This window comes from Dendrobates tinctorius, unplaced genomic scaffold (assembly GCF_039654945.1).
Source record: "Dendrobates tinctorius isolate UK_male_01 unplaced genomic scaffold, ASM3965494v1 ptg000028l, whole genome shotgun sequence".
NCBI lineage: Eukaryota > Metazoa > Chordata > Amphibia > Anura > Dendrobatidae > Dendrobates > Dendrobates tinctorius.
Window position 1 is genome coordinate 84,029,292 of NW_027361696.1, and position 144,179 is coordinate 84,173,470.

Consider the following 144,179-nt stretch of genomic DNA (forward strand, 5'->3'; position numbering starts at 1 on the left):
ATCTTTTATTCGGCAGTTTTGGCAAATAAGAAATATTATCCAAAGAAATCTTTCTATTGTTTGTCAAGATGATATTTTGGGTAAAATGATTTCAGGAGGCTGCAGATTTGTGGCTAGGAGGGGGCGATAATTGTGATACTAAACACTTCGGGTTCCATAGTGAAGAGGTTTCCTACCGGTTAGAGGGGGGAGTTGGCAGAAGCGCCTCATGTTCAGAGAAGACTTTTGGATATTTTAGCATTGACACCAAATACTCTGCTGGAATTTCGGAAATGATTTTTTTTTATTCTTGGATTTTCCTGAGTGTGATATCCTCAGGCCCCAATAAATATGTAATATATGTGATTTTTTTTCCCTCTGTATTGCATATTAAGCACAGGGATTCCTCTTCTGTTTTCGCTACTTATTCCATGCGTTACTGTTCAACTAGTATTTATTTAATTTTTGAAATATATTTTAGGTCCTAGAACTTCTCCCTTTGGCATGTTGCATACATGATGTAAACTCCTTATTACCGTTCAGGCGTGTTCTCAGTCACGTGCTTCTCCTGTCATGTGGTTTGCATTTGCGTCATGTGTTAGCTGATTGGTCCATTGCACTTTATATAAGACTATTGCAATGTATTTTTTATACCATGATTAAGGGTGAGTGACGCTCCAGAAATGCGTCAGTTTTAAATCCCTCATGTGTCATTTAATGGATACAAAATTAAAGAATTATTGACTTTTACCTACCTATGGATGCACCATCTCTTTCGTCTTCCAGCCAGAGACATGGCACCCTTTGGTCCAATCCTCTTTCTTGCATTGGAATTAGTGTGATCCAGCTCCTTCATCTTTAATCTTCACACTGCTCATTAAGTGTCATTTCCATTTGCATGACGTTGTCTAGGACGAGGGGTTTACCTCTGGAATGGGCCCATTAGCCTTTATGTAGTTAAATGATTATTTTGTTTATAAGTTTTGGGGTCACCAATGTTGCATGTGCTCCAGGTTTTCTTATGTTATAATTAAATAAAAGCCTGCTGTGGCCATTTTACTCAAGTCTCAAGTAGTCATGTGTTTCATTTAAATACATTAGGTATTAAAGAGGGGATCTTAAGCACCCGTTACACACTGCGATATCGCTAGCAATATCGCTGTAAAGTCACCGATTTTGTGACGTTGCAGCGATATTGCTAGCGATATCGCTGCATGTGATACTTACCTCCGACCGGCTCCCCCGCTGGTTATCGCTGCTGGATCATTTCTCGTCGTCCACTTCCTGCGGCGCTTCCTGCTGTGACGACGAGCGACGGGTGGAGCCGGGCGGGAGGACGCAGGATCGCCTGGTGTGACAGGTAAGTAGCGACCCCCGTCCCAAGCGATGTCGCTGGTGAGATCTGCCTGAGTGGCAGCTCACTAGCGACCACCTAGCGATGCACCAATGATCCTGGTTAAGGAACAATTAAATGACCAGATCCCTCTTAGCTTGTCAAGGCATTTCCATTTTTGAGCTAAGGAGGTAATAGGTGTGAGACAGGCATTTACTGTATGGATGTGGCATATAATCTATAACTAGTCGTAGTAGTGCTAACGGAGAGATAACAGGTAAGGGATTCTGAAAAATTTGTCAAAAAAGGAACTGAACAGAATCCCATAATGGAGTAATAAGAGGACATTCCTAAAAGTCCTAAAAGATATGTAGCAACTTGCCGACATATCCACAGAAACCCCATTCATTGAAGCTTTAGCTGTAATTCACTTTATAGATAACATTCTTCCATCTAGACTGGAAACATACGACATGAATGTTACCGGTATGGATAAGTTCTATTTTTCGCTTGGGCACATGAGGATTCCATGGCCAATATTCTGATCAACAATATACACTAAACAAAAATATAAACGCAACACTTTTGTTTTTGCTGCCTTTTTTAATGCACTGAACACAAAGTTCTAAGACTTTTCTATGTACACAAAAGAACTTTTTCTCTCAAATATTGTTCACAAATTTGCCTAAATCTGTGTTAGTGAGCACTTCCAATTTGTCGAGATAATCCATCCTTCTCACAGGTTGTGACATATCCAGATGCTGATAAGACACATGATTATTGCACAGGTGTACCTTAGGGTGGCCACAATTAAAGGCCACTCTAAAATGTGCAGTTTTATCACACTGCATAATGCTACAGATGTAGGAAGTTTTGAAGGAGTGTGCAATTGGCACACTGACTGCAGGAATGGCCACCAGAGCTGTTGCCCGTGAATTGAATGTTCATTTCTCTACCAGAAACCATCTCCAAATGCATTTCAGAGAATTTGTCAGTACATCCAACTGGCCTCAAAACTACAGACCACGTGTAACCACTCCAGCCCACGACCTCAACATGCAGTATCTTCACCTCAAAGATCGTCTGAGACCAGCCAACTGGACAGCTGCTGCAACAATCGGTTTGCATAACCAAAGAATTTCTGCACAAACTGTCCTAAACTGTCTTAGAGAAGCTCATATGCACTCTTGTTGTCCACAACGAACTTGAGAGGGCAAATACTCACTTTTGATAGCATCACACATGTTGGAGAGGTTTTCTTTTCATGGATAAATCCTGGTTTTCAGTGTACAGGGCCAATGAATCGAGTGGCCCATGGGGTTATGGTATGGGCAGACATATTTTGAATGCTCAGAGATACTGTGATGAGATCCTGAGGCCCAGTATTGTGCCAATCATCCATGACCATCACCTCAAGTTGCAGCATGATCGTGCACGGCCCCATGTGACTCGCCCCCAGAGGCCGTGGGGTACTCGATGCCGGTCCCGTTGATTTCTATGGGAGATGTGACAGTGGCAGCGACCCAGTCCGTGGCCTCAGGCGGTCAATGTAAAAGGGGGTAGAGTGATGGGGATAAAGTTGTTGAGATGATTCGTGACGCCACCTGTGGTTTCTGGTCAGTTTGACCAGCGCTACAGGGTTGCTTCTCTGGGACAGATTGTGTGGTGCAGCAATGATGGTGAAGCTCCCCACAGGTGGAGCTGTAGTCCCATGGCAGTGTAGATGAGGTTGGTAAGTGGGGAGATGGTGTAAAGACGTAGATGTAGCAGAGCCGGGTGCAAGGCGCAAGAATAAGTGGAGGACACAAGGGCATGTAGTTCCATAGCTTTACTCACAGTCTGTTGCGCATACAGGTGCCCGCTTCGGTGCAGTGTCCTCCAGGTCAGGGGTTCAGCCAACTCCCAGGTAAGGTAAAGTACACCTTTCCAGCACTCCTCCAACATGTGCCTTCTCTGAATGTCTCCACACTAGCGCCTAATCTGAAGTACTTGTAGTTGCGTATTAAACTCAAGTTCCTCCTTCTTGATGTTACTAAGAACTCTACTTGTACGGCAGACAGCTGTAGCCTGCTTCGGGGACTCCTTGCAATCAAGTCCCGGCTCACTCACGTTGCTGTTGTGCCCCCAAGTCTTAGGTGGGAATAAAGTGGTGACAACTTCTATTCCTCCGGTGTCTGCTGCAGGGACATCAGTATCCATACAACCTCGGGGACCGGGCCCCGGCCATGCGCTTCAAGCTTGAGGAAGGACTCTGCTCTGACCCTAGTCCTTAGTTCTCTTCTTCTCCTTACGTTCCGTACTAAACTATCTTCCTTCTGAAGAATCAGAATTCTATGGCTCTTTCCTGTGCCAGCAGCTCCAGGTCACAGGAGTCTGCTGCAGCACTTCCTTCACTCCATCCCTCTCAGGGAATCTCCTCTCACAGACTGCTACACTACTGGTGTGCGTGTGGGATGTAAGTGTTGGAGTGTGGTTAGGTGTCTCCACCTTACCTGGATAGTGGGGTACCACACCTCAGGAGTAGGTGCAGTACCTCTGTGGCGACTGTACCCTCAGGGGCTCCATATACCCCCCCGTTAAGCACAGCACGTCCGCGGGCTGCAAGTGAAACAAAGATGTTATGTAAGGAACATAAAATGCATTTTAAAAAAACAATTTTGTAACAGTTGAACAATTTTTAAACTAAACTTCCCAATATGGGAGGCACTGATTCTTAAACGTTGCAGAACAAGTTAACAGACTACCTATAATTTTAACATTTTACTGAATTTAAAGTGCTATTGGCAGTAACCGTTGCTAAGAAGTTCACTACCAGTTCAGGGCCTACTATCCCCGCTGCAACATGTTTTCCTTTATCATTCACGTTTCCACAGTCTGCTGTTTCTTCTAGACCTATAGGTGACAACCGCTGACTCTGGTTCATCACCTGAATTCAAAATTTTTATTCAAAGCTTCACATTTTCATTAAAGATTACTTCTAAACTACTTTCTGCAAAAGATCCATTTCTAATACTGCAGCTAAATATTGCTACCAACATTTTCAAAAGGCACATTACAAAATACTTCACATTAAAACAACAGTGATTCTTGCAAGTGCTGGACACCGCTCCAAACAGAGATTTCATGAAGTGTCCTTGGGGTTGGAGCAGAACTCCAGGTCTGAGGTAGTCCTTGTTTGAAGAGGGGTTTGTGTAAAACCAAGAGAGAGCACCTTAAGAGGCGCAAACTATTTACTAGCAAAGTTTGTGGATCACTCCAAGTTCATGATCGCGCAGTTCACTGAAAGTGGTGCCAAAACAACTAGGCAGATAAACTGGAAAAATAACAAGAAATCAGAAAACAATGAGGGCATAGTGGTGCCCATACCCTCCTGGGTAACAGTTCAGTTCTCCTGATTAGCATTGCTTTAAGCATCAGGTCTTTGTCACTTGCATGGTGGAACTTGGGTGCTGCCACTTGATGGCTGTGCAAGCACAGGACCATTTGTGTCAACAGGCACATTGCCTAGCACCTGGATCATGGATTCCACACCCGGTGTCTGTGTGGCAGCTGGTGTGCACTGTGTTGGTGGGGGTTCAGCTGGTGTCACTGCTGCTATGGACATGGAGGCTGCGGTGACTGTTGGGACAGGCAGTGACCCGATGGGGCCTGACAGGGCTTCCCAGGACTTAGGGGTGACGGCAGTACCTTTTTCCTCATGGCCGCTCAGATCCTCCACATTGAGCATTTTTGGGATGCTCTAGATTGGCATATATCACAGCGTGTTCAAGTTCCTGCCAATATGCAGCAGCTTCACACAACCATTGAAGAAGAGAGGACCAACTTTTCACAGGCCACAATAAACAATCTGATCAACTCTATCTGAAGGAGAGTTGCTGCACTGTGTGAGGCAAATGGTGGTCATACCAGATACTAACTGGTTTTCTGCCCCCCCAGGACCTCTTCAATACTGTAAAACTGCACTTTGTTTTTTTATTGTGGCCACCCTAAGGCATTCTTGAGCAATAATTATGCGTTTAATCAGCATCTTGATATGCCACACCTGTGAGGAGGATGGATTATCCCAGCGAAGAAGAGGTGCTCACTAACAGATTTAGACAAGTTTGTGAACCGTATTTGAAAGAAAAAGGCCGTTTGTGTTCATAGATCTTTGAGTTCAGCTAATGAAAATGGGAGCAAAAACAAGTGATGCAATTATATTTGTTCAGTGTAGATTGCTTCCTTGTTAGTTTTGTTCTGTAGCAATGTGAAAAAGCTTCTATCACTTGTCATATTGCTCCAGAGTCAGTTCGCCATATTTGTGCCATTCCAATTTGCACATGGATCAGAGATTGTACCTTTGACATTTTACATTATCCCTTTTGGAAACTGTTTCTGTTCTGTTTTCTATATTGTACAACTATTCTTTAAGTGTCCCTATTTATGGCATCTGAAATGTGCTTCCTTCTTGTATGACCTTGCACCTGTTGCTTTAAGACGGATTCTACTGTTACCTTCAATGAAGTCCTTTCTTCTCCAGTATTCGTTTACTAGCCTGGTCCATCTCAGACCTTATCATTAGTGCATAATCAGTGCACTGTACAATATGTGTCAGATAAACTACATAGCAGTATGGATTCAACATGGCCGTCTGTTATATCCTCACCCAGTGATTTCAGTTGTGTGATACTTACAGTCTTATATTTGTGTGCTCCAGAATATCATTTTCTTTGATGAGTCTCATTTTGTGCAGTTTACTTAGGCTACTTTCACACATCAGTTTTTTGCCGTCAGGCAGGATCCGGCTATTTTTAGAAAAAACGGATCCGGCATAAATTTTGGAGAACTGTAGAAACGGATCCGTTTTTCTGCTGGATCCATCTAGCAGGTTATATCTGTTTCCTGGGGGCTAGCCAATTGGATCTGAGCATGCGCAGACTTAAAAAAATGGATCCGGTGGCTGGATCCGTCTTTTTCTGGATCTGGCGCATTCCGGCGCCCATAGACTTTCATTGTAGCAAAAAGCCGGAAGCGTCGGATCCGGCGCTTCCGGCTTTTTTGCCGGAGACAAAAAACGTTACAGTAGCCGTTTTTTCCAGACGCCGGAATGAGACAAGTAGCCGGATCCGGCAAAAAACGGATAAAACGCAATGCCATCCGGCGCGATCCGGCGCTAATGCAAGTCAATGGGGAAAAACTGGATCCGGCATTGCATTTCGCCGGATCCGGTTTTACAAAAAAAAGCCGGATCCTGCCTGATGGCAAAAAACCGATGTGTGAAAGAGGCTAGCAGGAATAACTTGCTGTTTAGCCTGAATCTCTTGTGCAGCTTTTTCAGTGCATTCCACATGCCTTTACCATTGTTCCTATGTTTTATGGACCAGTTGGTCACATCCTCTTAAGAATAACGGCTTGTATATGTCTGTTTTTCTTGTCCCATTCTTGATTATTAATCTCTGGTATCTTTGTGAGAATATCCTCATACAAATCATTTATTGGCAGTTATATTTCCACTACCAACTTCCATAGCTGTTAAATCTCATAATTCAATTTAGCTCATGAAAGTTTAGCCTCTGAGCTGCTTCTCTCCATTGTACAGTATGTATATACTGAACTTCTTATGTATGGTGTCTGCTGTCATTCTGCTGATTATCAGTGTGAGATAATGCAGCAACTCGGATGTTCATGCAGATAAGGTGAGGCTGAAGCTGATGAACTCATATTGGTAGGTCGACCCAATCTGTGTGAAAGTTCAAGCTGCTGCTATAACTCACATTGATCCTCAGCAAAGCAGCTACAGACATGATGCCGAATTCTGCCTGGACTTATAAGGAGGTGAGCAGCATTCTGCCAACTCTTCAGTATGGAAACAGCAGAAAGGTTCCGCACTATCCTGAGCTGATAAATACAACAAACTGATGATGTAATGTCTTCCATCACGCACATAATCTTAAAGCTCCTCTCCAAAGGGTAGTAGGAGCACCAGGATAACTGCCGCAAGCACCAGGCATAACTACAGCAGACACATCCAGCATGTATACACTGTACAGCAAGGTTAAAACCTAGCACTGGACGTCTTGATTACCTGCACCTGGCTAGCTATGTCTATATCCAGGCCCTGTATTTGTTGTAAGTCAGCTGGGGGAAGATGCACAGTGTGTGTGTTGGAGTTGGTGAGTGACCAGCATACGTGAGTTGTCTAGGAGGTGAATATTTCTCTGTGACAGAGGAGCAAAAGAGAAGCTACTGTTGATTTACTAAATGCGCCTGCAACAACTAATGCCCGTGTTGTGGTGTGAGTACAACAATGTTAATGTATTGTGCCTACTCCGACTGTGTGGTTTATTTTACACTTTGGCAATATAGCTTGGAGAGTCTCCTATAACAATGCCTAAAACATAAACTTTATTATTTTATTATAAAAAGCTTTCCAACCACAGACATAACATATGAAAACGTGGCACACAATTACAGTAAACACATATAAAGTGCTAGTGCTCAACCAGTGCTCATAAAAGAATGGTTTGGTCTCACCCATGCATAGAGTTCATTAGGTAGCAGGATTTCATGTGACAGAAGCAATGAATATATGTATAGGGGGCAGGTCTCCCTTACTCCCTGTCATACCTCTGCATTGCTTCGGTACTTACAAGGATGGTACCCAAGTATAAACTGCTACTTATTCCCCACCATATACTGTATGTACAAATGGTTATTCTCCCTATGCGTTTCCTCCCCAATGGAAGGTATTCATCAGAGGAGCAAAAATAAAAAATTGCTTGGTGGGTGTACATGGACCCTGCCGTGGCAGGAGCCCACTCTCTCAAGTGTCATTAGTTGCGTCTCAACCCAATGGAGGTAAATGGTATAGGTGAGCCCTGTAAATCATATCCTTTAAATAATGGCATATGCAGCCTCAGCATCTGACATCACCTCCCCTTCTCCGGTCTCATACCAAGGCACTGGATGGTACTGTAGTTACCCAGACCCCAGAGATGGCGTCCCGTCGTGTCCCATGGTTATCAGGCGTGGTATCATGCGGTTCACCACATGGAGCGCACGGCACCCGTAAGCGACCACACCATCTTGGAAATGCCACTTCCGGGGCATTGTGCAGTTCAACATGTGGAACGCATGCCAGCCAGATGCGATCGCGCCATGGCGTACAGTCACATTCGGCTACAATTCTGCATCTCACTCACGTCTCCATGGAGTTATAAGTTGTTTACCTCTCTCAGTCAGTGGATCGCTGCTATAAAACAGATCCTGCTTCACTCAAGGGGTATTTTGACTTCGTGCCTGGTAACAATGGGACACGACGCCATCTCTGGAGTCTGGGTAACTACAGTACCATCCGTAGTGCTGTGCATAGCACAATAATGATTATTTTGTATCTGGCAGTGAAGAACAGTGCTCATTTCCGGCCACTTGGATCTCTCTTTACTGCGTGTAAAGTGTTTAGGCTGAGGGACTGCAGAAGTACGAAATTCCCCAAGTTGTTACTTGCACGGATAATGCTTCTTGTAAACAATTCTTTGTAATGAAGAATTGATATGTCCAAATCTTGTGGTAGACAATGAAGTGTTCTAGAGAGTCCTGTACTTTCCGCGGTTACGCAGGTCTAGATATTGATTTGACCAGCAGGATGAAGGGGGTGCAGGGGACAAAAAGTGCTTACAAATGTTTGCAATATATTATGGTTTAGAAAACAGCTTGTCTTTTTCACAACATTTGAACTTGGGAAAGTTTCTTCTTGGCTAAATCTGGTAAATGAATGCAGCTCTGACGTGAAGTAAACGTGGTGAATGCAGAGCACATGATATGCTGGGGAGGGAAAAGCATAACCGGAAACTTGTAATGGAATGAGTGTCATCACCAGTTTGCGCTACCAAGCAGATTAATGATTTGAATTCTGTATACAACTACTTCATGTACGGTAAATCGGGTCAGCCAGCTGTTCAGACATGCCCTGACATGTAAGATCTGGACTTAGGGTACCAAATTATCAATTCACTGAGAACACAATTTTGGTTGAGTTAGATCTGACACTTTTTTGACTAACTTTTGACTTCTGAATCCAACAGTGACCCCAGTTTTTTCATCACAACTTTTTAAGCTACCCTACCTTTGTTTCCAAAACCACACAAAATGTACAGACAATGGAAAATAATGCAAAAAATAACATGAATATAACGTTTATTTAAAGTTATACTGTTCACACAAAGGATATATAAAGTTAGGCAGCAATTAAGGTAAAAATGTACGCTTATACTTTTTCCTGGAGTGTTCAATCTATGGACCATCTGCCCTGACACTCTGAAAATAGTCAGTCATCATATGTGTAAGGGGTATACCGGGATGTGTGATGCTCCACCCCTTTGATATGTAAATGTATTATATTATGTGGCACTTGTATAAATATATATATATATATATATATATATATACCTCTTCTGCTGTGTAGTATAGTATTGTCACAGGGAAAGTGCAGTACCGAATTTAGCCACAAGATGGGGTACATTGTAGTTTTAGGAATAGCAGTGTACATAGTATGGTAGGAGCCCATATTGTAAATAGTTAATTTAGGAGGGGTCACTGCGGTTAAGATAGGGAGGACTTCCTGTTGAGAGTCAGACGTGTTGTGAGCTCATTTTCGGGTTTGCCTCTGGCTTCTGGTGAGGGTTATGGAGCTGGCTGTGCTGACAGAAGAGTAGTGAGTTCTCTATCTGAACTCCCTCTGTTGGTGAAGGGAGGTCTCGGCTACTGCTAGTTATTGTGGATAGGATCAGGGGTCTGCAATCCGCTAGTTACCAACCTCTCTGGTTTTCTGGGCTTAGCTTGCTTTTTGTTTTTTCCTCCTCGGTGACTCATTCATAACAGAATCACCAGCCATACCGCAGATTCTAAGGGTACTCAAAAGCAGGAGAGAATTGTAAAAAAAAAAAAAAAGTGTCAGAATTTTTTTTTTTTATATGTATATTTTCTCCTCTTTTTCTCTGGGGCCGTAGGAGGATTCTTTTTTTTTTTTCTTTCCTTTTTCTCCTCCTTTGATGGAGATTAAGCAATTGTCTGATCGTGTGGAGCAGCTCGCTGCTGAAGTGTGGGGAATTTCCACCTATCTCACTCATTCACATGCTGTTGAACCAAGGATCCCTGCTCCTGGTGTGTTTTCTGGGGATCGGTCTAAATTTTTGAATTTTAAGAATAATTGTAAATTATTTCTTGCCTTGAAGCCTAATTCATCGGGGAGCTCTGCGCAGCAGGTTAAAATTGTCATCTCCTTGCTGCGCGGCGATCCCCATGTTTGGGCGTTTTCTTTGACACCTGAAGATCCTGTTTTGACTAATGTGGATGCATTTTTTCAAGCCTTGGGGTTGTTATATGATGAACCTAATGCTATTGATCAAGCTGAGAGAGCCCTATTGGCATTGAACCAGGGTCAGGATCCTGCAGAGTTATACTGTTAGAAAGTCCGAAAGTGGGCAGTCCTTACTACATGGAATGATAGTGCATTGGCAGCTCTCTTTCGGAAGGGTTTGTCTGAGACTTTAAAAGATACTATGGTGGGATTTCCTGTTCCCTCTGGTCTTGACGATTCTATGTCATTAGCCATTCAAGTTGATCGGCGTTTACGTGAACGCAAGACTACACGGGAGGCGCTGCCACATTTTGAACAAATGTCTGAACCTATGCAATGTGATGGAGTTTTGTCTAGGCACAACGTCAGGAGTTTAGAAGGCGTAATAAGCTGTGTTTTTTCTGTGGAGATGCCTCTCATGTTATTTCTGTCTGCCCTAAACGAGAGAAATGTTTTGCACACACATTTGCTGTGGGTGGTGTACAACCTAAGTTTCTTTGGGCAATTACTCTGATCTGCTCCTTATCCACATTTTCCGCGAAGGCTTTTGTGGATTCAGGAGCGGCCTTGAATCTAATGGACTTGGATTTTGCCAAACGTTGTGGTTTTCCTATGACACCTCTGTGGACGCCTATTCCTTTGAGGGGTATTGATGCTACTCCTTTGGCGAAGAATAAACCTCAGTTTTGGACCCAGGTGATAATGCGGGTCGCCCCAGACCACCAAGAAAATTGCAGATTTTTGGTGTTGCATAATTTACATGATACCATTGTTCTGGGTTTTCCCTGGTTGCAAATCCATAATCCGGTTTTGGATTGGAAATCTGTGTCTGTGGTGAGTTGGGGTTGTCGGTGTGCTCTTGGCGACACTCCTGTTTTCTCCACCTCTCCCCAGTCGCATGATGTTCCTGACTATTTGGCTGATTTTTATGATGTATTTAGTGAGAGCAAGTCTGCGTCTTTGCCTCCTCATAGAAGTTATGACTGTGCAATTGAGTTGAGACCTGGGTGTAAATTTCCCAAGGGTCGACTTTTCAATTTATCTGTACCCGAACACGAGGCTATGCGATCTTATATTAAGGAGTCGTTGGAGAAGGGTCATATTAGACCATCCTCTTCACCCTTAGGTGCTGGGGTTTTTCTCGTGGCCAAGAAAGATGGTTCATTAAGGCCTTGAATTGACTATCGTTCCCTCAACAAAATTACGGTTAAATTTCAGTATCCGTTACATCTGATTTCGGATTTATTCTCCAGAGTTAAAGGTGCTTGCTGGTTTACTAAGCTTCACCTCAGGGGGGTGTATAATCTTATTCGCATCAAGCATGGGGATGAATGGAAGACGGCGTTTAATACTCCGGAGGGACATTTTGAGTACCTGGTGATGCCTTTTGGGCTCACTAATGCCCCTTCTGTCTTCCAATCCTTCATGAATGATATTTTCCGGGACCTTGTGGATAAGTTTTTGATCATCTATCTGGATGATATTTTAATCTTTTCCAGGGATTGGGATTCTCATGTGGAACATGTTCGGACTGTGTTCCGGATTTTGAGGGAGAATTCCTTGTATGTTAAGGGATCGAAGTGCCTTTTTGGTGTACAGAGGATTTCATTTTTGGGATTTATTTTGTCTCCGTCAACTATTGAAATGGACCCGGCCAAGGTACAGGCCATTTATGATTGGGTTCAACCCACTTCTTTGAAGGCTCTCCAGAAGTTTTTGGGTTTTGCTAATTTTTATCGTAAATTTATAGCTAATTTTTCTGGTATTGCTAAACCACTGACTGATTTAACTGAGAAGGGTGCTGATGTGCTGAATTGGTCTTCAGAGGCTGTTTCGGCCTTTCAGGAGCTGAAGCGGAGGTTCACTTCTGCTCCGGTTTTGCGGCAACCTGATGTCTCACTTCCTTTTCAGGTGGAGGTAGACGCTTCAGAGATTGGTGCAGGAGCTGTTTTATCCCAAAAAGATCCGGTGACATCTAAAATGAATCCCTGTGCCTTCTTTTCCCGAAAGTTCTCCCCATCTGAACGCAACTATGATGTGAGGAATCGGGAATTGTTAGCCATGAAATGGGCATTTGAGGAGTGGAGACATTGGTTGGAGGGAGCTAGACATCAAGTTGTGGTCCTCACTGACCACAAGAATTTGATTTACCTTGAGTCGGCCAAACGCTTGAATCCTAGACAGGCTAGGTGGGCCTTGTTTTTTACACGTTTTGATTTTGTGGTCTCCTTTCTTCCAGGCACTAAGAATGTTAAGGCAGACGCCCTTTCTAGGAGTTTCTTTGCTGATTCTCCTATTGTGACCAAGCCTACTACCATCCTAGGTGAGGGGGTAGTTCTTTCTGCCATCTCGCCCGATTTGAGACATGCTCTGGAAGAATTCCAGGAGGACAAACCTGAGCGTTGTCCTATGGGAAAATTGTATGTTCCTGACCAGTGGAGGAAGAGAGTGATGTCTGAAGTTCATTGCTCCGCATTGGCTGGTCATCCAGGTATTTTTGGTACCAGAGATTTGGTGAGTCGGTCTTTTTGGTGGCCCGCCTTATCTCGTGATGTCAGGAATTTTGTGCAGTCCTGTGGGACTTGTTCCCGGTCTAAACCCTGTTCTCGCTCTAGTGGGTTGTTGATGCCCATGCCGGTGCCTAAGAGGCCATGGACCCATATTTCAATGGATTTTATTTCTGATCTTCCTGTCTCTCAGAGAATGACTGTTATCTGGGTGATTTGTGATAGATTCTCTAAGATAGTCCATCTTGTACCACTCCCAAAGTTGCCATCTTCTGCTGAGTTGGTACCCCTGTTTTTACAACAGGTGGTTAGGTTGCATGGGATTCCTGAGAACATTGTATCGGACAGAGGAGTTCAGTTTGTTTCCAGATGCTAGAAAGCCTTTTGTTCCAAGCTGGGAATTCAGTTGTCCTTCTCCTCTGCGTTTCACCCTCAGACCAATGGGCAGACGGCGAGAACAAACCAGACTTTGGAGTCCTATTTGAGATGTTTTATATCTGCTGATCAGGATGATTGGGTTTCATTTTTGCCCTTGGCCGAATTCGCTTTAAATAATAGAGCTAGTTCTACCACCTTGATGTCGCCCTTTTTCTGTAACTTTGGGTTTCATCCTCGATTCTCTTCAGGGCAAGTGGAATCTTCAGCCTGCCCAGGTGTTGACACTGTGATAGAGAGAATGCAGCAGATTTGGGACCAAGTAGTGGATAAGTTGTCTCTCCCGGGAAAAGGCCCAGCGGTTTTCTAACCGGCATAGGACCATTGGTCCCGGGTTTAAAGTGGGTGATATGGTTTGGTTGTCATCAAAGAATATCTCTATGAAGGTGGCTTCTCCAAAGTTCAAGCCAAGATTTGATTTATTGGACCTTACAAGATTTTGGAGATTCTTAATCCGGTTTCTTTTCGAGTGGCTCTTCCTGTTACGTTTAAGATCCATAACGTGTTTCATAAGTCGCTGTTGAAGAGATATGTTGAGCCAGTAGTTCCTATGGCTGCACCTCCTGACCCTGTATTGGTTGAAGGTAATGTGGAAAAAGAGGTAGAGAAAATACTGGATTCTCGTCTGGCTAGACGGAGACTTCAGTATTTGGTCAAGTGGAAGGGTTATGGCCAGGAGGACAATTCTTGGGTCTCTGCCTCTGATATTCATGCCGATAGATTGGTTCGTGCTTTTCATCGGGCCCATCCTGATTGCCCGGTGGCGTGGATGAGGGTTCGGTGACCCCTCCTCAAGGGGGGGTACTGTTGTGAGCTCATTTTCGGGTTTGCCTCTGGCTTCTGGTGAGGGTTATGGAGCTGGCTGTGCTGACAGAGGAGTGGTGAGTTCTCTATCTGAACTCCCTCTGTTGGTGAAGGGAGGTAATGAAGCTGATCTAAATGGCAGAGACCGGCCACCTGAGGAAGAGGACTGCGATTGGACATCAGGAGTTTCTGATTGGATTTAAGGCAGCCGACTCCCTAGTTTCTTGCTGGTGACTTTTCCTGACTGTGGCTCCTGGTTTCCAGTTTGGTTCCTGCCTTCCTAAAGCTGTTTTCTCTGCTATTGTTCATATGAGTTTTTGTCTGGTTTACTTAGTTTTTGTGTTCAGCCAGCCCTGGCTGGGACTGGGCTGAACCCCCATTTTGTCTTTGATCAGTTGATCTCTTTTGCTCTGTCTTCAGAATATACCTGAGTGCTGATATAGTGATTTGAAGTTAGCGACTTCAGGGCCTTTTTCTATCAGACGTGTTGGACATTTTTTTTGGCAGGGTTTTTGCATGATTGCAGACAGCAGCTTTTCTTTCCTGTCCTTTCTAGTTAGCGAGGGCCCCATCGTTTGCTCAGCCTATCTTTCTATCTGTGTCTGTGTTTTCATCTTGTTTCGCCGACAATACGTGTTGGGGGCTGTCTATTGCTTTGGGGTCTGCTCTGGGGCAGTTTAGATTTTACCTTTCTTTCTTTAGGCTTATTTAGTTCTCCGGCCATGATGAGGCATCTAGGACCACCGCAGGCACACTCCACGGCTACTGCTAGTTGTTGTGGATAGGATCAGGGGTCTGCAATCCGCTAGTTACCAACCTCTCCGGTTTTCTGGGATTAGCTTGCTTTTTGTTTTTTCCTCCTCGGTGACTCATTCATAACACAGATGGGCCACAGTCCCCAAACCGTCTGCACGAGCTTCAGTGCACAGGATTATAGCACGGACTTAAGCGTCCAGATTCATAGCAATGTTATAATAAGTGAGGAGCCCAGCCATCTGCAGAAACAGGCCAGGAAAGCAGCAAGACAGAACTACAGTGGGCTACAGCAGTGTGGTGCAGAAGCTGAAGGAAAGGCCAGGAGAGCACAGGGACACAGGAGACTCCATGATATGCAACTTATCACATGGGCTGATGCCCTCAGATCCAGGGTGAAACAGCTGAGGGAATCCCCAACCGCAGTGACTATAAGCAAAGAGGATGCTGCATTACCGTTAAAGGCGGTAGGTCCTCGTAATGTACTGGAGGCCATAGGAAGTACCACAGGAGAAGCTATGACAGAACAGAAGGGCAGGTCACTCGCCATGTGGCAACTGACTTCAGGAACAGGTGATCTAATCTCTGGGGTGAAACAGACAGAGAAGTGTCTAACCATGGCGGAGCTAAACAGGAAGGACGCTGAGGAACCATATGAAAAGGTCCGACCTGGGAAGATGCTGTGTGACAGTGAGAGAAGTACAGGGAAAGAGGAAGAGATGCATAATGTTGAACAAATGATTAATGCTGTGAAATACTTGGATGTGCTGAGAAATGTTAACAGTAAAGTTGTTCAGTTTCAAGTTGAAATGGACTGTGCCTCAATCCATGCAAAATCGTTTGCAGACAGCCTTCAGTGGTGCAGAGCAGAAGAGATCCTGAGGATAATGGACCTGAAGTCACAGGTATGCTGACTAATGGACACTATTTTCAAGTGATGAGAGGCCAGGGCCTTGAAGCCCCGGTGTCCTCGGCCATGACTAAAGCTCTGGCTCTCCCTCACATATGTACATCCCATCTATCATGATACCATCCCTCCATGACCTTCAAATCTTGGTGGAATAATTCACCTTGCTCATCACTGACTGCACCAAAAGCTTATGGACAATTTCTGTGTAAGTGTTTGCTAGTGTATCTACAAGAAAGTCCTTGACAAGGTCTTTGAATGATAACTAAGCATCCTTTTGGAGTCTGATTGTCCCAATGAAATTTCATCTTATATGAGCTGCTGAATCTGTGGACCATCAATTACACCGGCCCTTATTTTACAAACTACAGGCTAGAAAATGTCAAAATGAGGTACTTGAAGTTTCCTTCAGTTGGCAATGCTTTAACAAATTGCTTTGTGAGACCTAGTTTCATGTGTAGAGGTGGGAATAAATTTGTTTTTGCTGTGAACAAGTGGCTCGTGTAGAATGTTTGGATCATCAGGTTTGAAGTCAGATCTTGGAGGCCTATTCCTTTCTACCCAAAGTTTCTCATGGACTCTGCTGTCCCACATGCACAGAAAACAAAGATACTTGGTGTATTTGTATTTCTGACCAAGAAGTAAGCATATCATTTTAAGGTCAACACAGATAGATGATCCAATTGTATTTGTGATGTTGCAACAGCTCAATTACTCTTTTTAGATCTTCATATTCTTCACAAGGAGAAACTGAATAGCCAGTTGGTACTGCACCAGAAAAATTACCATTGTAGAGGTGGACACACTATAAGCTCTGTTTTGAGCTCTTGATGAACAGTCGCCGTTCATTTGAATTATAGATTGGAATTTCCAGTTCTTCAATTAAACCATGTATGATACGGCAATACACAGAGCTACTGTCACTTCTAATGTATTGCAGAAACTTACTTTCCCTGGTTCAAAAGTAGGATACCTTTGCTCCTTTTTCAAGCAAGTTTTTCTCATGTAGTCTTGATGCTAGGCGTTCTGATGCCTTTTTTGATAGTCCCAACTCATGTGCCAAATTGTTCAACTCATGCTGGTCAAATCCCTTATGAACTGAGACATCTTCAGTTTCAAAATCTTCATCATTGCTGTCACTTTGTTCTTCACCATAATCTTGTTCTTGAAGAAGGTAGTTCAAGGAAAATACTGAGATTTCAACTGACTGAGCCTCTGGATGTACAGCTGATGGTAGACTAGGATACTTTATATTTATTTTTCTTGTTATATCCTGCAGTTTTCACTTTCAAAAGTAACGGTCACTGGAATAATCTCTTGGTTCTTGTCAAACCAGTGGTATGCCAAATTGTATCTTATCAAGTGTTCCCTTCGCCCACATCCGTAAACTCTCGACACACTATTAAGCACACTTTGTGAGGGGCCCAAAACTTATCTTGATCGCCAAGTTTTACTTTGAAATATGCAACATGGGTTTGCTTGACAAATGTGCTGACGTTCGTCCTTTGACTGGGAATGGTGAAACAGTCACAGATATAACAAACGGAATCAGTGTTTAGGCACTAACGACGAGACGTAGCAGAAACAGATATGATCTGAGAGAATGGAAATAAGTGCTTAAATAAAATAATCTCTTGTATACAGAATACATTTCACTATATTTAACATTCTCTCATGTTGAACTCAATTGCCTAGACAAATTATCTGCTGCCGGTCGCCAGTGTCATCCTCCACCCCTTCCCTACTTGAGGGAGGTTTGCTCTCAGTCAATAGGAGAAAACTAGTACTACCCTTGATCCAGCCTAGAGTAATCACTTTAAGATAAGCTGTTGAGAAAAAAACCTGATCTGATAGAAGATAACTTACTGCAGTTTTGAAATATCTCCGGGTCGATGTATAGTTAGAAATTCCAGCTTTTTATATTGTGGGTTTACCTTGCTGGGTAAACTCCAGTTGTCTTCCTGCAGTAAGTTGGTTTGCTTTCCCTACCAGTACTTTTTCCTTTTACCAGGTTTCTTAGGTTCTTGGGAGGTCTTTACTTGTTCCTTTTATTTTTGGTACTTCTTAACCTTCACCCCTCCACTTTATTTGAATGTGTCTTGGTTTCTCACCTTGGGTTCTCGTCTCTCTCCTCACACTTTCCTTTCCCCTAGTCGGTAGTGTGTTTCAACCTTCCCTCTGGTTCCTTAGGAAAAGCGAGAAGCCTCTTTTAGGGAGCCAGGTCCTGGCTCTGTTTCTTCAAGTGTTTCCTGCTCCACTTGTTTGTCTATATAATTTACTGTTCTGCCCTAAGCTGATCCCTGTGCCATCTAGCAATTCTTGCCTGCTGTGCCACCACCTAGGGTCCCTGTTACTCTCACTGATCCTAGGCTTAGAGAATCTACCTCATCAGGTGATCCCGTAACAGTTAAATGAAGTAGAATATATCATTAAATCTCTAACTTCCAAGTTAAAAAGTATTTTCAGTAGTTTCCTCAGTTCCTGAAAATAGCTTTAAAATGTGGTTAGCCAAGTTTCCTCGTCACAAGACTATTTTTATGTGGTTTAATTTGTTACAAGCTTCTAAAAAACAACTGTAACTTTAAAGTTTACATTACCCCTGAGTTAAGGAGTAACTAATGAACGGATATACGTAATGAGTACATATTTAGCACATAGTAGGAAAGGATTAACAAAGACACATTGGCATAAAGCTAATAGCGGCAGACCACGTGGCCACTCTGAAGCCTATGAGTCAAGGGCGAAAAGGCACAGCCCCTTCTCCCAGCCCGTCTGCCACAGCCTCTATGCCAAAGCTCCTATGCCAGGTATCACAATTTTTACTGTATCTGCATCCTTGATACAGCAAATAGGCCTTCTGCTATGGGGCCCAATGATTTCTATGAACATCCGTGAAAAGACAGTGTAGTAAATTTGTGGCCATAACCCCAGGATGAATGAGTATTTTTTTTAAAAACTGTATCACCCCACCTTTAAAACATTTGTAGCACTTCAAAGGGTTATCGTAGCTAACTTCTTGTCAAACATGTTAATAGAATTAGCGAGTATGGAGCTGAGCTGTATCGACCTATTCAGAGTCTACACAAAAACACCACTATGTCTCCAAAACAAATAAGAATTATGCCAACTTCACACTTGATTGTGGATGTTGAATTGGTCAATCTCACATCAATTACACATTTACAGTATGAACTACAATGGTTTACATCAATTTTGGTGACTGCAGAATAACACCTTTGTAAATTTTGGTGTGCTGAATGCAAATTTCACATCCATTTATTCTAGTCAGAATCTGTTCTCACGGTGTAGCTGCTCTGGTTTCAGCTTGCATTGATTGTTTACAAGAAAAGCATCATGGGCCCTACATAAGGTGTGCAGATTATGTGTTGAACAACTCAGTGTTCTGTTCTTCAGAACTTTTGTTAATTGTTCACGTTTAAACATAGCATTGGTTAAACAAAGATTTTTGCGTTTGTATAACATTCTGACCTGATACAACAATTCTGACTTCATATTTGGAATCAGCACCTTCAAATTGTGTAAGATCAGAAAAAAAAGTTTAAATGTAGATCAAGATCATTATTATTTGAAGGGAATCTGTTAGTAGCATAAACCTTGCTAAGATGTCTAGATGGGTATATACAGTGGGAAAAAAAGTATTTAGTCAGCCACCAATTGTGCAAGTTCTCCAACTTAAAAAGAAGAGAGAGAGGCCAGTAATTTACATCATAGGTAGACCACAACTATGAGAGTCAAAATGAGAAAACAAATTCAGAAAATCACCTTGTCTAATTTGGCAAGATTTTTTTGCAAATTATGGTGGAAAATAAGTATTTTGTCACCTCAAACCATGCAAGATTGTTTGAACTTGTTATCAGTATAAAAGACACCTGTCCACAACCTCAAACAGTCACACTCCAAACTCCACTATGGTGAAGACCAAAGAGCTGTTGAAGGACACCAGAAACAAAATAGTAGCCCTGCCCCAGGCTGGGAAGACTGAATCTGCAATAGGCAAGCAGCTTGGTGTGAGGAAAATAATGTGTGGGAGCAATAATAAGAAAATGGAAGACATACAAGACCACTGATAATCTCCCTCGATCTCGGGCTCCAGGCAAGATCTCACCCCGTAGGGTCAAAATGATCACAAGAGCGATGAGCAAAAATACCAGAACCACACGGGGGACCTAGTGAATGACCTGCATAGAGCTGGGACCACTGTAACAAAGGCTACCATTAGTAACACACTACGCTGCCAGGGACTCAGGTCCTGCAGTGCCAGACGTGTCCCCCTGCTTAAGCCAGTACATGTCTGGACCCATCTGAAGTTTGCTAGAGAGCATTTGGATTATCCAGAAGAGTACTGGGAGAATGTCATATGGTTTGATGAAACCAAAGTAGAACTGTTTGGTAGAAACAAAACTCGTCAAGTTTGGAGGAGACAGAATGCTGCGTTGTATCCAAAGAACACCATACCTACTGTGAAGCATGGGGGTGGCAACATCGTTCTTTGGTGCTATTTCTCTGCAAAGTGTGAGGGGTCTTTCAGTATGATAATGATCCCAAGCACACCACCAGGGCAGCGAAGGAATGGCTTCATAAGAAGCATATGAACATTCAAGAGTGGCCTAGCCAGTCTCCAGATCTCAACCTCATAAAAAAACCTTTGGAGGGAGTTGAAAGTCCGTGTTGCGCAGCGACAGGCCCAAAATATCACTGCTCTAAAGGACATCTGTATGGATGAATGGGCCAACATACCACCAACAGTGTGTGCCAACCTTGTGAAGACTTACAGAGAACATTTGACCTCTGTCATTGGCAACAAAGGATATTTAACAAAATATTGAGATGAACTTTTGTTAATGACCAAATACTTATTTTCCACCATAATTTGCAAAATAAATCTTGCCAAATCAGACAAGGTGAATTTCTGTATGTTTCCTCATTTTGACTCTCATAGTCATGCTCTACCTATGATGTCAATTACAGGCCTCTCTCATCTTTTTAAGTGGGAGAACTTGCACAGTTGGTGGCAGACTAAATACTTTTTTTCCCCACTGTAGGTCATAGGAAGCTAAATAAAATGATACCCTGATATCTGCAATCTGATGTCTTATTACAGAGAAATCCATGTTTTTCTTAATATGTAAATGAGCTGTTGAGATCTATGGGTGGGGCACAGAATCTGCCGCTAAAGCTTATTTTACAGTAAAGCAGTGTGATACCTAATGATTGACCATCTGCTCTCCTGCTCAGAGCTGTGTATGATTATAACTAACACAGTACATCAGAGCTGAACTGTCTCATTGCAAATACATGTGCAGCAGCAGTTGTCCTTTAACCCCTTCACCCGAAGCCTGTTTTCACCTTCCTGACCTGGCCAATTTTTACAATTCTGACCACTGTGACTTTATAAGGTCATAACTCTGGAACGCTTCAACGAATCCCGGTCATTGTGAAACTCTTTTCTCATGACATATTGTAGTTTATGAAAGTGGTAAAATTTCTTTGATATGAATTGCGTTTACTTGTGAAAAAAACGGAAATTTGGCAAAAAATTTGAAAATTTAGCAATTTTCAAACTTTTAATTTTTATGCCCATAAATCAGAAAGTCATATTGCACAAAATAGTTAATAAATAACTTTTCCCACATGTCTACTTTACAGTAGCACAATTTTGTAAACATTTGTTTTTGTTAGGAAGTAAGGGTTAAAGGTTGACTAGCGATTTCTCATTTTTACAACAAAGTTTGCAAAACCATTTTTTTAGGGACCACGTCACATTTGAAGTGACTTTGAAGGGCCTATATGACAGAAAATACCCAAAAATGACACCATACTTAAAACGGCCCCCCTCAAGGCACTCAAAACCTCATTCAAGAAGTTTATTAACCCTTCACGTTCTTCACAAGAATTTTTAGAATGTGGTAGGAAAAAATATACATTCACTTTTCTTTCAAAAAAATTTTCCTTAGATTAAATAATTTTTTTCACTTTCGCAAGGGTAACAGGAGAAAATGGACCATATATTTTGGTGTGCAATTTCTCCTGAGCAAGAAGATAGCCTAAAAGTGGGGGAAACAACTGTTTGGGCACATGACAGGGCATGGAAGGGAAGGAGCGCCATTTGACTCTTTGAATGTAAAATATGCTGGAATAATTAGCAGTTGCCATATAGCGTTTGGAGAGCCCCTGATGTGCCTAAACAGTGGAAACCCACAACAAGTTGACCCCATTTTGGAAACTGGACCCCTTAGAGAACTTATCTAGATGTGTATTGAGCACCTTGAACCCACAGGTGCTTCACAGAAGTTTATAACGTATTTTGCATTTTCATAAGGGTAACAAGAAATTGCTCCATACAATTTGTTGTGCAATTTCTCCTGAGTATGCTGATACCCAATATGTGGAGGAAAACAACTGTTTGGGCGCATGGCAGGGCGTGGAAGGGAAGGAGCATCATTTGACTTTTGAAATGCAAAATTTTATGTACTGTAATAATTAACGGATTCTATGTCGCATTTGAAGAGACCCTTATGTGCTTAAACAGTGGAAAACCCCCACAAATTACACAATTTTGGAATCTAGATGCCTTTGGGACCTTATATAGATGTGTACTGAACATCTTGAATCCCCAGGTGCTGCAGAGACGTTTGTAATGTTAAGCCATGAAAATAAAAGAAAAATCACATTTTTCCCACAAAAATCTTTTTTTAGCTACAAATTTTGTATCTTTACAAGAGCAAAAGGAGAAAATGGACAACAAAGTTTGTTGTGCAATTTCTCCTGAGTTCACCAATACCCTAAATGTGGTCAAAAACTACTTTTCAGGCACAGTGCAAATCTCAGAATGGAAGTAGTGCCATATTACAGTGCAGATTTTGCTGCACTTGTTTCAGAGTGCCATGTTATATTGTCAGAGAGCCCCTGAGGTGCCAGAACAGCAGAACCCCCCATTAGCAACCCCATTTTACCAATGAATTCATCAATGAATTCATCTAGGGGTGCAGTGATTATATTGACACCACAGGTGTGTCACAGACTTTTATACCATTGGGCAGTGAAGAAAAAATAATTTACATATTTACCACCAAGATTATGTGTTAGTCCCAAGTTTTACATTTTTACACTGGGAAATGGCTAAAAATGGCACCAGAATTTGTCCCACAATTTCTGCTGAATGTAGAAATACAAGAGGCTGTACAGTACTGCTTTCCCATACAGAGTGACTCGGGAGGGACGGAGCACTATTTGCCTCCTGAAGCGCAGATTTTCCTAGACTAGTCCATATACAGTAAAGAGACCCTAAGTGCTAGAAAAGCAGAATCCCCGCTCCAGTGACCACATTTTGGAAATTATAACTCTTTGGGAATTTTATCTTCAGATGTAGTGATAATTTTGACTTCATGGGTGTTTTCCAGAAACAGGCAGCAGTGGATGTTGCTGAGTGAAAATTGCAAACTGCCGTTGTAGTGACCAGTGCATTATGCTCAGCTCATGTTTCTGGAGACATGCACTGGTAAGTTAGGCAGGCTCTCATCTCCACAGAAATTCCAAAGATGTGGGCGCTAAATGTGGTTTAGGCACATTTGGGCTCAGAAGGGAGGAGGGGAATTTGGATTTGGGAGTGGAGAATTTGCTGAATTTCTTTTGGGGAGTGAGGAGCCATTTAGCTTTTCCAGAGGCTTTGTGCCACCAGTAACGTGGAAGCCCGCTATATTTATCAGATGACAGATCTGAGTGGGGACTTGCTTTTTTGTGGATTGAGTTGAAGCTTTTTTTGGGAACATTTTGCATTATGTTTGGGATCACATTTATCTGGCGCTCTATGCTGAACACTTACTTTGGGGTTTCCATCTAAATATCTGAGTGACGCGATTCAGATGAAACCCCCGAGGGATCCATTCAATATAATGAGGCAGCAGAGTTATTCAGGACTCCATCTGGCCTCTGTTCAGCGGTGTCTTTCTTTTCAGAAGTGCACAAAACTGTAGCCGACAGCACTTTTATGCAATCCTAAAAAGATGGACACCGCAGAATCACAAGTCAGTCCAGTGCCTCCATCTGCCTTATTATAGGAAATCTTCCGCCAGAGGTTCCATCTGAATCATATATTTCAGAGCTTTACACAGAAACCCCATTGTAAGCGCTCAGCGCAGAGCGCATGATAGATGTATGCCAACCCTTACTGCAATCTTTGGGAGGCAGAATGAAAACAATCAACAGCAGCTGAAGAATTGGTTTTATTTACGTTTTACACTATCACTCATGCAATATAAGTGATTAGGCGACTTTATTCTTCGGGTTGGTGCAATTACAGTGATACCAGATTTATATCGAGTTTTTATGTTTGGCTGCTGTCACACACTAAAAGATGCTTTTTATTGCGAAAACTATTTCTTGTATCACCATATTGTGAGAGCTATAATTTTTCCATATTTCTGTCAACAGAGTCTTGTGAGGTCTTGTTTTTTGTGGGACGAGCTCACATTTTTATTGGTACCATTTTTGCGCACATGACATTTTTGATCGCTTTCTATTCTGATTTTTGGGAGACAGAATGAATAAAAACAAGCAATTCAGGAACTGCTTTTTATTTTTGTTCTTTTATACCGTTCCACGTGTGGTAAAATTGGTAAGGCAGTTTTATTCTTCGAGTCAGTACGATTACAGCGATACCTCATTTGTATTTTTTTTATGTTTTGGCACTTTTACACAATAAAAACTATTTGATAGAAAAAATAATTATTTTTGCATCGCTTTATTAAGAGAGCTATAACTTTTTTATTTTTCTGCTGATGGAGCTGTATGGCAGCTTGTTTTTTTGTGGGACAAGATGACGTTTTCAGCGGTACCATTTTTGTTTACATCAGTTATTTTAATTGTGTTATATTTCACTTTTGTTCGGTGATAAGATGATGAAGCATTGTTTTTTGCCTTTTTTACAGTGTTCACTGAAGGGGTTAACTAGTGGGACCATTTTATAGGGCGGGTCATTACGGACGAGGCGATGCTAAATATGTGTACTTTTATTGTTTTCTTTTATTTACACAAATAAATGTGATTATTGGAAGTATATTTAGCTTTTTTTCATTATTTAGGGATTTTAAAAAATATTTTTACACTTTGTAATTTTTTTTTTTTACTTTTTTACATTGTCCCAGTATGGGACATTACTATTTTACATCATATCACTGATCTGACACTGTAGAGTATCAGATCAGGATCTGACAGGCAGGGAAGGAGGCATGCTAGTGCCTCCTCTCAGCAGTCGCTCACAAGTTTCTCCCTATCCCATAATGATAATTCTGCTTCACGTCACTTGTCTTATCTATTGCATTTTTTCTGTGCTGTGTTGTGCATATATATGTGATTCTTCAGATGTTGTATTAGTCAATGCCTGATGAAGAGACCTGAGTAGTCTCGAAAGCTTCCAATGTGTTACCATCTTTTCAGTTAGCCATTAAAAGGTATCAACCACTGAGGACTCTCAATTCTGAATATTTTTCTATTTACTGGCTAACACAGTACAAAGATATACATCTTTCCAGTACAAACAAAATGGGAATTCCAGCCATCATAACGCTCAGGAAAGAGATGGGTTCTGAGTCCCAGAGGTGAATGTGCTTTGGTCTGACATGTGCAAATCAACCCAAGGACAAAGGAAAAAAACCTTTGAAGATGATGGCAGAAGCTGGTAAGATTGTGTCAATATCCACAGTGAAATGAGTACTGTATCAACATGGGCTGAAAGGCCACTCTGCCAGGAAGACGCCATTACTCCAAAAGAAACCTAAAAAAGCCAGATTGAAGTTTTCAAATGCACACAGGAACAAAGACCTTAATGGGTGACATGTCCTGTGATCTGATGAAACTAAAATTTGAGTTTTGGGCATAATGACCATCATTACATTTGGAGAAAAAAGGGAGAGCGAAAGAACACCGTCCCAACTGTGAAACATGGGGTGGCAGCATCACGTTGTGGGGTTGTTTTGCTGCAGGAGAGACTGGTGCACTTCACAAAATAGATGGCATCATGAGAAAAGAAGATTATGTGGCAATACTGAAGCAACATCTCAAGACAACAGCCAGGAAGTTAAAGCTTGGGCAGAAATGGATCTTCCAAATGGACAATGACTCGAGGCATAGTGTCAAAATGGTAACAAAGTGCCTTAACCCTTTAGTGACAGAGCCAATTTGGTACTATGACCAAGCCAATTTTTACAATTCTGACCACTGTAACTTTATGACGTTTTAGCTCTCGAACGCTTCAACGTATCTCACTGATTCTGAGAATGCTTTTTCGCGACATATTGTCCTTCATGTTAGTGGTAAAATTTATTCTATATACTGTAACTTGCATTTATTTATGGGAAAAAAGGAAATTTGGTAAAAATTTTGAAAACTTTGCAATTTTCAAACTTTAAATTTTTGTGCCCTTAAATCAGAGAGTCATATCGCAAAAATAGTTAATAAATAACATTTCCCACATGTCTACTTTACATCAGCACAGTTTTGGAAACATAATTTTTTTTAGTTAGTTGACCAGCGATTTCTCATTTTTAAAACAAAATTTACAAAACCATTTTTTTAGGGACCACCTCACATTTGAAGTGAGTTTGGGGGGGGTCAATATAACAGAAAATATGTAAACGTCACCCATTCTAAAAACTGAGTAGAAAATATACAATATTGTATATATTGCATTCTAAAAACTGCACCCCTCAAGGTGTGCAAAACCACATTCAAGAAGTTTATTAACCCTTCAGGTGCTTCACAAGAACTAAAGCAATGTGGAAGGAAAAAATGAACCTTTTACTTTTTTCACAAAAAATTTACTTTGGAACCATTTTTTTATTTTCACAAGGGTATCAGGAGAAAATGGACCACAAAATTTGTTGTGCAATTTCTCTTGAGTATGCCAATACCCTGTATGTGGGGGGAAAGCCACTGTTTGGGCCCATGGCAGGGTTCAGAAGGGAGGGAGCAGCGCTTGACTTTTTCAACGCAAAATTGGCTGGAATCAATGGCGGGTGCCATGTCGCATATGGAGACCCCCTGATGTACGTAAACAATGGAACCCCCTCAATTCTAACTCCAACCCTAACCCCAACACACACCTAACCCTAATCTGAACCCTAACCATAACCCTAACCACAACCCCAACACACCCCTAACCCCAACCATAACCCTAACAACTAACCTAACCCTAACACACCCCTAACCCTAATACCAACCCTAACTGTAATCCTAACCATAACTACAATGCTAACCACAAATCTAACCCTAACACAACCCTAACCCTAGCCCAACCCTATCTTTAGCCCAAACCTAACCCTAGCTCCAACCCTCACCATAGCTCAACTCTAATTTTACCTCAACCCTAACTTTAGCCCAACTCTAACCCTAATGGAAAAATGGAAATAAATATATTTTTTTTTTTAGTTTACTATTTTTACCTAACTAGGGGGCTGATGAAGGGGGGGTTGATTTACTAGTTTTTTATTTTGATTACTGTGATAGGGTCTATCACAGTGATGAAAATTAACCAATAGGAAAAATTTCCTATTGTTGCCAAGTGCCGGCTGGCAGATCCCGGCGGGTCGCATTGCACATGCGCCAGCCATTTTCTTCCCGGAAGAAGACGTCACGGGCAGGGGGACTTCACAGGGGCATGCAGGGATACCGGAGGTACCGGGGGGAATCAGGGGACCCCATTTCTATCTCCCCTGATGTGCGATCACATCATTGGAGAGAGAAATTAAATGGGAAATCTGACTTTTCTTTTTTTTGGGGTCGCAACACTGGGGTCTGTAAAAACCGACCCGAATCATGTTCTCTGGGGTCTCAACAGCTGAGACCCTGGAGAAATTCTGATGCTGGGGGGCGTTATACACTTATTTCTCAGCTCCATTAAAAAGCGGCGCTGATGTAGAAGTACCCTTAATTGCCGCCGCTAAAAGGCATATCGGCGGTCATTAAGGCGTTAAGTATAACAAAGTCAATGTTTTGGAGTGACCATCACAAAGCCCTGGTCTCAGTCCTATTGAAAATTTATGGGCAAAGCTGAAAATGCTGGTGCGAGCATACCGACCTACAAACCTGAATCAGTTACAGCAGTTTTGTCAGGAGGAATGGGCCCAAATTCCAACCAACTATTGTGAGAAGCTTTTGGAAGGATATCCCAAATGTTTGACCCAAGGCTAGGTTCACATTGCATTAGGGGCATCCGTTTAATGGATCCATTAAACGGATGCGCTAACGCAGATGTCATTTTTGACATCTTTTGTGTACCTAGCTCTAACGTATGCACTAACGCATGGTAGCATTTTGCTACCATTGGTTAGCTACACAGGTCTATGTACAGCGAACGCGTCCGTTCACTGTGCGTTGGACCCGACGCACTCGAAAACGCTGTAGACCGCGTTCGCAGGTGCGTCACAAAGTAACGCATCATCGCTAACGCATGCCGAATTAGGCATGCGTTAGGATGCGTTACTAACATTGCGGTCAATGGGTGCGTTAACGCATCCGCTACATAGCGTTAGAGCCTCTGTGTAACGGATGCGTTCAACGCAGGGCACTAACGTAATGTGAACCCAGCCTAAGGGCAATGGTATCAAATACTAATGAAATATACAGTGCCTACAAGTAGTATTCAACCCCCTGCAGATTTAGCAGGTTTGATAAGATGCAAATAAGTTAGAGCCTTCAAACTTCACACAAGAGCAGGATTTATTAACAGATGCATAAATCTTACAAACCAAAAAGTTATGTTGCTCAGTTAAATTTTAAGAAATTTTAAACATACAAGTGTGGGTCAATTATTATACAACCCCTAGGTTTAATATTTTGTGGAATAACCCTTGTTTGCAATTACAGCTAATAATCGTCTTTTATAAGACCTGATCAGGCCGGCACAGGTCTCTGGAGTTATCTTGGCCCACTCCTCCATGCAGATCTTCTCCAAGTTATCTAGGTTCTTTGGGTGTCTCATGTGGACTTTAATCTTGAGCTCCTTCCACAAGTTTTCAATTGGGTTAAGGTCAGAAGACTGACTAGGCCACTCCAACACCTTGATTTTTTGCCTCTTGAACCAGGCCTTGGTTTTCTTGGCTGTGTGCTTTGGGTCGTTGTCTTGTTGGAAGATGAAATGACGACCCATCTTAAGATCCTTGATGGAGGAGCGAAGGTTCTTGGCCAAAATCTCCAGGTAGGCCATGCTATCCATCTTCCCATGGATGCGGACCAGATGGCCAGGCCCCTTGGCTGAGAAACAGCCCCACAGCATGATGCTGCCACCACCATGCTTGACTGTAGGGATGGTATTCTTGGGGTCGTATGCAGTGCCATCCAGTCTCCAAACGTCATGTGTGTGGTTGGCACCAAAGATCTCGATCTTGGTCTCATCAGACCAGAGAACCTTGAACCAGTCTGTCTCAGAGTCCTCCAAGTGATCATGAGCAAACTGTAGATGAGCCTTAACATGACGCTTTGAAAGTAAAGGTACCTTACGGGCTCGACTGGAACGGAGACCATTGCGGTGGAGTACGTTACTTATGGTATTGACTGAAACCAATGTCCCCGCTGCCATGAGATCTTCCCGGAGCTCCTTCCTTGTTGTCCTTGGGTTAGCCTTGACTCTTCAGGACAAGCCTGGCCTCGGCACGGGAGGAAACTTTCAAAGGCTGTCCAGGCCGTGGAAGGCTAACAGTAGTTCCATAAGCTTTCCACTTCCGGATGATGCTCCCAACAGTGGAGACAGGTAGGTGTTATGAATGAGTCACCGTAGGAGGCAAAAGCAGAAATACAAGCTAAGTCCAGAAAACCAGAGAAGTTGGCAACTATCAGATTGCAGACCCCTGAACCTATCAACACAACTAGCAGTAGCCGTGGGGGGTTCCTACGATGCCCTAGACCCCTCGATCACAGCCGGAGAAATACATAGGCCTAAAGAAAGAAAGGGGAAATCTAAACTGCCCCAGAGCAGACCCCAAAGCAATAGGCAGCCCCCAACATATAATGACGGTGAAGCAAGATGAAAATACTAACACAGACAGAAAGATAGACTGAGCAAAGACGGGGCCCCAAAACTACCTAGATAGGAAAGGACAGGAAGGCTGCTGTCTGCAATCTGCCAAAACCCTATCAAAGACATAAGCCAACCAGCTGATATGAAAAAGGCCCTGAAGCAGCTAGGCTTCAAAAACTGAATCAGCACTCAGGTATTTTCAGAAGACAGAGCTAAATGAATTCCGCACACCCCAGCAGGGAATGGCAGAAATCCAGAAAAACAAAGCAAAAACAAAGTCAAAGCACAAAAGCAAAAGGCCGAGCAGCAAACTTAGCTTTGGAGGAGCAGGAATTCAGACTGGTCTCCAAGGATCCCACAGAGAAATCACCCACAGGGCAGAAGGGCGTCGGCAGCATTATATCCAGTCCGTAACTCCACTCAGCCAGTCACAATCATCAGCCTCAGGTGTATGACAATCAGGCTCACTACCTTTCTTTACCAGAAGAGGGAGTTCCTCGGGCCTCAGTAATGAAGGGGAAAATGAACTCACAACAGGTAGTTCCAACTCCTTGGAAAGGGTTTTGTATCCCTTGCCAGCCTTGTGACCCTCCACGATCTTGTCTCTGATGGCCTTGGAATGCTCCTTTGTCTTTCCCATGTTGACCATGTATGAGTGCTGTTCACAAGTTTGGGGAGGGTCTTAAATAGTCAGAAAAGGCTGGAAAAAGAGATAATTAATCCAAACATGTGAAGCTCATTGTTCTTTGTGCCTGAAATACTTCTTAATACTTTAGGGGAACCAAACAGAATTCTGGTGGTTTGAGGGGTTGAATAATAAATGACCCTCTGAATAAACTTTTCACAATTTAAAAAAAAAATTAACCAAAGAAATAAAATTCTTTTTTGCTGCAGTGCATTTCACACTTCCAGGCTGATCTACAGTCCAAATGTCACAATGCCAAGTTAATTCCGAATGTGTAAACCTGCTAAACCTGCAGGGGGTTGAATACTACTTGTAGGTACTGTATGTAAACTTTTGACTTTGCAGTAAGTAATAACAATGCTTTAAAACATTCTCTCTCTCTCATTATTCTGGTATTTGGCAAACTGTTTCAACTGTATATCTATTTCATTCTATCATTTATCTCTATAGATCTAACAAAAAAGACACTCTTCTACAATGATTAATGTAAAAATCCTTTATTTGTACATCAGTTCAAAGGGATATACATATTAAAACTATTTAAAAAGACAAAAAAAAAAGGGAATGTGTAGCATGAAAAAAAAAAAACCCTTAGTGACAGCGCCAATGTGGTACTTAATGACCAAGCCAATTTTTACAATTCTGACCACTGTCACTTTATGAGGTTATAGCTCTAGAATGCTTCAACGTATCCCTTTCATTATGTATTGTACTTCATGATAGTGGTAAAATTTCTTCGATATAACTTGTGGGGTTTTTTATGAAGAAAACGGAAATTTGGCAAAAATTTGAAAATTTTATAATTTTTGTACCCTTAAGTCAGAGATGGGGGTCACCCAAGATAAATAAATAACATTTCCCACATGTCAACTTTACATTAGCACAATTTTGAAAACAATTTGTTGTGAAATTTCTACTGAGTATGCCAATTCCCCTTATGTGGGGGAAAGCCACTGTTTGAGTGCATGGCAGGGCTCAGATGGGAGGGAGCTCTGTTTTACTTTTTGAACGCAAAATTGGCTGGACTCAATGGTGGTGCCATGTCGCATTCAGAGACCCCCTGATGTACCTAAACAGTGAAACCCTCCAATTCTAACTCCAACCCTAATCCCAACACACTGCTAACCCTAATCCCAACCCTAACTATAACCCTAACCACAACTCTAACCCTAACATACCCCTAACTCTAATACCAACCCCAACCGTAATCCCAACCATAACCACAATCCTAACCCTACTCTAACTTTATCCCAACCCTAACTTTAGCCCAACACTAATACTAGCTCAATCCTAACCCTAACTTTAGCCCAACCCTAACTTTAGCCCAGCACTAATACTAACTCAATCCTAACCCTAACTTTAGCCCAACCCTAACCTTAGCTCAATCCTAACCCTAACTTTGGCTCAACCCTAACTTTAGCCCAACTCTAACCCTAATGGATATACTTTTTTATTTTATTATTTTTACCTAAGGGGGCAATAAAAGGGGGTTTGATTTACTATTTTTTTATTTTGATCACCGTGAAAGGGTCTATCACACTGATCAAAATTAACCAATAGGAAAAATTTCCTATTGTTGCTGGGTGCCGGCCAGCAGATCTCGGCAGGCTCACCACGCATGCGCCCACCATTTTCTTCCTGGAAGATGCTGGTGGCAGGGGGACTTCACGGGTTGATGCAGTGACACCGAAGGTGCCTGGGGGGAATCGGGGGACCCCATTTCTCTCTCCTCTGATGTGCGATCACATCAGAGGAGAGAGAAATTAAATGGGAAATCGGACCTTTTTTTGTTGTGGTCGCTGTTATTCCGTGAATAACGGCGATCGCAACACCGAGGTCGGTAAAAACTGACCCGAATCCTGTTCTCTGACCCTGGAGAAATTCCAACTCTTGGGGGGCTATACACTTATTTCTCAGCGCCGTTAAAAAGCGGCACTGAGGCATAAGTACCCATAACTGCTGCCATTAAAAGGTGTTTCGGCGGTCGTTAAGGGGATAAACACATTGTTGTCAATTGTAACTAAAATTTAGAACAAAATGCCATCCATATATACCTGAAGATCTCTGAATCAAACCACCACATTGGTTGTAAATATTAGATGGAAAGGTATTCATGCGTAGAATATAAATAACATTTATATAATGGATGGTAGTGTGATTCATAGAGTAAATAGATATACCATGTGTATGTATAAAAAACAAAATAAAATAAACAGGATGTGTGCAAACAATGCTCCAAGGTGTGACAGTATGGGAGTCTCACAAAGGTAGAACTGAGCCAGTGTAACAAATGACCCAACCAAGGTACAAATCAAATGACAATAACACAAAACCATAATATGCACAATACACCTGTAAACCATGCAGGAGAATAGTTACCATATGAATGTGCCCCAGGGGGCTTTTGACTCTTAAATTGACACTGAGGGCAAATAGGTTATTATTACTGCAGCTATCTCTATAGCATTTACTGCTGCCTAAAAACGCCTGCAAAAAATCTACAAAAAAGCAGAAAATATGCAAACATTTTTAGATCTGCATTTTTATAGCATTTTTTACTGACTTCATTGAAGTCAATGAGTGAAAAAAACACTGCAAAAACGCTGAAAGAATTAATATGCTGCAGATTTGAGTCACAAATAAGCAACATGTACATGAGACTTCAGGATTCTCATTCACTTTGATGGCATCAGGATTGTCTTCAGGTTCTGTGACAAATCCGCACTGCAGCTGCAAATATGTTTGTAATTAGCCAAAGTTCAGTTCTGCTGTGCTGTGTTAGCTCTGTTGTGCTGTGTCGGTTATAACCATCCACAGCTTTGCAATGAGATCAGTGGAGTAAAGTGCCAATTATTACATATCTCACACTGGTAACACCCCCTTTTATTTAAAATAAGCTCTGGATGCAGATTCTCCGTGAGATCTATGTCCGGCCCATAGATCTTTACAGCTCATTTACATATTAAGAACATCATGGATTTTTCTGCAATAAGAAATCGAATAGCAGATATCAAGGTATCATTATATTCAGCTTCTACTATACATATTTACAAATTATTACAAATGTGATAGGAAAGAAAGCAAAAAAGATGGAACTTAACCTTTACTGAGGTATTGCAGTGTATTGATGCAGTGATCAGGCATGCACAACTCCACTAATGGAGCGCCAATTAAAAAAAAAACACAAAGAAAACAAACAGAAGAAAAGTTTTTTTTTCTCTATATACAAAGATCCAAAACTACTCATCTGGTAGCTTCCAGTTAAAATTGCTGTTGTTTGTTGCTCTCCTTAATTTAGTCCATTCAAGGGTATAATGGGGATAAAAATAATTAGGTGTTTTGGTGCCATATGAATACCTAATAATGATATTAAGCCTTATATAAAATGCTAGCACTGTACAGTATAATGTTACCAAGTGAACAGAAGAAAATGATTACAACACCTGGTAGATTCCTATGAAAAATGTGATCTTAGCTCATTTTCCATAACCTCCCGTGTTTATTAAACATGTGTTATCAGGTTTCCTGTTTGTTTTTCAAGAGGTACACTCAATCTTTTTCCTTTGTATGTGTCAAGAAGGTTAATAATGAAGTTATCATGCTGTTTTTAACATTCCCATATTTTCCTTCCTTTCCTCCTTGTGGGTGTAGTGAAATGTAGATGTCATGTGATGTGATGTACTTTCTACACACAGTAAAAGAAAAGTCAAATAAATCATATAATAGAAGCGGATGACTTACATCCCATTACTGCTATGACACCATACTAGTAAAAGTCAGGTGTCGGCACAGGGGAATTCCAGTTGTGATAATACTTGTGAAACCACAGGACCACTTACGAGTGTGTGAATAGTAAATATCGGTATTGATCTGATGTAATGTAGCAGATCATAAAGAACTTCATGTCTCACATGTAAACAGAAGAATATCTTTTTTTTTCTCTTTTTGCTCTTTTTAGATAAGGGTTGAGTGCCAAAGACTAAAAGCTCCATATACGCAACGAGATATGTAGCGATAAACGACTGCTGACCAGCAACATGTTTGCCAGTCGGCACTTGTATAGTAGCCTGTTTACACAGGCAGACCGCGCTTCAGATGAGCACTGAACAATCAGTAATACATCACAACAGCACAAGCTGCCATTGTTCTCAGCAATGCAGGTTTAATTTATACACCATAGTCTGCTGCCGAGAATGATGATCTTTTGCGCCAACCAAAAAATCATTTCACCAGAAGAACAAGTGTTTTGCTCATTTGTTGGGTGATTGGCACTCTGTTTAGACTGCACAATTTTAGTGAAACAATGATTTGTAATAATTAGTGATGAGTGAGTATACTCGTTGCTCAGGTTTCCCCGAGCATGCTCGGGTGGTCTCCGAGTATTTTGGCGTGCTCGGAGATTTAGATTTCGTCGTCTCAGCTGCATGATTTGCGGCTTGTAGACAGGCTGAATACGTGTGAGAATTCCCTAACAGACAGGCATTCCACACATGTATTGAAGCTGTCTAGCAGTCGCAAATCATGCAGATGAGACGACGAAATCTAAATCTCCGAGCACGCCAAAATACTCGGGGAACACCCGAGCATGCTCGGGAAAACCTGAGCAACGAGTATACGCGCTCATCACTAGTAATGATCAGACCCCCAGCGATTAACAAGTTACCTCCTATCCTCAACATACTTAATAACTTATCCAGCTGGCAATAGAGCGTCAATAACAGATCACTCAGGGCTTGACTCTAAACATCCAAACCAGTCTGCTACTGTAACTGAAGGACTACAGCAAATTACACTGGCATAGCCACTACCTAAGGAATTGGTTTGGGAAATAATAAAGTAGGCTACTTTACTTAGCTGATGGGTGTTGGGATTTGGGCCCCCACTGATGTGATACTGATGGCTTAATCCATCAATATCATCAGCGTCTTTAACCCCTTAACCCCCAAGGGTGGTTTGCACATTCATGACCAGGCCAATTTTTACAATTCTGACCACTGTCCATTTATGAGGTAATAACTCTGGAACGCTTCCATGGATCCTGGTGATTCCGACAATGTTTTCTCGTGACATATTGTACTTCATGCTAGTGGTAAAATTTAATTGATATAACTTGCGTTTATATGTGAAAAAAATGGAAATTTGGTGAAAATTTTGAAAATTTCGCAATTTTCCAACTTTGAATTTTTATGCCCTTAAATCACAGAGATACGGCACACAAAAACTTAAGTAACATTTCCCACATGTATACTTTACATCAGCACAATTTTGGAACCCAAATTTTTTTTCTTAGGAAGTTATAAGGGTTAAAAGTTGACCAGCGATTTCTCATTTTTGCAACACCATTTTATTTTTACGGACCACATCACATTTGAAGCCACTTTGAGGGGTCTATATGATAGAAAATACCCAAAAGTGACACCATTCTAAAAACTGCACCACTTAAGGTGCTCAAAACCACATTCAAGAAGTTTATTAACCCTTCAGGTGCTTCACAGGAATTTTTTGAATATTTAAAAAAAATGAACATTTAACTTTTTTTCACAAAAAAAAACCTCAGGTTCAATTTTTTTTATTTTACCAAGGGTAACAGGAGAAGTTGGACTGCAAAAGTTATTGTGCAGTTTGTCCTGAGTACGCTGATACCTGATATGTGGGGGGAACCACTGTTTCGGCGCATGGCAGAGCTCAGAAGGGAAGGAGCGCCGTTTGACTTTTTCAATGCAAAATTGGCTGGAATTCAGATCGGACGCCATGTCACGTTTGGAGAGCCCCTGATGTACCTAAACAGTGGAAACCCCCCACAAGTGACCCCATTTTGGAAACTAGACCCCCCAAGGAACTTATCTAGATATGTGGTGAGAACTTTGAACCAATAAGGGCTTCACAGAAGTTTATAACGTACACCGGTACAATTAAAAAATCATATTTTTTCCACAAAAATGATCTTTTCACCCCCAATTTTTATTTTCCCAAGGGTAATAGGACCCTAAAAGTTATTGTGCAATTTGTCCTGAGTACGCTGTTACCCCATATATGGGTGTAAATGACTATTTGGGCGCATGGCAGAGCTCAGAAGGGAAGCAGCGCCATTTGACTTTTTTGGCTGGAATTGAGATCGGACACCATGTCGCGATTGGAAAACCCCTGATGTTTTAAAACAGTGGAAACCCCCCACAAATGACACCATTTTGGAAACTAGACCCCCCCAAGGAACTTATCTAGATGTGTGGTGAGAACTTTGAACCCCCAAGGGCTTCACAGAAGATTATAATGTACAGCCGTACAATCAAAAAATCATATTTTTTCCACAAAAATGATCTTTTCACCCTCAATTCTTATCTTTCCAAGGGTAACAGGACCCTAAAAGTTATTGTGCAATTTGTCCTGAGTACACTGATACCCGACAAGTGGGGGTAAACCACTATTTGGGCGCATGGCAGAGCTCGGAAGGGAAGCAGTACCATTTGACGTTTTTGGCTGGAATTGAGATCGGACACCATGTCGCGTTTGGAAAGCCCCTGATGTACCAAAACAGTGAAAACCCCCCACAAATTACACCATTTTGGAAACTAGACCCCCCAAGGAACTTATCTAGATGTGTGGTGAGCACTTTGAACCCCCCAGTGATTCACAGAAGTTTATAACGCCCGGGCATGAAAATAAAAAAAATCATATTTTTTCCTCAAACATGGTCTTTTAGTCCCCATTTCTTTTATTTTTCCAAGGGTACCAGGAGAAATTGGACCCCAAAAGTTGTTGTCCAATTTGTCCTGAGTACGCTGATACCCCAAATGTGGGAGTAAACTACTGTATGGGCACACGTCGGGGCTCGGAAGGGAAGTAGTGACGTTTTGGAATGCAGACTTTGATGGAATGCTCTGCGGGTGTCATGTTGCCTTTGGAAAGCCCCAAATGTGCCTAAACAGTGGAAACCCCCCATAAGTGACAACATTTTGGAAACTAGACCCCCTAAGGAACTTATCTAGATGTGTGGTGAGCACTTTGAACCCCCCAGTGCTTCACAGAAGTTTATAAGGCCCGGGCGTGAAAATAAAAAAATCGTATTTTTTCAACAAGCATGATCTTTTATTCCCCATTTTTTTTATTTTCCTAAGGGTACCAGGAGAAATTGGACCCCAAAAGCTGTTGTCCAATTTGTCCTGAGTACGCTGATACCCCAAATGTGGGAGAAAACTACTGTATGGGCACACGTCGGGGCTCGGAAGGGAAGTAGTGACGTTTTGGAATGCAGACTTTGATGGAATGCTCTGCGGGTGTCATGTTGCCTTTGGAAAGCCCTGAATGTACCTAAACAGTGGAAACCCCCCATAAGTGACACCATTTTGGAAACTAGACCCCCTAAGGAACTTATCTAGATGTGTTGTGAGCACTTTGAACCCCCCAGTGCTTCACAGAAGTTTATAAGGACCGGGCATAAAATAAAAAAATCGTATTTTTTCAACAAGCATGATCTTTTAGTCCCCATTTTTTTTATTTTCCTAAGGGTACCAGGAGAAATTGGACCCCAAAAGTTGTTGTCCCATTTGTCCTGAGTACGCTGATACCTCAAATGTTGGAGAAAACTACTGTATGGGCACACGTCGGTGCTCGGAAGGGAAGTAGTGACGTTTTGGAATGCAGACTTTGATGGAATGCTCTGCGGGTGTCATGTTGCCTTTGGAGATCCCCGAATGTACCTAAACAGTGGAAACCCCCCATAAGTGACACCATTTTGGAAACTAGACCCCCTAAGGAACTTATCTAGATGTGTGGTGAGCACTTTGAACCCCCCAGTGCTTCACAGAAGTTTATAACGACCGGGCGTGAAAATAAAAAAATCGTATTTTTTCAACAAGCATGATCTTTTAGTCCCCATTTTTTTTATTTTCCTAAGGGTACCAGGAGAAATTGGACCCCAAAAGTTGTTCAATTTGTCCTGAGTACGCCGATACCTCAAATGTGGGAGAAAACTACTGTATGGGCACACGTCGGGGCTCGGAAGGGAAGTAGTGACGTTTTGGAATGCAGACTTTGATGGAATGGTCTGCGGGTGTCATGTGCGTTTTGAAACTCCCCACAAGTGACCCCATTTTGGAAACTAGACCCCCATGGAACTTTTCTAGATGTGTGGTGAGCACTTTGAACCCCAAAGGGCTTCACAGAAGTTTATAACGCCCGAGCGTGAAAATAAAAAAAACATTTTTTTCCACAAAAATGATATTTTTGCCTGAAATTTTTTATTTTCCTAAGGGTAACAGGAGAAATTGGACCCCAAAAGTTGTTTTGCAATTTGTCCTGAGTAGGCTGATACCCCATATGTGGGGGTAAAACACTGTTTGGGCGCATGGCAGAGCTTGGAAGGGAAGGAGCACTATTTGACTTTTTCAACGCAGAATTGGCTGGAATTGAGATCAGACGCCATGTTGCATTTGGAGAGCCCCTGATGTGCCCAAACAGTGGACACCCCAATTCTAACTCCAACCCTAACCCCAACACACCCATAACCCTAATCTCAGCCCTAGCCCTAACCCTAACGGGAAAATGGAAATAAATACATTTTTTTCATTTTATTATTTTTCCCTAACTAAGGGGGTGATAACGGGGGGTTTGATTTACTATTTATAGCGGGTTTTTATGTTTGGCAGCTGTCACACGCTAAAAGACGCTTTTTATTGTAAAAATAGTTTTTGCATCACCACATATTGAGAGCTATAATTTTTCCATATTTTGACCCAATGAGTCATGTGCGGTCTTATTTTTTGCGGGACGAGTTGTCACTTTTATTGATATCATGTTCGGGCACGTGACATCTTTTGATCGCTTTTTATTCCGATTTTTGGGACGCAGAATGAACAAAAACCAGCGTTTCATGAATTTCTTTTGGGGGATGCGTGCGGTAAAATTGATAAAGCCCTTTTATTCTTCGGGTCAGTACGGTTACAGCGATACCTCATTTAGGTCGATTTTTTATGTTTTGGCGCTTTTATGCAATGAAAACAATTTTATATAAAAAATAATTATTTTTGCATCGCTTTATTCTGCGAGCTATAACTTTTTTATTTTTTCACTAATGATGCTGTATGGCAGCTTGTTTTTTGCGGGACAAGATGACGTTTTCAGCTGTACCATGCATATTTATATGCGTCTTTTTGATTGCGTGTTATTGAACTTTTTGTTCGGCGGTATGATAATAAATCATTATTTTTTGCTTCGTTTTTTATTTTTATTTTTTTTCGCTAAAGGGGTTAACTAATGGGACAGCTTTATAGGGCAGGTCGTTATGGACGCGGCGATACCAAATATGTGTACTTTTATTGTTTTTGGGTTTTTTTATTTCCAAAAAATGAATTTATTAGGGAATTTTTTTTTTTTAAATTTATTTAGTGATTTTTTTAAAATTATTTTTACATTTTTTTTTTTTTTTTTTTACTTTATTACATTGTCCCAGGTGGGACATCACCGTCCTGTGACAGATCGCTGATCTGTCACATCACAGATCACTGTGACAGATCAGCAATCTGTCACAGGCAGTGTGCAGGTTTCCTCCTTGCCTGCGCTTTGCAGGCACTGAGGAAGCCAGCTCCCTGCAGGCCCCCGTCGCCATCTTGGATCCGGGTACCTGCAGGGAAAGAGCCCCCCGCAGCAGCGCTGCACATTGCGCTGCTGTGGGGGGCTCAGGGAAGCCCGGAGGGAGCCCCCTCCCTGCCGATGCTTCCCTTTAACCCCCGGTACACCGCGATCGTGTTTGATCGCGGTGTGCAAGGGGTTAATGTGTCGGGGGAGGTCCGTGACTGCCCCTGACACATTGTGCCGGGTGTCAGCTGTGATAATCAGCTGACACCTGGCCGCGATCAGTGGCGCTCACCACGTGGGCGCTGCTGATCGCTGTGACGTACTATCCCGTCCCTGGGGATTAAGTCCCAGGTCACATGGACAGGATAGTACGTCACATGACAGAAAGGGGTTAAATTCAGGAAGCCAATGCACCTCACACTGGAAGGAAGAGGTGATAAAAGAATAAAAGCCATCTATGTCTTTAACATGGTCTCAAAAACATAATTAAAGCTTAAAAAATCTGTGGTTTTTGGAACCTCCACAGCAACAAGGGGACTTATAGCTCCAGGAACACCCTCCACTTCTGGCAAGAACAACTATAGTGTTGTGTGTATATATATGCATAACCCTCAAAGGCGAGATCCTTTTACCATATAACCACTAGCTGCATTGTACCCCCTATGTAGCGCAGTTCTCTTCGATTCTTCACAAGCCAGTTACAGTCTGTACATTTTTAAGAAATGGGACAGCAGCTGATTTTGGACAGACAATAGTTAAGTTTTCGGAAACAGGTTCAGCAATTAATTTAGAATACACAATATCATTCTGTGTACCATCCAAACATACTTTTTTAACTGACCAACTGGAAGCTCAAGTCTGATTTTATTGTTGGTTTTTTTTGCTATTGACATGATCGCAATTTTTTTTAATAGTCATACAAAAAAAATTAAAGCCCAAAAATTAGCCCACTAGTGCTTTTCTAAGAAGTCTCACACAAATGAAAGGATCAATAAGGAGATTTCCATTTAAGAATCATTAGTTGCTGGGAAATTTCAATCCACTGTCATATGAAAAATGAGTAATTCCTGTAAAGTTTTTTCATATAATAATAATAATAATGATTTTTTTTTATATAGCGCCAACATATTCCGCAGCACTTTAGAATTAAGCGGGGACATATACAGACAATAAATTAAATACAAGTTAAGACAATTTAAACAGTGACATTAGGAGTGAGGTCCCTGCTCGCAAGCTTAGGCCTCTTTCACACTTCCGTTTTTTACAATCAGTCACAATCCGCCAGGTTTTGGAAAAAACGGATCCGCAATTTTCTTTTGAGGATCCGTTTTTTTCCCCATTGAATGTCATTAGTGGCGGATCCTGACAGATTGCTGTCCGTTGCATCCGTTTTTGTGAGGATCCGCCGTGATGTTGCTGTCCGTTTCCATCCTCAAAGATTTTGAAACGGAGCTTGTAACGTTTTTTTTCCCAGCGGATCCTCCAGACACTGAATTAACCCGAAATTCTGTCTGGGTGCCGGACCAAAAAAAAAAATATTCTCTCTCTCTCTCTTTCTCTCTCTCTCTCTTTCTCTCTCTCTCTCTCTCTCCCCCAGCTAGCAATTCCTTTATTTCCTCATTTTCAGGATCCATCTAAAAACGGATCCTGTGACATCCGTTCACATCAGTTGAGAACGGATCCGCTTGTCTGCCTTTTTGGTGGATTATAAGGCCTCTTTCACACATCAGTTTTTTGCCTTCAGGCGCGATCCGGCTTTTTTTTGTAAAACCGGATCCGGCAAAATGCAATGCCGGATCCGGTTTTTCCCCATTGACTTGCATTAGCGCCGGATCGTGCCGGATGGCATTGCGTTTCATCCGTTTTTTGCCGGATCCGGCAACTTGTCTCATTCCGGCGTCTGGAAAAAACGGCTACTGTAACGTTTTTTGTCTCCGGCGAAAAAGCCAGAAGCGCCGGATCCGGCGCTTCCAGTTTTTTGCTACAATGAAAGTCTATGGGCGCCGGAATGCGCCGGATCCAGAAAAAGACGGATCCAGCCACCGGATCCGGTTTTTTTAAGTCTGCGCATGCTCAGATCCAATTGGCCAGCCCCCAGGAACAGAGACGGATCCAGCAAAAAAACGGATCCGTTTCTACAATTCTCCAAAATTTATGCCGGATCCGTTTTTTCTAAAAAAAGCCGGATCCTGCCTGACGGCAAAAAACTGATGTGTGAAAGTAGCCTAACTGATGCAAAAAAACTGAAGTGTGAAAGAGGCCTTACAATCTACAAGAAAATGGGGGGGGACACAGTAGGTGAAAAGTGCTTGTTAATTCAGGTCTGGCAATTATAATAGGGATATTCATATAAAGCTGCATGATCCGGTCATCAGCCCGTGTGTTTAAGTGCAATAGTCAAGTATCAAGTGCAGTTATCGTGTGCATGGAGGGTGTGGAGACAGATGAATAGTAGGGTGCAGATTCAGAATAATATTTGGAAGGAGGGAACAGAGCAAAGATAGTTTACTGAGTAGTTGATGTGGTAGGCTTGTTTGAAAAGATGGGTTTTCAAAGCGCGCTTGAATAGGTCGGGGCTAGGTATCAGTCTGATCGTCTGGGGAAGTGCATTCCAGAGAGCTGGAGCAGCACAAGAGAAGTCTTGGAGACGGAGATGCGAGGTTCGGATTACGGGGGATGTTAGTCTTAGGTCATTTGTAGAATGGAGGGCACGTGTAGGGCGATAGACAGAGATGAAAGAGGAGATATAAGGCGGTGCAGAACAGTGGAGAGCTTTGTGGGTGAGAGAGATGAGTTTATACTGGACCCTGTAGCGAATAGGTAGCCAATGTAATGACTGGCACAAGATGGAGGCATCGGTGAAGCGGCTGGACAGAAATATGACCCTGGCTGCCGCATTCAAGATGGATTGGAGAGGAGAAAGTTTGGTAAGAGGGAGACCGATCACAAGAGAGTTGCAGTAGTCCAGACGAGAATGAAGAAGAGCGACAGTAAGAGTCTTAGCAGTTTCAAAGGTGAGAAAAAGTCGGATTCTGGAGATGTTTTTAAGATGCAGGTGACAAGAGCGAGTGAGTGATCGGATATAGAGAGTAAAAGAAAGTTCAGTGTCGAATATGACCTCAAGACAACGGGCATGCTGCTTGGGATTTATGGTTGAACCCTCCAGGGTTATTTCGATGTTAGGTAGAGTGAGGTGAGTAGAGGGGAGAAACACAAGAAGTTCAGTTTTGGAGAGATTTAGTTTCAGATAGAGGGAGGACATGATGTTAGAGACAGCAGACAGACAATCCTTGGTATTTTGAATTAGGGTAGGGGTGATGTCAGGGGAAGAAGTGTATAATTGGGTGTCATCAGCATAGAGATGATACTGGAACCCAAATCTGCTGATTGTTTGTCCAATAGGGGCAGTGTATAGAAAGAGGAGGGGGCCTAGGACTGAGCCCTGTGGGACCCCGATAGTAAGGGGACGAGGAGATGAAGAGGAGCCGGCAAAAGATACAGTGAAGGAGCGGTCAAAGAGGTAGGAGGAGAACCAGGAGAGGGCTGTGTCCTTGAGGCCTATAGAGCGGAGCATAGTGAGGAGGAGCTGGTGATCCACAGTGTCAAATGCGGCAGAGAGATCCAGGAAAATCAGCAGGGAGCAATGACCTTTTGATTTAGCTGTTATTAGATCATTAGAGACTTTAGTGAGGGCAGTTTCAGTAGAGTGTAAAGAGCGGAAACCAGATTGTAAGGGGTCGAGAAGAGAGTTATCCGAGAGATAGCGGATTAGACGGGAGCGGACCAAGCGTTCCAGTTTAGAGATGAAGGAAAGGTTAGAGACAGGTCTGTAGTTAGCAGTGCAGTTCTGGTCCAGGGATGGCTTTTTAAGTAAAGGGGTTATGATGGCATGTTTAAATGAGGAGGGAAGTATACCTGAAGAAAGAGAGAGGTTAAATATTTTAGTCAGCTGAGTGGTGACCACTGGTGAGAGAGACTGCAGGAGCTGTAAAGGAATGGGGTCACTGTTGCAGGTTGTAGGCCGAGCAGAAGCGAGGAGCTTGGAAACTTCTTCTTTTGAAACAGGCTCAAAGTTATCTAGTGAGCTTGAGGTGTGGCAGGGAAGGGGATCCAGGCACGGAGGAGATTGGGCTGAGATATCCTGATGGATGTGGTTGATTTTTTGTAGGAAATAAGTGGCCAGATCCTCACCGCTGAGGTTGGTGATGGGGGCCTGTACTTTAGGTTTCAGGAGGGAGTTTAAGGTTTCAAAAAGTCGTCTTGGGTTGTTGGATAGTGAGGTGATGAGGGTGGTGAAGTAGGATTGTTTGGCCAGATGAAGGGCAGAGTTATAGGTTTTGAGCATGAACTTATAGTGGATGAAGTCTTCTGCTAAGAGAGATTTTCTCCATTGCCGCTCTGCACACCTTGAGCAGCGCTAAAGAAAGCGTGTTTGCATTGTGTGCCAGGGCTGCCGTTGTCTATGTCGGGTCTTTCTGCGTGTAGAAGGTGCGGCTTGATCTAGGGCATTCTTCAGTGTATTATTGAAGTGAGACAATGCTAAGTCTGGACAGGAGAGGGAGGAGATGGGGGCTAAAGATGTGTGGAGATTGTCCATAAGATGCTGGGTATTAATGGTACGTGTATTCCGATAAGTGTGGTAAGTGGGGGTGTCCCGGGTGAGGAGACAATTCTTGACTGAGAAGGAAAGAAGGTTGTGAAGAAGGTTGTGGTCCGAGAGCGGGAGAGGGGAGTTAGTAAAGTCGGGCAGTGAGCCGGGACGGGAGAAAACCAGGTCCAGAATATTCCCGTCTTCATGTGTAGGAGAATTAGTAAACTGTGAGAGGCCGAATGAAGAAGTTAGAGAAAGAAGATGAGAGGGAGATTGGGAGAGGTGATCATTGATGGGGATGTTAAAGTCTCCCATGATGAGGGTGGGGATGTCACAGGATAGAAAGAGAGTAAGCCAGGTGGCGAAGTGGTCTAGAAACTGGCGGGAGGAGCCTGGGGGGGCGATAGACAATCGCCACTCGTAAGGAGAAGGGCTTAAAGAGTCTGACGGCGTGGACTTCAAAGGAAGGAAATGTAAGTGAGGGAACCGGGGGGATGACCTGGAAAGCACATTGTGATGAAAGGAGCAAACCAACACCTCCACCCTGTCTGTTCTCAGGTCTGGCGGTATGTGAAAATTTCAGCCCACCAAATGAGAGCGGCAGCAGCGGTGGTGTCTGAATGCTGGATCCAGGTTTCTGTAATAGCCAGAAGGTTAAAGGAATTAGAGAGAAAAAAAATCGTGAATGTAAGTCAGTTTGTTACACAAAGACCGTGTATTCCAGAGAGCACATTGGAAAGCGATAGGAGAAGGCATGCACTCAATGTTAATAAGATTAGCAGGGTTTCTATATGCAACTGGAGGAGAGTAATGTATGCTGGTGGAGGGAGGCCCAGGGTTGGGGGAGATGTCGCCTGCAACTAGTAAAAGGAGAAAAAACAGAAAGAGCAGGTGGTGGGATGATTTGTATGAACGTTTTGAGTGCTGTATGGAGGTATTGGATGGTTTGGAGTGGGTAAGAAATGTCAGTAGAGCCTCAGAGTTATACATGGGAGAGGGGAGAAGGGAGGGGTGGATATGCAGAGAGTGCACAGAATGTGTAAAAGGGCAGGGGAGTTGTGAGAAAGCAGAAGTTAAGACAAATAAGCAGCAGGTTGATATGATCAATGCATAATATAGTACGACTGACCAAGATGCATGTTTGTATGAAAGAGTTATGCACCTTACCCGTCTCCTGCCCTGTCCAACTGCATTGTCTAACTGCAGAGCACTTTATCCTGTTTCACTTAATATCTGTTGCACGCGTGAGCCCGCACGCGTGCTATCCTAGTCAGAGCCAAATATATGTATATATATATATATATATATATATAGGTATGTGTGTCAGTGTCCAGCTGTAGCAATGAAACTCATGGGTCTTTCCCACCTGGTAATCAAGTACCTGCACGGACTGGATTAGGAGTAGATCCTTCAATAGGAGAACAAAAAGGAAATCCAGCAAGAACTCAGCAAACCAGGGTTGGAGTAAAATGATGCTTTTCTTTATTTCTTCAACAAGGTAAAAAAACGACCCACAAGGATCAGAAACCAGAGTGCATGGCAGAAATAAGCGCAAATGGGACATTCTGGTTTCTGATCCTTGTGGGTCGATTTCCTTTTTGTTCTTATATATATATATATATATATATATATAGTGGCTTGCGAAAATATTGAACTAACCCCTCTACCCTTGGCTTAAGTTGATGAAGTAAAGTGAGAAAAATATAGACATAAATTAAATTTATGTGATCAAACAACTAAAAATTGGCATCTACATATGTATTCACCCCTTTTGCTATGGAGCCATACAAAATTACTGATGCAAGCAAGTACTTTCATAAGTCACATGCTTAGTAACAGGACGTCCCCCTATATGCAATCTAAAGGTGGTTTTACACTAAGCGATATCGCTAGCAATATCGCTAAAACATCACTGATTTTGTGACGTTATAGCGATATCGCTAGCGATATCGCTATGTGTGATACTTACCTCCGACCGGCTCCCCCGCTGTCCATCGCTGATCGCGCGAGATCAGGAGGCTCCATTTCTCATCGTCTGCTTCCTGCTGGGCTTCCTGCTGTGTGAGACGAGCGACGCTGGACGCGGGCGGGAGGACGTCAGGATCGCTGTGTGTGAAAGGTGAGTATCATGCACTGCGTCGCTGCTGCATCGCTGTGAGATCTTTCTGTGTGAAAGCTCACTAGCGATCATTTAGCGATGCACCAGCGATCCTGACCGGGTCGGATTGCTGGTCGGATCGCTGGTGCATCGCTAAATGTAAAAGGGCCTTAAGTGTGTCATGGTCTGTCAGTATATACACTTTACCTTTTCTGAAAGGCCACAGAGGCTGCAACATCATTAAGCAAGAGGCACCACTAACCAAACACCATCATGAAGACCAAGGAGATCTCCAAACAAGTCAGGGACAAAGCTGTTGAGAACTACGAATCAGAGTTGAGTTATAAAAAAATCCCAATCTCTGTTGACCCCCCAGAGCAACATTAAATCCATTATCATAAAATGGAAAGAACATGGTATCACAACAAACCTGCCAAGAGAGGGTGGCCCATCAAAATTCTCAGCCCGGGCAAGGAAGGAATTAATCAAAGAAAAGAGATTTTCTTTAATTAGGTGAGCTGGATACTTTTTTTCAGCTATTAATCAAAGAAGCAACACAAAGACCAAAGCTAACCCTGAAGTAGCTGCACGATTCCCAAGCAAAGACTGGAGTATCTGTTCATATGACCACAATAAGTCGTACAATCTGTTGCCTTTAAGAGTGGGCAGAAAAAATAGTTTACTTACACACAAATTGTAAGGCTCATTTTGAGTTTGCCAAAAGACGTGTGAGACTCCCCAAATGTGTGGAGGAAGGTACAGTGACCAGATGAGATCAAAATAGAACTTTTTGGCCACCAAGGTAAATGCTATGTCTGGCGCCAAACCAACAAAGCTCATCACCCCAAGAACACCATCCTCGCAGGAAAAATGGTGGTGACAGAACCATGCTATAGGGATATTTTTCGGCTTCAGGGACAGGGAAAATGGTCTGAGTCGAAGGGAAGATGGATGGTGCAAAATACAGGGATATTCTTGAGCAAAACCTGTTTAAGTATGTCAGTGATTTGACACTGGGACGGAGGTTAACCTTCCAACAAGACAATGACCAAAGGATACCACTAAAGCAACACTCGAGTAGTTTAAAGGGAAACGTGTAAATATTTTGGAGTGGCCTAGTCAAAGCCCACACCTTAAGGTACTGTCACACTTAGCGATGTACCAGCGATCCCGACCAGCGATATGACGCGGTCAGGATCGCTGGTACATCGCTAAGTGGTCGCTAGTGAGCTGCCACATAGGCAGATCTCACTAGCGACATCGCTGGGGACGGGGATCGCTACTTACCTGTCACACCAAGCGATCCTGCGTCCTCCTGCCCGGCTCCACGCGTCGCTCGTCATCACAGCAGGAAGCGCCGCAGGAAGCTGACGATGAGAAACAGTCCAGGACGTTCTCGCGCGATCAGCGATAACCAGCGGGGGAGCGGGTCGTAGGTAAGTATCAGACACAGAGATATCGCTAGCAATATCGCTATAACGTCACTAGTTATAGCGATATTGCTAGCGATATCTCTTAGTGTGACATGCCCTTTAATCCAATTGAGAATCTGTGGTCAGATTGAAGATTGCTGTTCAACAGAGGAAACCATCTAGCTTAAAAAAGTTGGAGCAGTTTTTCTTTTAGGAATAGGAAAAAAATCACAGTAGCCAGATGTGGAAATCTCAGAGACTTATCCAAAGTGACTTGCAGCTGTAATTACCTCAAAAGGAGGCTCTACAAAGTACTGACTTTAGGGTGGTGAATTTGTTATGCTCATTGAATTATTCAGTTGTTTTGTTTTTTGCTCAAACAGTATATAAAGATAAAGGTGATCAACCCAAAAAACTAACAGTGGGTAAAATCAAACAAGAATGTTTGTTAGAGAGGTCTTCAAGGAATACAGTATATCTTTTTTAAACCTCAATTTGTTTTGTTTGTTTTTTTTTTTGGAGTAGTGTCACCACACTTAAATCTCTAGGGCTCTCTGAGACCTCCAAAGATGAAAAAAGATGCCTATGATGGGAATAAAAATCTGTGAAAAGCTGGCAACATTGTTTAAGGAATTTAAGTGGTTGAGGAAAGGGTTATTAAAGACCTCAGCGCAAAAGAATGCAGAGGTTAAATGTTTTTAATTCAAGTTATACATATATTTAGATCTGCATTGGACACTACCACCACCTCTCACATGCCCAGCTCTTCATATTACAGATAGGAGAAAACACTGTGTGCACAACTGTGTTGGTGCCGAGGTAGGTTCCCAAACCATATATAGTATAATGAAAACCTGGCACTCAACTTAAATGCTTAAATGGAGCAGTTTATTTGTAGTACCAAACAAAACGTTTCGGTCAGTGCAGACCTTCATCAGTTACGTGTTCAAAGATTGTCTGTACTCAAATTGGAGGGCGCTTTTTGTATGTCCCTGTAAAGCCAAATGTCAGTGTGCTGCTGGAGCGCAGTTAAAGTCTTAGTTGTCTGGCAGAGAAAGCGCGAGCCTGGTCCTCCTGGACGCTGCGTTTTGTTTGGTACTACAAATAAACTGCTCCATTTAAGAATTTAAGTTGAGTGCCAGGTTTTCAATATACTTCATATTACAGATGTCCATAAAAAAGACCATTTGTAGGTCAAATCATCGGACCTTATCCTTTCCTCCCTTTTGCTGGATGTACATAAATGTATACGGTAACTTGAAGCAAGAATTTATAACCACATGTATTTAAATTCTTAGCGACGCATGAAGAAACATTTTCCTAGTAGAATTTCTCATTAGATTAGAAAATAGATTCCATTTCTAAATCCAATATTGTACATGACTATTGAAGTAATAAAAAGTTATATACTTGCTTTCTGCTTAGGCAAAATCTAGGTGTTAATTGCAGCTGTAAAATAACTTCTCAGAGATACCTGAATATCTTGAAACATTTCTAAATGAAGATTATTTTACCTTTAGCTCTGTGAGTCACTTACGTAAAATTCCTACATGTTTTCCATGTGTGACATTTATTTTTATATCATTGTGTCAATCCTATATAAAGATAAGAAAATGATTGTGAATATGAATCAGTGGTTTCATTGTAGTAAGGCCAAACAGAAAACAGAGCAGCATTCCTGGAGTTTCCGCTGTATGACTGATATCTAATGTGCATTTAAAAAAGAAAGGTAATATCACTATTTTACGGCAATAAGTTTTTGTGAACCTCAAGATCCAAGTTAATCTTAACTCAACCTTCAAAACCATCTTTTTCTCTGTAGTCCACTAAGAATAAAATAGATTCCTCCTGTGCCAGGATATTTCCATTAAACTTCCCATTCCACATTTTCTGACGGTATCACTCTCCCAGTCTGTTACTGTATTGTTGGCAACGTGTCTATGCAATTAGCAGGCACAATCAGCCATGTCATTAAGGCAGCATGAGAATTAAAGATTTATTCCAAGGATTTGTGCTCAGTAGCGCACCGCTCATCAGCTTTCTGACATCCTACTTTCCTGGGGTGGTGTTCTCTTGATAATTGACAGTTTGAACCACCGGCATGACTGAGCCCGTGGTACGAATACTGTTCTTTCTGATGGAGAAATCAGGGGCAGCATCACCTTTGCAGCATGGGAGTAATGCATTGCTGAATCTTATGGTTGCAGCTGCTTCATTGCAGGGCTTTGGAAGCTGTATAGCAAAGCGTTTTGGACACTTTTAAGACTGAATAGGAGGCAGGTAACCTAGGAAATAAGAAGTAAAGTACAGAATTAAAATTCTTGTGAATGGAGTAGATTTTTATTAACAGGAACAGTAAAGTTGCTGTTTTTTTTACAAGCACTTTACAGTTTTAGCAATTTATGATGATGAGAAAACCCCTTGTGTTCGAATAAGGGACCTAAACTCACCTGCGGGAAAACACCTACCAGAAAATGCTTGAGAGCTGCAAAGTTTCAATATATAGTAAATGAAGCCAACATAATAAGAGATGGGCAATCCTGAACGGTAAAGTTCGGGGTCCGTGCATGAACTCCGAACATGGACTTCTCACGGAAGTCTGTGTTACTGTTCTGGTTCAGCAGCCCAAACAAAGCTTGATGAAAGGCTGCAGATTAGCCAATCAACAAGCTTTTTCAGTGCGTGCACTTCTGTCCCCATCACAGCAATATCACGTATTCGCATGGCAGTGATTGGCCAGCACACTGTGTAAAAAAAAAAAATGTTAAAAAAAATGGGATCTCCTCTATTTTTCATAACGAGCGCAGGTAAAGCATACAGCAGCTGGTTGCAGCCCTCAGCTGTCAACTTGATCTAGGCTGGTTATTAAAAATATAGTGGTCCCCATGCTGTTTTTTAAAATTATTTAAAAATTTATTATTTAAATAAATAATTTTACAAAACAGCATGGGGTCCCCCAGATTTTTGATAACCAGCCAAGCTAAAGCAGACAGTTGTGGGCCGGTTTTCTCAAGCTGGGAAGAGGCCATGAATATTTGTCCCCCCAGCCTAAAAATAGCAGCCTGCAGATGCTCCAGAAAAGGCGCATCCATTAAATGTGTCAATTCTGCCACTTTGTCCAGCTATTCCCGCTTGCCCTGGTGTGTTGGCAAGTGAGGTAATATTTTGGGATTGATGACAGATTGGTAATTTCAGCTGACATAAAGCCTAGGGGTTAGTAATGTAGAGGCAGCTATCAGACGTCTCCCATTACTAATCATAAAGTGAAAAATAATAAAGAATTTAAATATTGTTACCCACTCTCTTCACACCTATGTGACATCTAGGCAAAGGGATACATGTGCAAATATATATATATATATATATATATATCTGCACTAATGAGATTAAAGTTAAAATGAAAAAACGACTCTGCGCTATATAGTGTGAACATGTGCGGTATTTAGTCCTATAAGATACCGATCACACTAATCTCCATCAATTGTGCAAATGCCTGCTTGATAAATTGAATATTTAGTCACGAATAGCAAATTGCAATTAAAAAATGATATATTTAAGAGCACTAAAATTAATGAAGACACACAGAAAAAATTCCTTTAATTGAACAAAACACTTCTGAACAAATCCACTCTTTTTCCCATTTATTAACATAAAAATAAAAATTAAAAATCAAAGTAATGCTCTCCTGTCCGTCGATAATCCATAATGCTGATGTCCCATGACGAGCCCCAACTCTACTACATCTGGTTGCATTGCTGAGCAGTGACATCAGTAATGTTACCGCTCAGCCCAGCAACTAGATCACACTGAGCGTCTGCGCTTGAGGATAAGGGGGAAAGTGGAAATGTGAATAAATCGTTAAATTAAAATAATATGTGATTTAAAATAATTGTTCATACATCATAGATGTACTGTATATAGGATCACAGTGTGTGGTTATTTATTATGTATTCACCACCTTGACCCACTAAATCCCAAGTGATTAGACCTCAGATACAAATAAATGAGATGGGAACCCAGCCACTGACCCTAGAATTAACGGCTGGACTCCAATCTCATTATGGCAATCAGTTAGTTCTAAAAATAAAAAATTATTGATGTTATACACCTTATATGTTAACGTCATGCCACGTTGTTAACCCCCTTTAATCTTGGGTCTGTATAACTAAAACAACCCTAATGTCTGTAATGACCCTGTATAAACGCGCATACGCTTTAATTAAATATTTTAGGCTGATCGGATGGTAGATTAGGTTAGAAAATATTGTTATGACACCTAATGAGATGGACATTAGGGCTGTTTTAGTTATAGTAGGAGCTATAACTAAGAATGAAAAAGATTTTCTTGGTGTGAAAAATCCTAAAGTGGCAACCTTCTATATGCTCCCTAAAGTCCACAAGGACTTAGAAAACACACCTGGTAGACCCATTGTCTCTGGTATAGGAAAACTGATGGAGAAAGCCAGCAAATGGCTTGATCAGGAATTAAGAGGATATGTATACGATTTTCCCTCCTATACCAGAGACACTATGCAGATATTACAGGAATTGCAGGACACAACATTAGCTCCACAAGAATCACTTGTGACCTGTGATGTTGAAGGTTTATACACCAGCATAGACCAGGAAAAGAGATGTGGGGCTGTCAATTTTTTCCTTTCCAAAAATTTTGAATACAGTCAAGAAATTAGGGAATTTGTTTTGAGGCTTCTCAAATTCATTCTCAAGAGTAACTATTTCATTTTTAACGACCGCTTTTATTTATATCTAGGATGGTGAGAGGAGGAATGTTTGTTTTCCGAGGATATGCTATCCTATATTGATAAGATTGTAACATGGAAACGTTACATAGATGATGTCCTCATAATATGGAAGGGCACGGATGAAGATCTGAGAGAATTTATTAACACTCTCAATAACAATCAATTGAATCTGACACACACTCTCCCTACATAAAGATCATATTCCATTCCAAGATATAATAATCTCAAGGGGTGAAGAGAATTTGATTGAGACAGATTTATATAGCAAGGAGACTTGTCAGAGACACCGCACTGAACTTGCTCACTGAGCCAGTGCGCGTGCCCCGAGTAAGCAAAAGCGTGCTCAAGGCTACCTGTGGAGCGGGCAGCAACCGAATAGATGCGTACTTCAGAGCTGCAGGGCCTGAAGCACGTGACTGCTAGAGGCGTGGTTTAAACTCCACAGAGCTAGGAGCTGCAAGACAATTCCTAGCAGAGTAACTGTGAGACAAAGTTACCAAGGGGCATAGACAGGGAGAATAGTCAGGACGTAGCCAATGAGTCACACACAGAGATAGCTGCAAGGTACAAGAGGGGCGAGCAGAGAGTTGTCAGGTCACAGGCAATGAGTCATACACAGATAATAACGCAGTACAAAATCAACAGGCAAACTCACAACGGGAAACAGAATCGGGTCAGAACCATATAAACAAGCTATAGCAATAAACAGGCACACGGGGGTCAGCACACTAGACCAAAGGCAAAAGTATAACTGGCAGGGATTGAAGCTACCCAGAGGTTTATGAAGCTCTCCCAGAACCAGAAAGAGGCCACAATCATTAACCCCAAGTGTGCAGGTCAAAACCTGCACAGAGCTCCAGACATTAACCCCCGGTGTGCAGCTAAAAAACCTGCATTGGGATCATGACAGTACCCCCCTCTCAACGGGGGGCCTCTGGACCCCCAGGCTTCCCCGGGTACTTGGCATGGAACGCCCGAACCAGGCGATCCACATGTACCGAATGAGCAGGGACCCATGAGCGCTCTTCTGGTCCATATCCCTTCCAGTGGACCAGGTACTGCAAAGAGCGGCGCACCTGCCGAGAGTCCACAATATGTCCGACCTCATACTCCAATTGACCCTCCACCAGCACTGGAGGAACAACAGTCTCAGAGTTCTCTTTGACAGATCCTGCTGGTTTCAACAGAGACTTATGGAACACATTAGATATTTTTAAGGAGGCGGGGAGACGCAACCTATATGCCACAGGGTTGACTATCTCCATAATCTCGTACGGACCAATGAACTTTGGTCCCAACTTAACTGATGGTACCTTCAAGTTGATGTTACGCGTGGAGAGCCAAACCTTCTCTCCCACCTGAAACATGTCTCCCGAGGCTCTCTTTTTGTCCGCAAAATATTTGTATCTCCCCTGGGCCCGAGAGATATTACGCCGGACTTCAGCCCAGAGGTTTTTTAACCGTTGAACAGACCCCTCTGCTCCTGGACAACCGGAATCCACCCGAGAAAACTCCCCAAAATGCGTATTAAAGCCGTAGTTAATCAGGAATGGGGACATGTTGGTGGACTGACTCACCCGGTTGTTAAAAGCAAATTCAGCCAACGGTAACGCATCACACCAATCCTCCTGTCTGGCGGAGGTCAGACACCTGAGAATTTGTTCCAGGGATTGATTGGTGCGTTCCGTCTGACCATTGCTCTCCGGGTGATATGTCGACGAGAAGAGAGTGAGATGCCCAATTTCATACAGAACGCCCTCCAAAATTTGGCCACAAAGTGCACACCTCTGTCAGACACAACATTCAGGGGTACCCCATGCAATCGGACCACATGCTGCACAAACAACCTTGACAATGTTTCTGCTGAAGGTAATGCTGCCAAGGGAATGAAATGGGCCTGTTTAGAAAACCTGTCCACCACCAGCCAGATCACGGTATTGCCCCTGGAAGGTGGAAGACCGGTAATAAAATCCATGGAAAAATGAGTCCATGGCCTATCAGGAACCGGTAAAGGTATGAGTTCCCCAGCCGGTCGGTTATGCGAGCTTTTGGAACGGGCACACATGCCACAAGCAGAAACAATTTCCTTGACATCGGCCCTTAATGAAGGCCACCAAAAACCCCTGGTTACTGCCTCTCTAGTGGCCGTGATACCTGGATGAGCACTCAGCCTAGAATCATGAAACTCCTGCAGAAGTCTAGGCCGCAATGAATCTGGAACAAACAGTTTATCGCTTGGCCTGGTTGCCGGAGCTAGGGCCTGAGCCCTTAGGAGTTCTTGTTCCAACTCAGTTGAGACCCCCGCCACTACCACCCCTGGGGGAAGAATGGAGGACGGCGGCTCAGGGGGAGACACTGGATCAAAACTTCTGGACAAGGCATCCGCTTTAACATTTTTGGATCCTGGTCGAAAAGTAATTGAGAACTGAAATCGTGAAAAAAAAAGTGACCAACGGGCCTGTCTAGGAGTAAGCCTCTTAGCAGATTCAAGGTATGCCAAATTTTTGTGATCCGTGACAACCGTGATAGGGTGAGCCGCCCCTTCCAAAAAGTGCCTCCATTCCTCAAATGCCAGCTTGACCGCAAGAAGTTCTCTATTGCCTACATCATAGTTTTTCTCAGCTGAAGAGAACATCTTGGAGAAGAAGGCACAGGGTTTGAGATTGGTAAGGGTGGCCGGACCCTGGGACAGCACAGCCCCACCCCCACTTCAGAAGCATCCACCTCCACAATGAATGGTTTGGACGGGTCAGGTTGCACCAACACCGGGGCAGACATAAAACATTTCTTAATTGCTGAGAAGGATTCTTTAGTGAGTACAGACCAATTTTTTACATCAGCTCCCTTCTGGGTAAGATCCGTGAGTGGTTTAACCACTTGTGAGAAACCTTTAATGAATCTCCGGTAATAGTTCGCAAATCCTAAGAAGCGCTGGAGCCCCTTGAGATCTCGAGGCTGAACCCAGTCAGCGATCGCCAGCACCTTCTTAGGATCCATACGAAACCGCTCACAGGACACAATCAACCCCAAAAAAGACAACTCCTGTACAAAAAACGAACATTTTTCCAGTTTGGCGAACAATTGGTTCTCCCTGAGTCTCTGGAGAACAGTCTTTAGATGTTGCAAGTGAGATTGACTGTCCGGGGAATACACCAAAATATCATCCAAATAAATAATAACAAAATGGCCTATCAGATCAGAAAACACAACATTGATGAAATTTTGGAAAATAGCGGGTGCATTAGTTAACCCAAATGGCATTACCAGGTTCTCGAAGAGTCCCTCTGATGTGAGGAATGCCGTTTTCCACTCATCCCTTTCCCGAACCCTTATCAGATTGTAGGCCCCCCGCAGATCCAACTTGGAGAACCATTGGGCGCCAGCTAACTGGTTACATAAGTCTGGGATGAGGGGAAGCGGGTAAGAGTTCCTAACCGTTATCTTGTTCAGTTCCCGAAAGTCGAGGCACGGCCGCAAACCACCATCTTTTTTCTTCACAAAGAAGAACCCTGCTGCCACAGGTGACACAGAAGGCCTGATATGCCCTTTGCGGAGACTCTCAGCTATGTACTCCTTCATGGCTTGGCGCTCAGGCCCAGACAAATTGAACAATCGAGCCTTAGGTAACTTGGCTCCGGGTACTAAATCAATGGCACAATCATAGGGTCTATGTGGTGGCAGCACCTCAGCCTCACTTTCGGAAAAAACGTCTTCGAAATCTTTCAGGTACTCCGGAATACCTTCCAGATCGACAGACGACACAGACACTGATTTAACAGCGTTAACAAGATGTCCCCGGTTACCACATTTACTATTGCATCCCCATTGAGTGATTTCCCCTGTAACCCAATCAATGGTAGGATTATGGCGTTGAAGCCAAGGCATCCCCAGTACCAGTCCTGCAGGCAAGTTATCTACCACCAGACAACTTAGTTTCTCCACATGAGTGGAACCCACTTTTAGAGAAAAAAGTTCAGACCTGCAACAGATACCGTCTTGGGTAAGAGGAGATGAGTCAATTGCCACAAGTTTAACAGGATCGTGAAGCCTGACTGTCCCTATCTTATAAAGAGTCATAACCTTGGTATCAATCAGGTTCACAGCCGAACCGCAGTCAATAAAAGCAGTAGTCCGAACAGGACCATAACCATGTTCCAGTTCCACCTGCAGCACCATTTTTGCACATGAGGAAAATTGTACCTGAAGGTCTGGGTAGCCTCCTCGATTACTACCCAGACCTAGTCATTTCCCGCCATCTTGGAGGATGACGGACAGGAGGGGCAGTCCTTCTTCCAATGTCCAGATTTCCCACAATAAAAGCACAACTGCTTTTCCCGGCGGCGTCTTCTTTCCTTTCCCTCACAGGTGACAGCGTTCACCTCCATAGCCATAGGAAGAGTCTGGGTCTCATCTCCACTGAAGAATAAGGGCGTTTCCCGTTGCATAATGCCTCTAGCCCGCAGCCTGCGATCCATGCGAACCGCTTGGACCATGGCATCCTCCAGGGAGTCAGGCGGAGGATGAAGTGCCAAAGCATCCTTCAGACGTTCACACAGGCCTCTGTGGAACAGCCCCCGCAGGGCGGCGTCACTCCAGGAAATTTCCGCTGCCCAACGTCTGAATTCAGTACAGAACCATTCAGCCGAGTGCTCCCCCTGACAGACACTCATCACTTTGTCCTCAGCCAACCGCACTCTATCAGGCTCATCATAAATAAGCTCTAAGGCTTCAAAAAATGCATCCACAGACATTCTCTCAGGGGCAGAAGAGGAAAGCGAGAATGCCCAGGCTTGTGGGGACCCCCTAAGCAGGGACATCACCACCCCCACCCTCTGTTTCTCATCCCCAGAGGAGCGGGGTCTCAAAGAAAAAAAAAGCTTACAGCCCTCCTTAAATGCCCTGAAATCATCCTTGTTACCAGAAAATATATCTGGCAATTTAACCGGGGATTCAGGTGGGACTAAAATGACATCTCTATTCCCCACCTGCTGGAAGCCAGCGGAAAGTACCCCCTGAACTGAGTCCTCAACCCGCCGTTGGGACTGGGCCAGAGCTTGGTGTTCCAAACTAAGCTTCTGCAGTGACTGAGTCAAGCTTCTCACCTGCTCAGATAAAGCACACATTGGGTCCATGCTGCAGAAGTGAGGAGAGAAAAAAAAAATTGTAGGCCAGTTATAATGTCAGAGACACCGCACTGAACTTGCTCACTGAGCCAGTGCGCGTGCCCCGAGTAAGCGAAAGCGTGCTCAAGGCTACTTGTGGAGCGGGCAGCAACCGAATAGATGCGTACTTCAGAGCTGCAGGGTCTGAAGCACGTGACTGCTAGAGGCGTGGTTTAAACTCCACAGAGCTAGGAGCTGCAAGACAATTCCTAGCAGAGTAACTGTGAGACAAAGTTACCAAGGGGCATAGACAGGGAGAATAGTCAGGACGTAGCCAATGAGTCACACACAGAGATAGCTGCAAGGTATAAGAGGGGCGAGCAGAGAGTTGTCAGGTCACAGGCAATGAGTCATACACAGATAATAACGCAGTACAAAATCAACAGGCAAACTCACAACGGGAAACAGAATCGGGTCAGAACCATATAAACAAGCTATAGCAATAAACAGGCACACGGGGGTCAGCACACTAGACCAAAGGCAAAAGTATAAATGGCAGGGATTGAAGCTACCCAGAGGTTTATGAAGCTCTCCCAGAACCAGAAAGAGGCCACAATCATTAACCCCAAGTGTGCAGGTCAAAACCTGCACAGAACTCCAGACATTAACCCCCGGTGTGCAGCTCAAAAACCTGCATTGGGATCATGACAAGACTGCAACGAACAGTATCTTCGAATCTTAGATGCACAGTGCTCATTCGGTAACAACTATAAGAGATATTCCTAAAGGGGAATTCCTACGCTTGCTTCAGAATTGTTCTACATTTGAATTAAGAGTGAGACTTCTTGAGAGAAATTACTTGAGGAAGTCCATAAAGAAAGCATATAATTTTGCTTTCAGAACAGAGAGAAAATACCTTCTGATCCCAAGGTCTCGGAGTGAGGATCAAAATAATCAGATCCGATTTATTACCGAGTACCATGAGGATTGGCAAGTAATGTTGAACATCCTGAACCGTCATTGGGACATTCTATCATCAAACGGTGATCTTCGGAAATGTTTAACACCACGGGCATCCTCCGGGTACCGAAAACCCCCTCTCTTTCAAGTCTTTTGGTATCAAGTCACCTCAAACGTATGGATGGAAATAACGACTGTAACAAGAGATCCTGGGTTCTTTCCTTGTAAAATGTGCAAGGCCTGTGAAATCTTGGTCCACAAGAAATTTTGTGTGGATGCTTTTGGAAAAAAATGTAAAATTCAACAACATCTTAATTGTTCATCCACTGGTGTGGTCTATTGTTTGGAATGCACCTGTGGGCTTACGTATGTGAGGAAAACCATGAGAGATTTTAAAACGCGCATAAGGGAGCACATTAGGAGCAGCATTCATTATGATAAAGATGAACATACCAGCAGGGAACAGAATAAAATGTTTGTCCCAACTACCATTGCCAAACATTTGAAAAATGCACATGGATTGCATTGGACAGAACTGAAAGGATGGGCAATATATCAGTATAAATTGAATATTAGAGGTGGAGACCTGGATGAAGTGCTCCTCAAAAGAGAGAGCGAGTGGATTTTTAGGATGAATTCTGTGAACCCACATGGTCTCAATGAGAATTTTAACTTTGGTTGTTTCCTGTGAGTTAAAGATTTCCTACTTTTTCCCCCCTTCTTTCCTCCTCCCCCTTTTCTTCCCCCTTATTTATCATCTTATCCATCTTAATTTAATTGAGGGTTAAAATATTATTCTGTTCCCATACAATGATAAAGTTAGTGGGGTAAAAGAGAAAAATTCCTGGGGATGATTAATATGAGTAGCAAGACTTGGATATAATAAATAACAAAATATGACCATATATGGGATGAGCACCTGATCATTTTGGACTATATGTTTACAAGTTAATGGGGCCCCTTTTTTGGGGACCCCATTTTACGGAATAACTGAGTTTAATAGGTCAAATTTATTCTGTAATCTTTGGGACAATTTAATTAGTGAATAGTTATTCAATGGTGTGAATTATGTGTTAGATTCTATTCAAATTAAGGCAGTAAATTTTATTCACATCTATGCAGGTTTTTTGCACGCAATTTTCTATAGTTTAAATAAAAATGTATCTAATCAATAAATACTAAGTATATTGTTGGGCATATTATATTATTCAGGATACTGTAGTCATTTTCTTTAAATTTTGACACATTATATAATTGGAATTGTATCCTTTATTATTATTATTATTATTATTATTATTAATTGGAATTGTATCCTTTTGCTGTTTCTCCTTCCTATAAGTGTTGGTTTGAGGCAATGGTTTTATGGTTGTATGTCAATTAATGTTTAATAAAACATGTATTTTATGAAATGAGTGACACTCTTGGTTATTGGGTCACCTGACAGTGACATAACCTTTGTGATATATTTGTGCATTGAGAGTGTAGCCCGCTCCTTTGAAGGATAATGGGCTTGGGTATTGTGCTTACATATTAAGGATATAAAGTATAGAATTCCAATATAATAATCTGATATCTATGCTCATATAGACACTTAGTAACGCCACTCAAATTAAATTGTCCCAAAGATTACAGAATAAATTTGACCTATTAAACTCAGTTATTCCGTAAAATGGGGTCCCCAAAAAAGGGGCCCCATTAACTTGTAAACATATAGTCCAAAATGATCAGGTGCTCATCCCATATATGGTCATATTTTGTTATTTATTATATCCAAGTCTTGCTACTCATATTAATCATCCCCAGGAATTTTTCTCTTTTACCCCACTAACTTTATCATTGTATGGGTCACCTGACAGTGACATAACCTTTGTGATATATCCTTAATATGTAGACAATTAGTTACATGTAAAAATAACAACATCTAATTGGCCTTATGGAGTTTTTAATGATGAACAATTATTATTATATAATAGAGATATAAGATTGCTCAATCATCAATGGATTTACGGTAGTTGACTCAATTGTCCCTTTGACATGCATTAGATCTAAAAGATGAATGGTATTCCTATTGGCTAACTGACAGGATCTAACAATACAAAACCTAACTGTAATTAAGCAGTAAGTTTACCAAAGAGAACCATAAATAAAAATTAATATTTATTGTTATATATCATAAAAATTGATTAAAAAACATAGATCATTATGCACACAAAATACCCAGTAGGGGAAACTACAACACCTACCCAACAGAGTATGAATCATGAAATACACAAAAATAGTTCCAGACTGAATAAAATACTAAGTAACCTAGTGCAAAGACTGTACTGGCAATAACTAATGCTAATGTAAAGAGATAACCAGGGAGACCGAGTGAGCGGGGTTAATAAAGTGACTAAGTGCCTATGGCATTTGTAGGTTAATATATTATAAACCCTGCGAACAACATACACAAATTGCAGTTTCAGAAATACAGGAAGGACATAATACCTAAACTCTGGAACCACAATGAAGGTAAGGTGAGAGATGGTGACTGTGGGTGGTCTGGCAGTTGGGATGAGGGGGAACGTCCAGACCACCCAAAGTCACATCAACTCAGGGTATCAGCACTGACGCGCTTTTCGCCGGGGGAACCGGCTTTTTATAAGGCCTAATAACACTTACTTGACCGTGTCCTCTTAAGGTGTCATAACAATATTTTCTAACCTAATCTACCATCCAATCAGCCTAAAATATTTAATTAAAGCGGATGCGCATTTACACAGGATCATTACAGACATTAGGCCTGTTTTAATTATGCAGCCCCATGGTTTAAGGGGGTTAATAACGCGATATGACTTACAAGGTGTATAACACTAATAATTTTTTATTTTTATAACTAAGTGCCCTAATGATATTGAAGTCCAGCCCTTAATTCTAGGGTCAGTACCTGAGATTCCATCTCATTTATTTGTATCTGAGGTCTAATCATTTGGGATTTAATGGGTCAAGGTGATGAATATATCATAACTAACCATAGACTGTGATCCTATATACATCTATGATGTATGAACAATTAGTTTAAATCATATAATATAATTATTTTAATTTAAAGTGCACCTGTCACCTGTTTTTTTGGCCGCTTTAAGATGTGGCCGCTGCCTTTCAGGGCTTATCTAGATATAGTGGCAAAAACAGCTGACAGGTTTAAGGATTTATAATAAAGTTTAATTTTAGTCACAGTTCCACTTTCCCTTTCCCGCTTATCCTCCTAGTATAAATTGGTGGTGTCCACCCTGTGAATTTTTTTCCTGTAAGGCTGGTTTCACATTAGCATTTTATCGCGCAGCGCATCGTGCGCTATTGGGCGCATGCGCAATGCTCCACTATCTTTAACATGGAGGGTGCATGGTCTAGCGCTTGCACGAATTCATCAGCATTTTCATGCGCTGCGCTTTTTCCAGGTGTGCGCCCAGATGCACCAGATGCTACATGTTGCATTTTTTGTTCCGCCCAACCTCGTAAAAAAGCGCATGTGCATGCGTGCACACGGAATGCGCAAAAAAATCATATTACAGTCTATGGGGTCGCTTGCATGTGCATGAACGTGCACACGTTTGCGCTTTTGAGCGCATGCGATTTTGGAGTAAACCATGTCTAGACACTTGTTCAAACCACCCCCTACGCAAGCAACATTGTGTTGTGAGGAGTGTATATAAAAGGTGTCTGCACTGTCAGACCACTACTCTACAGACAGCCTGGAAGAGACTAGACAGCCTTCCAAATTACAGAGCCCTTTGGATCCAAGCTGCAGCAGCCAAAATGTGAGTATTCTTAAACCTAATGTCTGCCTGTCCTTTCAAATGTATTAAGTACTAATGCTTTGTATTTTTTTTAATTGCAGCATGTCTTCTGGATCGGAATACTCTCCATCCTGGCAAGAACTGGCCCAAGCAGAGCATGATGTGAGTATCTTCCTGCCTTTGGGTAAGTATAGCTGCTGCATCTATAATTTTTGTTCTTTTTCAGACACCATCATTGGACCCGGCAAGTGAGGCCGAACAGCGGGAGCAGCCAAGACAAGTCCCGGCGGTGAGACCGAATGTAAGTATAAAATGACTTTGAATGTCCCTTTTTTTGCTAAATTTATTTTTTCTCTTCCTTTTTTTCTGTCCTGTTTTTCATCTTCTATCTTGCTTCTTTTCTGTATCTTTTTCTAACGTTTTCATTCACAATAATTTCCAAGATTATAATCTTTTTTTTTCTAGGTTCCACAACGGGATGAAGAAGACATCTATCTCGACAACGAGCACCTGATCCGCCTGGTCGAGGAGCGTGTCCCGTTGTGGGACAGCCATGACCATCAGTACAAAGACACTGTGGTGACCCGGCGGCTATAGAATGAGGTGGCCGCAGCGATGATGGATGGCTGGGACAGCGCCTCTCCAAGTTCCAAAAAGGCGTTTAGTAAGTATTTCCCTGCTGTGATGCCGCAGTGACTATTGTCCCTGATGACACTGTTGTGTTTCCTGCTAGATATATTCTAACAGGAAACACAACAGTGTTATCAGGATCAACAGCGACTGCATTGTGTATTGTATTGCTGTATTGTGCCGCATTGACTATTGTTCCTGATGACACTGTTGTGTTTCATGCTAGATATATTCTAGCAGGAAACACAACAGTGTTATCAGGATCAATAGTGACTGCATTGGGTATTGTATTGCTGTATTGTGCCGCATTGACTATTGTTCCTGATGACACTGTTGTGTTTCCTGCTAGATACTAATGTTTTTCTTTTCTTTCCACAGCACCTGGAGCAGCACCCTGCAGCCTCTCCCTGGAGCAGTCCTTCATTGAATGACCTTGAACCCGTCCCAGCCATCCGACAGCCAGGAATGTTATGAATGAGTCACCATAGGAGGCAAAAACAGAAATACTAGCTAAGTCCAGAAAACCAGAGAAGTTGGCAGCTATCGGATTGCAGACCCCTGAACCTATCAACAACAACTAGCAGTAGCCGTGGGGGGTTCCTACGGTGCCCTAGACCCCTCGATCACAGCCAGAGAACTACATAGCCTAAAGACAGAAAGGGAAATCTAAACTGCCCCAGAGCAGACCCCAAAGCAATAGGCAGCCCCCAACATATAATGACGGTGAAGCAAGATGAAAAACACTCACACGGATAGAAAGAAAGTCTGAGCAAATGATGGGGCCCAAGCTAACTAAATAGGACAGGATAGGAAAGCTGCTGTCTGCAATCCGCCAAAAACCCTATCAAAACAAGGGCCAACAGGCTGATAGGGAAAAAGGCCCTGAAGACGCTAGGCTTCAAAAAGACTATATCAGCACTCAGGTATTTTCTGAAGACAGAGCAAAAAGGAATTCAACTCACCCCAGCAGGGAATGGCAGAAATTCAGAAAAACAAGGCAAAACAAAACAAAACACAAATGCAAAAAGCAGTGCAGAAAACTTAGCTTTTGAGGAGCAGGAATCAGACTGGTCTCCTAGAATCCCACAGAGAGATCACCAGCAAGGCAGAAGGGCGTCGGCTGCCTTATATCCAGTCAGCAATTCCCGTCACCCAGTCATCATCATCATACCCAGGTGCTTGGTAAACAGCCTCACTGCCTTCCTTCACCAGAAGAGGGAGTTCATCAGACCTCAATGGTGAAGGGGAAAATGAACTCACAACACAGGAAGCAGCTTGCAGGTCAGCAACACGGATAGCTGGTGACCAGGAAGTTGGTCAATCAGGTGTTCCCCTGTCCCAGGTCTCTGCCACTGGTTATGCGGGAACTTCCTGCCAGCGGCAGAGGGCCTTGAACAGGAATGTCTTACCCGAGTTCATGCACTTGAGCGAGGCCTTTCATGCCAGCCTCAAGCCGCTGTCAGACAGAGTGTAAAGCGGTTTTTCCCTCATGGAATGCGGTTTTAACCACATGGAACACCGCTTCCACTCTGTCGACAATCGCCTTGACCATCTGGAGGCTGACCTCAACAGACCAGCACACCATTTTTTCAGTAAAATTGAACGGGGCATGGTAGAACACCTTAGTCCTGAGAAACAGCTGAATGTGATGTTGCAGGCTATGCAGCAGAATCAGTACGGGCAGCAGTCAGTGGTGTCATTTCCAACTGTGCCACCACTCACTTGCTACACCTCACTACCAACTTCTGCTCCATACCACTGCACGGCCACCTGCATTCTAAGCCAAGCCGGACACCACTACACCACCCTAAGTCTGAGTGCTGCTGGACACTCCACCACCACCATGGCAAGTGTTGCTCCTGTCTGGAGTACCACCACCACGCCTGCTTTAAGCACCGCCACTGCCCCAATACTACAGCCTGGACCAGCACTGCCGCCACCACTCCTACCGCCTTGACCAGCACTGCCGCCACCACTCCTTATGACTGGACCAGCACTGGCACCACTACTCCTACTGCAAGGACCAGCACTGGCACCACCACCACCCAGCAGCATCAGCAGCTGCAGCACAATCAGCAGCAACAACATCAGCAACAGGGGGACCTACACTCTCTTTTTCATGAAACGCAGCAAAGGTCACCCAGCTCCAGGAGGTCAGAAAGTGGAAAGGTGGTTAGGCAGCTCGAAGAGGTCCAGGCAGGACACACAAACCGAAAAGAAACCCAAAAAAAGATAACTTTGAGCATCTCTCCCCCCTCATCTACCAGTGTGTCTCAAACTGCCGCTCGTTCCATCCTTGATCTCCCTTCCCCCACTACTTTCGTTGCCCCTTCCCCTAGAACCCCGTCCGCGCCTACCAGCCGTTCCTTTCCCCAAACGTCCTTCACAATAAAAAGGTTTTTCTGTTTTTTTTTAAATAAATGTGAAATTCTGCTTTCACCTAATACGGTTTGATTAATGTGTCTTTCGCCACCTACACACACTGCGCCGTACACACACTGCGCCATACACTTTGCGTTTTTGCCCATACATACCTCCATTAGGCCTCTTTCACACATCAGGTTTTCGCCGTCAGGCGCGATCCGGCGCTTTTGACAGAAACCGGATCCGGCGAAATGCAATGCCGGATCCGGTTTCCCCCCCATTGACTTGCATTTGCGCCGGATCGCGCCGGATGGCCATGCGTTTCATCCGGTTTTCGCCGGATCCGGCAATGTGTCGCGATCCGGCGTCTGGAAAAAACGGCTACTGTAACGTTTTTTGTCTCCAGCGAAAAAGCCGGACACGCCGGATCCGGCGCGTCCGGCTTTTTCACACAATGAAAGCCTATGAGCGCCGCAATGCGCCTGATCCGGCGAAAGCCGGATCCGGTGGCCGGATCCGGTTTTTTTGGTCTGAGCATGCTCAGTAGCTCTGCCCACAAGACATATATAAAAGCAAGACAGTGGGACCCACAGCCACACCCAACATGCCACCCAAGAAAGCAAACAAGCGCAGCAGGAGAAGGCAGGAGACCACTGCAGCACCATCAGCACCACCACCACCCCAAATGGAGCAGCAAATGGAACATGCGGAGGAGGGGAGTCCAGCAGCAGATGAGAGACGGTAATTATCAAATCCCCCATTCCTCCAAACTAGGGCCATGGAATATCAAGATATTCATTGGCCCTTTGTTTCTCTTTATTCAACAGCCGCCAAAGAGATGCAGCAGCAGCAGCAGAAATGGCATCACTGGCAGCAGCAACAGCAGCAGCAATACCCACAGCCATGGAGTCTGGCCATCAACAGGACAGCACATCTTCTTCTGGGAGCCCTCCCTCGCATCGTCAGCGTTTGACGGTAAGTTTTTATTTCCAAAATCCATCATCTCTGTAATATATGTCTATTCATTGCCTTTTATTTCAAAACAGGAATCACAAGATGAAGAGGAGCTCCCAGAAGAAGAAGGAAGGGGTGGACAGACACCTGGAGTGGGCTCACAATTGGTAAGTTTTTTGCATCAAACGCAGAAACACAACATCACACTACACACAACACATAGAAAACAATGTTCTGCAGACCACACACAGCAAACAAATGCCTACATCCAAAGACATAACATTTTTTGTTTTCTTCTCTAGTCTTCCCAATCTGGTGCTCGGCCAAGAGGTCCTCGCAGTGCCTCCCAGGGTCGTCGGCGACAGCAACGCGGCGGTCACCAGCGTGTAAGTATAAATATTTTTGCTTTGTTTTTTTGCACTTTTTATTTCATTTCTTTTGTGGAGGCTAATTATGTTATTTTTGTCTTTTTCTTTAACAGCCTTCACAGCGTGCTCCCGACTCTGACGGTGAGGATGGAGGACTCGATGTGGACCACCTCATCGATCTCGTCAGAGAAAGGGAGCCGCTCTGGAATATGGCTGACCGCCGCCACGTTGACCTTATCGTTACCCGACGACTCTGGGAGGAAATCTGTTCACTCCTTGTGGGCCGCTGGGAGGACCTCGATGTTCGGGCCCAGATTAAAGAGCGTAAGTATATACAGTACCGGTTGCTTGATGTAAACCAGTGTTTCCCAAACTCCAGTCCTCGTGGTCCCCACGGATCATGTGTTCAGGATTTCTATTTACTATGGAAATCCTGAAAACATGACCCCTGGGGACCATGAGGACTGGAGTTTGGGAAACACTGATGTTGTATACTAACCACTCCTTTCTCATTTCAGGGAACAGAATTGTGAATCGGTGGCGGTCTGTGAGGGATCGTTTCAAGAAGGAGTTCAATAAAGAGATGCGGGCCCCGAGTGGATCTGGAGGACGCAGGAGCAAGTACAAGTACGCACAAGCCCTGTCGTTCCTCCGGGAGACAATGCTCACCAGAAGGTAAATATTACACACCACATGTGACAAAAAAATGTTTAGATGTAACTTTTTTTTTTCAGCCAGGGCCATACCATGTCAGTATTTTAATTGTTTTTTTTTCTCTTTATTCCACAGCACGGTGAGCAGCACTCGGGAGCCTGCACGATTGGACCCTTCTGAGGCGATCCCTGAGGAGACCGGCACCGAGGGACACTTCGACCGCCCCGGTACATCTGCACCTTCCCAGCCTTCCCACACATTCGACCCATCTGTCCCATCCACCAGCACAGGAGCATCGTGGCCGCCTACATTACATGAAGCTGCTGGTGAGGAGATCGCTTTCCCTTTACCCCACCCTTCTGCCCCTGCCACCTCTAGTACACCTGCGGGTACTGGGCGACAGCGGCAGAGGGGTCAGGAAAAGAGTTATGCGCAAGAGTTGTTGCATCTGAATGCATCTTTCCAGAACTGTCTAAAAGTCTTGTCAGAGCAAATCTCCGCAGGCGTTCAGCAGATCAACTCCAGCATTCTGGAGGTGAAGACACTTCTGCAAACCATGCATTCAGAAGCAAGATCTTTGCCAAACCACACCTTTTTCAGGTCTGTTGTGGAGCGCATGGCAACACTATCTCCAACCCAGCAGATGCATGTAATGCATTCGTGCCACGGTGCTCTACAGCAGGTTACCTCCCAACCTCCACCTCCCACCACTGTAGTTCCTCCACCTGCACCCCCTCCAGCCACTTTCCATCCTCCCCCTCCTATTACATCTGCACCCCCTCCAGCCACTTTCCATCCTCCCCCTCCTATTACATCTGCACCCCCTCCAGCCACTTTCCATCCTCCCCCTCCTATTACATACCAGCAACCTCCCCAGTACCAGACATCTCCCCACTTCCAGCAACCTGCCCCGTACCAAACTCCTTCCCCGTACCAAACTCCTTCCCCGTACCAAACTCCTTCCCCATACAACTTTCCATCAACATCATCTGCTCCTACAGTCCCTGCCCAACCCTCCACTCCACCGCCCACCACTTCTTCTGCCTCCCACATGTCCACCCATTCTGTAGCTTTTTCCACACCTTCACCTCTAACTGTTCCTTCCCCACCACGATCCCAGTCCTCTCTCCACACACCCAGTGTCGAAGTGTCCCGCAGCCCCTCCAGCAGTATTTCCACCCCACACTACACAGATTTGTAATGTGTGTTTTTTAATAAAAATGCCCATTGGGTTTAAAACCTTTATTAAAAAAGTTTTTTGCACTTTAAAAACATTTTACAAAAAAAAAAAAAAAATTTAAATAAAAGTTAAATTATCGTTTCACAATGGTTGTCTGTCATTTCTTTCTGCGGCGAACTATGTTTAAAAAAAAAGGTTAAATACAGGGTATTTCAAAGGTAAAAAGGTATTCAAAACCAGGTTTATAACTGTGGGTAAATTTTAGCTTTTTGCCACAGTTGTGTTCCTGGTTGTGTTTGAAGCAAAGTATTTCACCTAAAAAGTTGTGTTTATTGTTGGTGATTTCCTAACAATGTACACAACTTTTGTTAAAAGGTGAAATACTTTGCATAAAACACAACCAGGTACACACCTGTGGCCTAAAGCTAAAAATAGTAAGACCATGACAAGATAGCCAACTTTGGTTGGCAAAGGTATATACTGTTGGTCCAGAAGGTACACAAGTTTGGTTAGGGCACAAATCTTTCACACTCTGTCATCCTGCCAGTGTACTCTGCCTTGAGGTGACATAAAGTATAGTGCAAAATTGTCCCTCATTACTGAAACCGTCACAGAACTTCTAGTGGTAATGTCATGGTAATCTTGCAAGGTGGTTTCTTCAGAGGTGTCCTCAATGGAAATGGGTTCCTTGCAGATAACAAAATTGTGGAGTACCACGCACGCTTTGATCACCTCGTCCACAGTTTCTGTCTTGAGGTTGATCGCAGTCAATAGGACCCGCCATTTGGGTGTCAGAATACCAAAGGTACATTCAACCATTCTTCTTGCTCTTGTGAGGCGGTAATTAAAAATGCGTTTTGGTCTTGTCAATCCTCTGCTAGAGTACGGTTTCAAAAGGTGTTCTGACAGCTGGAAGGCTTCATCCCCTACACAGACAAATGGCATAGGTGGACCAGATGTTTGCGGCAGCGGTCTAGGTGGTGGGAACTGGAAGGTGTTTCCATACAGTTTACGCCCCATGGCAGACAGTTTGAAAACTTGAGAGTCATTGGAGCGGCCATAGGCCCCAATATCAACCGCAATAAATTTGTATTCCGCGTCAGCGATGGCCATGAGGACAATTGAAAAATATTTCTTGTAATTGAAATATTCCGATCCCGATCCGGCTGGCTTTACAATGCGGATATGTTTCCCGTCCACAGCGCCCAAGCAGTTGGGAAACTGACATATCTGTAGAAACTTTTCTGAAATTTCAATCCACCTCTCTGTTGTGGGCTCTGGTAAAAACTCTTCAGCTAAGGAGTCCCACAGTGCACGGCATGTGTACTTCACAATTCCAGATATGGTGGAAATCCCTAGTCTGTACTGGAAATGCAGTGACGAAAGGGATTCTCCAGTTGCAAGAAATCTGTGGGGAATTAAAAAACAATAAATTAGTTTTAAATCACAGCATTACATACCAAAACTGACCTATAACACTTGGAGATACAAACTACCACCAACAAGATTGCAGTGAAAGTGTGCTCTGATGCGAGCATATCCAATAAATGTGGCTTACCTTAAAGTCACCATCAGACGCTCTGCGGGTGAAACAGAGAAGCGGCAATAGGTGTCCGCTTTTCTTATGAGGTGTGCAATGCGCTCCACCAAGTAATCAAAATTCTCCATTTTCATCCGCACATATCCAAAAAATGTATCCGGGTTTCGTCGAAGGTCCATGCAGAGTGCAGAATAGACCCCACGCGTCATTCTCTTGGCTGTGATGGGGTGGATCCACAAACGTCGTCTACGATGCCTGATGCGCTGCTGTCTCGCTCTCTCCTTCTCCAGAACAATCACCCTCAAATGATTCGCCTCCGCTATAAAATCCGCCAAATTCTTCAAAATATTTCCAATCACAACATCCATCTTCGCCAGTAACTTGCTCTTCTCTCCAACCTGCACTTTCTCCTCTACAACCTGTCAAAGAAGGGCTGTAGGAACATGCTATATATAGTTTTCCAGTAGCCAATCCCGTTCGGAAGGCCACAAGGGTCAATTTTAAAAACCGGATCCGGCGTAATCCGTCGAAAAACGGATAGAAAAACGGATGAACCGGATGAGACGGATCCGGTTTTGTCTGTCAAGAAAAAGACGGATCCGGCAGAAAACCGGATCCGTCACATCCGGTTTTACGAAACATTTGCCGGATCCGGCGTTCCGGCACGACGCCGGATCGCGCCTGACGCCGAAAACCTGATGTGTGAAAGTAGCCTTAGTGACACATGTTTCTTGTGTCATTCCTGGAGATATGTGTAGTCAAAAACACAAATATATGACTTGTATTTTCCCCACCAGTCTCTTCAGTATGCTAATATTGCACAGACTGAATAGTGAAGGATGGTGTTATGTGCAAGGCATATCCATTGTTACCTTGCCAGGTATCATAAAAAGTTAATTGAGGATGGTGTGTTTTTACCATCATCAAATCGCTTATTGTGAGACAAGGTCAGGGGATTCTAGATATACCGTGTAATTAACCACATCCTCTATTCAATATGTGAATAAACTGAGGAGATGATGGGGAAAATACACGTCATATGTACAATACCCTGTCCTTGTACCATAACTATTTATCACACCTGGTCAGGTGAATACACATTTGAGTTTTAACCTGCAGCGTCGCTTCAGTCTGCATATATTTCACGCAGACTGAAGCAATGCTGCAGTTTAACACATATGTGTATTCACCTGCCCATGTGTGATAACATTCTGAAGTCAGGATGCATTATTTTGAGCGTCCTCACTTCAGGATGAGACTAGGCCTGGGGATTGTAGAAGTTGCATAAACTTTAATATCTCTCCAGTCTGCGTTCAAACTCAAGTCACAGTGGTGATCCTACAAATAATATTTATAGTCACATGGTTAGGTGTCTTAAAGAGTGACGGATGCTAGTGCATCTTGTTGTGAATTTTCTTTCTGGCCTACCTCTGGTTACTAGTGAAGGTAGTGGAGCTGGTTGTAATGACAGAGGGGCCGCTAGTTCTCTTTCCGGGCTCCCTCTGGTGGTTACTGGAGGTAGTGGAGCTGATCTAATTAACAGAGGCCTGCCACCTGATAATGAGGAGGATGACTGGAGATCTGGAGTTTCTGACTGGATTTAAGACAGCTGACTCCCTCTATCCCTGCTGATGATTTTTTCCTGCCTCCTGAGGGCTTAGTTTCCAGCTTAGTCCCTGCATGCTCAGCTAAGTGTGCTGATATAATGGGCGAAGTCTAGTGACTTCAGTATTTTTCTATCAGACGTGTTGGGCATTTTTTGCAGGGTTTTTTGCGTGATTGCAGACAGAGTCTTTCCTTTCCTGTCCTGTCTAGTTAGTGTGGGCCCCATCATTTGCTCAGTCTATTTTCGTACCTGTGTTGTGTTTTCATCTTGTCTCACCGACAATATATGTTTGGGGGCTATCTATTCCTTTAGATTTCCCCTTTCTTGCTTTAGGCTTATTTAGTTCTCCGGCTGGGTCGAGGCGTCTAGGATCATCGTAGGTACGCTCCACGGCTACTGCTAGTTGTGTGGATAGGATCAGGGGTCTGCAATCCACTTAGTTACCAACTTCTCTGGTTTTCTGTGGCGTAGCTTGGTCTTGCTTTCCTCCTCGGTGACCCAATCATAACAGAATCACCAGCCTAAACCGTAGATTCTAGGGTACTCAAAAGCAGGAGAGAATTGTAAAAAAAAAATGTAAAAAAAAAAGGGGGTCAGAATTTTTTTTTTATATATATATTTTTTCCTCTTTTTCTCTGGGGCGGTAGGAGGATTTTTTCTTTAATGGAGATTAAGCAATTGTCCGATCGTGTTGAACAGCTCGCTGTTGAAGTGCAGGGAATTTCCGCCTATCTCGCTCAATCATCTGCTGTTGAACCAAAAATCCCTACTCCTGATGTGTTTTCCGGGGATTGGTCTAAATTTTTGAATTTTAAGAATAATTGTAAACTATTTCTTGCCTTGAAGCCTAACTCATCGGGGAGCTCTGTGCAGCAGGTTAAAATTGTCATCTCCTTGCTGTGCGGTGGTCCCCAGGATTGGGCTTTTTCTCTGACACCTGGAGACCCTATTCTGACTAATGTGGATGCATTTTTTCAAGCCTTGGGGTTGTTGTATAATGAACTTAATGCTATTGATCAAGCTGAGAAAACCCAATTGGCATTGAACCAGGGTCAGGATTCTGCAGTTATACTGTCAAAAATTCCGAAAGTGGGCGGTCCTTACTACATGGAATGACGGTGCCTTAGCAGTGCTCTTTTGGAAGGGTTTTGCAGAAACCACAAAAGATGTTATGGTGGGCTTTCCTGTTCCCTCTAGTCTTGATGATTCTATGTCGTTAACCATTCAAGTTGATTGGCATTTACGTCAACGTAAAACTACACGAGAGGTGTTGCCGCCTTTTGAACGAACATCTGAACCCATGCAATGTGGTGGGGTTTTGTCTAGGGAGCAACCTCAGGAGTTTAGGAGGCGTAATCAGCTGTGTTTTTTCTGTGGAGACGCCTTTCATACTATTTCCATCTGCCCTAAGTGAGAAAAACATTTTGCGCACACATTTGCTGTGGGCAGTGTACAACCTAAGTTCCTTTTGGCAGTTACTCTGATCTGCTCCTTGTCTACATTTTCTGCTAAGGCTTTTATAGATTCAGGAACAGCTTTGAATCTGATGGATTTAGACTTTGCTAAACGTTGTGGTTTTCCCATGATACCCCTGCGGACTCCTATCCCTTTGAGGGGTATTGATGCTACTCCTTTGGCGGAGAATAAACCCCAGTTTTGGACCCAGGTGATAATGCGGGTCGCCCTGGACCACCAAGAAAATTGTACATTTTTGGTGTTGCACAATTTGCATGATACTATTGTTTTGGGTTTTCCCTGGTTGCAAACTCATAATCCTGTTTTGGATTGGAAATCTGTGTCTGTGGTGAGTTGGGGTTGTCAGTGTGTTCTTAGTGACACTCCTGTTTTCTCCACCTCTCCCCAGTCTCATGATATTCCTGATTATTTGGCTGATTTTTCTGATGTATTTAGTGAGAGTAAGTCTGCGTCATTGTCTCCTCATAGGAGTTATGACTGTGCAATTGAGTTAATGCCCGGGTGTAAATTTACCAAGGGTCGGCTTTTCAACTTATCGGTACCTGAACATGATGCTATGCGATCTTATATCAAGGAGTCGTTGGAGAAGGGTCATATTAGACCATCCTCTTCACCTTTAGGTGCTGGGGGGTTTTTTGTGGCCAAGAAAGATGGTTCATTAAGGCCTTGTATTGACTATCGTTCCCTTAACAAAATCACTGTTAAATATCAGTACCCGTTACCCCTGATTTCTGATTTATTTTCCAGAGTTAAAAGTGCCTGCTGGTTTACCAAGCTTGATCTCAGGGGGGCGTATAATCTTATTCGCATGAAGCACGGGGATGAATGGAAGATGGCGTTTAATACTCCGGAGGGACATTTTGAGCACCTGGTGATGCCTTTTGGGCTCACCAATGCCCCTTCTGTCTTCCAATCTTTTATGAACAATATTTTATGGGACTTTGTGGATAAGTTTTTGATCATTTATCTGGATGATATTTTGATCTTTTCCAGCGATTGGGATTCTCATGTGGAACATGTCCGGACTGTGTTCCGGATTTTGAGGGAAAATTCCCAGTATGTTAAGGGATCGAAGTGCCTCTTTGGTGTACAGAGGATTTCATTTTTGGGATTTATTTTGTCCCCGTCAGCTATTGAAATGGACCCGGCCAAGGTACAGGCCAGTTATGATTGGGTTCAGCCCACTTCTTTGAAGGCTCTCCAGAAGTTTTTGGGTTTTGCTAATTTCTATCGTAAAATTATAAGTAATTTTTCTGGTATTGTCAAACCACTGACGGATCTGACCAAAAAGGGCGCTGATGTGGTGAATTGGTCTCCAGAGGCAATCTCAGCATTTCAGGAGCTTAAGTGGAGATTCACTTCTGCTCCGGTTCTACGGCAACTTGATGTCTCACTCCCATTTCAGGTGGTGGTAGATGCTTCTGAGATTGGTGCAGGAGCCATTTTGTCCAAAAAGATCCCGTGACTTCTAAAATGAATCTCTGTGCCTTCTTTTCTCGAAAATTCTCCCCATCTGAACATAACTATGACGTGGGGAATCAGGAATTGTTGGCCATGAAATGGGTATTTGAAGAGTGGAGACATTGGTTGGAGGGAGCCAGACATCAAGTTGTGGTCCTAACCGACCACAAAAATTTGATTTATCTTGAATCAGCCAAATGCTTGAATCCTAGACAAGCTAGGTGGGCCTTTTTTTTCACGGGTTTAAATTTTGTGGTCTCTTTTCTTCCGGGCAATAAGAATGTCAAGGCGGACGCCCTATCTAGGAGTTTCTTTGCGGCTTCACTTATTGTGACCGAGTCTACTACCATTCTAAATGAGGGGATAGTTTCCGCCATCTCACCCGATTTGAGACGTGCCCTGGAGGAATTTCAGGAGGACAAACCTGAACGTTGCCCTATGGGAAAATTGTATGTTCCTGATCAGTGGAGGAAGAGAGTAATGTATGAAATTCATTGCTCCACGTTGGCTGGTCATCCAGGTATTTTTGGTACCAGAGATTTGGTGAGTCGGTCTTTTTGGTGGCCTGCCTTATCTCGTGATGTCACGAATTTTGTGCAGTCCTGTGGGATTTGTTCTCGGTCTAAACCCTGTTCTCTTTCTAGTGGGTTGTTGATGCCCCTGCCGGTGCCCAAGAGGCCATGGACCCATATCTCAATGGATTTTATTTCTGATCTTCCTGTCTCTCAGAGAATGACTTATCTGGGTGATTTGTGATAGATTTTCTAAGATGATCCATCTTGCACCACTCCCAAAGTTGCCATCTTCTTCAGAGTTGGTGCCCTTGTTTTTACAACAGGTGGTTCGGTTGCATCGGATTCCTGAGAACATTGTGTCGGACAGAGGAGTCCAGTTTGTTTCCAGACTTTGGAGAGCTTTTTGTTCCAAACTGGGAATTCAGTTATCTTTCTCCTCTGCATTTCATCCTCAGACCAATGGGCAGACTGAGAGAACAAACCAGACTTTGGAGTCCTATTTGAGATGTTTTATATCTGCTGATCAGGATGACTGGGTCTCATTTTTGCCCTTGGCCGAATTCGCGCTAAACAATAGAGCTAGTTCTACCACTTTGATGTCGCCCTTTTTCTGTAACTTTGGGTTTCACCCTCGATTTTCTTCAGGGCAAGTGGAATCTTCGACCTGCCCAAGTGTGGACACTGTGGTAGAGAGAATGCAGCAGATTTGGGACCAAGTGGTGGATAAGTTGTCCCTCTATCAGGAAAAGGCCCAACGGTTTTCCAACCGACATAGGACCATTGGTCCCTGGTTTAAAGTGGGTGGTATGGTTTGTTTGTCATCAAAGAATATTCCCATGAAGGTTGCGTCTCCAAAGTTCAAGCCAAGATTCATTGGACCTTATAAGATTTTGGAGATTCTTAATCCTGCTTCTTTTCGATTGGCTCTTCCAGTTACGTTTAAGATCCATAACGTGTTTCATAAATCTCTGTTGAAGAGGTTTGTGGAGCCAGTAGTTCCTATGGTGGCACCTCCTAACCCTGTATTGGTTAAAGGCAATGTGGAATATGAGGTAGAGAAAATATTGGATTCTCTTTTGGCTAGACGGAGACTCCAGTACTTGGTCAAATGGAAGGGTTATGGCCAGGAGGATAATTCTTGGGTTTCTGCTTCTGACATTCATGCCGATAGATTGGTTCGTACTTTTCACCGGTCCCATCCTGATCGGCCTGGTGGCGTGGATGAGGATTCGGTGACCCCCTCCTCGAGGGGGAGGTACTGTTGTGAATTCACTTTCTGGCCTACCTCTGGTTACTAGTGAAGGTAGTGGAGCTGGTTGTATTGACAGAGGGGTCGCTAGTTCTCTTTCCAGGCTCCCTCTGGTGTTTACTGGAGGTAATGGAGCTGATCTAATTAACAGAGGCCTGCCACCTGATAATGAGGAGGATGACTGGAGATCTGGAGTTTCTGACTGGATTTAAGACAGCCGACTCCCTCTATCCCTGCTGGTGATTTTTTCCTGCCTCCTGAGGGCTTAGTTTCCAGCTCAGTCCCTGCATGCTCAGCTAAGTGTTCTTTGCTATTGTTCACATTTGATCTGGTTTTGTCTATTTCAGTTTTGTGTGTTCAGCCAGCTCCGGCTGGGGCTGTGCTGAATTTCCATCCTTATGTTACTGCTTGTGCCATTTTGTTTTTGTCCCTTATTAGATTGGCCTCTTTTTGCTCTGCTTTCAGAATATACAAGAGTGCTGATATAGTGGGCGAAGTCTAGTGACTTCAGTATTTTTCCATCAGATATGTTGGGCATTTTTGCAGGGTTTTTTGCGTGATTGCAGAGTCTTTCCTTTCCTTTCCTGTCTAGTTAGTGTGGGCCCCATCGTTTGCTCAGTCTATTTTCCTACCTGCGTTTGTGTTTTCATCTTGTCTCACCGACAACATATGTTTGGGGGCTATCTATTCCTTTGGGGTCTGCTCTGGGGCAGTTCAGACTTCCCCTTTCTTTCTTTAGGCTTATTTAGTTCTCCGGCTGGGTCGAGGCATCTAGGATCATTGTAGGTACGCTCCACGCCTACTGCTAGTTGTGTGGATAGGATCAGGGGTCTGCAATCTGCTTAGTTACCAACCTCTCTGGTTTTCTGTGGCTTAGCTTGGTCTTGCTTTCCTCCTCGGTGACCCAATCATAACAGCATCCCCAAATCACTATTTGTAACATCAGGCCAGGTGACACAAATATTAGTTGTATTATCTCCACCGTTGCTGCAAATTGAACACAAACTGTAGAGATGATAAAGGTCATACAACTTGTGTGTGTGTGTGTAGTCACCTGGTCAGGAGTGCTAGTAAATTCATGATGCACAAAACACAGCATCATGAATTCACTGGTACACCTGGCCAGTTGATTATTGTATTGGAGTGTAAAAGGACAGAGTGCACTCGGTACAGGTATCAAAACAGGTTTTTTATTAACATACACACAAGAAAACATTTTTAGACCATTTGATCTTGCCATTCCACCCGTCCTACATCTGATATGAAGTAGGCCATAAATTGGTCCCTCATTTGGCCAACTTCAACAGATGACACTCACACTCAGCTCAGTGTTATCTAGTGTTACCTTACTGACATTACTTCCGATCAAAGTCGGTGTTTCCCGCTCTGTCACACACATGACAGCATGGGCACAGCCGTTTTTTTTTGGCCACCCATTCACTTGAATGGAGTCCGGGTACGGGATCAAGTTCGGATACTTTTTAATAAGGTTTTTCTGAACCCGATAGACCCGAACATCCATGGGTTCGCCCATTCCTAAACATAATAAGTAATAATGGACACATTTTGCTCACAAACTCACAAAAATATGTCATACTATATCCCCTAATTTCAAAATCAGTGAGCTGCTTTGCTTGAGGAGTGTAACAGCCTTTCTCATCTACCCAGGAAATGTAAGCAATAGAATAGAAGATGCAAACTGACTTGACAAAGTAAAGATGGGCCCTGGGTATCATACCCAAGCTGCTGGGCTATTACCTAACCTGCAAGAAGAAAAACGCACAGATTTATATATTTATTCAATATGTTACTATTATTAATGAATCTTAGCAGAGTATTGTGACTTTCTCTAAGGCCGGCATCACACTACCGTAGAATATGGGTGAGTGCTATGCGAGAAAACATCGCTCAGCACTCAGCCCAGTGTTAATCTATGGGACAGCTCACAACACCGTTTATTTTCTCAGGCGTATTCAACATGCATGTAAAATTGCAGCATACTGTGATTGTCACCGAGACTCTCCAATGCAAGCCTATGGGTGCAAGAAAAAAAATCACACAGCACTCAGACCATGCAAGTGCTGTCCTTTGAAAAGCTAGCAATTCATGTGCCGAGTACAGTAAAATCACACTGACATGTTAGAATAGAATAAATAAAATGGATATCTACACATAGAATGCATAGATATAAAGATGTCAGTGACACATATACAGCTCTGGCAAAAATTAAGAGACCACTGCAAAATGTTCATTTTATCTGATTTTTCTCTTTATAGGTAAAATGTAAATTGCTCTTTTATTCTATAAACTACTCAAGGCACAAGTGGTATGTACTGTCCTGACCACAACTAGTTACTTATGTCACATATGTGGGCGAGCCTTCAGGGCCAAAATTGGCCTCACCAGTCACCTCTAAACCCACAGCTACTGATCCTTCTCTAAAACCCTGTAGTCATGGTTATGTTGGACTACGAAGGGCGGACAGCACACACAAGAAATACAGTGTCATGAGAATAGCAAGGGACACCTACTAAGTTCTGAAAAATAATTCAGATATAAAATACGCATAAGAGAATACAACGTTTCCATTTCCATTTTTCACTAACCACTTGAAGGGTCAACTTCTTCCCTATCTGTTAATTATAGTTTTGAAAATGTCATTTCTGAGATCTGTGCATTGTTCAGTCACATCAGATTCTTAACAAAACTAGTTGAGCACCTCGACAAATTTACTAATAACATTTAACAAATCTCAGGGCTTTGCATTATGATGTTTTCAAATTCAAAAATAGTTTTATAATTATTTGTAAAAATATAGACAAAACAGGCTAAAATCTTGAGAAACACATATTTCATCTATTCTTTATTTCTTGACACAAAGTTAAAAAGAAAAAAAAATAAACAATGTATCACAAAAATGTTAGATATTCATTATTAGACTTTATAGAATGTTTTGCTGTATTATTATGGTATAGATAAACATATTCTACCAGTAGAGGGCGGTAGTATTCTGATTTGTATTAGACTCAGGAGCTAAAGGCAACCTTACTGATAACTTCATATTTCGGGCAAGCCAGTGATTGTTGTAAGATCATAGAGAACCTTGATGTCAAAGACCCTATTTTAGATCTGGAAAGCTCTTGTCAATAGTTGCTGCCTTGATACACAGCTTCCTAAACTGACCGTGAAATAGCAGATATTCACCCAAGTACTGAACAAGAATATTATGGTTGCAGTAGGGTCCATGCGCCTTTATATATAAAAATACATTTAAAATACTAAAAAGCTGAGATAGCAAAAAGTTCCAAGGAATTTTGAGGCTCCTGATGGGGTGAAATGAAGAATAAAAACCAGTGTCTACTGGTTATAAAGATTGGCTTTATTTAAAAGTAGTTAAAATACAACGCGTTTCAGACACGTCAAGCTGTCATCAGGTTTATACAGAATCTCAAACTACCTAGATTTATATCCATATCCTAATTCCACTGGTAGAAGTTGGACACATTTAATCACATTTGTTATGAAAATAAATTTTAGAAACATATAAGAATTTAAGTAAAATATTTTTTTTTTTATTATGAAATAAGATTAATATAAATAATGAATTTTAAATACTTATTACACAGGCGTACCTTTTTACATTTTCAATTTTAAACCAAAATTCCAATTCACAGGGTTTATATTATTCACCAAAAAAAACCCATAAATTACACAACCTTATCAAAAGGAAGAGCTAAGGATACAGAAATTCCTGAATATTAATCCATAGAACAAAGCCAGTGTGCATGGAAATGCACGGGATGACATCACCACCTGGTGAGCCTCCCAGCAAGCAAATTCACCAACTCCAATAGACTATAACATGACAGAGAAACAGGAATACGCGGTGACAACAAGAGAAATACTTTTTTATATATAAATATAAATGTTTATTGTACATACAAAATATATAAAGGGTAATGCATAATAGGATAATAGTAGTGCACCAAGGAACATGCGGGCAAAATACAAGGGCCACCCCTCTGGCAACGCAATCCTATGTAAGCAAATACTCCGGTCGAGTGGCCAGGAGAAAAGTTTATATGAAAGGCTGGTCAAAAAATTCCCATCATGGATCGCAATAATAACGTAATATGTCTTAAACAGCCAAAATAAACAAATTAGCGATGCAGCTTACCGGGATCAGAGAAGCCAGAGAGGGAGCCCCAGGGTCAGATGTCCACCCCCGATGCGCGTTTCGCAGGCCCTGAAGCCTGCTTGAGAAAGGGTTTAGGAGTTTCAGCTCCTTAACTTGTGCTACCCTGTTTTTAAAGGAACCAAAAGTAATTGGACAATTGACTCTAAGGCTATTTCATGGACAGGTCTGGGCAATCCCTTCGTTATGTCATTCTAAATTAAGCAGATAAAAGGCCTGGAGATGATTTGAGGTGTGGTGCTTGCATTTGGAAGGTTTTGCTGTGAAGGAAACACGCGGTCAAAGGACCTCTCCATGCAGGTGAAACAAGCCATCCTTAAGCTGCAAAAACAGAAAAAACCCATCCGAGAAATTGCTACAACATTAGGAGTGGCAAAATCTACAGTTTGGTACATCCTGAGAAAGAAAGAAAGCACTGGTGAACTCATCATTGCAAAAAGACCTGGGCGCCCACGGAAGACAACAGTGGTGGATGATCGCAGAATCGTCTCCATGGTGAAGAGAAACCCCTTCACAACAGCGAACCAAGTGAACAACACTCTCCAGGAGGTAGGCGTATCAATATCCAAATCTACCATAAAGAGAAGACTGCATGAAAGTAAATACAGAGGGTTCACTGCACGGTGCAAGCCACTCATAAGCATCAAGAATCAAAAGGCTAGAATGGACTTTGCTAAAAAACATCTAAAAAAGCCAGCACAGTTCTGGAAGAACATTCTTTGGACAGATTAAACCAAGCTCAACCTCTACCAGAATGATGGAAAGAGAAAAGTATGGCGAAGGCGTGGTACAGCTCATGATCCAAAGCATACCACATCATTTGTAAAACATGGCGGAGGCAGTGTGATGGCTTGGGCATGCATGGCTGCCAGTGGCACTGGGTCACTAGTGTTTATTGATGATGTGACACAGGACAGAAGCAGCCGAATGAATTCTGAGGTATTCAGAGCCATACTGTGTGCTCAGATCCATCCAAATGCAGCCAAACTGATTGGTCGTTGTTTCATACTACAGATGGACAATGACCCAAAACATAAAGCCAAAGCAACCCAGGAGTTTATTAAAGCAAAGAAGTGGAATATTCGTGAATGGCCAAGTCACTCACCTGATCTCAACCCAATTGAGCATGGATTTCACTAGTTAAAGACTAAACTTCAGACAGAAAGGCCCATAAACAAACAGCAACTGAAAACCACCACAGTAAAGGCCTTGCAGAGCATCAAAAAGGAGGAAACACAGCGTCTGGTGATGTCCATGAGTTCAAGACTTCAGGCAGTCATTGCCAACAAAGGGTTTTCAACCAAGTACTAGAAATGAACATTTTATTTACAATTATTTAATCTGTCCAATTACTTTTGGTCCCTTTAAAAACAGGGTGGCACATGGAGCTGAAACTCCTAAACCCTTCATCCAATTTTAACGTGGATACCCTCAAATGAAAGCTGAAAGTCTGAACTTCAACTGCATCTGAATTGTTTTGTTTAAAATTCATTGTGGTAATGTCTAGAACCAAAATTGGAAAAATGTTGTCTCTGTCCAAATATATACGGACCTAACTGTATATAGAACAGGATAGATAGATATGTATTTATTAGAGTTAGATGTAAATATCCTTATCCTGTTTGGGTACAGAATGGTATCTGTATTGTGTGTGGCCATTAGTGTCAGAATGTCAAGTTAAATGCCAACACATTCATAGAAATGACTTTTGCACTTGCCCATGGATATAGTGACATAATCCATCACCTCTACTGTTGTTGACAGTACATATAAGGAGATATGTGTAGGTATGTAGAATGTGATAGGGATGAAAAGGGCTATTACCTGGTCCTGGTGGGATCCTGCCTGGAGTGCAGCGCAAACCTCGAAGTGCGTTTAGGTGCATACCTTCGTCAAGGGGTTTTATCAACTATTTTGTTTAATCTATGCTTGGTGGTTCTGTGCCAGTTGTTTTACCTCTTTTCTAATTGTTTTTGGCTGTGAATAAATATGATAATGTATTTGTGTGAGTTTCCTCCAAGTTCCCTTTGTCACTATCGAACAGAGTTCGGTCCAAAGGACGGCACAACACTCACACAACAGGATGGAAAAAGAGAGAGGAAGGCCCTAACAATAGGGAATGAGGGATGGGGCACCTCCTAAACAACAATCTGTGCCTATCCCTAAGCTCCCCTAACGCCCTATGCAGGTCCTTCCCCCCGCCGCCGTTAGGTGCCGTGTCCCTAGCTGTCACCTCACTATACCCTGGCTAGTTCACTGGCCGGCAATGAAGCTACCATCACCACTGCAGATGGTATCAACATAGGGGGTAGTGACAAGCATGAGACAAACAAGGAAAGGTGCAATGAAAAACTTAGCTCAAGGTTCTGCTGCAAGCTCCACACAGCAGAGGATACAGAACCAGGACCTCATGCAGCTGATACACTGATGGCACCAGAGTGCTCCCAACTCCTTAGCCTGGTTTCCAGAGAAAAACTCAATTACGAACAGTCAACTGATACATCATGTGGCTATTTAAAGGATAGCGGGAGTGGTCACCACCCACATCAGCAGACCAGCAAACACAGAAGCTGCCAGTAAGGAACTGACATTAACCCTTGCTAGCCAAAAAGTAAAAACCACATTTAAATTAAAGCAGAACCAGAGCGGTCACTACTCCAGCTCTGGTTTCATCCCACATTCCAAAGACATCCTCATAGGCTATCTAGATTGTGAGTCATAATGGGACAGTGATGACAATATCTGTAAAGCACTGCAAAATTAATGGCACTATTTCAGTAAAAAAAAGACAAATCTTTGTTCCAGCTCCTTGCTTAAAAATCTTCAAAATTTTATTCCAATAATTAAAACATAACAATAGACATGCTCCAAGACCGCACCATATATGCACAGAGGGACAGCAGGCGAAGCGTTTCGTCCGCAATAGCGATCTTTATCAAATTGTCATGTTTTAATTATTGTAGTAAAACTTTGAAGATTTTTACGCAAGGAGATGGAAGAAAGATTTGTCTTTTTCTGTTGTATATCGTCTCATCAGGACAGAGTTCCCGTGCACCTGGAATGTGGTGAGCTGGCTTCATTTTCTTTTTGTACCACTATTTATGTAAGCATAACAAACAATGGTAACAATAAACCATAACTTTTAAAGTGGATCTGTCAACAGATTTCAATGCAAACTGCACGCATAATTTAATCGATCTCAGGCTGGTGTACTTAGCTTGAAAACCTATGTTAGAGTGACTGCATAATCCTGACATCAACACTAGACAGAGCTAGCCTCATGCAAAAGTAATTTTAATATTAGGTGAGAAAACTTTAAAAAAGGATTATTAATCCATTCAGACATGGTAACCACAACACCAGCCTCATCAGGTCTGAGATTTATTATATACTGTGAAGTTTGGTGACAGATCCACTTTATTTATTATTGTACAATTCTGGGAGAAAAAAATCTTAAGTTCCAAATTATGACTATTTTTGTGTATATTCTAATCAGATTGTAAACTGTTAGGGAGACAGGTTAGTAGGAATTGGTTGAATTAGTGTGGATTACAGATATTTGCTGAACTGCTGTACTGACAAATATTTATATACAGTTCTTTAAGTCAGTAATTAGCTCAGAGCCCTTCTTCCATTTTGTGTAACCTTTGTCCCATTTAGCACTTTTTCCCAGTACCCCTCCACACTACACCTGTATTGTATCAAAAATCCTTCTTGTCACTTTTAATGTTTCAGTTACTTATGTTACTCTTTCAGATTTGTTAATTTATATTAATAATAATTATTATTAACGATTATTCCTGGCCATTACAAATTTACTTATCAGTGTGTATAAGAAATTGAGGGAGAGAAAGAAGAATAAAAGAAAGATAATCTGATTAATAGTAAGAATAGTTATTATTATTATTATTATTCAGGACCCTACTTCTCTCTCTCCTTTTTTTCTCCCTCCCTCTATTTCTTTTATACAATCGAATTCCTAATGGTGATGAATTCCAATTTCTAAAAAAAAATAGACTCTAATAGAATTTACCCCAGAACTGCTGATGTACTAAATTATCAATTAGTCAAAACACAAAGCGAGACAGTAACAGTATGTTTCCACGGTCAGTATTGGCAGCGCTTTGGACACAGCTCCGTCCAAAGCGCTGCCATCTTTTGTACACGCTGTGATACCGCATGTCTTCATTGAACCATATGGAATCACCGCATCCTATACATAGGACGGTGATATTTATCTTGCAGAGACTGAGCGTCTCCGCAAGATAAATAGACATGCTGCGGTCTAGAAAGACGCGCCGCATGACCCGTTACGAAGGGAAGCCGGAGGCATCCATGCACGCATAGTGGAGATGGGATTTCATAAAATCCCCTCCACTATGTTGTAACATCTGGACACTGCGGATTGGACGCTGCGGCTGTACGCAGCGTCCAATCCACTGCGTTTACTGACCGTGGAAGCATACCCTAACAAATTTGACTCCCATGGTCAGACTAGCCAACTTTGCTTCGCAGCTTCAAGGTGCTCCCTGGTTTTCACCCTTGTAGCCTGTAACGGGGTCTTCCAAGCTGGGGTACCTCTTTCAGTACCACCCCGTGTTTTCGGAGGTCCGCTCTGCGTTGGCTGGAGTCTGAATGAATGACGCTGGCTGGAATTCCTCTGAGTGCATGGGCGCATATAAAAGATCACTGCTTCTCCATGTATTTCCAGTCTGACAACACTTTACTCACAGGACACAGAATATATCACACAGATACAGAGGGCCGGCCAATAGACAAGCGTCAGGCCAGACATGCATTACAAAAGCCGCAGGTGGCCGGAGCCTGCGGAGGTTTACTGTGGGAATTACAAAGGTGGGGGGAGGGCAGACACTGCTGATACATTAGGGACATGCATCTCACATGGAACCTATTATATATACATATAACTGCACAACATATTCTGGGTGCTGAGTGGTTATGTAACACGGCTCCCCTTTTCAGCGACGCGATCGGCATACACAGTCTGATCCTCAACGGATCGGTTTGGGGATGACCGAAGTTTATGGGGTTGGTACAAGTTCCGTTTGTCGACTTAGTCCATCGGCGTTACCGTTTTGTTTGCCGGGTCTGTAGTGGATGGTGAAGTCCAGATGTTGTAGGGCTAAACTCCACCGCACCAATCTGGCGTTGTCTCCTGAGACCCGATTAAGCCAGACTAGGGGATTATGGTCCGTTAGGAGGGAAAACTGTCGTCCATACAAATATGGTTGCAACTTCTTGAGTGCCCAGTCACTCCTTCTCGATGGCCGCATAGCTTACTTCACGGGGCAGTAGTTTACGACTCAGGTAAGCTACCGGGTGTTCTTGGCCATCCGGCCCGACTTGGCTCAGTACTGCCCCCAATCCAAACATAGAAGCGTCTGTATGAACAAGGAAACGTGTAGTTGGATCGGGTGCGGCCAATACAGGGGTATTGGTGAGGGCGTCCTTTAGTTGGCGGAAGGCTTCCTCACACTCTGAGGTCCAGGTTACCTGGCGGGGTCAGTTCTTATGGGTCAAATCAGTGAGGGGCTTGGCTACGCTGCTGTAATTGGGAATTAATTTCCTGTAATACCTCACTGTCCCTAGAAACGCCATGACCTGGGTTTTAGTGTGTGGCATGGGCCATTTGGCTATGGCCTCAATCTTGGCTGGTTTTGGAAGCTGTTTCCCACTTCCCACCCAATGCCCTAAATACTGAACCTCTGCTTTACCCATGTGACACTTGTTTGGGTTCAGGGTGATTCCGGCCTGGTGGATCCTGTCCAATACTGTTTCTAGGTGATTTAGATGCTCTTCCCATGTCGCACTGTGGATGGCGATGTCGTCCAGGTAGGCACAAGCATAGTCCTGGAGACCATCCAGAAGCCGATCAGCCAGCCTTTGGAAAGTCGCCGAGGCATTCTTCATCCCGAATGGCATAACTTGAAACTGGAATAAGCCGAACGGGGTGACAAATGCCGACTTGGGAATAACGTCAGGACTATGGGGAATCTACCAGTAGCCTTTGCATAGATCAATGGTGGTCAAATACTTTGCCCCCGCCAGCCGGTCTAACAACTCATCCACACGCGGCATGGGGTATGCATCCGTCACTGTTTTCTCTTTGAGCTTACGATAGTCTACACAAAACCGTGTAGTCCCATCCTTCTTGGGCACTAACACTACGGGGGATGCCCAGGGACTGACTCTTCAATGACCCCTAAACGCAACATCTCTTGTATCTCTTGTCGCATCCCCTCTCGTACAGACTCAGGGACGCGGAATGGGTTTTGTCACAGGGGGGTCTGATCCTGGGTCTCAACCTTGTGTTGTGCCAGGCGAGTGTACCCCGGTCTCTCTGAAAACATCCTCTGTCGCAGCCTCAACAACGCCTCTGCCTGCTGTCTCTCCCGGGGGCCTAGGTCTTCACCCAAGTGTACCTGGTCCCATGTTTTAGACTGAGTCCTTTCCCCTAAGACATCCGGCAAGGGAAGTCCGGCTAAATCCTCTGCTTCAGGTGCACAGATGGCCACTACCTCTTCAGGGCGCTCCCAGTAGGGCTTCAGCATATTCACGTGGAACATGCGGATAACCCTGGGGTCGTCACAATCGGCGACATTATAGGTTGTGTCGGCTATTTTCCCCACTACCTGGTAGGGCCCCTGCCATGCAGCTTGAAACTTATTCTGCTTAGTGGGCTCTAACACCAGGACCTTCTGTCCTATTTCCAAGGTGCGCTCTCTGGCCCTCCAATCGTACCATATGCGCTGGCGCCGCTGGGTCGCCTGCATGTTCTCACGTACAGCCTGAGTCAGCTCCTGTAGGCGGTCCTGGAATTCCAGCACATAGGGTACAATAGGTACCCCTTCTATGAGGCCCTCCCCTTCCCAGTGTTCCAGCACTAAGTCTAGGGGTCCCCTTACCCGTCTCCCGTATACCAGCTCGAACGGGGAGAACCCCGTGGATTTTTGGGGCACCTCCCGATAGGAAAACAGGAGGTGTGGCATCGCGCCCCAGGGGGACTGTGGTAGGCCGGGTTTCTAGCTGATCCCCCTACAATCTTTGGTGGTTTGGGGCCCTCCAGGTCCATGGGCGGGCCCCTAGTGACCACCTTTGATCCGGAGAACTGCGGCCTCCTGGCATCATGATGTTCATCGGCCAGACGAGCGGCTTCCTCAAGAGTCGTTGGCCGCCTGTCCCGAAACCATTCCTGTGTCTCGGGGTTTAGTCCATTAAAGAATCGTTCTAACAGGAAGAGCTGGAGGACGTCCTTCTTAGTGGTTGCTTGGCTCCCTTGTACCCACTGTAGCAGTGACCGCCGTAATTTACAGGCCCATTCAGCGTGGGTATCGGTTACGAGTTTTATAAGTCCGCGGAACTTTTGGCGGTAGGCCTCTGGTGTCAGCGCATACCGGGCCAAGATCACTTCTTTGATCCGCTCATAGTCCATACAGTGCTCATCAGGTACCGTGCGATAGGCGTCCGCTGCCTGGCCTGTCAGCTTGCTGGCTAGAATCTGAACCCGTTCCTCCGGCTTTACTTGATGAAGGGCACACTGCCGCTCAAAGTCCTGCAGAAAGCCATCAATGTCTTCCTCTGCCTCTCCCAACTGTCAGAAGGCATTGTACTGGATCTTTTTGTGGCTTACTGTTGAAGGTACCTGGTCGAAGGCCAGAGCTCCACCTGCTCGCTGACTCTCCTCTCTCAGCTCTGCCATCTCCATCTTGGCCAGCTCCACTATGGTCCGCTCTGCCATTTCCATCTTGGCTAGCTCTATCCTGGTCCGCTCGGCCATCTTTTCCTTCAGATCAGTACACACATCAGCCATCACCTCTCGTATGATGTCTACTGCAGGGTTTGGGCCATAGAACGCCAGTCTGTTCTTTACCTCCCTCTGGAATTCGGTCTCCTCCACGTTCACATTGAGGGGCGCTGCACTGTCGTGTTCCATGATGGCTGCTATCAAATCCGCTTTTGTTTTGTTGCTGGCGATCAACCCTCGGGCTTCCACCAGATCTTTTAATGTAGTCCTCTTTAACTTCTGGTAGTTATTTTCCATTCATTCCTTTCCTCCTGTAGAAGGGGTATCAAATACCGCTGTCTGCCACCAGTGTAACGGGGTCTTCCAAGCTAGGGTACCTCTTTCAGTACCACCCCGTGTTTTTGGAGGTCCGCTCTGCGTTGGCTGGAGTCTGAATGAATGACGCTGGCTGGAATTCCTCTGAGTGCATGGGCGCATATAAAAGATCACTGCTTCTCCATGTATTTCCAGTCAATTCATGGTGCACAATCAATGAACAGCATGAATCAGCGCCTTGCTGCACAATTGCAGCCAAATACATGTTCCTCTGATACGCTAAAGAATTTCAGAGAAAATACAGTTTGAAGACTCAGCTGGGATCCATTGGAAGAGGCGAGAGTAGTCCATCTCTGCCCCAGTTGGCTTCACCCAGCACTGCTTCAGCTGATTGACAGGTCTCTCCCAAATATGTATTTAGCAAGAGATCTGTCAATCCCCTGGAACTACAGTGGTAAAAGTGCTACTGATTCATGAACGGGTGCATGCCTCTTCATGAATCTAGAGCATCTGACGAGTGCTGCACACCTCTATGTGCTATACCAGAAATCTCACTCCAGGTTACTTACGGCACACCAGAACTTGTCGTGAAGTAGATGGAGCTCTTGTGTCACGCCCCGGCGGCATTCCGTTCTACCCAAGCTCCGCTCCTGGGAGAAACTGGAGAAGAAAGACACCAAAAGTCACAAAATTTACCAACAACTCTGAGTTAGCAACTTTTGAAAGCTTTTGCACCAGATTTCTGGTGTGAAAGCTTTATATAAATCGGGCCCACAGACTTGAATGTCACAGTTTTCTCACTCTCTGAATAGTTGGAACTCCTAAAAGTTGGAGCCAAACTAATCTAACAGATTATTCTTTATTATTATAGAGGCATATATTTCATTACACTTTACATGTGAGGAGGGGTATACATAATAAAAAACAAAGTACAATAATCATGAACAATACAAGTCAGCGACTGGTCAAGGAGGAGAGAGGACCCTGCCCGCTAGGGCTCACAATCTACATTATCACACATCTTGTGCTCAGATAATTTGTTAGGGGGGAGTACCTTTTTACACTATACAATATAAAGTGAGTAATATATAATCACGAAATAGGCTTGTTGCAGGTCCAGAATATTGTTTCCTGTAGGAGTTTAGAACTAAATCTGCAATCACCACACACAAAATTATATTCCTTGCTGTTAAAGACTGTAATCTGTTGTCCAAGAGGTGATGGAAAAGTAACAGAGTAATACATACAGTAGAATAAAAGATACTATATAAACAAGTGACATTTCCTTTTCTATAAATTCCTAAAAATAACAGTGCACTGAGGAGGGTTAAGTAGCAGGGCGAGGGTTAATGAATGGAGCACCGATCCCTCCGCCTTCTCCCCAGTTTATATCACCATTCAATGTTGCATCATTTTGTAACCCCAGCCCTGGTGATCTCTGGTCGGAAACATGAAAAAAATGTTTACTGTAATGTGCTTCCCCCGGCTAGCAAAAAAGTAAATAGCACTTTCTGCTTTAAGTGAACTTCTCATGCTCAGTGACTCAGATCTGGGGTGGGGTGGGGGGGACAGAAAAGAAAAAAAAATCACAGTCAAATTGCTGATGACAAGGGTTAAAGACCAGAGTATAAATAGGTCTCCTCGTCTTCGTTTTTGTCATTAGAAACGTGAGTTCAAACTAAGAACTAGGTATTCCCAGGGCACAGACAGTTTCTATTTCTCCATAGGTGCAGTCAGAAACAATTTATTATTTATTTATTTTATATTTTTTACCTAATTCTATTTTATTGGACAAAACAAAATCCATTTTTGTGTAGTATTTATAGTTTAAAATAATTTTTTTTTGCATTTATATTGTATTTTGAATCATTACTTGTTCTTATGGACTATTACATGACCATAATGAAAGAACGTCAATTTGCCTTAAAGAGAGGGTTTTTTGTGAAGGGGTTTTATCTCATTGCATTGGCTCTTAGTAACACGAAAAGGGCACAAGCTAGTCCTATCAGAGACAACAGTCCTATTTTTGGCTTTGCAGACCAAGTACGATTAAGACATCTCTATACAGATAATGAGCACACACATCTACATCTCCAGATTACCCCTGAAGGAAAAGTCAGTGGCACCAAGGAGAAGAACATATATAGTGAGTATATACATTTTATTATTTATTTGTTATTTTTGTCTCTATTGAAAGCTGAAAAATTCTGATGTGCCCAAAATTTTGCTACCAAATGTGGACCTGGGGGGATGTTTTGAAAATCTAGCCTTAAAGAGTCACTAAAAATATAGAGAAATACAGAGAAATCACTGTGAGCGCTAGTTTTCTCCATTATGAAACTCTCGTAATCTCAGTTTTCTGGTCCCTTGTGAATGTGAAATGGGCGCATTGGGTTAACTGTGATCACAATGTCTTTGGCGAGTGTTATGCAGCATTTTTTGTTCTCATGATGACTCTGCAGTCATGCTTCGACCTGCATCCGTGAATTGACTCTAAACTTTATCATTGCCAAAAACATCTGTAGTACATTAACAAAACAAAAAAAGCCCATGAAACATCCAAGCAGGAAAATGATCTAACGTATCCTAAAACAAAAACTAGTACATAACAAAAGTGCAATAGTGCAATTATTATCTTTTAAAATGCCTTTGATTTCGTGTTGCTGTACATGTGAAGTATGTAGTTGTCGTTCATTCATATAATATAGAGAGATCTGATTGTGTCCCTAAAGGAAGTAAAGAAAAATTCAAAGGTCCCGTGCATCTGCTGGTGGCTCTTGTATACTATAACAATAATTGTATTTATGGCCCTAATTGCTATATCACCAGCATTACATCAGTCACATGACGTAACGCACTCCTGCCCGTCCGTAAATGAGCAAGGCTATGAATTACTATGGATAAAGGGTAGATAGGCGTGAGACTTGTGGCAATGTTTATGAAGAATAGCAGTTTTATGATTACTACCTTCAATGGAAGTTTGCCATAATGCCTTAGGATGATTTTCAGGGTTTATGTAAGTGTGCACATGGTCTGGATCTTCAGATGAAGGCTATGTGAATACCATTTCTAAAAGAGAATTCTCCATACAACTCATTTATTATGGGGACAGATGAAACTGACTTCCTGATGGAAGTTGTCGCTGACTACATATTTCCGCTTCAGTGGCCATGATGGGAAACATAATAAATATAGCTGATTAAATTAATGGGTTCCCCACAATAAGAACAGCTTAGTTACTCATAGATTACTTACATGGCTCTACATATAAAGGCTGAATGCATAGTTTTCTAAGTATGAGTCCCTCGGCTAAGAGGAGAGAAGATTGACTGATAACGCAAGATGTCTTTCACTTGCATAACCCGTGGTTGAAGGTGCAGAGTTTAGAAACTCAGGACCATGGCCAGTAACTGGGATGTTAGTGATAGACAAAATAGGACATTTCCATTACGGAATTGTAATTTTGCTGTCACTGATCCTCCCTGAAAGGGTTTTTTTTTCAAGAATTAAGTTTTTTATTCCATGCGCTTTCTTTGTTTAAAAATGATAATTGTAGCTTTATTCACCCCCATTGCTTCCCTGCCGCTGCCCATCGTCTGTGTTGACAGGATGTAGCTGTGATATCATGGCCAGGGTCAGATTTAGACAAAGTGGGGCCCTGTGCAAAAGTTTAAAGTGGGGCCCCAAATGCTCACATATTGCACCATCACCCAGAAACATTTCGGTTGTATTTACATGCACTGAGTTCAGGCCGGTAAACGAGCGTTATCGACAATATTGAAGTTGTTCAATGCTTGTTTCCCGGCCCCTTTAGGGTATGTGCACACGGTCAGTAATTGGCAGCGCTTTGGATGCAGCACATGTCCACTGTGTCCAAAGAGCTGCTGGCTATTGAACGCAGGTGATTCCGCATGTATTCATTGAACTGTGCGGATTCCCCGCATCCAATACATTGTATGGGTGAAGTTTATCTTGCGGAGACTCGCAAATCTGCAAGATAAATAGACATGCTGTGGTCTAGAGAGACATGCTGCATGTCCTTCTCCGTGGGTCAGCAGCGGGTGTCTGTGCACACACAGTGGACATGGGATTTCTTGAAATCCCATCCACTATGCTGTAATATCTGGACGCTGCACAAGTATGCAGTGTCCAACCAGCATCATTTACTGTGCACCTACCCTTACTCCAGTTGAGGAAGAATGATTGGTGCAGGTAGTCCTTGAAACAGTATAATGCAGGTCCCATATAGTTGATAGAGTATAATGCAGCCACCCTCCCAATATAATGCAGGCACCCTCAGAGTATACTGCAGCCCCCCTCATAGAGTATAATGTAGTCCCCTCATACAGCATAATGCATCCCCTCCCACAGTATAATGCAGCCTCCTCAGAATATAATGCAGACCCCTCAAAGTATAATGTAGCTCCTTCAGAGTATAATGCAGCCCCCCACACACAGTATACTGCAGCCCTCCACACATACAGTATAATGCAGCCCCTTCAGAGTATAATGTAGCCCCCTAAGAGTATAATGCAGCGCTCTCAGAGTATAATGAAGTCCCACACACACACAATATAATGTAGCCCCCAGAGTATAATGCAGCCCCACACACAGTATAATGCAGTGCCACACACACACAGAATAATGCAGCACCTCCCACACACAGTATAATCCAGCCACCCCACACACAGTATAATGCGGCACCCACACACACAGTATAATGCATCACCCCCACACACAGTATAATTCAGCCCCCCCACAAACACACACAGTATAGTGCAGCACTGTCCACACACAGTATAATGCAGCTCCCCCACATACACAGTATACTGTGTACCCCCCACACAGTATAGTGCAGCAGATACACACACTCACACTATAATGCATACATACACACTACTTACCTCTACTCCTCGTTCCCCTGCTGCTCTGGCCTCTGCAGAGCATCTCATCAGTTACACTGCAGGCACACGCTGCTGAGTCAGAGGCAGAGGGAGAGTGATGGGTGAGGGAGCCTCACGTGATGCTTTCTCCTCCATCACTGCTTTTAACTGTATCAGCAGATACAGTTAAAAGCAGATAAGTTGAATGCGTGATGTGGGGGGAGAGACGGCACGGCGCCGTGCCAATATTACTCAGGGTCCCTTTAGCGGCTGGCTGGGGGCCCATGGAGAAGCCGGGGCCCTAGGCGGCTGCCTGGTCTGCCTGCCCCTAAAGCTACAGTGAATATCAACTCTGCAGTCAATCACTGGCCTCAGCAGTAATAACGAGGTAGACATCATGAGACCGCTAAGTCTAGTGACTGGCGGCTATATAGGTCATGTGTACTGTAGTTATGATGCAACTGCTACAAGTTCAATTTTAAACACTAGATTTTCCCTTTTTCCGTTTCAACATCAGACTTTGCTTTTAAATACAATCCAGAATTGTAATGTTCCCATCCAGCATAATTTTAATCCATTGATCTTGCAGAAATAACACTAGATTTTGTTCTTTAGGTCTGCTGGAAATCAAAGCTGTAAAACCAAGTATTTTGGTGATTAGAGCACTGAAAACGAAACGGTATCTTTGCATGGACTCTAGGCACCACTTGTATGGATCGGTAAGTGTTTTAGGGAAAGTTTAGCTTTTTGCCCGTGATATCCTAATGGTGATATGAGACTCCATTTGTTATGCGCTGTAAGACAACTTAATGCTGACCACTGCTATTTACCTGATCCAAAAAACACAGAGCAGAAAGACCTCTAAAGATTTATTTCGGACTCTTTTGAGGTTACAATCTGTAGCAAGATAGTGAAGGAGAACAAAACAGAATATATTTTTGACCTTTGTGATTAGGACTCGGGAGTTTTGTTGCTACTCACTATAATAGTCTCTAGAAATAGGAAAACAAGCCTTTAAAACTATATGGTTATTGAACCTTTTTATACATTCAGATAAGATAGAAATGTTATCTGCATTGAGCTTTGAAACCCGCAGCCCTCAAAATGTTTGTGGGAGGTTGCTTTTTTATATTTTTTATATTACAATTAGATCCCATTGGAAACATATATAAAAAGCCATATTAGATATATAATCATCTGTAACTTATCTGTTAGTGCCTCCCAAGTCACCTGCCAGTCTCCGTTCAACCTCTTCCAGGATGTGCAGCCAGTGGCCGCAGCACTGCAGCTAGGTTTACTCTCTGAGACCATCATAAAGATTCCCCATTTCAATGGACCAATGAAATGGCCAAAGCAGAGGCCTAGAAAGTAATAATGCCCTCTGTGTACCCCTCTGACAGTCACAGTTACCCGAGTTCCCCTATAACAATAAGTGCCCACTTTACATTTAATAATGTCCAGAGTCCCCCCCTGTACAGCTCCCCTATACACAGTATGATGCTCTCTTAAACACAGTGTAATGCTGACAGGGGGATGATGGGAGAAGGAGCGCTCGCTCCTTCTCTCATCAGTGCGGTTAGCTGTATTGGCTAGATGCCAATACAGCTGACCCTGCAATGATGGGTGGGGGGCGGCCCACTGCTGGCATCGCCCCCCCCCCGCCTGCTCAGGGGCCCTGTAGCGGCCGAGCGGCAGAGCAGGGAGATCGATTCTCCTTGCTCTGCCACAGAATGTAACTGTATTGGTGCGCTGTGCACGCCGATACAATTACAGTAGCGTAGCTCCAGGGCCACCTCCCCCTCTGCCCCCGGTAGCTATGCTACTGGGCCAAAGCATCTGTTGTATATCCTGTAGTTGCAAATCATAATATTAACAGAGCGGAAACTTTCCAAAAAAATCACCTCTTTTGAGAAGTCCACCCATGTCTAGACAAGATTAACAGTGATTTTCAGATATTCTTCTCTGATAGAGACCCACCTCTAGAAAATAAGTATTCCCGAAAGTTATTGCTGGTTATCTCAAGCAGTATTTAGTGTTTATCACTTTTCCATTGCTATTTGTAAATGAAAATAAACATTAAACTGAACGTAACTTTTTTTGTCTAATGGCTATCTTAACAGATGGTTTATAAAGAAGATGATTGCAACTTCCGCGAAGTGCCACTAACAGACGGGTACAACCTGTACTACTCAGAGAAACATCCTGCTGCCCTCACTCTAACTCCAACCAGAGGAGGGCACCAATTTGGCAAACAAATGGTCCGTTTCATGCCACTGGAGAACTCTATTCCCTTGGAATCATTATACGCAGCAGATCATACTTACGATGATCATCCTGGAAGCTACTTAGACTCAGAAGATCCTTTCGACATGATAGACAAGTCCAACATCTTCAGTCCCAGCCTGGATTCTTAGTTAGTGAAGATACTATTGCTTGCATCATAAATAAGGTTTCTCCATTTATCCTAAGTTACTGAAGAGCAAAAATTAAGAACGATTAAACAATGGAAGGCAATAAAAAATGGCGACCTAAAGTCTATGCACGAGACACTTGGAAAGACACTTTTTTGGAAATTCTTTCCTTTGTAGGATGGCCATATTGCTTGCTTGGACTTTTTGCATTCTGTTAAAATTTAGTTGAAGGCTTTTCAAACCTGACGTCTCCATGCCCACTTATAATATTTGTGGAGACCCCCATTCAAATGAGCTTGGAAATAGAACAAGTGGACGTCCAAATTTTTTCTATTGTCATGTGAAATTTTAGTTTTATTCTAATTATGTAACTATAAGATATGCACTTCTTACAAGACTGTCACTTTTCGCAGAATATTCTGCATTCATTGTGTGTTTTAGTCCTTTAATCAAAACCTGTTCTTTCTTTCATGAACTGCCCCAAACCTTCATATTGACCTACCCTAAGGTCTGGTTTATACAATGCCATTTTAATGGAGTTTTGATGCATTTTTTGTGACGCTAAAACCGGTATTGGGTCCAAATAAGTGGGGACCTGCTTCATCTACTTCAGCTACACCAAGGCACGAAATACTACAACAAACTGCTTCATTAGATCCTGAACTTGATGACGTGCTCTTTGTAGCCAAGCCATCAGAAAAGTAAAACAAAGCCTTAAAATCAATAAACGTGAAGGTGATAACCTTGAGGAAGATACAAATATTCACCTGTAGCAGATTTATTGCAAAAATGTCTTATTCATCTTAATGGGTCATGCAGAAATCCATTAGCACATTGTACAAACCACAATGGATTTTTTGGTCATAGAAAATCTTGAGAATAATCTGTCATGTATAAACATATCCTAGGAGAGTCATGCAGCGATGAGAGTAATTTTTGGAACATTGAGTAATGTACAGTGTGTCACTACTGTAATGTCATGTGTAACGTATGTACATTTTTGTGACTATTAGTTTACGTTCTATTTTATTTATTTATCCTATTTATTTATTGCTATTATGCAATAATAATTATTTTATTTATTGTTTCATCATGCACAGAGATTATTTATTTAAATAAAAATGGGTATCTATTTTTGAAACTGACTCTTTCTATGTGTTCTTTTATACTACTTATTACCGTAAATTACTGAGTTCTTACGGAGGTGGAGGGAAATCATGAAGTTACTGTTTCTACTTTACAAATCACGCAAGTCTAGCACTGTATTCCAGCTGTTTCCAGATCTCTTTGAGTGTGACTAAATCGGTCAGTCTCATAGAATTTTGAGTGGCTGCATTCTTGATTGATCCTCTCTTCATACAAGGGACATGGGAACCATGTTCTGGTGATCCAAGATTCGTGATCGCCCTCTGGAAGGGGTAGTTTATCCCCTTACCCCTTAGGCCCCTGTGTGGCTGCAAATGTTGCACCAATGGTGTGTCTGCCCCTGTCATAAAACTAGCTAGAACCAGGGCCATAACTAAAGTAGGTACAAGGGTTGCAATCGCACCAGAGCCCTGAAGTATAGGGGACCCAAAAGACCCCTTTGGTCCATATGAATAGACTATTAATATTAAAGATATTGGAGATTTTGAATTGGGAGCCTCCGAGCTGCAGGTTATGCCACTGGCTAGAACCACCCTTTATTGTAAAATAACATGGTGTCCTGCATAGAAAGAGTATAGTTCTGGTAACATAGTATAATGAAGACCAAAAATACACAAAACACATAGGAAAGAGTATAAAACAGCCTTCACTGTACATGAATATGAGTGCACTGAGGAGCAAACAAGTGCAATAGGATCTTATCTAATAGCAAAAAAAATGTACGGTAAATGGAGAGATATGCTAACCTGATGCAGTTGTGTAGCACACAACAATTTCGAGGATTTCAGGTGGTCAGATCCACAGTTCGCCAGACCAGAATTGCTGTGATAAAGGAAAAGGAGTGGATTTTCCAACGCTGCTGGTGGACTGATGAATGGAACCAGGATACACAAGAGATGTAATATTGCCGTTTTCGGCGCATCTCGAAGTTGACACACTTTTTCTTCAGGAGATAACCATATGAAAAAAAAACAAAAGGTATGAACTGGGATATAAACTGGTGTGCATGCAGGGTGTAAGAGCAAGTTCACACTGGCCACTGAACAGAAAAAACAAAGACAGAAACATAATGATTAGCCAATTTGGTACTTAATGACCAAACCAATTTCTGCAATTCTGACCACTGTCACTTTATGAAGTTATAACTCTGGAACGCTTCAACATATCCCACTGATTCTGAGAAAGTTTTTTTGTGACATATTGTACTTCATATTAGTGATAAAATTTATTCGATATGACTTGCGCTTATTTATTAAGAAAATGGAAATTTGGTAAAAATTTAGAAAATTTTGCAATTTTCAAACTCTTAATTTTTGTACCCTTAAATCACAGAATGTTTTCACACAAAACAGTTAATAAATAACATTTCTCACATGTCAACTTTACATCAGCACAACTTTGGAAACATAATTTTTTTTGTTAGGATGTTATGAGGGTTAAAATTTGACCAGCAATTTCTCATTTTTCAAACAAAATTTAGGGACCACCGCACATTTGAAGTGAGTTTGGGGGGTCAATATAACAGAAAATACCCAAAAGTGATACCATTCTAAAAACTGCCCCCCTCAAGGTGCGCAAAAATCACATTCAAGAAGTTTATTAACCCTTCAGGTGCTTCACGAGAACTAAAGGAATGTGGAAGGAAATAATTAACTTTTTACTTTTTCACAAAAAATTTACTTTGGAAACATTTTTTTTATTTTCACAAGGGTAACTGGAGAAAACGGACCTCAAAATTTGTTGCGCAATTTCTCCTGAGTACGCCGATACCCTGTATGTGGGGGAAAGCCACTGTTTGGGCGCATGGTAGGGCTCAGAAGGGAGAGAGCACGTGTGACTTTTTGAACACAAAATTGGCTGGAATCAGTGGTGGGCACCATGTCATGTTTGGAGACCCCCTCATGTAGCTAAACAGTGGAACCCCCCCAATACTAACTCCAACCCTAACTCCAACACCCCCATAACCCTAATCCCAACCCTAACCATAAATCTAACCATAACTCTAACCCCAACACACCCCTAACCCTAATCCCAACCCTAACGATAACCATAACCTTAACCACAACCCTAACCCTAACACACCCCAAACCCTAATCACAACCCTAACCGTAATCCCAACCATAACCCTAACCACAACTCTCAACCCAACAGAACCCTAATCCCAACCCTAAACCAATCCTAACCCTAGCACCAACCCTAACCCTATCCCAATCCTAACTCTAGCCCAAACCCTAACCCTAGCCCAACCTTAATGGAAAAATGAAAATAAATACAGCAGCTGAGACCCCAGAGAATTTTCCAAAGCTGGGGGGAGCCATAATCTTATTTCTCAGCGCCGTTAAAAAGCAGCGCTGAGGAATAAGTACCCTTAACTGCTGCTGTTAAAAGGCATATTGGCAGGCATTAAGCGGTTAAACACCCTGCAGTAAATAAATAGCATAGTGCATGAAAACAGTGTGCAGTATATAGTTAACATGTTTTTTGATAAAAAAAAATGTGAAAGCCATGCCAACACTCCACAGTGACCATAATTGGGACAGTCCTAACTCTAATATTAACCCCTTTTTGACATCTGCTGTACTAGTACTGCAGAGGTCACTTCCCTCCCTTTGATGTGGGCTCCGGCGCTGAGCTCACATCTTTCCCAGGACATGTCAGCTGTTTTGAACAGCTGATATGTGCCCGCAATAGCCGTGGGTGGATTCGTGATCCACCTGTGGGTATTAACTAGTTAAATGCCGCTGTTAAACTCTGACAGAAGCATTTTACGTGCGCTTCCGGCCATTGGGCCGGAAATCCGCGCACCGGTGACCCCCCCGTAACGTGATCGCAGGTCACCGGTTCATTGGCATGACAACCAGAGGTCTCCTGGAGACCTCTATGGTTATCAGTGCCAGATTGCTATGAGCGACGTCCAGTGGTCGGCGTTCATAGCGAGTGAGTAATTCTACTACATAGAGGCGACTATTGAAGTATGCCAAAAGTAAAAATCGTTTTTAAAAATATAAAATAGAAAAATATAGATCACCCCCTTCGCCCCATTCAAAATAAAACAATAAAAAAAATCAGACATACACATATTTGGTATCGGCGCATTCACAATCGTTCGATCTATCAATAAAAAAAGGATTAACCTGATCGCTAAACGGCGTAGTGAGAAAAAAGTGAAAACGCCGGAATTAAGTTTTTTTGGTCGCTGTGACATTGAATTAAAATGTAATAACGGGCGATCAAAAGATCATAGCTGCACCAAAATGGTATCTTTAAAAACGTCAGCCAGGCGTGCAAAAAATAAGCACTCACCCAACTCGAGATCATCAAAAATGGAGATGTTACGGGTCTCGGAAAATGGCGCAATTTTTTTTTTTTTATACAAACTTTGGATTTTTTTCACCACTTCAATAAAAAAGAACCTAGACATGTTTGGTGTCTATGAATTCATAATGACCTGGAGAATCATAATGGCAGGTCAGTTTTAGCATTTGGTGAACATAGTAAAAGAAATATCCGAAAAACCGTTGTGCAATTTCACCACACTTGGAATTTTTTTCCTATTTTTGAGTACACGGTATGGTAAAACCAATGATGTCATTCAAAAGAACAACTTGTCCCGCAGAAAACAAGCCCTCACATGGCCATATTGATGGAAAAATAAAAAAAGTTATGGCTCTGGGAAGAATGGGAGTGAAAATAGAAACGCAAAAACAAAAAAGGGCAGGGTCTTGAAGGGGTTAAAAACCTTACCGTTTGTCAAGTGTCCACCACTAGCTGGGCTCAGTCCTTCTCAGGCCTTATTCACATGCATATGTGGCGCACCTGAGGTTTCAGTCGCCACAGAAGTACTGCACCTTCTCCTAAGGTGTGGTGCCCCACCATCCAGGTAAGGTGGGAACTCCTGACCACGCTCCACACCTGCATTCCACACACAGGATAGTTCAGTGGGGCCACCTAACAGCTTCAGGCTGGGGGTTAGCAGAGCACCCCTCGTGGAACCCTGCTTCGTAACACGAGATGTGCTGGGAGGCGGGTGGAGTGAGATGATACAAAAGAGTGGGAAGAGTGAGAGTTAGTTGGTTAGTTGGAGAGAGAGAGAGAAGAGTGAAGATGGGTGTCTGAAGGACGTGCTGCAGCAGGTCCCAGTGATCTGGGCTGCTGGCACAAGAAAGACCAGAGAAAGAGACTGATAAGATTGATAACCTAACCTTCCATAAGAGAGATAGAACAGATCGGAACGAGGGAGAATAGAAGGACGATTTGAAGCTGGTTGAAGAAAGATATAGAACCCTTCCAGTCCAGAGCGCAAAGGCCGGGGCCCGGTCCCCGAGGTTGATTGGATCTTTATGTCCGGCAACAGACACTGGAGGAGTAGTGAGCCACTAACGCCTTGCTCCCATCATAGACTTGGGACACAACAGCAACTGAATAGAGAGCCGGGACGCAGTGAGGAGTCCCCGAAGCAGGCTACAGCTGTCTGTCATACAAGTAGAGACTAGGAACACCTAGAGAGAGGCATTCCAGGGTAGCTAAGTACTAGAGTGCTTCGCACCTAAAGGCGCATTGGAGGAGTCATTCAGTGAAGGTACATATTGGCGGAGTGTGGAAGGGAGAGCCCTATCTGGCCTGGAAGTTGGCTGGAGCCCTGACCTGGAGAACACAGTACGGAGGCAGGCGTGTGTGTGAACTGCAAACAGTGAGTAAAGCCTTGGAACCGCACACCCTGGTGTCCTCCAGTAATTCCAGCACTGCTACGCCTGGGTAACAACATCTATACCATTCTGCGCCTCTCCTCATCCATTGCCCCTACACTGCCCTGGGACTACAGCTCCACCTGTGGGGAGCTACACCATCTTTGCTGCACCACACCATCAGTCCCAGCGGATCTGCATGCAACGTTGGCTCAACATCTTACTTGCCAAACACCACGGGTGGCGTCACAAATAGTGTTGAGCATTCCGATACCGCAAGTATCGGGTATCGGCCGATACTTGCTGTATCGGAATTCCGATACCGACTTCCGATATTTTTTCAATATCGGAATTCGGCATCAGAATCGGAAGTTCAGTTGATTGACGGCCTGACGTCATCATGATGCGCGGTGTGTGCGCATCATGATGCGCCGTCATTTCGGGCCTTCCGGGGGTCTCTGCCGGCCTGCCGGGGGGCTGTGCCGGCCTGCCGGGGGGCTGTGTGGACTGCCCGGGGTCTCTGCCGGCCTGCCGGGGGGCTGTGCCGGCCTGCCGGGGGGCTGTGCACCCTGTGGGGGTCTGTACCGGCCTGCCGGGGGGCTGTGCCGGCCTGCCGGGGGGCTGTGCTGATGTCCGGGGGTCTGTGCAAGCATCGTCCGATGGGACTACAAGTCCCATCGGGCGATGCCTGCTACCATGACAGTGATTGACACATTAGCCAATGATGGGACAGTAGTAGTCCCATCATCCGGCTAATGTGTTAAATGTTAAAAAAAAAAAAAAAAAAAAAAATACTACATACATACTACATGCTACATACATACTACATATATACTACATACATACTACATACATACTACATACATACTACATGCATGCTACATACATACTACATATATACTACATACATACTACATACATACTGCATGCTACATACATACTACATACATACTACATACATACTACATGCATGCTACATATATACTACATGCTACATACATACCACATACATACTACATGCATGCTACATATATACTACATGCATGCTACATACATACTACATATATACTACATGCATGCTACATACATACTACATGCTACATGCATGCTACATACATACTACATACATGCTACATATATACTACATACATACTACATATATACTACATGCATGCTACATATATACTACATACATACTACATATATACTACATGCATGCTACATATATACTACATACATACTACATATATACTACATACATGCTACATATATACTACATACATACTACATATATACTACATACATGCTACATACATACTACATACATACTACATATATACTACATGCATGCTACATATATACTACATGCTACATACATACCACATACATACTACATACATGCTACATATATACTACATGCATGCTACATACATACTACATATATACTACATGCATGCTACATACATACTACATGCTACATGCATGCTACATACATACTACATACATACTACATGCTACATACATACCACATATATACTACATACATACAATACATTCATACAATACATACATAGACATACAGTACATATAACATAGAGTAACATACTTACCAATACTTGTCACATTGTTCCCCGAAGCCATTGTCTTTCCGGAATAAATATTAACATAACAAACCACAAAAATACTCACCCACGATCCGAAGCAGTCCACGAGTGTGTCCCACGACGATCTTGGGTAGAGAACTGCAGCATCAGATGATGCTGCCGTTCTCTACGGGCTGCAGGAATCCAATGACGGAAGGTAGGTATCCTTCCGCACTGTATTCCTCCGCCACTTAAAAAAAAAAAAGTCCCTAGTCTCACTTTATGCCATTGCTGTGTGGGAAATTCCCACACAGCAATGGCATAAAGTGAGACTAGGGACTTTTTTTTTTTTTAAGTGGCGGAGGAATACAGTGCGGAAGGATACCTACCTTCCGTCATTGGATTCCTGCAGCCCGTAGAGAACGGCAGCATCAGCTGATGCTGCAGTTCTCTACCCAAGATCGTCGTGGGACACACTCGTGGACTGCTTCGGATCGTGGGTGAGTATTTTTGTGGTTTGTTATGTTAATATTTATTCCGTAGACGACAATGGCTTCGGGGAACAATGTGACAAGTATTGGTAAGTATGTTACTCTATGTTATATGTACTGTATGTCTATGTATGTATTGTATGAATGTATTGTATGTATGTAGTATATATGTGGTATGTATGTAGCATGTAGTATGTATGTAGCATGCATGTAGCATGTAGTATGTATGTAGCATGCATGTAGTATATATGTAGTATGTATGTAGCATGCATGTAGTATATATGTAGTATGTATCATGTAGTATGTATGTAGCATGCATGTAGTATATATGTAGCATGCATGTAGTATATATGTAGTATGTATGTTGCATGTAGTATGAATGTAGCATGTATGTAGTATGTAGTATGAATGTAGCATGTATGTAGTATGTAGTATGAATGTAGCATGTAATTTTTTTTTTTTTTTTTTTTTACATTTAACACATTAGCCGGATGATGGGACTACTACTGTCCCATCATTGGCTAATGTGTCAATCACTGTCATGGTAGCAGGCATCGCCAGATGGGACTTGTAGTCCCATCGGACGATGCCTGCACAGACCCCCGGAGCCTGCACAGACCACCGGCAGGCCGGCACAGCCCCCCGGCAGGCCGGCACAGCCCCCCGGCAGGCCGGCACAGCCCCCCGGAGCCTGCACAGACCACCGGCAGGCCGGCACAGACCACCGGAGCCTGCACAGACCCCCTGGCAGGCCGGCACAGCCCCCCGGCAGGCCGGCACAGCCCCCCGGCAGGCCGGCACAGCCCCCCGGAGCCTGCACAGACCACCGGCAGGCCGGCACAGACCACCGGAGCCTGCACAGACCCCCTGGCAGGCCGGCACAGCCCCCCGAAAGGCCCGTACAGACCCCAGAGAGGCTGTACAAGGGCAGGAAAGGGTTTTTCTTATTCCGATACCGGAAGTCCCATAGACTTGAATGGGACTTCCGGTATCGGAATCGGCGATACCGATACTTTTTTTTAAAGATCGGCCGATACCATCCGATACGATACTTTGAAGTATCGGATGGTATCGCTCAACTCTAGTCACAAACTATTCTAATAAACTTTAACACCATTAACATCACCGCCATTGATATTGGGCGCCCAGGGCCATGGACCGGGTCACCGCTGCTGTGACACATTCCCACCTTGACACCGGCCTGGTACCGAGTACCCCGCTGCCCTGGGTGTGAGAGGGGGCGACCCACATACCACTTGACTAACGGTGAGGTTTTAATATTAGAGTTAGAACCATCCCAATTTCGGCCAACGTGGAGTGAGTGGGATGGCTTCGCATTTTTTTTTTTACCGTATATTATTTTCGTGCACTATGCTATTTACTTATTTACTGCAGGGCAATTAATCATTATGTTTCTGTCTTTGTTTTTTTCTATAATCACATGAAACGTGTAGATAATAAAACCACAATTTTACAGCTCTTGTGTATCCTGGATTCTTTCATCAGTCCAGCAGCAGTGTGGAAAAACCTTTTCCTTCATCACTATACAAGGACTTTGTGCTGCTTATGCAATCACATAACTGTCGTGCGACAATTACATCCATACAAAAGTAATAAGTTGTGCAGTGTGCAAATTGTATTTGTGTACCAAATATAAAGTATAATCATCAATACAATGGCAAAATGTATCACTAGCAGTAGGTACATATGGAATGTACTGTATTAAGACACAGTGGTATCAGCTTCACAGAAATATGCTATTACATACAGTACAGTATGTGCCATATAGGAGATCTATAGCTCTCCGCTCTGCTGCAGAAGATTTCTTTAGCACACATTATCTGACCTTGAGAAATTGTACTTTTTATGGGTTTTTTTTGTTAAACTCTTTTGCTATAGTGCATAGAAAGAAATAAATTGGTATAAAATCAAGCAGACCAGAGTAGAGAGAAATTTCATCATCAAAACTTACATTGTAAGGTATATGGAGACAACATTAAAGACAAAGGAGTGGCAGAATTCAACTGAAAAGTCAGTCTCTGACCAACAAATGGTAAACTGTATCCTTTGCACTGGTAGACCTGGCCCCTACAAATTTTACATGGTCAGTCATTTTAATGGCTGCAGGGGAAATTTATGATCAGCTCGAGATCTCCTTGCTAATTGCTAGCTCTGCTTCATTAGCAAAGGAAGTTGTGAAAAATCCATAATCGAGGTACCCTAACATTAGTGTTGATTTTCGATAATTTTGAAGAGACCTAAACGGAGGCAAATAATTAATAACCTTATAAAAAGGTCTTTAAAATCTGTTATTAAGGTCACGTGAACACAATGTGGACAAGTGGGCACATAAAGTCTTTGCAGCTTTCTATTTTAGAGCCTTAGGCCCTCTTGTGGCACCATATGGTGCTTTGTGCAGCAAGAGACTCTTGGAGAAGAATAATGTTATAATACTGGATCCAATGGAGTATGCCACAGTTTTGTATGTAATCGATTCATATGAAATCATACAGACAGAAATGAAAGTTACAGCATAACCCCAAAAACTTAGGCTATATGCACATAACTGTATCATAGTAGATTCCTGTTATAGGTAGACGTAATATGGTGTACATGAAAGGTTGGGCCAGGGTGGTAGTCGTGACTGAGGACTTCTGCTCCCACACCCTGGCCTTCCCTCACATAAACATAGTGTCCCTTAGTCAGAATACATGTGTCCTCAGGTCCAGCGCCATCAGGTTCTCTCCTGTGCCACTGAAGGCTGTCTGCAGACGATTTTGCAAGAATTGAGACACAGTCCATTTCAACTTGGAACTAAACATCTTTACTGTTTCCATTTCTCAGCACATCCAAGTATTTCACAGCATTAATCACAGGTTGCACATCACATGTTCCTTCATCTTTTCCTGCACTACTCGCCATGTCCTCCAATACATTACGGGGTAATAGCGCCTTATGCGGTACCGCAGAGTCCGCCTTGTCCAGACTCAATGTATTTGGGGTTGCCCTCGTCCATTTCACCCCGGATAGAAGTCCATCAGCCCACGCAATGACCTGCCACATATTGGACAATCTGCGCCATGTACTCTTCCCGGACCGCTTTCTTTCTTCTCTTCCAAACTGCTGCAACACTGATACTTAATACTGTTCTTCTGTCCTAAGGACCCCCAAATGGCTGGGCTTCACTGCTTTCTTAACATTACGGGTCTGCTGCAGCGTCCTGGGCCTATAACCCATGTGGACTGTTCGGGCGCCCAGGCCCTTCTGACCCTACCTCAACATCTCCCCTTCCTTACCACACAGCAGCCCCTCCTACAGTTTAACTATTCACATGTTGGTTTCCTATTCCTACTATCCTAAATACAATCACATGAACTTTGTGCCCCCATCTAGTGGCCAAACTTATAACTGCACTTACCCTATGCATAGCAGCAGGAACAGCTTATCAAATATACATTTAGGAGGAAACGGTAATACACATAATAGTTTAGCAGTACCATTATATAGAAATGGTAATACACATAATAGTGTAGCAGTACCATTATATAGAAACAACTATATATACATGTACTTATAATATAATAATAATAATACATTTTATTTCTATAGCCCCGACATACTCCGCAGCAATTTACATTTCAGAGGGGATTTGTACAGACGATAGACATTACAGCATAACAATAATCACATAGATCATAATAGATACCAAGAGGAATGAGGGCCCTGCTCGCAAGTTTACAATCTATGAGGAAAAAGGTAGACATGAAAGGTGGGTGGTAACAACTGCCCTCATTGTATGGACCAGCCATAGTGTTAAGTGTGTAACAGTACAGACACAGAGGGCTAATAGATGCTTAAAGCATGTGGGAACATGATGCGGGGAACCTGGTTATGGTAAAATTTTTGACTGTGCCACACAGGGATAGATTAGGTTAATGTGTTCAGGCACTAGGCCAGTCTGAATAAATGCATTTTCAGGGCACATTTAAAATTGTAGGGATTGTGGACTAATCGTACTGACCTGGGAAGTGCATTCCAAAGAATTGGCGCAGCACGTGTATAGTCTTGGAGACGGGAGTGGGAGGTTCTGATTATTGAGGATGCTAACCTCAGGTCATCAGCAGAATGGAGGGCGCGGGTAGGGTGGTATACTGAAACAAAGGAGGAGATGTAGGGTGGTGCTGAGCCATGGAGTGAGGGTAATAAGTTTTTACTGGATTCTGGAGTGGATGGGTAGCCAGTGTAATGACTGGCACAAGGTAGAGGCATCGGTGTAACGATTGGCGAGGAATATGATCCTGGCTGCAGCATTCAAGACAGATTGGAGGGGGGAGAGTTTGGTAAGAGGGAGATGGATTAGAAGAGAGATACAATAGTCCAGACAAGAATGAATAAGAGAAACAGTAAGAGTTTTTGTGGAGTCAAAAGTAAGAAATATACAGCACCGGGACGAACGAGAAAGGGAAGGTATAACCGTAATATATTATACCCCCTACATACACATAGCATGCTTTGGACCCATATGTTTCTTTTGTGTCTCACCAATTTTAAACAGCTGCAAACAAGGGTTTTTCTCGCCAACACCATAAAGATATTTTTCGTTGACGCATTGCTTCTACTGTGTGTATGGATATTGTTGTCGAAAAACATAAATCATGAGAAGAGATTAGGGAACCTTTCAAGGTTCGGCTTGGTTTGGCAAATGTCCCAATGTTCGCTGAACATACCCGAACCCCATTAACTTCAATGGGAGGTAAAACAAAACGCATAGACAACATGTTCCAGGGTGGCAAAAAAGCTTCCAAGACAGCTAAAATTAGGGGCAGACACTAGGAGAAGTGGCATCAATTGACCCATCAATTGAGCTATTAAAAATTTTTGAAAATAATGACGTGGGTTCCCCTGTATTTTTGATAATCAGCCAGGCAAAACTGACAGCTGCGGGTTACAACCTTCAGTTACCAGCAATAGCAAGGCTAGTCATCAAGAATAGAGGGGTCCCCACGCTGTTTTTCAATTATTTAAATGAATAATTTAAAAAAACGGCGTGGGGGCAGGTATTCTCAGGCAGATAAGCGGCCATGGATATTTGCCCAACCAGCCTAAAAATAGCAGCCTGCAGCCACACCTGAAAAGGCGCATCTATTAGATTCAATTAAAGGACTTTGATCTGGCTGTGTGTTTATTTACAACATAATTATAGAATTAGTAATGGATAGCTGTCTTGTAGAAGCCTCTCCATTACTAAATCATGGGCTTGATGTCACCAGACAATACAAAGGTGACATCAACCCCACAAATATGAACCAGAATGGCTACCACCACAGGACAAGTGGGAAAAGTCGGGCAAAGCACCAGAATTGGTGCATCTAATAGATGCGCCTTTTCTGAGGCAGCTGCAGGCTGCTTTTCTTAGGCTGGGGGAAATATTCAAGGCCCCTTGCCAGCCTGAGAATACCACACCCAGCTGTCTGCTTTAAATAAAATATGGTCTGGGACAACATCAGAAGAAGAGAGGAGGCACTGGACCAAGGCCAGCAACGTCGATCAGACCGGACTGCTTTGTAGGTGAGTCTAATAAAAGGTCTTTTTTTGTTTTTGCAGGGCGGCTTGGAGACTTATATACAGCATTCCAGAGTGCTATAACACAGGGCTGAAAGGTGGTGGCTTTCGGTTATATGAAAAGGTTCTCTATAAGTATTTGAAAGGCATGCCCATGCCATCATACTGCCTCCACCATGTGTTACAGAGGATGTGGTGTGCTTTGGATCATGAACTGCTCCAAGCCTTCCCCAGACTTTCTTCTCATCATTCTGGTACAGATTGATCTTGCTTTCATCTGTTCACCGAATGCATTTCTAGAACTGGGCTGCTATTTGGCAAAGTCTAATGTGGCCTTTTGTATTTTTAAGGCTGATTAATGGTTTGCAGTAATGCCTAAACCCTTACTTCAACTAGGATGTCAATACCATTAAATTAAAGCTGAGAGTTGGCACTTTAAGCCCATATTTATTATATTACGATATTCTGAATATGTTTTGTTTTTTTGTAAACAGCTAAAATGTCAAAAATCGTGTCTCACTGTCTAAATATTTGTGCCACTGTTCATATATAACTGTATGACCAAATATACAGCCACCAAATAGGCAAATTGATACTGTTTTTTCCTAGTAACACTACCAAGTAGGTGATAACCATAAAACAGGCTCACTCATGGCACAACACAATAAAGGGATTGAAGTAAAAGTAGTATATAGTAAAAATGTCATCTCTACTAGATGATGTTTTGAGGTTAAAAAGTGAATATGCTACAGTGTATTTTACAAAACATCATGACATTGCTATTTCCCCTTATTAACATGCTAATTACATTCCTTTTGAAACTCTCATTATGTCCTGTTATACAATCATCCATTAATAATTCTGTATTTTCACGAATCTTTCTGAAACAGGTCCTGACATGCCTTTCTATTATTATAAAAGATCCAGCATCGCTTTTAAACAACTGAATTGCATAATCTGCATAGTCTGGATGTGACGTTTTATCACACAGCAGAACTTTAACCTTAGTCATTGTAGGCACAGAGTGTCCAGGCATGTGAGGTTACATAAGGGTGATACAGAACAGTGGCATAACGTGATTTGCCAGTGCCCAGTTCAAGCCAAGTATTTTGTGCTCTAACACAGATTACATAGCTGTCAGCCTAACAATTGTTCAACATACAACTATCCCTCTCCAAGGAGCTTAACGAACCTGTGTGCGAGTGCCATAATAAATGACACAGGCCAATCAGAGATCGTCAGCTGACGTCGACAGGCAGCGCATGGTAGTGACGCCATACGTAGTCCATAGCAGGCCGCTGGCTTCTATACCGGCTGCAAATAAGGTTGTCACACGTCATGTGAGCGGCGAAAGGTGAGTAGAATTTTTTTTAATTATTATATGCTAGAGAACAGCAGTAGATCGAGGACATATATACCAGGAAGGAAACCGGGATATGGGGCATATATACCAGAAAGTAGCCCAGGATAGTGACATTGCTACATAATGGGGGGACATGAATGCTCAGCCGAGTGCTCCTGTATCAGGGAGCCGCTGCCAAGCTTTTCTGATGGTGGTTTATCTTCCTTTCTTCTCTTAACCCAGCCTTATACTAAGCTTTGTCATGTCACTGAGCAGAGCAATTCACAAGCGTTACTGCCTCTTCAAACAGCTGATCAATGGGGGATAGTCAATTTAATATTGTTTCGGAGCCCGAAACACAAGCCATCAATTTTTAAAGGCTGAATAACCCATTTGCAATGCTGTTGGCTGGGAATATTCATCCTATCATTTTTAAAATGGGATTATTTTTGAATAGGACTTTTGGTTTTTCAAACCATTCTGTAGGATGGAGGAAAATGGTAGAAAAAGATGCAAAATGGTAGCAAAGCTTTTTGCTACTGCCATTCAGCTTCCAGATATTCGTATAAACAGGCTTGTAGGTGACATAGTTAATGGACTCAAACATACTAGACCAGAGTTCCTCAACTCCAGTCCTCAAGGCCTACCAACAGATCATGTTTTCAGGATTTCATTTGTATTGCACAGGTGAAGCAATTATCACCTGTGCAATACTATGGAAATCCTGAAAACATGATCTGTTGGTGGGCCTTGAGGACTGGAGTTGGGGAACTCTGTACTAGACTATAGTCGTCCAAATCCACCGATATCTGCAGGATCGTCCTGCAGTCTCCTGAATCTCCCTCGACAGATGAGAAAAGGATCTTCTATGTCCGATTTCGGACTGCCAATCTGTCACGTCTGCCATGTCTGTTTGTCTCAAGAACTCCTGGAGCGATGTGCATGCGCATGTTTTGTCTGCTGTCCTGCATGTTCGCTAGAGCTGTGTGCAGATTCACCTCATGTCTGAGCTGCAGGATCCCTGCGTTTCTGCTCTTCCTTCTGTGATCTTCTCTTCATGTCTGGAGTCCTTGATCATGTGATGTTTCTTAAGATCCTGCACTGTCTGGTTCTGCAATCATCTCGTCATGTCTAGAATCCCGGATCATGTGTTCTTCCTAGGATCCTGCACTGGTTGGTTCGGTGATCATCTTGTCATGTCTGAAACCCTGATCATGTGACGTTTCCTAAGATCCTGCACTGTCTGGTTCTGCTATCATCTCGTCATGTCTAGAATCCCGGAAGTGCTCCACTGGTCCTGACCTGGAGGAGGAGGTGCTATGCCCTATATCAGGCCGCCTCTTCCTATGCTCAGGGCCTGATTATTGTGTTGCTTCCCTGCAAGGCTCTGGGTCTGTGGGGTTGCTCCCTCTATTCTGTGCCCTTGCACTTTGCTCTGTAGTGCGTCTCTGCACACGCTCCGTGCTCGTATTCCGCCTCTTGTCTTGTGCCATGTCTTGTGTTGTCTCTCGTGCCATGTTTGTCTTTGCCTTGCTTTGCCTTGTAGTCCTTCTGCTGTTCTTTGTCTTAGTCTGTTTTGCTATGTCTCGCCTTAGCTATGCCTTGACTTGTAGTCCTTCCTGTGTTCTCTGCCTCGCCTGTTTTGCCATGTCTTGCTTTTGCTATGCTTTGACTTGTAGTCCTCCCTGTGTTCTCTGCCTTGCTATTCCTTGCTTTGTGTTCCTCCCTATGGTCTCAGTCTTTGCTTGCTCTGCCTCGCTCTCTCCTATGGTGCTCTGTAGTGCTCCCTGGCACACGCACCATTTCTCCTCTCCTTAGTGCTCGTTTCTTTGTCTAGTCCCAAGGTCTTCCCTTGGCCCGGCTCTGGGCTTCTGCCTACGCTCCGCTGCTAGACTCTGTCCTCGCTCTGACCTGGCTCTGTTTCTGCTTGTGTTCCTTGCCTTGTTCCCTGCCTTGTCCTTGCATTGAACCCCGGCGTGGGTTCCCCTTGGCCGTCTCCTGTGCCGTGGTAAGTGCCACGTGTTTGTGTACAGCCGTGTGTACTGGCCAGTGTGGCGTGCCCCCTGCGTGGCTCCTAGCACGCAGCCCTTCCTTGTGCCCTGGCGTGGCTCCTAGCACGCACCCTGCCTTGAACCCTGGCGTGGCTCCTAGCACGCACCCTGCCTTGAACCCTGGCGTGGCTCCTAGCACGCACCCTGCCCTGAACCTGGCGTGGCTCCTAGCACGAAGGTTCCTTTGCCCCCTCCTGTGCCTTAGTCGTGCCTTGTGCTGGCGTTACAGCCGTGTGCATTGGCCAGTGAGGTGTGCGTCCCTGCGTAGCTCCTAGCACGCAGCCCTGCTCTGAACCCTGGCGTGTCTCTACACGCACCCTGTCTTGTGCCTTGGCGTGTCTCTACACGCACTCTGTCTTGTGCCTTGGCGTGTCTCTACACGCACTCTGTCTTGTGCCTTGGCGTGTCTCTACACGCACTCTGTCTTGTGCCTTGGCGTGTCTCTACACGCACTCTGTCTTGTGCCTTGGCGTGTCTCTACACGCACTCTGTCTTGTGCCTTGGCGTGTCTCTACACGCACTCTGTCTTGTGCCTTGGCGTGTCTCTACACGCACTCTGTCTTGTGCCTTGGCGTGTCTCTACACGCACTCTGTCTTGTGCCTTGGCGTGTCTCTACACGCACTCTGTCTTGTGCCTTGGCGTGTCTCTACACGCACTCTGTCTTGTGCCTTGGCGTGTCTCTACACGCACTCTGTCTTGTGCCTTGGCGTGTCTCTACACGCACTCTGTCTTGTGCCTTGGCGTGTCTCTACACGCACTCTGTCTTGTGCCTTGGCGTGTCTCTACACGCACTCTGTCTTGTGCCTTGGCGTGTCTCTACACGCACTCTGTCTTGTGCCTTGGCGTGTCTCTACACGCACTCTGTCTTGTGCCTTGGCGTGTCTCTACACGCACTCTGTCTTGTGCCTTGGCGTGTCTCTACACGCACTCTGTCTTGTGCCTTGGCGTGTCTCTACACGCACTCTGTCTTGTGCCTTGGCGTGTCTCTACACGCACTCTGTCTTGTGCCTTGGCGTGTCTCTACACGCACTCTGTCTTGTGCCTTGGCGTGTCTCTACACGCACTCTGTCTTGTGCCTTGGCGTGTCTCTACACGCACTCTGTCTTGTGCCTTGGCGTGTCTCTACACGCACTCTGTCTTGTGCCTTGGCGTGTCTCTACACGCACTCTGTCTTGTGCCTTGGCGTGTCTCTACACGCACTCTGTCTTGTGCCTTGGCGTGTCTCTACACGCACTCTGTCTTGTGCCTTGGCGTGTCTCTACACGCACTCTGTCTTGTGCCTTGGCGTGTCTCTACACGCACTCTGTCTTGTGCCTTGTACCTTGGCGTGTCTCTACACGCACTGTCTTATTCTATGCTTTGGCGTGGCTACACACGCACCCTGTCTCGTTTGCGAACCTTGGCGTGTCCCCTACACACGCACCTCGCTTTGAACCCTGGCGTGTCCCCTACACACGCACCTAGTCTTGGACCCTGGCGTGTCCCCTACACACGCACCTAGCCTTGGACCCTGGCGTGTCCCCTACACACGCACCTAGCCTTGGACCTTGGCGTGTTCCCTAAACACGCACCCTGCTTGGATATCTGTCGTGCCTCCTTGCCTGAACCCTGGTTTGCCTGCCGGATGCCCGGAACCTGCCGACCGTTGCCAGAGGTCCGGAACCAGATGACTACGGCCTGATGTCCGGAGCTGACGTCCGCAGCCTGGACCCTGTCGGTTTGCCAGCAGTCCGGAGTCCGATGCCATCATGCCATTACCTGTGCCTAGGCGTGCCATCTGGCACGTACCATGTTATGGACCTTGGCGTGCCCACGCGCGCACCTTGCACGTTTTGCTTGTTTTCTCTGTATGTGATCTTGTGTTATTCTAATGAAGATACCTTGCACCTACGTCTAGTCTCGTCTTGCTTCCTGCTCGTCCTTGTCGTCAGACACTCGTCTAGTGTCCCCTGAGTCGGCCGTCTGGTCCCAGCAGTCGTGGTGGCTCACCCCCTTGGTCTTGCCCCTGACACTCCCTGTATAGGGGGTGGATTCTCACAAGGTCAGCTCGCCCTCGGTGGGTGGGTGCCACGACCCAGAGGGTCCACTCAAAAAATGGGCTCAGCAGGAGCTGAGTCCGTCACAGAATCCTTTTGTTCTCAATGAGCTAAGGTGCCACCAGAGAAGACTGAAAGTATCTCTCTTAGAGAGAATACAGGAACATCCAGCTGAGTGAGTGGTCCTGAGTGTGGAGTAGTCAGGAGACATAGCTGTTGGCTGAATGGTTGTCCAAACCATCATTTGGCTTACAGATATTTTATGTACGGGGGATTAACACTAGTATGTTTGTTTGCACAAAAATTCTTCAACACCCAGATCATTCAGTACAATGCTAAGTAAAGCCACAAATTCCAATGGCAAATCAGTCACTTGCCTCCTTACTTCGATCACTCCCCCTTGCCATCAGCATTTTTTTCTCCAGCCATCATGCTGAATAGGCAGCCCGGGGTCCACCGTGCAGGGGTGGTAACCTGCTGCTCAGTAATGGTGGATGCTATATGGCGGTATACTATAAGAACACACGCGGGTTATTGTCACCCGGTGTGAACACGGGCGGACTCTGTTGCTTCACAGAGCCGCACTACCGCTGAACATAAACGCCGGAGCCTGTTTGTGCTCACAGAGCTCGGCTAAAAGAGCGCACAGTGTACGGCCACAGAACCCTACCCCAAGGACACGGGGTTAGAGTCCTTCTAGGCCCAGTGAACGCGCGGCGTCGCTGACGCGAGCGCCACTATAGGCGCTGGCTATGGAGCACGTGCACTGAGGCGTGCCGAGTCCCTGGTGAGGCCTGATGCCTGACTCAACCTCAGACTTACCTACGCCTAAGCCTGGGCTCTAGCAGGCTAGGCTGCACAACACATGAGTACCAAGGGTAGGGGTTTCTTAATGAGTCATTCACCAGAGACATTCATACATGCATACATCACTCACTCCACATAGTCTGTAAATACAGTCTATCCTAGAGCATGAGTGAGCGGCCATGCGAACCTTTTATAGCCACGGGTGTCTGGGACCTTCCTCGCTTCTCGGATGGGCCAATACGAGCACGAGCAGGACCTGAGCACGTGACCCTCGATCTCCAATGGGAGATCACTCCACGGGCATGCTCAGAGGCCCAACATGAGGACTTAGTCCCTGGAGAATCTTGCTGCTGAGCAGCATGCATTGTCATAGCTGTGCCAGAGGTGGCAGCAGCAAGCAAACCCACGGAGTTGGCCTGGGCAGAGCGCCAGGACCGACGAATCTGCTGAGCAGGCTCCACTGCGGCTGAAGAATGGGAGACCGCTGGGTGCAAGGCTCTGGATTCCTGCTGTGCAGTGGCAGGAACCCGACACCTAACAATAATAATGCCCTGGCAGCAGGCGCGCTGTCTGGGCATTGTTTGACACCAATATTTCCTGCACCTCCCATATTCACAAATACAATCTCTTGCCCGCTCTTGCCACTTACACCGTAAGAACAACTCTAGAATCTGCCCTATCTTTCTGACCTTTGCTTTAGTTTATCATTCGCTGTCTCCTCTTCCTCTCACTGTAGGGGTCCCTCAAGGCTCAGTCCTTGGCCCCCTTCTCTTCTCTCTCTCTACACAGCCCCAATTGGACAGACCATCATCTTTATACCGATGACACACAACTATACACATCTTTCGCTGACCTTACCCCCGCTGTACTACAGAACGCCAATGACTGTCTGTCCCCTGTCTCCAACATCAGGTCCACTCTCTATCTGAAACTCAATCTTTCCAAAATGGAACTTCTTCTGCTCCCGCTGTCTACTAACCTCCCTAAAGCTGACTTCTCCCTCTTCGTGGGAGGCGCGCTGTCTGGGCATTATGTTTGACATCAATCTTTCCTGCACCTCCCATATACAATCTCTTGCCCACTCTTGCCACTTACACCTTAAGAACTTCTCTAGAATCTGCCCTTTTCTCATTTTCTCACCATGGAAACAACAAAAACCCTCACTGTTGCCCCGATCCACTCCCATCTGGACTACTGTAATTCTCTATTAATTGGCCTTCCCTTCACACAACTTTCCCCTTTTCAGTCCATCCTTAATGTAGCAGCCAGGGTCGTCCATTTGGCTAATCGGTACTTGGACGTGTCCGCTTTTCGCCAGTCGTTGCACTGGCTGCCCATTCATTATAGGATTGAAATTCAAACTGCTTGTTCTCACTCACAAAGCTCTCCACAGTACGGCACCCCCCTACATCTCCTCCTCATTTCTGTGTGTCGGCGTACCAGCTCATTACGCTCTTTAAACGACCGTCAACTAACCTTTGCACTAAGCCGTACCTCCCACTTCTGTCTCCAAGACTTCTCCTGCGTTGCGCCAATCCTATGGAAATCTATACCCCAAGAAATTAGGACTATCCACAACTTGCACAGTTTTAGGCGCTCCCTCAAAACACATTTGTTCAGAGTAGCCTATCACGCTCCCTAATCAAAGTCATTTTATGTGTGTGTGCATAGCCCATTCACTATCGGAGAATAACCCTCCATCAAACCCCACCGCATCCAACAGCAACACAAATACTGGCTGGTGACCAGCTCATGCAGCCTTTATCTATCCCCCACCCCCTCAAGATGGCTGGACCATCATTGTAAATATGCACCTGTACTTTGTGCTTCCTCATACCTCATTGTAGATTGTAAGCTCCACGAGCAGGGTCGCCTTATTTTGTTTTAATTATTGTATTATTGTTAACGTTGTTACTTATGACTGTTGTGTATGAAACTGTTAAACTGTAAAGCGCTGTGGAATATGTTGGCGCTTTATAAATAAAGATTATTATTATTATATATTCATTAATTAAGAAATAGTAGAGTGTTCACATATGAGAGAAATTGGATTATTTTCTTCTGACTTCCATTATAAAAAATCTAAATCACATGTTTATATCTTTATAAACCATACAGTAATGCAATGCAATATTGCCTACATAAAAATGTTTCAAAAGGTTAGAAAAAATCTGGTTTGAAAAAGGCTTCAAAATGCATATGATTTTCCAAGGAGATGCTGATTGGCCCACAATTTGCAAATGACTCGCCTAGCGCGGTGGATTCTCTAAGCCAAAGGTCTATGTCAGCAACACAGACCAGTGACAATAGGGCATCAGAGTGTTTTTTTATGGACCATACATAGATCCATTAGGGCTGGATAAGCAGATCAGCAGAGAAGCAAAAGGAACAGGTAGCACAGATTTAGCAGAGCAAGGTATGCGGATCACATGGGAAGAGTGACTGTAAGTGACATCTGTACTGGTTCCTTGACAGCCTCTGTGTACACTTCAATTTGTGGGAAACAATAAGGTAGCTTTGTTTTACTCTTGGGACTTGCGGTTCCACCCAGCCTGGAAGCTTGGGAGTTAACTCCTGGCTAGTTAGTGTTTCTCCTTGATGTCAGCACACTTTTGAGAGTCAGTTTGCAGTGCCAGTTATAGTGAATACTACTCTGGTTATCTGCTGTCTGTTTGCTCCTATTCTGCCTATGTGTACCATATTTTGACCTCAGCCCATTTTATGATGGTTCTTCTGCCTAACAATTCTGCCTCTGACTTTTAACTCCTTGTGCAGATCGTGCTTCATAACTCTTCTTGGCCCCAGCTCTGTACAGCAGTTAAAGGATGAAGGCGAAGGCAACCCTAGAATCTGGTATACGTAGTGGCTAGTGCTAAGCCTGTCCATGGAAGCCCAATTAAGACCTGCCAGGCTATCACAAAAAAGTTTCCTCACAGCACTGTTTAGGAAACTGGTATCTTGAAGAAGCATTACAGAAATGCAGTCTGGTACCTTCCAGCAAGGCAATGGTTAATCACAGGTATAGCAGAAGTAAATGCAGTCTGCTATCTTCCAGCAGGGAAAATACCAATAGCGGCAATGTATTCAAACTGAGACCTAAAGCGAGGAACTGGTTTACCACAAGATAGCAAATTAGACTCCATGTACATGTGACAGGTTCCCTTTAAGCCTAAAATCACACATGCAGTGTTTTACCTATTTTTTAGAATTTTTTTTCAGTTGCATGTAAACATGGATACAAATAAGTACATGCGGTCATTTCTTTTAATTTTTACATATTTTTGTGTCCTCCCCTGTTTAGCAGAAAAAAATAAGGTTCTGGTTTTTTTTTTTCTTTTTTTTTCTTGAAAAAACAGACCATTCTTCATCAGTGTACAGAATCTGATTTTGATCCATTTTTGGTCTAGGTGTCTGGTTTTATCATAATCTTTTCATTAGCTTTTCTCATTCGTAAAAACAATATGAACAACCCTATAGGCAGGGTCGGACTGGGGCACCGGGACACCGGAGAATTCTCCGGTGGGCCCACCCCCAGCCCCAGCTCCTGCCACCCAAAAAGGGGGCCCCCTTTGTCTGCAGCCCCTTTATGAAGTGCACAGGCAGTGTACAGCATTCCTTACAGTGAATATCGCTATGCATCCTCTGAAGTCCTTGATCGTCTTTACCAAACCCCCCTACATCCCCCCTCTCTCTCTCCCTGCAGTGTCAGGAGGTTACATTGAGAGTGAGGGGGGGAGTCTCACAATACAGCAGAGGTCAGAGCCAGGTCGCTCAGGAAGATGTCTGCAGCACAAGTGAAGCACCAGGACCTGGTAAGTATACATATATATGTGTATCTGTGTGTGTATATGTGCAGTTTACAGTGTGTGTGTGTCTGTATATGTTATGTGTGTACATATATACAGTATATAGTATGTTTGTGTATATCTGTGGTGCATGTGTGTATATTTATATATATGCATGTACATACAGTATATAGGATGTGCATTTCTGCAGCGTTTTTTTCTCCTATTCAAATGAATGGGACACAAAAATGCAAGTGAAAAGTCTGCAAAAACAAAGAATATTTCCTGCCAACACTGTAGATCAATCCACAGCAAAAATGGTGCATGTGAACAGAAACTACAGGTTTTTTTCTGAGAATGTAAAAATAATTAGCAAGAAATGGTAAATCCCCCGTGGCTCCAGCATTGATACTCTGGGGGTCTCTGCCAGTCTCAGCAATGAGCTGCAGTGGTCTTGTGGCTCCAGGGCGTCTCTGCCAGTCTCAGCACTGGGCTGTAGTGGTCTTGTGGCTCCGGGGGTCTGTGCCAGTCTTAGCACTAGGCTGCAGTGGTCTTGTGGCAGCACCTTATATTACAGCTGCAAAGTGAAAAATAGCCATCAGGGACCCCAAACCATCAGCCAAAGAGCCAGAGGGGATTTAGCAGAGTAGTTTGGGGGACATGCAGGTCTCTTTTTTTATCGCTTTTTATTCTGCTGTTTTTGAGGTAGGATGTAGAAATAGACGGCAATTCTGCTAATGTTTTATATTATTATAATAATAATAATAATCTTTATTTATATAGCGCCAACATATTCCGCAGCGCTTTACAGTTTAATAGTTTCAAAACACAAGTCATAAGTAACAACGTTAACAATACAATAATTAAAGTAAAATAAGACGACCCTGAGAGCTTACAATCTACAGTGAGGTGGGGAAGATACAAAGTACGGGTGTGTATTTACAATGATGTATTTACAATGATGGTCCAGCCATCTTGAGAAGGTGGAGGATGGAGATAGTGAATGGGCTACACACACACACTTACACATAAAATGACTTTGATTAGTGAACGTGATAGACTGCTCTGAACAGACGTGTTTTGAGGGAGCGCCTAAAACTGTGCAAATTGTGGATAATCCTAATTTCTTGGGGTAGAGCATTCCAGAGGATTGGCGCAGCGCGGGAGAAGTCTTGGAGTCGGGAGTGGAAGGTGTGGAAAAGTGCAGAGGTTAGTTGAAAGTCTTTTGCAGAACGCAGCGATTGGCTAGGCCGATAGACATAAATGAGGGACGAGATGTAGGGGGTGCCGTACTGTGGAGAGTTTTGTGGGTGAGAACAAGTACTTTGAATTGGATCCTATAATGAATGGGCAGCCAGTGTAACGACTGGCGAAGAGCGGACGCGTCCGAGTACCGATTAGCCAGATGGATGACCCTGGCTGCTGCATTAAGTAGGGACTGGAGAGGGGAAAGTCAAGCAATGGGGAGGCCAATTAACAGAGCATTGCGGTAGTCCAGGCGGGAGTGGGTCAATGCGACAGTGAGGGTTTTTGTTGTTTCCATGGTGAGAAAAGGGTGAATTCTGGAGATGTTCTTTAGGTGTAAGCGGCAAGAGCGTGCAAGAGATTGTATATGGGACGTGAAGGAGAGATTGGTGTCAAACATAACGCCCAGACAACATGCCTGCTGCCGGGGTGTTATTATGGTGCCACCCACGGAGAGGGAAATGTCAGATTTAGGGAGGTTAGTAGACGGCAGGAGCAGAAGAAGTTCAGTTTTGGAGAGGTTGAGTTTCAGATACAGAGCGGACATGATGTTTGAGACTGCGGACAGACAGTCACTGGCGTTCTGTAGTACAGCGGGGGTAAGGTTGGGGGATTACGTGTATAGTTGTGTGTCATCAGCATAAAGATGGTACTGAAAGCCAAATCTGCTGATGGTCTGTCCAATTGGGGCCGTGTAGAGAGAGAAGAGAAGGGGGCCAAGGACTGAGCCCTGAGGTACCCCGACAGCGAGAGAAAGAGGAGATGACGTGGAGCCAGTGAACAAAACACTGAAGGAGCGGTCAGAGAGATAGGAAAAGAACCAGGAGAGAGCGATGTCCTTAATGCCTAGTGACTGGAGCCTATGGAGTAGGAGACGGTGGTCAACAGTGTCGAAAGCTGCAGAGAGGTCGAGAAGAATGAGCAGAGAGTTATGTGACTATACGGCCTCCTTCACACAATCGGGTATCATGTTTTTCATGGATGCCACGTGTCCCCTATTTAACCTACGGTGCTGCCCTCAAGTCTGTGTTTTCCCAGCAGCACAGATGACAAGGGCCAATACAAGTCCATGGGTCCGTGTAAACATGCTGTCGGTGTGCTGTCCATGAGCCATCCATGTGCTGTATTTGTGCCGTACGTGTTTAGCATTGAAAGTATGTGAGCGGCTTTGTAATTTCATTTGCAGCATCCATACCAGAAAAACATGGATGGCACATGGACGGCACACTGATCGAAAACACTGGTGACACTGATATCGGTGTAACATGTACGTGTTTTATATGGACATGTGAAGGGGGCCTAACAGTGTTGTTGGTGGGGCAAATTTGATGTGCTGCTTCAATGGTGCTACTGGGTGATAACAGCATATTCTCAACATACTTTGAGCTAATTTTGTGTATTTGCATTACTGAGTAGATGCTAAGAATATGCTGAGGCAAATTTGATTTCCAATTTTTAAAATTGGGAAAGGTGAAATTCCTATTTCTTTGGGAATTATACATTTTGTTCAGTAAAGTCGGTTTTATATAATATTTATTTTTATCTAGTAAATAATACTCATTTTTTGTTATTGTACTTTAATGGGTACTCCCATATTTCTAGGATGTGCCACAATAGTAGATGTGGTTCTCACAAATGGAACAGGCATCTGTTTCGCTATTAGTGGAGATATGGACAGAATTTTGTCTACCTCACCACTTACATCACTGTGTGACGGGTCCCGTGCTCAAAATACATGCAAGTTCCATTTGTGGGAAATGTACCTTGAAAGTATTTATTGTTGTGTTATGCAACTTTCCAACAGGCCCTGAACGAGACATAAGTATTTCTTTTTTGCTTGGAGTGTTTCTTTAGGTAGTTATTTATACAATAAGTTAAATTGGTTATTTATTGGCTAATTATTATTATTATTCACTATTATAGTGCCATTTATTCCATGGCGCTTTACATGTGAAAAAGGGGCATACATAGACAAGTACAATAAACACGAGCAATACAAGGCACACACAAGTACAGGAGGAGAGAAGACCCTGTCCCCGAGGGCTCAGAGTGTACAGGGGATGAGTGAGGATACACTAGGAAAGGGTAGAGCTGGTCATGCAGCGGTTCAGTAGAGTGAGGATCACTGCAGATTGTAGGCTTGTCAGAAGAGTTGGGTCTTCAGGTTCCTTTTGAAGGTTACCGTGGTAGGCTAATAAACGTTTTGTTTGATAGTACCTCATTTTACAACAGAATTGGTATTATTTCTATATAAGTGAAAAGTGGGCCCCAAGAATGTTTTTTCTCTGGTGGGCCCAAGGTGCTCCAGTCCGACGCTGCCTATAGGCTATAATAGGCACATGCTCTCGGGGAAAAATGCAAAAAGTGGGCGTCTGAAAAAGGCCTGGAGGTTAAAGTGTTAGTATGATATCATTTCAATTTTGTAATTGGCTATTGGTTATGAAATGCAAGAGTACTAATCTGTAATAGGGTTATTGACCCCTGAGCTATAATAAAAGTAAATGATTTATTTTACTTATTCTAGATCGAAACGTGCTGGTTTGGTGCAGGGTTTAATATAGTTCTTAAAGTGGAAGCCAAATGGATCCAACATAACAGTTCTTCCTTTCTATTACTCCTACCTTTGCTTCAAAAACTGCATAATAAATGCATATATGTTAGAAATGAATAGTGCTTATTTATTAGATTGGATCCAAATTATGAAGTTTTGATGTAGTTTGTTTCAGCCAAAGCCAGTTGTAATGTTGAAACAGTATAATGCTGGATCACATACTATACGCAGATATTGATGCTGTTTTGTAACCAAAGGAATGGATCCATGAGAAAAGAACGCTACTATACTTCTGATCTTCATATTGGGAACCCTATACACTAGACAAATCTTTAAAGGGGCTATTCAGGACTGTTTGCTTTTTTTTTTACTACAGGCCTAATATCTAACAGGCAGGTACAGTACTTGCTAACTACCTGCCTGTTGTGCCCAGCACCAATCTCCATCGGCATACAATGGTCACAGACCACTCCTGGTGATTCACCACCTTTTGCTGATGTAACCTCAACAGAGCAGCAGCTACTCTTCCGCTTTTTTTTTGAAGAGACGGGACTGCTTACAACATGCTGATTGACAGCCAGCTCCCTGCTGCCTAACTGCGCCGGAAGGGTATGTGCACACGCTGTGGATTGTGCTGCGGATTCTGCTGCGGATCCGCAACGGATTTGGCCCTGTGAATCCGCAGCAGTTTCTGCTGCATTGTACAGTACCTTTATTTTCTATGGAAAATGAAAACTGCCGTGCACATGCTGCAGATTTTTCCACGCAGATTTGCTGCAATTTCAAATGCGCAGCATGTCACTTCTTTGTGCGGAATCCGCAGCGGTTTTACACCTGCTCCATTGTACAGGTGTCAAACCGCAGGCTAATCCGCAGATAAAACGCAGGTCTTTTGACCTGCGGATTTACCTGCGTATTTTGCCAAATCCGCGCGGAAAAATCCACAGCAGAATCCGCAACGTGTGCACTTACCTGAAGAAGAAGCGCTGCTCTGTTGACATGGAGCAGCTGAATCGTCACCAGGAGCAGTTGCTCTGAGCCGGCGCCGGTTAGCAACTACCATAACTGCCTGTTAACTTCTCGGCCCATAGTAAAAAAAAATAAAATAGTCCTGGACAACCTCTTTCAGTGAAGAAGACAGGAACTCTAGCTTCACCTAATGGATGTAGCAATCCTAAATGTCAATATCAACCTTTTAATGATCCGTGGCATACTTGGCTTCTTCACAAGGAGAAACATTACCCCTTAAACCCATGTCAGAAGCCTACCACCCAGCAAATTCAGATCTCCTGCTTTGCAATGATGAGGAGCAAGCATCCTGAAACATGTATCTGCAAATGGAGTTTCTGGTTTGGCTTTTTATCCTAATTCATGTGGCAAAGCTCGTTAATGGCTTAATACTGTCTTTTAGGATTGCTACAGCTAATAAGTGGCATAGAATTCCTGACCTGAACAGAATATTTGCATATGTAACTGCTGCAATAATATTTTCAGGTGCTTAATACTGCTACCCCAAATATTAACTACAATGTCAAAAAGTGTCAAGAAAAGCCAAGCTTTTATTGCGTTTGGATATTATTTTTAAAATTAGCTATTTTATTTGTTTTCCTCCCATATTTCCAAGAGCCTATTTTAATTTTTAGTCAATGACCAAAGGAGGGCTTGTTTTTTTTTTTTGTGAGACGAGTTCAATAAACATATAATTTACTGGAAAAAAAAAAAAGAAAGAAAAATTCAAGTGAGGTGAATAGGCAAAAAAACACTATTCTGCCATTGTTTTGGGGATTTTGTTTTTATGGTTTTCATTGTGCACTAAAACTTACTTTGAATTTTTTTCCTTCAGATCATTACAAATCCAGTGATACTAAACCTGTTCGGTTTTTGTTATTTTAGTGATCAAAAAATTTCTGGAATTTGCAAAAAAAAAAAAATATTTCTGTTTCGATTTTTTGAGGCACATAAAAAAATTTTTTCCCACCGCCCATGTACCTAGATGAGGACTCGGTTTTTTGGGGGGCTATACTTTTCTATTGCTACCATTATGGAGTACACATGGCTTTATGATCACTTCTTGATGTATTTTTTTGGGGGGAAGTGCAGTGACTCAAAAAATGCAATTCTGACATTTACAATTTTTTAATGCATGATTTTGACAATTTTATATTTTGATAGATCCAACTATTTAGGATACGTTGTTATCAAACATGTTTTTTTTTATTACTTTATTTTTAATGGTGTAAAAGGGGGATGATTCCAATTTTTATATTTTTTCTGATTTTTTTCATTTTTTACTTTACAGTCAGCTTAGGACTAGGAAACTTGAGTCTATGATCACATACTATATACCACAATAGCACAGTACTGCAGTTTATAGAGAAATTATGGCTCTCCTGTCAAGGTAAGCTTGTGGCTAAGTATTGTTGGAGAAGCAGAATGGCAGAGACACGGGATTTTAGAAGGGACCGACTGCCATGGTAACCCATCGACTTCACAGCGATCATGTCGTGGTTAGCGAGTGGAAGCCAGTGACCGAGTGCTTATAACAACCTATAATGAAAACATCTCAGGTCGTCAAGGGGTTAGTTGGAAAGTTGACCAACAAAACAGCTGTGTGTTAGGTGAATGTTCCCGTGTGTACACCGGCCTCCACTATCACAATTCTTTATCATACTGTATATGGCGCGTTAGACACTCGCACACAACACCGCTGCCCTGCGCGCATGACCAATGGTCTGACAGGATGGGTACGTGGGGCCTTATTTACACTGCTGAGGTAAACTGAAAGCTGGGCTCTGATTGGTTGCTAAGGGCGACCTATAGTAAAAATTGCCTAAGACATTTCTGATGAACGAGGCCCCATAATCCTGTATAAATCTCATAAGAGAAACGGGGATGTTTTTTGTGTAGCCTGACAGGAAATTCAATTCAAAAAGAAAAACAATCACCTGTAATAAGGAATGATGGGGAAATTGAAAAAGATCATCCAATAAAGACCCATTCAAATGTCTGATTTTTTTTCTTCTACATAAAAAAGGACCAATTTTTTTCAGTGTTTGTCTCTTTTATTCATCTGTGATTTTCCTGTATACAAAGTATACATCTTCTATTCACTGCAATATGAAAAACAGACAGGACACAGATTGCATATGGATGGCATCCAAACACTGTCTGTGACTTTCATAGAGCAATACACTTTTATGGATGATTTAGATCCGTGATGTGCATAAAATTGCATGTCTCCATTTTTACTGACACAATGCGCAAAAAACACGGACACGTGAACAGCCCCATAAACTATAATACTTACTAGTGATGAGCGAACGTGTTATCTGAGCATGCTCGGGTGCTAACCGAGTGTATTCGACGTGCTCGAATATGTTTGAATCCACATGGCTGCATGTCTCGCGCTTTTTCTACAGTCACAACACATGCAGGGATTGCCTAACAAACGGGAAACCCCTGCATGTGTTGTGGCTGTCCAACAGCCATGAGACATGCAGCCACGCGGCTCGAACATATTTTTCGAGCACGCCGAATACACTCGGTTAGCACCCGAGCATGCTCAGATAACACCTTATCCGGTCACCACTAATGCCTACATGTTCTATCCATAAAATACACCAATAGGGCATGTACGTGAAAAATGGGCGTCTGAAAACCTCATCTTGAATGAATTCAGTACAAATTAGCATTTATGCTTTTCAGCCCTGTTTTGCTTTTCCTTTAAGAAGCAGGAAGTACAGAAACAATATAAAGGCTCATTCACACGTCAGTATTTGGTCAGTATTTTGCATCAGTGTTTGTATGCCAAAACCAGGAATGGAACTTACCAAGAAAAAAATATAATTGAAAGACTGATGTCTGTTCTTTGTTTTGGAGACACTCCTGGTTTTGGCATACAAATACTGATCAAAAATACTGATGTGTGAAAGAGGCCTAAGAAAGATTCTGAATTTCCCTGAAGCTGAGGATTTTCCTCCCATTGTGTTCCAAGGAGAGAGCATTTGTATAAGGTGAACTCATGTCTGCACACACCTGTCAGCTTATGCAACAAGCAAAAGACATTGCAAAATCAAAGGAATTTTATTCTTCACTTCAAAATTCATTAAATGAACCTACAATAAAAAATGTACACGTGCGCGTCTAACAATGTCCTGACATGCTGCAATCGCAATATGGCCAAACCGATAGCAAACAAAGTAGTCATGACTCATGGCTATCAACTGCAGTTTACAGCAATTGGATTGGTAATAGCTGTGTAGTGCGCACAAGGCGTCTTATGGACAACGGCGTACCTGCATTGTTTTTTAAGCAGAAGACAATTCAGGAAAATGCCACTGGTGTTTTCCCTAAATCATCTCTAACATCCTCTGCGTTGTTTTTGTGGCAGGTTTAACACCAGCTTTTTCATTTCATATGTAAAATAGTCATGATTTTCAAGCTAAAGTAGCCTGAAAAATGGATAGGTAAAGTCTACACGGCTTTCAAAGCCTGAAGTGGTTAAAAGGATTTTCAAAAGACAGAACATTAGCACAGCAAGTCGTTTTGACATTTCTGTGCATATGTTCATTCATTTTGGCATTTTATAGTGCTTTTTTCAGGCAGATTCCAGGAGGAATCTGCCAAAAAAAAGAAGTAATTTGAACATACTCTTGAGCCAGTTTCAGACATCCATGTATAAGGGTGGTGGACTGTGTTGTCGTGTTCCTGCAACTATGCGCAGTTGGATAAATTGGGCCATGTGAATTGTATCACATTGTGGTGTTTGCCTGTGTAATGTATAGAGTTTTTAGTATAATATGCATACTGTGTAGTGTAAGGAAGTTCTGCCCAGCAACAGGCAGCAGGGTCAGTAGTAGTTAAGTGTTGGCACTAGCCCACAGGTGGAGGGCTTAGTGATAGGGACAGGACTGTACTTCCTGGAGAGTAACAAGTGTGCAGTGCTGCCAAGAGGTGATCTACAGCTAGAAGAGACTGAAACGAGGAATAGAAAGATCCTAAAGAGAGTTACTAACAAGACTGAGAGACTTTCCAGAAGGCATAATCAGAAAAGACCCCGAGTCAAGATAAACCAGAGAGCTTGCTAGTGCCAAAGGTAATCAACATAAAGATGACTGAGAGAGTGGGGCTAGTGGGGATCCTGAGTGATAGATCCAGGGCACCCATAGTAATGTGGAACCTCTGAGCGCTTAGAGAGAAACTCGTTGATCAGGACTGTGGCCTAGATACAGGGTTGTGGTGACATAGAGACGTCAAGTAACAGATGAGCTGCAGAGCCCTGAAGTAACCTACAAAGGAAGGATACAGTGGGAATGAAAAGGCTTCTTACTGTGAAGGAAACGTGCTTAAGACTGTATCTGCTGTCTCTTATACATAACCCTTATCAAGTTCAGTAAAGTCCCCATGTTTGAACTAAAGGCTACTTTAGTAATCTGTGGAATTCGTGGTTTGGGCCATGCAATTCCATCAGGTAGAGGAGGCCTGCACGGGCGTAAGGCCCACATAATACTAACACCAACAACCAGCCAAGATCCACTCTTTCATGTAGCACGTTGGGACATAATAGGAGAAGATGAGTGCCTCAACCATGGCTACCATATCGAACCACATGACAAGTTAAGAGACAAGGCAGCACAGTGGCTCAGTGGTTAGCACTGTTGTTCTGCAGGACTGGAGTCCTGGGTTCATATCCCACCAAGCACCACATCTGCAAGGAGTTTGTATGCGCTCCTTTTGTTTGCATGGGTTTTCTTGGGGTACTCTGGTTTCCTCCCACAAGCCAAAGACATATTGATAGGGAATCTAGATTGTGAGCCTCAATGGGGACAGTAATGATGATGTCTGTAAAGCACTGTGGAATATGATGGAGCTGTATAAGTAAAGCATAATAAATATGAGACATATAGACAGTCTATGCATTGCGGTCCATACTCAGCCCATGATACACGAGCACATTCAGACGCCCATGTTTCACGTTCGTGTTCTATAAATGATTTTCACGGTGCCAGTTACACTCAACCATAACAGATTTCTGCCACTCTCTTCCATAAACATCCGTTGTTTTTGCAATATGTGCATGGATTTTTGCAAGCCCCATTTAGATAAATGGAACCATCATAAAATTTAAAGCAACAAATCTGCAGAAAAAAAACTGTGCCGACAAAGAGCACATAAGAATAACTGCTATAATGTGCAGATGTCGGCATATGTGCCGATTTACAGAACTTTTTAAGCTGTAGCTTAAAGCAATGCAATAGGCAACTATGTTTCAAATACATGAAGACAAAAAATCCAAGTGTTCTCTATTGCATCAGTTACATTATTACATAAGACACAATATATGCTTAAGAGTTGAGTCTTTCCTTAAACATGACAAGAAAGTCTTATGTGCGGTCACGCAGGCAATTAGTATCAATTCTGCTGTCTTTTCTTCATATGTTGCATCAGCAACGAGCTTTAACAGCCCACATCTCCCACGCAAACCATATTTGTCCATCTAGTTATTTTAAGTCCAATGTAAATCTATACTGTGGCTCTGATGATGATGAAATGATCACTCTGTATTTTACTTCTTGCCTTAAAGCTATATTTTCCACCTGTCAAAGATGAATTGCTTATAAGTATAGTCAGATCTGATGCAACCTTCTGGAAGAATTGCGTTTTTATGAATAAAGCACGGTCAATGTGATACAATAGCTTCGCAGCTAAGACTGCGCCCTAAATTTTACGGGTCAATGAGTCAGAAATGTAAAGTGTTTGTGAAGGAAAGAACTGGGCTTTATCAAAGGTTTGTAATAAACTTTTACTAGAAGAGAAGAATTAAACGACACGTCAACATGAGTCATAGACCTGGCCTAAATCCTATTTGCATAGCCAAACCATTCCCAGAAGAAAAAAAAAAACACTTTTGACAAGAGCGTTTTTTAAACAGAAAAAAGTTGCAAAATTTCGAGTAAATCTAGCATGCGCTAAAAGTAGCAACTTTTTGACACCAAATAATGGTGCAAAACTTTTCATAAATTCCATCCTTCAACTAAAAAAATAGCTTTAAAAATGCAACTTTAAAGCATATATTGTGCCTTACGTAATATTGCAACTGATGCAATAGTGAGCACTTGGACTTTCAGTCTTCATGTACAGCAAAGTAGCCTACGTCATTGCTTTGGGCCATGGCTTAAATACCTCTGTAAATATGCACACATGATGACATCTGCAAATTGCAGCAGTTTTTCTGATATATTTTTTGTCTGCTCAGTTTTTGCACGTGAAACACCTATGCACATTCCACTGTTGACTGAAGAGAAGTAGAATGCTACACTTTTTCAAATGTACGAGTATATGGCAGATTTGTTGCAGTGATTTCTGTGACCGTCCCACTTATATAATTGGGGTTTGCAAAAATCCATGCAAGCAATTGCAAAAACAATCCCTATCACATGTATGAAAGGATTTTTCATTGCAGTAATTTCTACAAAAGAGGGCGGTATAGACAAAAAATAAAATCCATAAAGAAATCTCCGGAGAGATTAACTCTGGCACACTAGTCAAGGCTGGGTTTCAATTAGCAGTCGCTCTTATGCAGGCTCTAATTTTGAGCATTGCACTGATTTAATGTGGCTGACATCTGCAAATTAGTGCTAGATGTTTTGGTGCTTGTACTTATCAGCACTCAAAATTATATCTCTGCCTACAATGATCCTGAAATATTAGTGGATGTATTTGACTGTGAATTTATGGGGACAGCAGTCATAATCCCTTGCATAGTTTATATTTTCCCTACATATACATACCTATAGGAATCAGTGGGTGAGCTTGTTAAATTCTTTTAGTGACCTAATATACACCTGTAATGGATGAATGTACAGTGATTTGAAACATTATATTTTAACACTATATAACTTATAACTATAACTAAAATTTAACTTTAATATATCTTTTTTCTTGGAGCAGTGGGCAGCAACTAACAGAATGGTTATTAACAGGGAAAAATGCAAAGTACTACATCTGGTCAATAAAAATGAAAAAAGCATATACAGAATGGGAGGAATAGGCCTAAGCAACAGCACATGTGAAAAAGACTTGGGTATACTAATAGATCAAAGACTGAATATGAGTCAACAGTGTGATGCAGCAGCAAAAAAGGCAAATGCAATTCTAGGATATATTACAGAAGCATACAGTCTAGATCACATGAAGTCATTATTTCCCTCTACTCCTCTTTGGTCAGACCTCATCTGGAATATTGTGTCCAGTTTTTGGGCACCACATTTTAAAAAAGACATCAACAAACTGGAGCAAGTTCATAAAAGAGCGACCAGAATGGTGACTGGTCAGCAAACCCTGTCTTATGAGGAAAGGTTGCAGGATTTGGGAATGTTTAGTTTGCAAAAGAGAAGACTGAGAGGAGACTTAATAGCTGTCTACAAATATCTAAAGGGCTGTCACATTGTAGAAGGATCATCTTTATTCTCATTTGCACAAGGAAAGACTAGAAGCAATGGGATGAAACTGAATGGGAGGAGACACAGATTAGATATTAGAAAAAAACCTTTTGACAGTTAGAGTGATCAATGAGTGGAACAGGCTGCCACGAGAAGTGGTGAGTTCTCCTTCAATGAAAGTCTTCAAACAGAGGCTGGACAGACATCTGACTGGGATGATTTAGCGAATCCTGCTTTGAGCAGGGGGTTGGACCAGATGGCCCAGGAGGTCCCTTCCAACTCTACGATTCTATGATTCTTTTTCTATATTGTATTCAGTATCTTTTGGCAGTGTACACATATGTGTAACTTTGTCTTAAGGGGATGGACTAATCATAAATGTACCTCAACTTAATAACAAAACTGATTGTGGTTCTGATGTCGGATTTCTGTACCGATGCTGGTTCTGGTGACATATTCATGTACCGATGGTGGTCCTAGTGCTGTATTCATGTACTACTGATAGCTCTGGTGATAGATTCATGCAATGATCATGGTTCTAGGGATGTACTGATCACCAGAACCATTATCAGCGTATGAATATGAAACTAAAATCATCATAAGTACATAAACAGAATACCAGAGCCATTAATAATAAATGAATATGGCACTAGAACCACCATCAGAACATGAATACATCACCAGAACCATTATTACTGCAAGAATACGGCAACAGAACCATCATAAATAAATACAATACCAGTACATTAATACTTCAACAGAACCACCATAAGTACATGAATACAAAAAACAAGCTCAGCACAGCAATCAATTGTAAAGTCAGCACGTATTGCATGAACCTACAACTCCCAATTTGCTCTTAACAATAATGAGATACTTAGAGTTGTTGTTAATAGCCTTCATCAGACCATTCAGGAACACACAGTAGTGATGACACGCTAACAGTATCACAGATAGACATTTACATCCACACACCTCATAGATTATATCTTTTTTGATTGATTTGTTTTCTCTCTTTTCAGCTCCATTTTGTCCAGATGCCATGATGACTTTTCACAACCACAACTCATGTCTGCAGACTTTCCTCTTTTCTGTCTTCTGCAGGACATCCCAAGACAGTCAAAATTAGAAAAAGGTAGAAGAAATGCAGCACTCACCCATAAGCTGTAATAAATGGAGTCCTTTATACAACCATACAAGATATTTGGACACAGTTCATGGGACAAGCAGGTGCAGGAGGTTAGCGGGGATAGAGCCAGACGACGGCCGTTTCGCATCGTAGACGCTTCTACGTGTCCATACACCTGAATGTTGCATTTCTTCTACCTTTTACTAATTTTGAATGTTTTTTCAATGCTGTGCACCAATAACCCTAAGCGAGCATACCGCTGTTCACTCTATGCCATTTTCTCCAGTACTGCAAGCCGGAAGATTTGGTCTTAGTGCCACTCACTTTCCTCTCATCCCAAGACAGTACCCACATGGACTCACATGAAAACAAACACCAGGTATTTCAATGACTATAATACAAGTTTCAGTAAAACTTTTCCCATAAAAATGTATATAAATCCTCCTGCTTTATAACATCCTGCCTGGAGATCAGATACCATTTTCAACTTGACAGATTCCCTTTAAAACGTATGTCTTTTTTGCATAGATGTTTCAAAACATTAGAAAATTGCTGGTGGATATGTATTAAGACTAACATACTTTATCTCCGTAATAATAAAAAGCTGGACTGCGTAAAATACTCCAGGGTTCTTAAGAGGCACATGCTTCTTCATACATAAATCTGGTGCAACGTGTGTGCATGAGCAAAAATTATAGTAAAGCTGTGGGGTCAAGTTTGGTGCAGTTCACTCCACAAAGCTCCTCTGCTTTTTAGGAAATCATTGCATGTAATATCCATATGTCACCATTAAATATATGAACACTCAAGAGGTCATGACACAAAAAGAATCTTTAACCTTAGCGCGTTGTAATTCTTACGTAAGGCACATTTTTAGCTTTTCTATCATCTTCTTTATGGCCTAGGAAAATTCACAAATATTTTTTAAAACAAATAATTTCAACAAGCACTTATTATTACGCCAGCCCTCCAGCTGTAAGAGCACAAAATGTTGTTCTAACATGTGGCGGGAATAGCGGAAATGTGATGACAGGCGGAAATGTCTACTGGAGAATGTCATAACATCTTCTCCTCTGATCCAGCGAGGGCAATATCCGGGATCATTACATCATTTCACTGAGTTATCACTGCCATTCAGTACACTTATTTCATAGTCTTAAATAAAAAAGACATCTCTATAAGGTCTAATTAAAAAGATACATCAGAGACACCCAATATTAAAGTTAAAAAATATATAATTTCTCCTATATAGAATTGTAACCCTGAGCTCAATTGACTGATCTCCAATAATGTCCGCTTGCCAGTCATTAATCATCTCCAGACCCTTCAGAAAATGCACATTTTCCCTAATGTATTAGTTATTTAAAAAATTACTAGACAATAATAAAGATGGGCGAACTGAACATTAAAGTTTGGCGTCCATACTAAACACCCACTGTTCGAGCACGAACACCAAACCAGGACCGTGCTGCACACGAGATCACCCAGCCAATGATAACAGTAGATGGAGTTGAGACCATGCACAATGTCAGAGTGTGTGCGCGCTCTTATTCCTTCGCTTTCTTGTTGGTAGCAGCCGCCAGCTGCTATTTCATCCTATGTGCAGCGAGTGGCCACTACACACAGGAGCTGCATGAGAATACTCCTGCATGCAGTGATATTTTGTGTGGTCTCGACCCCTGAAGTGTCAGTGTGTGCAGTGCTAAGGATCTCTCTAAAGTGAACGCCGCCAATCACCATAAGGAGAGGTGCATAGGACGGTAAATAAGAGTGCAGAATAGTGCACCAAGCTCTTCGCCAAGTCAGGGATGCATTGAGGCCCTCTCATGTACATATACAATAAAACTGCTTTTATTTAAAGTAAAATTAGTAAAATCTACACTACAAGTATGGAAAAGGTGGTAAAACTGAAATGCTGACAGTCACCTGTGAGTCCCTTTTAATATATCTGTACAGTAATCAGCTTTTTGAACTGGTATCTACCACTATATGGCAATTGTATAGTGGTAATATTGTTTTTGGTGTTTGGATAGGGATTTTTATACAATAACAGCATTGTTGTCAGCAGCATTGTTGTACCCTTCATTGCAAACACGTGTTATCTGATTTGAGGTCCCACTCAAATGTCTTTTGCCACTGTGCTGAACCTCTACAGTAGCAATGTATCTGCTGTATCCCCAATGTGCTCCACTACTGCAGAGACATGGCTGCTTCACATAGCAGCATGGGAGCGCACAGAGCTCAGGCCAGCAGAATGCCGATGATGCTGGTCTAAACTGTCAATCAGGCAGGAGACCCCTCTACAAACAATGAGGAAGATGGGTGGGGGGCAGTGCGCTCTAGAAGAAAGAAAATGCAACAAACGCTTTATCTTATAATCGCAGATTTATAACAATCAACAAAATTCTCGGTACGCCTCTGTAGAAAACAATGTCATATGTCAATGACGAACCCTGTTATACGCTGATAGGCAGCAAGGAAGCTTCACTTTTTTTATTTTGTTATAACAAGACACTAGTAGTGATGGGCAAGAACTAAAATGGGTGCTTGTTGCTCGGGTCGAGCAAATTGGAATGCTCGGGTGCTCGACCCGAGCAATGAGCCCAATGTAAGTCTATGGGTAACGCAAGCATTTTTCCGCCCCCTCCCCCCCCCCGGTGGTCTGCAGAGGGACTAGAAATTGTGGAAGTCAATGGGAACAGTGCTCAAATGTAATGGGAACATCATGGGGAAGACCCCTGGAAACATTTCTGACTCCCAGGCCACTGCTGTGAACAATGTTGTCAGAGTCTTACGTCACTTTTACAGACTCACAATAAAACATACAAAAACGAAACCAAAAATGGATTTTCCTGGCAAATATGTTGTTAGGACAGCTGAACATACTTAAAAAAATATAAATAAAGCGTGTTCGCCGCCCAGGGTCCACCGTGCGGCAGGTGTGGAAACTGCTGCTAGAGAGGCAGAACACTTAAAGGATAGTGTGCACAGGGTTCAGAATCACCCAAGTGCAACCAAGCAGTCTCTGTTTTAGGCTCACAGAGCTGCACAGGAAAACAATAGAAAAGGAACGCTGAGCCTGTTAAGTGCACAGGATCACAGCGGCACACATACGGTAGTCAGGCACCGGAGTAGTTTGGTAACGTCACTACAACCGCACAGACTTACTATAAATGGAGGTGTGCATGGCGTCGCAACTGCGAACGCCAAAACGGACTGCAAGCGCAATATAGCAGGCGCAAAGCAGGACACGCTGGCTGCTGCAACAGATGGAGCTTGAGCGCGCTGGCGCTAGCGCTGCTACTGGCTGACCCAATCACTCACACACTCGTAATAACCAAGGAAGGGGATATTTAATGAGTCAGTCACCAGTCCAAGCATCCATCATGAAACACATAGCAGCAAGTATAGAAAACACTAGCGCATGGCAGAACAGCCATGCACACTTTTTATAGCGTACGGGACCTTCCGGAAATCTCCAGAGTCCAGAGCAGAACCAATGAAATCAGGAGCAGGACCTGAGCACCTGACTCCTGAACTCCAATGAGAGCTCGTCCCGTGAGCATGCTCAGAAGCAGGGAAAAAGGACTTCTCTCTGGAGACAAATGTGAGAATCTGGGTCTCGGCATAGACATAGAAGGACCCAGATTCCTAACATATGTTAAGGAACATCCTTTCCAGGGTAGTGACTTGTATATAAGGCAAAATAAATAACCAAAACAAAAATGCTCCTCCACACCTTGGGCTATGTTCACACAACTTTAGCATTGCTTTCAACCAAGACAAATGCATTCACTGGGAAATGTCATTTTAACATTTTACAACCTTATCTGGCCATGTGGTGTGTGACACACCATTAGACACATCCCATTTCATTTATGAAGGAGGGACAAAAGTCACAAAGCCTATTTTTATAGGGCCATCAGGCGGCCTTTGCTATTGTAAGGAGGTGACGGAGACCCTCGCTTGCCCCTCATACACACAGGACCTATGTGACCTTTTTGCATGTCAAGTAATGCCTCAGGTTTGTTGTCTGGCAATGTATGTGTTTTGCACTTACTCTTGTGTACTGTGAAATATGTTGCTTTAATTATCTAGGTGTTTCATATGTAATTGCTGCCTGTGTATAGTTAGGGACAGCAATAAGTTAACATGGTGGGCGGGGTAGCAGCCCAAGGCTGCTTCCTAGTCAGTAGCCCAGGCACGGATGCCCTGGTCAGGTGGGCAGCTGCAGCCAAGGCATTGCCAGATCCCAGGAGGGGATAGAATCTGCTGCCCCCGGACTTAAGTACGGCAGCGACATCCGGAACATTGCCAGACCCCAGGAGGGGGAAAGAATCTGTTGCTCTGGGACTTTAGGACAGCAACACAGGCACAGGACTGTGTGGATGTCTCACCGAAGGGACTTGAAGCATCCAAGTCCCGGCGTATGGACAACTGCTTTGTCTTAGCTACCATGGGTACGGCCATGGACATTGCTAGGGAGAGAGCAGGAAACTAGTGTTGCATTTTACTTAATCTCTGTGACTAAAGTTTGTTCCCTGTTGGACTGCAAGTTGTGCCTGTGGATTGTGTCGGTCCGGTCCAGCTCTGTGTTTATTTTGCAAGGAGCTGGGGTTTCTGTGGACTGTGTTTTGTGAGTGAACTCAGACAGGACAACCACCCTGGTCGCCCTTGTTACACCATTCTTAAAGGGCCAGCAGTCGGCCCTCACTATACTTAAACAGCCGTCAGTCGGATATGCTTTGTTGTTCCCATTATTAAACAGTTATTATACTGTTATTGTGTATGCAGTGAGTGGCAGGGCTGCCCAAAATTTGGATGTACCCCAATACCCCTTTGAAGAGACGTACAGGACGGCCTCCTGAAAACAATGTTCCGATTATTAGGAAGTGGACCTCCCATAGTGTTTGCCTATTCAGTGAATGCAAGGGCTGCCAAAAATTTGGAGGCAGTCCAATGCACCTTTGAAGAGACGTAGAGGAGGGCCTCATGAAAAAATTGTTCCCATTATTAGGGATTGGGTCTCCCATAGTGTTTGCCTTTGCAGTGAGTGGCAGGGCTGCCCAAAATTTGGATGCACCCCAATACCTCTTTGAAGAGATGTACAGGAGTGCCTCCTAAAAACAATGCTCCCATTATTAGGAAGTGGGTCTCCCATACTGTTTGTCTATGCAGTGAATGCAAGGGCTACCAAAAATTTGAAGGCACTCAAATGCCCCTTGGAAGAGATGAGGAGCAAGGCCTCATAAAAAACTGTTCCCATTAGAAAGGAGCGGGTCTCCTATACTTGTAATGCCCATGCACTAAGTGTATGGGCTGACAAACATTTACCCCTGGGGGGTATACATGAACATACTGTATACCAATTTTTTTATGGGCATCATAAACATCCTTTTAAAAAATTATTTGCGTGTTGCATCATGGACCACGGTCACCCTGGTGTTATGGTGGTGGAGGATGAGGAGAAGGAGGAGGACAACAGTAAATAGTCAAAATCAGGAAGCGTATACCCATGTGTGGGTGTGAAGAGGAGCATGGGAATAGACCTCCCAAATAAAGACACTGGATTTGAGTTTATGTTACGCTGCTAGCATTCGGTGGTGTTGAGAAGTCTGGCCCAATCCAGCCCTTGTTCATTCTTATAACAGTCAGCCTGTCAGCATTTTCAGTTGACAGGCGGATGCGCTTATCAGTTATAATTTCACCAGCGGCACTAAAAACCCGCTTTGACAATACGCTAGCGGCAGGGCAGGCCAAGACCTCCAAGGCATAGAGAGCCAGTTCATGCCACGTGTCCAGCTTGGATACCCAATAATTATAAGGCACAGAGAAATCACGGAGGACTTTGGTACGGTCAGCAAGGTACTCCCTCATCATCTTCCCAAACTTTGCACTCCTTGTGAAAGTACCCTGCGCCTTAGGGCCTGTGCGATTTGAGGATCTGAGAAAACTCTCCCAGAACTTTGCCAGTGTTCCCCTGCCTTTGCTGGATTGGAGTTGTGTCTCTCTCGCCTGTACTCCTTGGTTGTCCAATGAACTGTGACCTCTGCCACCAGCGTTTTCAGATGGGAATTTTTTTTTATTAATTCCGCAACAAGGGCCTTCTGGTATTGCCCCATTTTAGTAGACCTGTCTGCCTCAGGAATAAGAGATAGAAAGTTCTCCTTGTAGCATGGGTCTAGAAATGTCACCAAACAGTAATGATTGTCACCCAAAATTTTGAGAACGCGAGGGTCACGGGAAAGGCAGTGTAACATAAACTAAGTCATACGTGCCAGACTGCTAACAGGCAAGACTTCCATGTCCTAACCAAGAGGACAACTGACCATGCTCTCCTCCTCCCTGTCCTCAGGCCATTCACGCTATGACAGTTATGCTAGTTTCATGCATCTATAGCGCATAAAACTAGCTCCTGTTCTTCCACCTCCTCTACCTCATTGTCACCCAATCCACATTGGAATGAGATGAGGCTGGGCTGTGTGTAATCACCCTGTATAGTTCCTTGCTCCATCACATCGTGCTCCACTTGCAATGCATTTTCTTTGACTGTGAGCAGAGAGAATTTCGTGCACTTGGCATGGTGGGAGGAAGGAGGATCAGGGTGAGGAATATGCGGTCCAGACTCCCGGCTACTGAGACTTGACCGTGTGGAAGACAGGGTGGTGGAGGCAAAGTGACTGGAAGCATTATCCGCTATCCAACCAACAACCTTTTGACACTGCTCTGGGTTCAATAGTGGTGTGCTGCGGTCCCCTAGTAATTCAGACAGGAAGGTCGGGCAAGAAGATGTGGGTGTTTGTTGTGGCACAATTTCAGCTTGCCCACGGCCACGGCCTCTGCATGCATCACCATCACGTCCAGTTCCCCGTCCCTTGCCACACACCTTGTACATTTTAAATATAGGACAATATTTTCCATGTTCACTACAAATGGATGAATTTGGAGTGAACTTATATGTGATCCGTTTGATGGACAAATCACAGTTTTCAATAGCTGGCCTGTAGGTAACTTTTTACCAGCAAACTGGTGTCAATAACTTCACTAACACACTGCAACAAAATTTAAATGGAGACCAGAAATGGCAGAACTTTGAGCGTACTTTTTAGATGTGATTCACGTGACGGCCAAACCACAGTTTTCAATACATGGATTTTTAGCACTGTAATAAGGAAAGGATCTGGCTATATTCTGCAGTGCCAACAAGCAAATGGAGCAGAAAAACGGTGTTCTCTGGAATGCTTTTTAAGCAAATAATCAGGATTAAAAAAAAAATATTCCTGGCCCCTGATACCTGGGGCTAAGTCTATAAATACCTGTAATAGCAGCAGCAGGCAGAACTGAAATGGACCCTCTTGCTATATGCACTGAAGTCTGCCACATGCACTGCCTGCCTAGCACTGATATCTATGCTTTATTAGTCCTCAGAAGGACTGTTAGTTGAGATGGATATGTGTATAATACTGTTCTTGCTAAGTAAGAACAAAGCAAATCTCTCCCTAGCTCAGCAGCAACTCTCTCAACCCTGCCTGATTCCGAAGCAGACTGTGGCGAGCATGGCAGTGCCAGGTCTGCTATAGACCTGATGACACATTGCGGCCAGCCAATCACTGTAATGCCACAACCAACATGGCTGCGGCATTACAGTGTGTGGCAGACAATTCCTGCATGTTCCTTGGCTCTCTAAAATGTGTCAAATATGCAGGGAGGGGACCTGATCTCCCATCAAGCAACCCCGGAAGTACTCGGCGAGCTCTGAGCATCTTGAGAAGTGAGATGCTCGGGCGAGTACTGAGTAGTGGCGAGCATGTTCGCTCATCACTAGATACTAGTATAAAGACAGTTGACTATAAGTTAAACTAAAAAATGTTCTCATTTGTACAGAATATTTTTTATAATCTACGCAAAACGCAATAAGAACTGAAAAAATATTGAGCTCAAGTCCAGCAGCTTTCTGTATGTAAATTCATACATTTGTGATCAGACATTCTACAAAAACATTAACCTGTGCCAGAACAGTGATCTGATTCATTGTTTTTTCCAACATTGTGCTTAATATCACCAATATATTGTAGAAACAACCCTTGTTGGACTGAAGGAAAAGTCCTATTGTGATTGCTCATCTGAAAAATTCTGGACTAGAAGTTCTCAACACCAGAGTTATCGTCAGCACAGGACATCTGAAATTTTGTGTCACAGACTTATTGCCAGGTATCCCAGATCTCCATCAAGAACTACTTTCCTCAGGACAGGCATAAAGTTGAAAACTGATGTGGCCCGCATGAGCTATTGACTTGATGCCCGTCTTAAGTAGCTTATGGGAGATGATGCATCCCGAACAAGGACAGCACACCTGTACTTGCAAAGACTGCTCATACTACTGGCCAGAAGAGGACCTATAGACTAGAACACTGGCTCAACGTAAGAAAGAGTTTAGGCAAGGATTTTTTTTGTAGCGTACATAGGGGCACTATTATTTGGTGGGGGGGGCATGCTGATGTGCATTATGGGGTACTTTTATATGCATCCTTGCAAGTGTTGGTTTCAAATCCCACCAAGGATAACATCTGTAAGGAGTTTGTATGTTTTCTCTGTGTTTGTGTGGGTTTCCTCTGGGTTCTCCGATTTCCTCCCACACTCCAAAGACATACCGATAGGGAATCTAGATTGTGAACCCCAATGGGTACAGTGATGATGTCTTTAAAGCTTTGAATTAATTTTCAAAAGTACTATCCGCTAGGGACAGTGTGCGGCAGAGCCAACTTATGCCAAATTCGTGTCTGTCAACCTCAACAACTATTTAAACTACTTAAAACAAACAGTTATACAGGTGACCTTGTCCCTAAAAAAATCATACCCATAGTCTACATTTTAGCTGCTGAGAAAACTACTTTTATTTCATATGCAAATGAGGTGGCTTCTGTGATCCTTCACATGTCCAAAGGCTCATGAACCTTAAGCCCCTCTTCATGTCCAATCTGTCCAAAGCCGGGGACAGTAATGACAGCGCCGATTGGCTTCCAGGCACCAAGTGCTACAAAACCATATGAGAACCCCAGGACCATGAGTTTATTAGTGTTTATTGGGGCAAAGTGTGGGGAATGAGAAGGGGTTGCCCTAGTAGAGGGCAACCCCTTTAATGAAGCACCCTAATTTGCATATGAAATAAGTCTTTTTCTCAGCCCTTGAAGCATATGGTGTTGGTATGATTTGGGTGAGACAGACTTTCTTTAAGACCTTAGTGCTTTTGCCGTTACCCATAACTTTACATGACACAGTATATGCTTTACATCGTAGCACTTATTTGAAGACTGCAGCAGTCTTTCTGCATAGGATCTCACCATATTACAGATAAGAAGAAAAAGGCAAGGTCCATTTAATTTGTATTTCAAAAGAGTAAACGAAACTGATGTAAATGAAGGAATGACCTTAGAACAAACAGAAATATAGTGGCACATAGTATGTATTCAACAACAGTAGCAGGTAAAAAGGGAAAAAAATATGGAATTGCATTGCATAATTAGCAATTTATATGGATAAGGAATACAACTTTTTTTTCTACTTATAATTTTATAAGAGTTGCAGCAGCTTTTACAACCCAAGCACAATGATATTCGCAAATTGGAAATTACCGTATGTCAGATTGCTGCACAGTGTGAATACAGTCAAAATGCTTAGCTGGGCTCTTGACATGCAATGCTTTGTGGTAGTGACGTACATGTATATCCATGGCTGATTCCTTTGCTTGCTACGCCACACCTTACAGTTCAATATAAATGTGTTGTGAATAAACTAAACATAATTGCATCATTGTGGTTTTTTTTAGGTTTTGCTTTAACAGTATTGACTGTACAGTAAAAATAACATGTGAACATGGTTCTCAAGGTCAGCATGATTATGGCGATAACACACTGTCATAGATTTTCTAATACTGTGTTATTGCAGTGTATTGTATAGAACAACTCACAGTGCTATGCTATGAACGTCACAGGAAAACCAAAATGACAGTGGCAGGGGCCTTGGAATATAAATGTTTCTTGCTCGTAATATAAAATACAGATATAGTAATCCTTAACTTGTCAAATGGCACAGTACTTAATATATCCAATTAGGATTTCATATGACAAGTTATGGATTGCTACATGTGTACAAAATCAGAACTATTAACAGTACAATAATACAGAACTGAATTCAACATCAGTACATGAACATAGCACCAGAATTAACATCAGGACATTAATACAGCACTAGAACAACCATCAGTACAGGAATATATCGTAAGAACCATCATCAGTACATGAATGCCACACCAAAACCACTATCAGCAGCTCTCACTTCCTTCGAATATAAAGAGTATGATTTGTCCAAAAGCAGGGGGTGTGAAGCAGTTGATGATTGGCCACAGGAAACACTTGGCATAACAATGTCACGTGATTGCTGGGATAGCAAGTGAAGGCACCACTGAAATGGTGCTGGTACCGAAGGCGAGTATGAGTGTAATTATTTTACGGGGGGGGGGGGGCAAACATACATGAACTATAGCAAACACACAGTCCTCCCTTATCAACTATATCCCACCCCACCAACCTCTCTCACCTGTTTCTCCCCATGCTATCCCCTCTTCAAAATACATTCATGTTGTACCCCTCTTACTGACATTTTCTCCAATAACTCCCCTCACTGCACCCACACCCACATTGTTGACTTG

General features: G+C 43.2%; 1 protein-coding gene and 1 long non-coding RNA gene across 2 annotated transcripts; one reads left to right on the forward strand and one right to left on the reverse strand.

Moving 5' to 3' along the window:
- Nucleotides 1–49,126: 49,126 nt before the first annotated feature.
- LOC141085605 (uncharacterized) lies at nucleotides 49,127–113,931 on the reverse strand. The gene is made up of 4 exons (XR_012231333.1): nucleotides 112,424–113,931; nucleotides 98,509–98,705; nucleotides 96,530–96,677; nucleotides 49,127–50,731 (listed from the first exon to the last, which is right to left on the reverse strand). It is a non-coding gene; the product is annotated as an uncharacterized lncRNA (long non-coding RNA).
- Nucleotides 91,204–96,619, forward strand: FGF21 (fibroblast growth factor 21). The gene is made up of 3 exons (XM_073571123.1): nucleotides 91,204–91,468; nucleotides 94,821–94,924; nucleotides 96,326–96,619. The coding sequence occupies exons 1-3, from the start codon at nucleotides 91,204–91,206 to the stop codon at nucleotides 96,617–96,619; spliced, it is 663 nt and encodes a 220-aa protein (XP_073427224.1).
- Nucleotides 113,932–144,179: the final 30,248 nt, after the last annotated feature.

Bases quoted from the DNA above. Each gene is read 5' to 3' on its own strand.
- FGF21 (XM_073571123.1), top strand. From the start codon at position 91,204: ATGGACTATTACATGACCATAATGAAAGAACGTCAATTTGCCTTAAAG. The intron at 91,469-94,820 runs GTGAGTATATAC...TTTGTTCTTTAG, and splicing joins CAAGGAGAAGAACATATATA to GTCTGCTGGAAATCAAAGCT. The intron at 94,925-96,325 runs GTAAGTGTTTTA...CTATCTTAACAG, and splicing joins GGCACCACTTGTATGGATCG to ATGGTTTATAAAGAAGATGA.